General features: G+C 37.7%; 2 protein-coding genes across 3 annotated transcripts; both read left to right on the forward strand.

Moving 5' to 3' along the window:
• Positions 1–23,134: 23,134 nt before the first annotated feature.
• Positions 23,135–103,502, forward strand: LOC131031425 (chromo domain-containing protein LHP1). 2 transcript variants are annotated; one of them, XM_057962540.2, is made up of 6 exons: positions 23,135–23,761; positions 23,876–23,901; positions 23,988–24,074; positions 24,570–25,568; positions 102,778–102,838; positions 103,035–103,502. In XM_057962540.2, exons 1-6 carry the CDS (start codon positions 23,525–23,527, stop codon positions 103,080–103,082), a joined length of 1,458 nt encoding a protein of 485 aa, XP_057818523.1. In that variant the 5' UTR covers positions 23,135–23,524; the 3' UTR covers positions 103,083–103,502. The 2 variants fall into 2 exon arrangements, with proteins under 2 accessions (XP_057818523.1, XP_057818524.1); XM_057962541.2 differs by having other exon boundaries at positions 24,579–25,568.
• LOC131031424 (uncharacterized) lies at positions 69,253–72,588 on the forward strand. Its single transcript, XM_057962539.2, has 5 exons — positions 69,253–70,091; positions 70,204–70,502; positions 70,612–71,009; positions 71,133–71,544; positions 71,655–72,588. The coding sequence occupies exons 1-5, from the start codon at positions 69,355–69,357 to the stop codon at positions 72,251–72,253; spliced, it is 2,445 nt and encodes an 814-aa protein (XP_057818522.2). The 5' UTR covers positions 69,253–69,354; the 3' UTR covers positions 72,254–72,588.
• Positions 103,503–144,179: the final 40,677 nt, after the last annotated feature.

Consider the following 144,179-nt stretch of genomic DNA (forward strand, 5'->3'; position numbering starts at 1 on the left):
GGATGACTCCACATGTGGGAAAGCTATAATTACCCTCTCTTTCATGGTTACCAAGGTTGGAGAATGTGTCATGTAAGTTCGACAATCTGAAACTACTCATTTTCAGACTAGTTGGCAGCATTTTGGCTTGATTTTACTCATTTTGCAATTGAGAATGGATTGAATCCATTGATCCATCAATGGATTGAGTTTCAATAGAGTGTTATAGTACTATTTTTTCCATTTAAAGCTTTGTATATACTATTCATTAGTGTTTTCTTGCATTAGTTTGTAAACAACCAGTTTTGGCTTGCATAAGCATTTTTTTGTAAATATGGTTGCCCCATGAGTTCCACACGTGTTGACATCACAAATTTTTGGGAAATGGAGGGAAACCACCTGAATAGTGTACATATGCAGGGGAAAGTGCTAGAGAAGAGTTTAATCATGGTTGTCACCTTGTTCTAGGCAAGTCCAAGAGAAACTCGACTAGAGGAAATAAGGTGAAAATGTGGTGTAAAGTGTTGGGGTGAGTACCAAACCACTATCAAATATTTTGGGGGGATCCAAGGAGTTGGAGAAGAGTTTCCAATGCAAGGAGAATCCTTGACAAAGTCATTTGATGCCTAAACCCCTACTTGACCATTCACTGCTGGTTAGAGGCCTATAAAACCCTTCAAAACCCTTATTTTGGGGTTAGCACATTGAATGGTGGGTTAAGAAGCCAAAACCACAAAAAAATATTGGAGTTAGATGAACCATTGAAGAAAAACCAAACTCTTTTGGGGGTCTTTTGGACCGTTTTCACTCAATCACTAAAAAACCGGTTTTAGGAGGCCTAATTGGGGCTAATTCCTTGTAGCCCTTTTCTAGGCAAGATTTTGGAATCGATAAGAAACCTAACGATTGCAAACCTCAAATGGCACTTAAATGCATTAAAAACATGAAAGAAGACACCTCCACATCTTTGCATCATCTCACAATGATAGGAGGTCAATTTGACAACTTGAAGACAAGAAGCCATAATTGAGCACATGGGAAGCACTATGAATTGGTAGGGTTCCTAGCCAAAAAACTTAAAGAAAAAATCTTAGAAAGGTCAAGAATGAAGACCTAGAAGAGATTGATAAGGACTTAGAGTTCTAGAGAGAAACTAGGCCTGGTGAGTTGGTGGAATTGAGCAACACCAGCTAGGTGAAGTGTTGAGCAAACTAGGTGAACCCCATCACATATGGTGTCCTAAGGGGTCATGTCGTGTACTAGGATGTTAAAAGGGGTTGTCATATGGTGTTCTCGGGGGTCATATAGTCTCCTAAGGGCTCCTATGGTGTCATTAGGTTTCATATGGGCTCCTAAGGGGCCACGCATGTGTTAGAACAACATATGACCCCTTAGGACACCATATGATCCATTAGGATCCATCATATCATACTAAGGGGTTGTATGGTGTCCTAATGGGTCATGTTGTGTACTAGGATGTTAAAAGGGGTCATATGGTGGCTTGAGGGGTCATATGGTGTTCTAAGGGGTTATATTGTGTCGTTAGGGGTCATGTAGGGTCCTGAGGGGCGATGCATGTGTTAGAACACCATATGACCCCTTAGGACACCATATGATCCATAAGAACATCATATTGTCTTAGGGATCATGTCATGTATTAGGATGTTAAAAGGGCTCGTATGGTGTTCAAAGGGGCCATGTTGTGTACTAGGATGTTAAAAGGGGTCATATGGTGTCATGATGGGTCATATGATGGTCTAAGGGGTCATATGGTGTCATTAGGAGTCATATGGGTTCCTAAGGGGCCACACATATGTTAAAACACCATATGACCCCTTAGGACACCATAAGAGAGATAGTATTAAAAAGGCAAAAAGGGGAAAAAGGGAGAGAAAGAGAGAGTGAGAGAGAGAGTACTACAGATGACCCCTTAGGACACTATATGACCCTTTAGGACATCATAGTGTCCTAAGGGGTCATATGGTGTTCTAAGGGGTCATGTCATGTACTAGGATGTTAAAAGGGGTCATATGGTGTTCTAAGCGGTCATATGGTGTCCTAAGGGGTCATATGGTGTCGTTAGGTGTCATATGGGGTCCTAAGGAGCCACACATGTGTTAGAACACCATATGACCCCTTAGGAAACCATATGATCCATTAAGGTCCATCGTGGTGTCGTAAGGGTTCATATGACACCCTAAAGGTTCGTGTCATGTAGTAGGTTGTTAAAAGGGGTCATATGGTGTCCTGTGGGGTCATATGATGTCCTAAGGGGTCATATGGTGTCCTAAGGGGTTATATGGTGTTGGTAGGGGTCATACGGGGTCCTAAGGGGTGACACGTGTTAGAACACCAGGGGTCATGCCATGCACTATGATGTTAAGAGGGGTCATATGGTGTTCTAAGGGGCCATATAGTGTCCTAAGGGGCCATAAGGTGTTCTAAGGGGTCATATGGTGTTGTTAGGGGTCCTATGGGTTCCTAAGGGGCCACACATGTGTTAGAACACCATATGACCTCTTAGGACACCATATGATCCATTAGGACAATTTTTTTGTGCTAAGGAGTCATATGTGTCCTAAGGGGTCATGTCATGTACTAAGATGTTAAAAGGGGTTGTATGGTGTCCCAAAAGGTCATATGGTGTTGTTAGGGGTCATATTGGGTCCTAAGGGGCCACACATGTGTTATAACACCGCATGACCCCTTAGAACACCATATGACCCATTAGGATCCATCATATTGTCATAAGGGGTCATATGTTGTCCTGAGGGGTCATGTCACGTACTAGGATGTTAAAAGGGGTCATATGGTGTCGTGAGGAGTCATATGGTGTCCTAAGGGGTCATATGCTATTGTTATGGGTCAATGGGGTCCTAAGGGGTGACACATGTGTTAAAACACCATATGACCCATTAGGACATCATATTGTCCTAAGGGGTCATATGGTGTCCTAAGGGGTCATGTCATGTAATAAGATGTTAAAAGGGTTCATATGGTGTCCTAAGGGGTCATGTCATGTACTAGGATGTTAAAATGAGTTATATGGTGTCCTAATGGGTCATATGGTGTCTGAAGGGGTCATATGGTGTCGTTAGGGGTCATATAGGTTCCTAAGGGGCCACACATGTTTTATAAAACCATATGACCCCTTAGGGGGGAGAGAGAGAGAGAGAGAGAGAGAGAGAGAGAGAGAGAGAGAGAGGGAGAGAGAGAGAGAGAGAGAGAGAGAGAGAGAGAGAGAGAGAGAGAGAGAGAGAGAGAGAGAGAGAGAGAGAGAGAGATGTTACTATTTACTAAGTTGCCATTAGTTTTATGTCCAAAGTCATTCTATATACTCTAGTCGGTTACTACTACCGAAATATTCAGTCGGTAAGCATAGAGCAGTCAGTTATAGAAGAAAGTAGTCACATAGCCTAGTATACATTGAGCTATCTACCGAGTATCACTAATGTGTCTACCGAGCAACAAAAATGATATACCGAGTTAACACACACCGAGCGAAACATGTTACCAGATTCATTGAACCTAGACACACATGGGAAACATGTTACAAGATCGAGGAACAAAGAACCGTTATCACATTGGAAATTGCACTTAAAGATTTTGTATGATCTTGAGGTCATCTATCCAATGAAATTTTTTGTATGGTTATTCATTCGATAAATCATGTTTGTAAGATCGAAGCAATGAACCAGATCATCGACATAAAAGATCTATTTATACAGCATGGATTAAGGATAAATATGAGAAACAGAGATGTATGAAGCAAGATATGTGTAATAGATAAGGAAGCACTGAGTATTGTGACTGTCAGAGACACAAAGGTCATCGAGAAGGATTTCAGAGAACAGTCAAGGAATAGAGTAAACAAAAGGGTTTACCGAGTTACTTTATGGATTATTGAGGTATGCTATAAGCAAGGTAATCTCATTTTGAGCACATAGAATCTGCTATAACATTTCAGATGTAAAGTTGCAGATATTTGTAAAGATTTTATTGAAATATTTTGAGTTGTAAGAGAAACCTTTAACAGGATAAAAGACTCTAACAAAGTCTATAAATTGTAAAGCCTTTAACCAGGTGCAACATTTAGAATAAGTGTTGTAAAATCCTTTTGCAAGGTAGATCTAACGATCTTGATACTCCTAATAGGGTAAGCTACCAGAAATAGCTGAACATGTAGCTCTAATCGAGCAACCTTTATTATTGCAGTAGTGAAGTTGTGGGTGCCATCTCCACCACAGTTTTTCTCTCTAACCAAGAGTTTCTGCATAACCAAAATATATGTGTTATGGAGTGAATCATGTATGATTGTTATTTGTTTGTTTTAGCATTATATTATGTTACAACAGTTTTTGGTTTATGCTTAACAATAGAGTTATTGTTGAAGAAAAGTTTTGAAGTACTGATTCACCCCTCCCCTCTCAGTACATTAGCTTTCCATATTGGGCCTAACAATTGGTATTAGAGCTTGAATCTTGGAAAAGGGTTTAACTCCCTAAAGAGAAAGATCTTATCAATGGAAGGCTACAGACAATCTCAGAGAATTGTGAATCTTCAAAATGAATTGGATCATGCTAATCAAGTGATTGCTGACATGCGGAAACAAATGCAAAAATCTCTGAAAGTTAGAAGAAGATTATCTGATGATTTGTAGGACTCTCAAGAGTTAGTGGAACAAATTGAGACATCATCTGAGAACAGTATATCTAAAGAGACTAAAGAAATGATTGAATAACTGAAAGGAAAGAACAAAGCACTGACTGATCAGCTAAAAGCAATGAAAAGAGAACATGAACATGTCAGCACACAGATGACTAAAAATCTTGATGCATTGAGGACAGCCGAGGATAACATAAGAGATATGGAAAGAGAAAAACAACAACTTGAAGCATTAGTGTCTGAAAGGAATGCTGAAATCACTAGGATGACTGGAATTCAAAGTAATCTGTCAGATCAATTGGGTTATGCACATCATGAAGCAAATCTGAAGGATAATGAGAATCAAGCATTGAAACTTGAATTATCAAGATTCACTAATGAACTTAAAACAAAGAAGAAATCCAAAGAAACACTGAAGAAGAGTTATGAAGCATCAAAGATGTTGGATGAGCAACTGAATACAAAAAGACCCAACAAAGTTGCAGGACTCGGTTGCAAAGGAAAAGACTCTACCAAGAAAGGAATCCACACTACCGAGAGAGGAGAATCATCAAAGCAAACTGGAAACAAGAAGAACATCAAAGGAAAGAAGCCTATTTGCAACTACTGTGGAAAACAAGGACATACTGCTAACATGTGTCATATCAGAAAAGGTAAGCAACCGAATGTCACAAGGTCTAATGGTTATTGTTACAATTGCAATAAGTATGGTCACACATCTAATTAATGTAGGACAAAGACTCTTAGCAATTATCAGAAGGCAAAATTCAAAGGATTTTGTAAAAACTGCAATAGATATGGACATAGTACCGAGAAGTATTGGTTTAAGCAAAAGAACTATATGTGGTCTGCACACCGAGCAAATACTAGAGGCTACTGAACTCACACAGATCCCAACCAACAGTATTCTGCAGTACCATAGGATTACAATACAAGGATATGGTGTGAATGATGTGGAAGATATGGACATATAAGTGCCAACTACTTTATAAGGTTTGGAATGAACAACCAAAGATCATGGAGAAATCCTGGTATGACACGTTTTCATTGTCACAAAGTTGGACACTTGGCTAGAGATTGCAGAGATCAACCTAGAGGAGACACTGAGGAAATAAAAGGCAAATTACAGATGATTTGGAAAAAGAAGGAAATTGTGGCAAATGAAGAAAGCACCTTATCTACCCAGTTAGGTGCACCTATTCCAAATTAATCAATAAAGGTATGAAGGGACTGCATTCTCTCAAGGTTAAATCTTAACAGTTCCTATTTTAACATGTACTTAATTCAAAATCTGCATAGCTAAAGATGCATTAGGAAATTTGAAATTATATCAAGTCTTTTGGAAGCTTGTTTAGTCGATAAATACAGGAAGTCTGGCTACTCGGTAAAAGCACAAAAACAAAGGTAAATTGGTTTAGTGGAATCGAGTGCATTTAATGTTTTCTTACCTAACTGCACGGAGCCCGATAAGGTAAAATTGTGTACTTAAAGCTTTTACGCGGTCATTTTACACTTACTAAGTTTTCAGAGAGTAGAGAAAAGCGATTCAAAGGCAATCAAATCTCTTTCGAAGCAAAATTTAAGGTATTTACTTCAATCACAATGCATAGTCAAGCTAGTTTACCTATCATATCAGTTGTGAATATCAGTTTTATATTTGCTAAGTGGAAAGCGTCTGCTGTTTAAAATTCTTCAAACCCTAAGAATCTTTTGTTAGTATCTATCCGAAATCTGCAATGGCACCAAAGATCCAGAAGCCTGTTGTTGTTGAGAACATTGAAAAACCCTCACTGAAATACTCTCTAACTCCCAAAGTAGCATCTAAACCAGATGATAAAACTGCATTTTCACTCATTCTGGATAGGGTTTTACTAGTTGAGGATGTCAGATTCTTCACTAAGTGTCGTGTTGAGGAACTAGGTCATGTTGAGATCAAGGACACATATGATGAATTGTGTACCGATGGGAAATTGGATAGCAAGTATGAACACATTAAAATCAAGGGATTGACTGAAGCCCTAACCTATCCCCGTGTCTTCAAACCCCAATGGGTCGAGTTTGTTCTGAGTAGAGTTCATGATGATTTCATGTGGTTAGAGGAGAAACCATTCAAAATCACCAAGGAAAGCATTCATTTGATCACCGGTTACCCTATTTTTGATCATGCCCGAGCTCAAAAAATGATATCACAAAAGGAATTGATCACTTTAACTGGAGTTGAATCTGATTGCAGAGGTCTAAAACTGAATAATGTCACAGATGCAGAGCTAAAGTTTGCCATTAGAGTCATAGGCTATTGTTTCTTTCAATCGGCAAGGGAAAATAATGTACCATGTGCAACTGTTGATCTAGCCTATAAAATTGTGAAGGGAATGAAGATTGATCTTTGTGAAGTGTTGTTGAAGAATCTGTTTGAAAATCTAAACACCATAAGGAAGCTGAAGAAGAACAACTCAGCTAATACACTGAAGTTTGGATCACTTTTGGTATGCATGTTTTTCTATTTTGAGAAATTCTTTGCATCTGTTGGTAACGTAGTTTGGGAGCTACACCGACCAATCACCCATCAAATCAATGACTTCATCAAAAAGCTAGGTGATAACTTTAATGAACTTATGGATGATTATTTTAGCAAGTTTCAGGAAAGGATGCATAACAGGTATAGGATTCCACCCAAGTTAGTGGATAAATACAAAGATGATATATGCTTTGAAGTAGACACTGACTATTGCTATGTCAATGTCGTGGAACCAAGAACTCAATCTTTGCCACCTATGGGTTATGAGATTGATTTTGACATTACACAAAAACAGATAGATGCTTTTCTTACATTACCTAGGCATGCTAGCGAGCTGAGATACGGTACATATGAAGAAGTTAAAGAGAAAGTTAAGTTGAGTATTGTAGTACCCAAGGCTACAAGGAAAGCAACAAAAATGATCAAGGCATTAACGGAGAAATTTGGAGAAGGTTCTTCCTCCACACTTATCAAGGGCACTCTAGTCATCACTGAGGAGGAATATGAAGCCCAAGAGGCAACTATTACATTAAGCATCGAGTTGCCAAAAGGCAAAATTTTGAAAAGGAAGAAACAGGACTCATCACAGGTATCACCGACTCCTTCAGTAAAGCGCCCAAACACAAGATCATCTACAACGTCACCGAGTAAGAAACCAAAGAATGTTGCCGCACCACAGGTAACAAAAACTTATAAGAAATCTACTTGGAGACTCATTTTGACAAAAAAGTCCAGTGACACCGAATCTGAAGATGCAAACAAATTTCAGATTGTTAAGAGTAAACAGAAAGATGTACATAGCGTTGATAATTTATGTGTAAATCTGAAACAATATGGTGGATTTGGATCATTTAGATATGTTAAGTATGAATCCAGAAATGATGATGAAAAGAGACAAATAGAAGAAGCTGTCATCTACACACTTCTGAAATTCCGATTGGTCCCATTGGAAGTATCTAATTCTCTTCCAAAAGAATCGTATTTGCATATTGATAACACATGGAAGTATGCTATGGACTTAGAGAAATAGATGAGAGAAAGAAGTCTGGTACATCTCTTCTCAGACATGTCGGTAGATGAGATCAATGAACATCTGAAAAACTACCACACAAACTTCCTAGTTAAGCAAAGAGCCTTGAAATTGATGAATGAGCTTTATTTGGATGTAGAGAATGAGACCAAAGAAAAGTGGTAGGAAATCTTTTGAATCAAGAATGTTGGTGAGCAAGTTGAAGTTGAAATAGTTGATGTCACCGAGAAAGGTCCTGATATCACTGAGCAAGACCCTGCTGACACTATACAAATTGATGAGGATATCATGGACACCGAGGCACAAGAACAGGAAATGATAGAAGGGAATGCATATGCCAAACTGGTATCCAGTGAGTCAGTTTTGGAACAAGTTCAGCCCTATCCTCTGGTCACTCAGCCTGTTTCAACCAAGGCCCCTTAGGATAATGAACAAGGAACAGAGGGTCACAAGTCTACAGAAGGAGAAGCTACTTCTCAAGCCATCGGGGAATAGACTTCTCAAGCTCCTTCTAGCACTGAAAATGTTACAACTGAGACTCCGAGCAAGGATTCACCAAAGGCTACATCAGAGGTTCAAGAAATTGACAACAGTGTTGCCTCTACCGAGCAACCTACCGAGGGTCAACAAGCCTCCCAAGCCATTGTATTAGTTCAACCAGTGAAAACTAAAGAAAAGAAAATGAAAAAACATAGTTTCAAATTAGATTTGTCAAAACCAATAGTGTTGCCAAATGTAGACATATCCAAATTAAAAGGGCAAGCACTCATTGAATTCGATGAACTATGCAAAGTCAAAGCAGAATAGGAAAAACAAATGGCTATTCAAAAGAAAAACAGAGTACAACAGAAGGTGAAAGCACTATTAACAGATATGCCACCTGAAGCTACAGTGACAAAAGATGCAGCCATCCATATTCAACTGGATGAACTCCTAACTAAAATAGAGACATCTGGAGTAGATGCATCTGAATATTTGAGCAAATTGAAGGACAAAGAGCTCACTGCTAAAATGATTGAAGAGGTAAAGAAAGCCATTGCTATTGGCAAAGTAAAACTTGTCAAATTTATTGCTGAGTTGTCCCCTCAACTCAAACACATTCTTTATTTATTTCAAAAGCTCTGTACATTCTCTTTATTCATTAAAGATGTCAAAAATAAAACAGAAGTGATTGAGAAAGAAATCACTGATCTCTCCAAAACATTGACCACTGAGCCAAATTCTACTTAGAATTTCTATACCAAGCTACAAAAGCTCATGGCTCAACAATTGGAACTTAGGAATGAAGAGCACCAAATAAGGATGGACATTATGACTCTTCAAACCTTATTCATTCCACACTTGTCCTCTATCCAAGAACAGATCAACAAGGCTACCTCCCTATCCACTCAGCCAGAGGGAAGCACTTTAGATGGACTGATTTCACTACTAGCTGACATTACAACTCAGAATTCACTCATGGATAGTGTCAAGGATGCCCTCTCTACCGCTCTCACCAATGCAAGGACAAAGTATATATCCATTTTTGATCAGTTGCCTCCATTGAATGGTAACTAAGTTTTGATGTTTGTCAAAAAGGGGGAGTATAGTATCAAAGTATCAAAAGGGGGAGTATACCGAGCAGAATAGAGTATCCGAATGCACAGTTGAATTTGATAGGGGAGCAGTGAACCGAGCAGTTAATACAAAATATTGATCACAACGCATGCAAAATCAGAATTATGTACAGTATATTGATAAGGGGAGTATATCTAAATATACTATTCTATTGACAAATGTATATACTGTCTGTTTAGTCAAATTTTGTAAGTATATATATTTTTGAGTTATGACTTTGAAAGAGGTTTTATCAAACATCTCAACTAATGTCAAAAGGGGAGATTGTTATTATTTACTAGGTTGCCATTAGTTTTATGTCCAAAGTCATTCTATATACTCTAGTCGGTTACTACTACCAAAACATTCAGTCGGTAAGCATAGAGCAGTCAGTTATAGAAGAAAGTAGTCACAAAGCCTAGTATACACCGAGTTGTCTACCGACTATCACTAATGTGTCTACCAAGCAGCAAAAATGATATACCGAGTTAACACACACCGAGCGAAACGTGTTACCAGATTCATTGAACCTAGACACACATGGGAAACATGTTACAAGATCGAGGAACAAAGAACTGTTGTCACATTGGAAATTGCACTTAAAGATTTTCTATGATCTTGAGGTCATCTATCCAATGAAATTTTTTGTATGGTTATTCATTTGATAAATCATGTTTGTAAGATCGAAGCAATGAACCAAATCACTGACATAAAAGATCTATTTATACAACGTGGATTAAGGATAAGATATGAGAAACAGAGGTGTATGAAGCAAGGCATGTGTAATAGATAAGGAAGCATTGAGTATTGTGACTGTCAGAGACACAGAGGTCACCGAGAAGGATTTAAGAGAATAGTCAAGGAACAGAGTAAACAAAAGGGTTTACTGAGTTACTTTATGGATTACCAAGGTATGCTATAAGCAAGGTAATCTCATTTCGAGCACATAGAATCTGCTATAACATTTCAGATGTAAAGTTGCAGGTATTTGTAAATATTTTATTGTAATATTTTGAGTTGTAAGAGAAACCTTTAACAGGGTAAAAGACTCTAACAAAGTCTATAAATTGTAAAGCCTTTAACCAGGTGCAACATTTAGAATAAGTGTTGTAAAATCCTTTTGCAAGGTAGATCTAACGATCTTGATACTCCTAACAGGGTAAGCTATCATAAATAGCTGAACATGTAGCTCTAACTGAGCAACCTTTATTATTGCAGTAGTGAAGTTGTGGGTGCCATCCCCACCATAGTTTTTCTCTCTAACCAAGGGTTTTTGCGTAACCAAAATATATGTGTTATGGAGTGAATCGTGTATGATTGTTATTTGTTTGTTTTAGCATTATATTATGTTACAACAGTTTTGGGTTTATGCTTAACAATAGAGTTATTGTTGAAGAAAAGTTTTGGAGTACTGATTCACCCCTCCCCTCTTAGTACATTAGCTTTCCATATTGGGCCTAACGCGCGCGCGAGAGAGAGAGAGAGAGAGAGAGAGAGAGAGAGAGAGAGAGAGAGAGAGAGAGAGAGAGAGAGAGAGAGAGAGAGAGAGAGAGAGAGAGAGAGAGAGAGAGAGAGAGAGATTACTGAAATTTGATTATGTCTAATAAATTATACAATCTAAAGCTTGGGGAGAGAGGAGAGAGTGAGATAGAGAGAGATGAAGAGAGGAGGAGAGAGATAGGAAAATAGATAGGTCTAGAGTTTAGGGGAGGCAAAGACCATGAGATAGAGAGATGATAAGTGAATGATGATATAAGCGCACTGATTACTGAAACTTGATTGTTTGAAAAATTATAAGATCTCTTAAAATCTAGAATCTGCATTATGGCTCCTAGAGATCTAAAACCACTCTCAAACATACTGACAATATATACATAAATACAACTTAAAGTCCATACAAGTCCATATTGCACAATGAATTGCATACAAGTCCATATTACTAATCTAACTTTATGTAAGAAAAACATTTACATGTCTTTCTTACTAAACATAACATGTACGCATTTTGTATTTTGAAAAACACGAACACAATTTTCTTTTTCTTTTTTTAAACATGATCGCGTTTTAAAAAAAACAAAAACCTATACGCGTTTTTAATTTAGATAACCCGTACATGTTTTGCCTTCTACTTAGGCTTGGATAACAAGGTTGAGGCTTGGGAGCCTTTTTTCCCTCCTTTTTACATGTTTTCTTCTTCTAGTCTGGTTTATCAACTTCATCGTCATTAGGTTTACACATTATCAAGTGGGTATTTCTAAAATTACCACCATAATTTCACCCATCTTCCAAGATTTCTAATCATATATTTTTTTAAAATTTGAATAACATTAATATATTAATATTTAATTTCTTTTACCAGTGCCTCCATAGTTCTCAAAGACATGTGTACCATTTTTTTAATAAGTTATAATCTAACTTATCCAAATTTATTAAAAAAAAAAAATTATTGTAGTACACTTGATTCTTTACACTTATAAAAAAATTACATTTTCGATTATTTTGGTGCAAGTTATGCTTCGTGCATGAAGAAGTACCTGATTTTTCAGGATATGCCCATTTCGAAAAAAAAAATACTCAATAGAAAATTATAAAAAAAAAATGCAATTTCTAGTGCTCACTCTTAACTATCTTTCTCCCAATTTTTTTTGTCAAAATACTAAATCTAACTATGACTTTTTTCATGCGCACGCGAGACACTATGTTATGTTTTTTTAGAAAAAATTAGGATCTATTTTTCGTGCCCGAAGGATTTTGCCCCCTTAATCTTATCCAATTTTGTAAAAAAATAGTATTTTGGAAACTATATTCATAGTACTACAATCTTTGTTTTTTGCGTATCTTCATATTTTGAGTGGACGAGTCTCAAATTGCTCCTCCAAGTTCAAGTTTAGCTGATTTCAGAAAAAAAGTGTTCACTTATACCCCCCTTTTTGCACACCGTCTTGGTGCACTTACCCCTACCTTAAATAAATACTATCAATGTTTTATTTATTTTCTAGATGCATTTACACTTTTAACTTATCCCTCCACCTCATTAATCCATGTGCATTATAGGCCTCACCCTCTCTTGATTTTTCTCAACCATTGATCTTGCAATTTAATCTCTACCATTGATTAAATGTGATGTGAGGCATACAAATAAGATCTTCAGCCCACTCGTTTTTGGCCTAACATATTTGAGTACCTAGGCTATATCATCAAGTTATCAAGCATCCATCAAGATCTGGCACTATCATTATCAAGCATTAAAAACCTTCAGATGAAATCAAAGTTTTTCCTACAAAATTTGAGAGAAAATCTACATCAAGCATTCAAGAAAGTCTCAAATAAAGACGAAGTCTCCTAAGGTCTTTGTTAAGGTATTATTGTTTATCGTGTGATTTTATGCATAGATCGTAGATTCCATTTCTGAGTTGTGTGGATTGTGAGTTTGGATCTTGCATTGCATCATTTTCGTTATTTTGATTCATATTTTTACATCATTTGTAGATTATATATTGATGATATGTTATTTTTTAGTAATGGGAAGAATATGATTCATGAATTTAAGTCTCAACTTTTAGCATGACTTGAGATGGACTTAGAGGAAACTAAATTCATCTTGAGAGTGGAGCTTAGAAGCTACAGAGTTACTACAAAGCTTTAGTTGGGCTAGAGTAAGTATGTAAACTTGGTGTTAGAGAGATTGAGCGTGTAATATTGTAGATCGTTGAATGTTTCCATTTTTATGGGGACTAATTTATTAATACAGTAGTGTTTTACTTTTCTAAGTTAGATGGATGATATGAATAAAGTACCTCATTCTAGTACTTTCCAAAGTTTACAATATACTATGGTCTATGCAAGACCATACATTGTCCAAGTAGTGATATTCCTTAGCTAGTTTAAGGCTAATCCAATATGAGTACAATGGGATGTGGTAAAGAGGGTCTTCAAGTATTTGATGGATACTTTAAAATACTCCATTTACTATCATGGCTATCCTACGAGAGATTACCACTCAATGACTACTTATGTATTTATGGATTTAGATTGGGCCAAAGATGTTGAGACTGAGAGATTTGTATGTGTTTATGTTTAGTAGAACTATTAACTGGATGGGTAATTGATAGGTTTTGGTCACTTTGTCCACGATGAAAATAGAATACATGTCACTTACCCATCACTGTAGGGAGCCATCTAGCTCAAGAGACTACATTATAGTTCTTTATGAAAATTAGAGTATGATATATTTGGCAAATAACCCGACCTTTCATGCAACATTGATGTCCAATACCATTTTGTTCACCACATGGTAGAGGATTGGATGTTGATGCTCAAGAAGATTGAAACTTTGATGAATATTACTAATTCTTTGATAAACCTCATTCACATAGATAAATTAGCCCCTCATAGTCATATTTTGGTTTATATGTATTCCTTTTCCTCTTACAATATGCTCAACAAATGAGAGAGTATGAAAATAGTTATCACAATATTTCATTCTTAATTTTGATTTGTTTAATTCTTTGTATGCATTTACTATTTCATCGTGAGTCATTTTTCCTCATTGGGAAGTAGTCATCCTTCTTGAGGTGAAAATATATTTATCTTTAACATATTTTACCTTGGATGAGGAAGTTGGCATCCCTTTGGAGATGGCATCCCTTAGCTATGTGCTGACACCTTATGGAGTTGCAAGGTAATCATGACTAGAGTTACATTGACTAGTATTATGATAGGTGTAGACACTTGACATGGAACATCCTTATGCATTGGAAATGAAGATAAAGTGGGGTGTCCAAGTCTAGGAGATCAAATATGATATTTATTATGTATAACATGTTATAATAGAATATGTTAAATATAGTTGGATGGACCAAGACCAAATAGAGGCTTTAATTTATGTTTTAAATTTGGGTGACATACCTTTCTTGTATTTACAAATGATTTTCTCAACCATTCATTGGTTTGAGTTTCTCTTTCATCTATTTATTGGTGCTTGGAATGGAGTTTTGTATGGTTGACTTGTAGGCACCATCATGCAACTACTAGAATCATCTTATGTTTGTATGTTTGTGATACTCTTATTAAGTCTTATTGTACAAGTGTATTGTAACCATATTAAGAATACTAAAGAATACATTGGGTTACCTTGGAGTGTAGGGTTTTCCTCCTAAAAAGGATTTCCCTGTGTAGACTTGTGTTGTGGTATACATTTGTTTATGTGTAATATGCATTTACCCTTTTTATAATTGTAAATATCTAAAATTTGTACAATAATATCCTCTAATAATAGTTTAGGAAGTGTTTCTACACACCTTTCTTCCTTTGAACGATTATAAAAAAAGAGATTAATTTATTTTTAATCTTGTTATCTTATCACCCTTCAATCATCTATAGACAAAAATTTAATCATACTTCCAATTTTTTGGATTTAAATTACAATGACCATTACAACACTTTTGACTTACATTAAAGATGGTTAGCAAGAAATTTCATAGGCAAGGAAAAGGAAGATCTAACAAAAAATAATGTTGAAAGATTTGTTCTCAAACAATTCATTCATATAAAAAGATGTTTTTACTAAGGTCAATGCTTAGTTATTCAAATATAAGATTTTGCTTGCTTCGATTAAGTAGTTGATGTAAATTGCTTATATTTTTCAAGAAATTCAATTCTTTACTGTGCCCTACTAAAAAACGTCTTTTTAGTTATATTTATTTTGAAACTGGAATATGTCAATATAGAGCGATAACAACTTTAACAGTATAGTTTTCTTCAATAAATGCATCATAATATATATTCATACACAAATATTGATTTGCCTTGAGACAATGTTTCCAATGGATTTGGCCAAAGTTTCATAACATGAAGCAATTTTTAAAGTTGTGAATATATTTTAATGTTTAAATTATTTTATAATATAGTTTAATCTAACAAAAGTATTTAGGATTGGCATTATATTTGCTCCTTATTAAGAAGATTTTAATCTGGTCGTCAAAATTTATTGCTTCTAGACGGATGTACATAATAATTTCAAGCATGTCTTAAAGATGACTTAAGGAGAGTTCGTAAGATTTTTTTTTTCATCTTTTAAGTATTTTATAAACTAATATATTTTAAAAAATCTAAGTAAAATATGTTGAGAGATATCAACTTAAAAAATATATAATATTTATAAATTAGTTTGTAAGATGCAACGCCAATGCATGTAATCTATAAATTAGTTATTCTTAAATAAATAATATAAATTTCATTTAAATTAGTTTTGAGTTCAAAATTTTGAACCATCAACTAAAAAGTACGAGGTGCAAATAAATTCAATGATAGATGATGTTTTTGATTGAATTTGGTTTGTTTATTTTTGTTTAATGATTGTAAGAAACAATACATATTGCATAAAAGAGTGCATTTAATTAAATTTGAATGTTTGATAATCAAAATGAGATGAAGGCAATATCATACTACTTAGAACTATGACAACAACATTTGTAAGATATTTTGAAAAATGAAAATTAAGAATTAATATATCCAATGATATTTCAGAAAGAAAAAAAATCACTTAGTTAATCGTTTATGTAGTAGAAATAACTCTCAAACAACATCTATATTATATTATCAAAATTGAATCGAGTCATAAATATAATGTGTAAATAATTTTCAAAGCTTTGCCAAATGAAATTTGATGAATATTTTATCTTAGTTAACCATTTATGCATTGGTAATAACTCTCCATTTCCACTATCACCAAGAAGACCTCAAACTTTGATTGTCACATTGGACATTGGACTTCGTGACAGATAATGTAGGTATCCCATAGTGTACTATTGCAAGGTGTGTGCCCTTGATATCCTTGTGTTGTGCAGTGCAGTGCACAGGTTTGCACATGACATGGCTTAATCGCCTCATGTGGATTCTATAAGTCTAATGGTTGTATCGAGCATTAACAGGTCGATCTTTAGGTGCAACAACAACCATACTTCTAACAAGTGGTATTAGAGCCTGGCTCATAGGCTCAAACCCCTCGCTTGCACTTGGGGGGGTTGTTGCAAGGTGTGTTCCCTTGGTCTACTTGTATTGTGTAGTGTAGTGCTCGGGTTTGTGGCATGGCTTAACTATCTCCTATGGATTTTATAAGTCTAGTGGTTACATCGAGTATTAATAGGTCGATCTTTTGGTGCAACAACAACCGTACTTCTAACATGTATATGTAACAACTTGAATGATGGCATGACTTGATGCACTACAAATATGATTCTTAAAAGTAGCAAGCAACTGTTCTTCGAGTGAGCCTGTGTGATAACTAATTTGTGATTGTCCCTTAAGTAATCTCATGAAATTCACACTGAGCTAATTAGATAGTTTGTGTTTTTTGATGGTCATTGGTGGCCTAATAGTGACCTTCTAGATACATCCAACAAGGGAAAGATCTCAAAGCTCATGGCATCTAGAGCAATTGACCAATCACAAAAATCTATAATCTCAATTTGTAGATTTCACCTTGGATGCATAGAGGAAGTTAAAGTATAAAGCATAATTATCATATTTTCTTTGACTAATCCTTGGTCCATTTTTGTTAATTCTATTGACCATTTTTTCTCTTAGCCACTAGCAAACACTCAATTCCTTTATACAAATGATGACATTGACTGGAAGATGAAAGTGATACTTTGACAACCAAGTGGACACCCATGTGCATGCATTGTGTGATATCTTTCTCAATCGCATGGAAAATAATTTTAGCTTTTATATCAACATTGGATAAATATTTTAAAAGATAAATATTTTTCATAGTAATTAGGAAATCATATATATTATTTTAGACTTAAAGCCAATATATGTTAATGTGATTTTTCTAGATAAATTTATAGAAATTTTCTTCATATAAAGTAAATGTATATATTGTTAGAGAGGAAATAGAATAGAACAATGTATACTTAGACTTTATATATATCAAAACAAAAAAATGATGCAAGGTTAATGAAGTGTATTTAGACAATATAAATGTTAGAAAGTAATTTAAATAATTTGAAATGGAAGTCATTAAACTTGATTTTGCTCAAATATAAATCATTTTTTAAATTAAGATCCTTTTCATAGATATTGTGAAAGCATACAATGGTATATTAAATGTTATCAATTACTATTGTGACAAATAAAAAACACATTTATTAATGATAAATTATTTCATATTAGTTTTAGTTTCTTTGATATTAGAAAACATGAAGAAAAATGTGTTACATCATTCCTTGAGATTTTTGTATTGTCATTTTTTTTATATACAATACAATGGATGATTTATTATATATAAGATATTTTTAGAAGGTTCTATTAGGTGTAATATGTTATATTAAAAAACTTAAAAATCATGGAAGAAAATTTGGACAAAAATATACTACATCAATTCTCGTCTAAAAATTTCAATATGTTTTCTTCAACTTTTCTCTTGGGAAGTTGTATACCCTTTTTCATTTTTCTATAACGATTGTATGTGAATGTTGACATTATTTTGAGATCTTCTAGAGATTTTATACGAGATACTACCACAAATGTCAATCCCATTCTTTCTCTTGGTCCTATATCAATTGTGGCTTTTGAAAGAGTCGATCCCTAAGATTGTCTCTAACAATTTATCTATATTTCCTAGCTTTTATACTTTGTAGATTCTAATGACTCAAATCTATATTATTATTCACTAAAATTTAATGCTTCAAATTGAGAAATAGAAAAAATGTGATTGTGCCTCTAGAAAACAACATATGTTAACAAAACATGGGCTTGTTGAAGAGGAAGGAGTTCAGATATGAGAAAAAGCCTCAGTAATGCATCCTTGCCCATATCTAGGTTGGTGTAGTCCCCTATTTAGTAAAAAGAGTTCATTAAAATTTCTATTGATTCTTAAGAGGGCACTCGTAGAAGTATAATACCCTTGATATATACAAGTTTTCATTGTCACCGTGGATATCTATGTGGATAAGTTATTTGGATTTTCTTAACAAATTTTTGGAGTGCCTCTACATCTAAACTATGTCTTTTCTTTAATATGAAGTTTGATTCACAAAATTCTCTACTCTATATGGTCCAAGCTTACAATCTTATGCAAAAACAAGTTCTTGCACATGCATACTGTGTAATTCTTTCAATGCTATTAGCATATCCTTTTGTGGAAGAAATATAACTTATCTTAATTCTTCCACTCCATTTGTTCACATATTGGTAATTATTATCAAGTTTTAGATCGAGAAGCTAGCAGTATATATTGAAAACTTCTTTACTCTCTTTACTGATAATGAAACTATACACTACTATTATCTCAAGTGCTGAGATACAACTTTGGATGTAAGGTTTGAAGATGTTGATTGTATATCAATGCCCTCGAGGTTCCGTTATGGATCTATCAATGAAGTGGGTGTAGTAAATTGCCAAAATTTCTATATGAGGAATACTTTCAATATTGAATATATGTATGTATATAGGCTATAAAGCTACCTACCAATATATGGTAGCAACAAGACTAAGTCACCTCTTGATCATTGGATCTAAAGAAAGGAAATTCAGTTTTAAAAAAAAGCTATTGCAATGTCTATGGTAGATAGATTCATGAAGAAGCTAGTGAGACATGGGGACTAGAGTTATTTTCTCTTATGAAGGCAAGTGGAAAACCATTCATAAATGTTTTATATGATCAAGGATCACTCAAGCAACTTGTTTGGAATCACATGGTGCTTATGGATGATGGTGCACATTCAACTTCCTCCCATGCAAACAAAAGAATGTAAACATGTCAATCATTGATGCAAGTATTTTGGGTCAATCAATTGCAAAGTGGGCCTTTGATAAGATTTCTATAGCATTAGCCAAATATGAGTCTATTTGGCTCTTTGTGACATCACATCAAGTATTGTACTCTTGACATTTAGGTCTCCTAAAATAGGGTTTTCTATTTGATCCTTCACACAGTTTTCCTTTGTTCGAGGTAGATGCAAACCTCTATGACCAAATGCTTCAAAGGAATATGCCTTTCTTCAAACCAAATAGTTAGATATATAAGAGATATTAAATGAGGTTTTATATTCAACATTTGATTTTTTTAATGAAATTATGGGCATTTATATGTGTGTAGTTGGGGATTGCTATCAGTAGCTTCCTTACAATATCATATCTAAGGTCCACGTTGATAATAATAATTTGAAAGTGGCATCCTTTCCCAAATAGTCACAAAATGAAATTGGAAAGACATAAGTATTATTATTTGTACCTGGATGACTATTGCATTTATAACTCAAGATGCCAAGTGCTATTGACAATGTTCGTTTAGATGTTTTCACTCTTTAAAATACACACTGAAATCTACAACAATTAAAAAATTGTATATCACAAATTTAGATACAAATCACAGGTTAAATTTTGAGAAGAACTGTAAATAAATGCAACAAAAGTAAAAGTAAAGTTTTTATCTACCTTTACATTCACCCAAAATTTCAAGACACCATACAAATACACAATGTAGCCAAGTATAAATAGAGGATTTCTATTTTGAAAAAAATAAATTGCATTGGATAGGATTTCTACTTTCAAAAAAAAACTTTGTATTTAAAATTTTAAAAATCTAATAATAATAAAGAAAAATAAATAAGTTTTTTCTACTTTGAAAATAAAAAAACTTAAAATTTTGAATTATTATTATTTTTTAAATCTAATAATAATGAAGAAATTTAAATACATTTTATTCTTCCTAAAACGAAAAAATATTCGCATTTAAAACTTATGATTTTTTTTTTACACTATAGGAATCGAGTATATCAACACGTCCTCCAATACCATGTGGTTAGGGGGAAACTAGACCTTGTGACTTTGTGATTCACCATTGGAAGTTCACATCAATCAAGCTAGGCCCCCAACCCAAAACTTATAAATTTAATAATGATAAAAGAAATGCATTTTTTGAAAACAATTTTTTTTGCATTTAAAAATTATATAATCTCATAATAATAAAGGATTTTTTTTTTTTTTTTGGAATTCCATTTTTTCCTTTGAAAACAAAAAATCTTTGCATTTAAAAATTATAAAATCAATGATAATAAAGAAAATTAAATGTTTTTTAAAAGGAACAACTTTGCTAACATCAAATTAAATATCTTTTGTTTTTATTTACAATATTTTTTACATCTGTTTGTGAGTGTAATGCGTTTCTCGCATAATAAGCTTATTTTAAATTATGATAAAATATTTATGTGAATATTTAATTATGATAATATGCTTATGATAATGGTTTCTCTGTATTCAAATTTTAGATCATGTATTGATATAACCATGTGTACATTTTATTTTGATTTTAAAATTAATATATTTTTAGGTTGCTCTTTATGCAATATATCCATTGCCTTGAAATAATTATACAATTATATATTTTTTTAATAAATGATCTTATTTTATAATTAATACTTATTTAATTAAATATTCAATATTTCTACAAATAATCTTCAATATTAATAGATTATAACATCTTTGAATTTGCATTTTACATAGATTCATTAAAATCCTCTTAGATTATAACACCCATTTAAAAAAAAAAACTACTCATAATACTATAAATGTCATCAAATGGTTGATAAACATATATTTATATCTTTAAAATCAAACAAACTTTACACAAAATGATGTTAATTTACTATCTCAATGCATTGGTATGATCAGCTATGCATTTTTAAATTTAATGCTTCAATGCATTGACTATGATTTGCTATGCTTTAATCTGTCTCAAGCCCAAGCTATTTTGAGACCAACACCATATTGCTATGCTAGTGTAAGAACTCTAGATTGTGGCTAAGTTATTTAATAACATGCATGCAATGTGTTAAACATTTATACAGTTATAATTTAATGGCTTTATGTTGCTTTGAAATAATTATACAATTATAATTTTGTTTATAAATGATCTTATTTATAATTAATACTTATTTAATTAAATATTCAATATTTTTAGAAATAATCTTCAATATTAATAGATTATAACATCTTTGAATTTACATTATACATAGATTCATTAAAATCCTCTTATATTATAACACTCATTTAAAAAAAACAAAAAAACTACAAATTACACTATAAATGCCATCAAATGGTTGATAAACATATATTTATATTTTTAAAATCAAACAAACTTTACACAAAATGACTTTACAAAAAAATATAAGTGTAGTGTTTAGTTGTCAAGATTATGAGCATTTGTATATATTGATAATTTGATTGCATCTTTAAGTGTTGTGACTAGTTACTTTCATGTTGACTCTTTGTTTTACTCTATAATGCATGTGCAAGTCAACTGAAGTAAAATTTAGGAAGAAAAACACATATCTTCCCCCCTAGATGGAATAATATCCTCTTTTAGCAGTAGTTTTATTCCATCCGTCAAGGCTTGAATAATTCCCAAAGGACCGGCGTATTCAGGTCCAATGCGTTGTTGTATTCCCGCAGATATTTTTCTTTCGAGCCATACAATAACGCACTTTTACTTTCATTTTGAACTCACTTTTTCTAGGTTATCGTAAATGGAATGATTATTAATGATTATTGTATAAGTGACATTTTTTTGTGTGTAAAAGTTGTAGCCAACTAGAACTTAGCTCCTACCTTCACACATCCCAAAGTCTAGACACAATATGTAGTTTATCCATTTCTTGTCATGGTTTGAATTTGTAGATGTAGTTGTGATCTTGGGTGAGAACTACACTACTAATCTCACCCCTTACTTTCTGAATTCAAATTTAATGTTTGGTTTAAGTTGACTCCCTTCTATTAGTTGTTACTGATTGAATTAAATGCAACAACATTCAATTTGCATATTAAGGTGTTGTATAAAAGAAAAAGTCGTAATTTCATGAAGATCCATCTTGTACTTTGAGAATTGTATAATCATTTAGAAAGCAACATAACAAATCATTGTATCATCACTAACATTAAAATCATATCAATAGACTAAAATAATATTATTACACACAAAAATAAATCTTAAATCTCTTTCAATCATTAAAAAAATACATTAAAAATATTTATTTATCATTACTCATTTATTATATTTACCTTAATCTTAAATGAACTTATATTTCTATTTCTTTTCAAATCTTCATTCATAACTAATATACTTAGTCCTTAATCTTTTCAAAACAAAACCAATTTTTAAAACAATGCTTAGATACAATCCAAACTCATCGAATATAAACTTTACAACGCTTTGTTGAAGTACTAACTTGTGAAAGTTAAAGTTTTCAAATATTGGAATGTTGTACCGGCGACCATCCAACTTATATAAGCCGAACAATTTATGTAGACAACACTAGCGTGCTTTCTTTGATCAAGATTTAGTACATAAAAATACCCACATAAAGCAACGCAACGTCGCACCTCAGAAAATTGCCATGAATGGTGCAATCCACATATTTTAATTCAGACGCCGTTTAATAATGTTTTTGGACATTTATTTATGTCGAAAGTGGGAGTTGAAGGGGCTATTACGTAGCAGCTATTTAAGCTCGTATGTGGTGACAAAACCTTGAAAATGCGCATGTAAAGCTATAGCTCATTCCGCTCTTCGGAGGTGAAAAAGGGCAACTGGATTATAGACAGCAGCCAAAAACACGATTTTGAACTAGAGCATTGGCAGCACTTTTTGCTTTTCTTTTTCTTTGGAGGAGATTTATATACATAGATATAGAGAGAACGAGCAGGCATCGGCATAGCCATAGCACGTCACAATGAAGTCCAGCAGCGGTAAAAAGGCGAGGAAGGGCAGGAAGAAACAGGAAGACAAGGACACACACACGGCCGAGGACATACAAATTGAAAAGCAACAAGAAAATGAAGACGAAAACGAAGAGGAACAGCTAGACCAGGAAAAGGACGACAATGAAGAGGAACAATCTGAAAATGGACAAATGCTTTCTGGAGAGTATTACGAGGTCGAAAGCATCAGAAAAAAACGAATCCGCAAGGTATCATATGCATATTTTTTAGGGGGTGTGCATTTAAAATTTATATTTATGGAGGACAAGGGTTGAAAGCAAGATTTGCTGATCTGGGTTACTCTATTTTTCCGGGTTTTGCAGGGGCAGGTGCAATATTTAGTTAAGTGGTAAGTTCGAATTCTGCTTCTTATGTACTCAGATGATAGCTTTAGTTTTGGGGTTTTCTTCTTGACTTTTTGGAATTTTGTTGCAGGCGAGATTGGCCTGAGAGTCAAAACACATGGGAGCCATATGAAAATGTTAAATCTTGTGGTGAAATATTAAAAGATTTTGAAGAAAGGTTGGTAATTTGTGATTTTTTTTCGTTTATTTGGCTGCTAGATGATGTGCCGATAGGGAAGAGGGGTTTGTGATTGTTTTGTCCCAGTCTAGCTTAGTATGACTTTTCAGGTAATTTTTACATAAATATAATTTAAAATTTAGATTTCAACTAATTATCAATTCAATTTCCCCACAAAGGCACAATTTTCTTGTATTTTGGAAAATGTGCGTAATATTTAGGAAAAATTTATCGTATTTAATGTGTTGTTTTCCTTCGTAATTAGCTTATAATATAAATAATTTAAAAATAAATGAAAAATCTAGGTGCCATACCACACTGTACATTTTGAATGTTTTTGGCAGTTGAGAAATGATTTACATCACGGTATATATATTTTTATTTTTATTTTTTAAGTTGTTTTATGGATAATCATACTGTATGAAAAAAGCTTATATCCCATGAAGTTTTCCCTTTTTTTTTTGGTAACGATTGCTTTGTGCTTACACATTACAGTAATGGCAGCCTGCCAAGACCTGGAAGGAAGCCTAAGCGCAAGTCTGGAGGTCCCATCTCTACTCAGAAAAGAAAGCGTGTTTCTTTGTCGAGTGCTGACGAAGCTGCACAGCCAGAGGCTGAGGCAGAGGTAGAGACAGTCGCAGATGCAGATGCAGAGGCAGAGGCAGAGATTGAGGCTGAGGAGGCTGAGGCTGAGGTAGAGGCAGAGCCTGAGGCAAAGATTGAATCAAAGCCAAGGGCTAAACGGGGTAAATCTACCTCAGGCAACCGAATTGTTACCTCATCAGAAATAATGCCACAGCCGCTTGAACAAGGCATCCTTCAGAAAGAAGATGGAACTCAGATTGCAGAAGACAAAGATGAATTAGAGAAAAGTCAAGTTAAGTTGCCAGAGGATGGTGATGGCAAGAATGAAGAAGAGGAAGAGCAGAATGCAGCTGTGGAGAAGAGTGTAGAGGAAGAAAGCAATTCACAGAATAAAAATCCGAAGGAGGATACAACTATTTTAAAACATGAAGTGAAGGAGGTGATTCATCCTGATGTGACCTCAGGTCCTGAAGAGAAAGACATGCCAGTGGATGACTCTAAGTCAGATCAAAGGGTTACGGTAAATGACTCCGGCAAACAAAGCCAAGTTGCCCAATTTACAGGAGCAAAGAAGAGGAAATCAGGTCATGTAAGGCGTGTAAAGCAAGCACTGGATTTGAATGAGCAGGATACAGAGCAAAGAGAGGAGAAGAGCAATAACCAACAGGCACAAGAAACGTTGTCAGGCACTGTTAATTTGAGGGGCCAAGGAGGGGACATCTCAGGAAATGGTAAAGAATTGAAAGATCAGAAGCCTTTGGTTGTTGGACCTAGTACAGACAAAAATCCATCAAATTCCACTGACAACTATCTTACTCCGGCTATAACTGAAATTCTGAAGGCAATAAGCTACAACACCTCTGCCTCGAACAACAAACAGGAGGTTCATGTTATTTTTAAAGTTCGAAGGTATGATTAAAAACATCCATGTAATTTCTATAATGTGTCGTGTCTCACACTTGGATTTGCTTGTTAAGGGCAGACTTTACATTTAGTAGTGGATTTGTGATTAAAATGTAAAGGATATTCCAATCAACAACACAGTTTGTTAGGTCTCTTTGAAGTTTCCTAGTTCTTATGCCCTGGATGACACTTATGAGGTTCTACTTGTGGTAGACTCCAATTACTTATTCTTTAGTCTACTAAATTCCAAACTTAAACTAGATGATGAGAGATATAACTGCCTGTCTCTTCCTGGATATTCAATTAAAACTTCCCATATATAGTCATGTTCTTTCAGTTTCTTAGAAGCTATGCAAATATTGGTAATTATGGACTGTGTTGATCAATATTTGATCTCTTCTGCCTTTAGCATGTCGAGGATCTCTCCTTATGTCATCAATTTTAAATTTTAGTCTGTAGGCATCTTAACATCTTTTTCAAGGCTATTTGACCCCAATTCACAGGTTTGGTCACCCACAACCATGACCCTTTTTGCACTTCTTGATCAGATGAGCGCCCTCACAAGATTACCCTTTCAGTGTTTCTTGATCTGATCAGTGCCCTCGCAATATGACTCTTTCAGCGCTCCTTGATCTGATGAGCACCCTCACAATATGACTCTTTCAGTGCTCCTTGATCTGATAAGCGTCCTCACAATATGACTCTTCCTAATCTGTACAATATGAAGAGTTATTTTTCTTGCATAGCAGAAAACATATAGAAGTATTTAGTTTTAAGTACAAAAATTCATTGCAGAATTCTTGTCCAGCAAGGTGTTAGAAGGTACTTGGCACCATATCAGGGTCTAATCCTAAAACTTTATAACTGCCTCAAAAACTTCCTATGTAAATGAGAAAATTTAACTCTACCATAGACATGGTAGTTTAGGACACTGGAAAGAGCAAGCATGGTATATCTGGTAGGTACCTCAGATGTTAACTTAGTTCTCTGGATTTGTACTAAGATCTCTTGGAGCAGATGCAAAGACTCATTGAAAAGAATAGAAATATAGCCTAAGATTAGAGAATTTGAGGTGTGAATGCTGAATAGATGAAAACAGTATTATGTACTTGCAGGGCTATTTGTATATTGCATATTGACTATGCATTATTCCAAATATGTGAATCATATCCACTTTTATATTCTGCATTTAATGTCTGACATGTTTCCATTAGTAAAGCTTAGATGGTAACATATCAGCAATTGATAAAAGAGGCAGAAGCTTGCGTGATATTTCCAACTCAAATCATGAGGATTAGCAGCACATTGGCTGTTCTTTCCTTGGATTACCCAAGAGGAAGAGGACTTAGAGCATCATTGGGTAAGTATTGGAGTCTTTGGCTTGTTCTCAATTCTATTCTTAAGTTGTGTGTACGTCTGTTTATGCAACTTAAGTGAGCTTAAGTTAGCTTAAGTTATTTTAAGTTGTGGGCATGTCTTTGGCTTGTTCTCATTTCTATTCTTAAGTTGTGTGCACGTCTTTTTGTTATTTTAAGTTACGAGCATGCCTTTTTAGGCAACTTAAGTGACTCCTAGCCAAAAGATTTAAGTTGTCCCCTTTTTATGTAGTTTAAGTGACTTTTAAAAAGCATGTGACAAAATGCAAAAGGCCCCGGGTTTCAAGGAGTGTATTGGCTTAATGTTTAGGTTTTTAATGTGGAGCCTTGGATTAAGACGTGGTGATTCAAGGGCCGAGATTAATTTATCTCTTTGGGAGTTATTATATAACTGTCTAGCTTGTTTTTAGAGCTCATTATGTTGTGAGTTTTGTGTTTATTGCTGCTGTAACTTGGCTTAAGGTCTGAAAGCCTTGAGTACCCTTGATTTTGGAGAGACATACGGGCTTCCCCTAGTCAGAAGGGTGTGTTTCGGTGGAAGAGCTTTGGTTTGCAAAACCCTAGCACATCCTCTTTTCTGGGCTGCAATCATTTATCAGGTTTGGAGGCCAATTTGGAGGTAAAATTCAGAGTACATGTTCAGATTTGTGTCTACTACAGCAAGAAACCTTCTTATTTCTGGACATTCTTGAGAACAGTGCAAAGAGGATAAGTTATTAGACCTAGCGCTGATTTGTTTGGGAGTTTTGATGCCAAATCCAAGGACAGATAGGGTTTGACACCACCTTTGAGGACTGCTAGTGTTTGAAAATGATTTCTGAGGTATTTGGTATCTAAAATCTGCATACTTTATTCTTCTTTATATCAGAAATATAAGAGAAAAATCATTGTGTTCATTTTCTGTAATCTCCTGTACTTTTTCTAGGGTCAGTATTACTCAGAAATTTATTTCTTTTGGCAGAAAATCAGTCTTGTAGTCCGATTAGAAATCTGGGTTTATTGTAAAAATTCTTATATGTAAATATAGTCTCAGACTTTCCTGTGCCCTAGTTCTGGAAATATTGTATTTTTCTAGTATCCCTATTTGGGAAATTACAGCTTGTTCAAGGAAACAAAGAAATCAATTGCTTGCTTTTTTCTTTACTTATTTAGAGCATGTGCTTGGTTCTTCACTGAATGTTTTTGCCTAAATGCATAATGTCCTATCCTGCAACATTCATCCTTACCTTTTGTTGAACTTTATGCTGTCATCTCTGTGTTGAATTATATGATGATTCTAACTTATGATTAGCATCTAAAGATGGTCCATGCATTAATTATTCTAGTAAGTCACCATTTAAGTTGCTTCTCTATCCCTCATCTCAAGCAATGGTATTCTGAGATTTCATTCTGTGTTGGACATGGAACAATTATAGTTTCTTGTCAATTAAGGCAATAAATAATACTATCAAAACTGATAACGAAGGGACTAATCTTCTTTTTATTTCTTAGGAAAGCAAGAAAACACCACTGTGTGATTTAACAAAATAGATATCCTTACTTTTGCTTACGCCTTTCACATTATTCAGTCAATGATGCTAACAGCACTCACCGGAAGACCTTCCTTGCTTTTGAACTGTGCAAAATAGCACTAAATTTTTCAAATCATCATATTGATCCCAAAGAGCCAAATTCCATACATCTATGTTCAATAATTTTGTGCCTTTCCCCTAATTTGTACTACTAACCATTATCATACCTGATAACTTGAAATTGCCAAGAAAATAGTTTGTAATGTTAGCTTTGTTTTAATGCAAGTTAATTTACTGCCTCAATGCATTGGTATGATCAGCTATGCATTTTTCCATTTACTGCTTCAATGCATTGGCTATGATCTGCTATGCTTTAATCTGTGTCTCAAGCCCAGGCTGTTTTGAGACCAGCACCATATTCCTATGCTAGTGTAAGAACCCTAGACTGTGGTTAAGTGATTTAATAACCTGCCTGCAATCTGTTAAACAATTTCTTCTCTTCCAGTAAAAGTAAAGATAAGGCAGTCAGATAGGATTTCGACAGCAAATTACGATGGTTCAGATCAAACAAATTTGACACTGTTCAGACTTAGATTATATTCAGAAAATCAGGTCTACAGTATTCAATAATATTCCAGGCACTAATTCAGTTCACGGAGTGCCAGGGCTTGTAAACATACAAAGTCTGAAACTTATTGGCAATCTACCACTTACAGCTTTGGCTGTTCTCAGTGAGGTTTTCCAAGCATTTAATGCCCTGTTGATGTGATGTTCTCTATCAACCTAGATCTGAATGTAGGCCCTTCAATAACTCCTGGTTGGCGCTAGTATGATATGATTCATTGCTATACTGATCAAGATATGATAGCACTGGACAATTGTGCTGGATCATAGGAATATGGTTGAGGGAAAAAAAACCTGTATTTGCCCTCGTCACCTTGATTTTGCTGATGGTAGGCCTCAAAAGAACAACTGTGCCTGATGATATGCGAATTTCTAGGCACTCCTGGATGGGTGATGAGTGGCCTACAGCCTGAGGAGGTGTTGTAGGATCCACCAATTAAACTCAGACTCAGACTCTCTGTTGGAGGTCCCTGAACTGCCCTTGAATAATGTTCTGCCCTCCTAGGATTCACTTACTAGCTCCAATTCTATAATTTGCCAGCTCCAAACCTGCACAGGCAAGGATAGAACTTAGGTAACTGGATTGCAGGATTAGACAGCATTGAAGGGGTTAGTTTTTTGTCTAACCTTTTCCATGCTTGGCAGGGTTTTTGTCTTGGATAGTGCTACAATAGCAGACTTTGCCAAGAATTCCATACCTTCCAATGGCCAGCAAAACACAATAAAGACAGATTTCCTAATGTGGCGTGCAAACAGCAAAGTCTAGGCCAATCAGCAAGCTTGGGCGCCTAAACACAAATCTCAAAAATTAGATTTTTTGAGATATTTTATTATTATTTTTGTGCAACTCGGCCTCAAAGAATTGGGGACATGACAGCTAGGACAGCCATGGAAAGATATTTTTATGTTTTATGCTAAGTTGCTGATTCAGGTACGGATGTGGGTATGGGATACGTGTGTGTGTATGGTGGTACAGCTATATATATATTTGTAAGATAAAAAAAATCACGCCTTGTACAATTTTGCGCAACAAATGGTGCCTTCACGTCATCAGAGGTCGTGTACCACCGCTTTTGTCTTTTTGTCCACCTAGATCGCTTTGTCAGCTCCAGATTGGAATCTTACCAACTTTGTTGACTTGTCATCCTCAGGACACTAGCGCAGCACGGAAGTGTCTGCGAATCTGATAGTCCGTAGGTGGTCGTTTGAGCCTTACGTCAGCGCCTTGAAGGAATCGTTACGCCTTTGCATGCGCCCACCGACCTCGGTTTTCCTTCCAGGGCCTATATCTCTCCCGTTTGAAGGCATTTTGGAGGATTCTGGATCATTTCTTGCAGGTTGAAGCTCTTGGCGATCTTCTTGAGCAATATTCATAGGTTTTTCGTATGTATGCCATTGTTGCAAGCTTGGAGAACACACAACATTTTCAAAGCATCTTCTTTGGAACTTCATAGAGGAGTTATCTCCTTTGCTCTCTCTCTCTCTCTCTCTCTCTCTCTCTCTCTTTCATATTGTTTTATACATTCCCCTTGAATCTATATTTCGCTCATCTTTTATTATTTCTTTTCTATCCTTCTTTATCTTCCTTTTCTCGTTGAATTTACTTGGTTGTCCGTGGAGGTGGAAACATCGAAACGGGGATCTGACTGAGGTAAACTCCAAAGCACAACCCCCAACATTTTCCTCCTTTGCATGTGTGCAGGTTTGTGTTCGTGAGGAGCTCACTTAGTTGGAGGCTTCATAGCATCTTTTGCCTTACCCTTCGTCCTTTTATTTTATTTTTGATATCTGCATTCTTCATATCTTTCAATTATTTTACTTTTTGTGCATTTGTACAGACGTTTAACGTCCTTCTGTACGACTCTTTGTTTCTATCCGTAGAGGACGCTAGCACGTCACGTTGTAGTCTCAGATACGCGCCCTCATCTTGTCCACAGAGATTTGTCAGGATTGTTTGGTGGCCTCGTTTGTCTTGTATTAGCCTAGCTTTGTTATTTAGTATCCACTGGCTCACCCTTAGCGCCAGTATAGAAGAGGTATTGTGTCATGTCTCCTTTTCAAAAATAAAACTTACTGTTTACAGTAGGCCAGTTTGTCCAAAATTAGTAAGTCAAGTCTTGCAAACAATTTGGGAAATAATGTACTAAATGGAGAAAAATCAAATCAGGTTTTAATGTCAAATTATTAAATGGCATTTTAAATTAATTGGAGCCAAAAATGGCAAGGGGTTTGGAGAATCTCAAAATTAGTAGTTATTAGTTTTCTTGAGTTCAAATGAAGAAGTTGGATAAAATGGCAATTTCTATTTAAGTGGTATAAGTGGAGACGTATTTTTGGAAAGGCAGTTACAACTTTTGAAATGCAAGATTCCTTCCTTTGGCATGGGGATTTTGGCACCCAAAAGTGCTTTTTGAATATTGTGCCTTTTATAGTGATTTTGATTTGTTTGGGATTCATTGTATCTTATCATTTTTAATAGAGTTTTGTTGTTCTTCTTTAGAGGCTGCGAAACCATTGAAGGAGTGATCTTCCAGGCTGATAAACTAGGGGGATAGAGGCTTGCAGGCAGTGTGTTTACAAGTTTCCGGTGGCAATCACATCCAGGGGTTGCAGTTGTGCTTCAAGAGACTTATGTGTGTTGTTTTGACAGGGGTTGTAAGAAATTCTGTGTTGTAGTTTCTTAATGCATTTTCAGATTTGTATTGTTGATAATAGCAGGGTATATTGCTGTTCTTGTCTGTGTTAGACATTTGTTTCATGCATCTTTCTTTGTGGGAAGTGTGAGGAGTTTGGAGAGTATTTTGGGTTTTGTAGTGGATTTGTGAAGCTTTGAGCTCCGTTTCTAGAGTCTATTTTGCAATGTTTCATGGCAGATTTGTAGATTGTCACAAACATATATTTGCATGTTGTTATAATGCCAAAATTTCTATAGAATCTTCTTCTTATGTTATATGAGGGTTTTAAGTGTTTATAGGTTCATTGGGGCTATTCTCGACATACTCGATTTCATTGCTTGTTTGCAAATTGTAATTGCAGCAAGGGTTATTACATACTGGAGGGTCAATTTGTTCTCTTGGATCCATCATCCTTGAGGTAATAAATTTCTGTCACTACATTTTGGCTAACCTGATGTGAAGCCAGTTTCCTTTTTGCATATATCTAAGAAAAAATTAAAAAAGAGCATAGCTTGCACCTCCATTTTAGCATTTGCATTCGTGTTTCTTTATCTTTCCGTTTAGCAAGCTTTATTAGAAGATCAAACCCTTCGTGTCCCTGTAGTGTGGTCTAAGCGTCGTGAGGCTTGTTTATGAGCTTTATGACCCAGATTGCCACAAGAGCTATAGTTAGGAGGACATCTAGATGGAGTTTCCCTCCAGATCGTCACAATCCTCCTCTACTTGGAGCAATGATCAGAGATTCTCTGCCTGACCCAAACGAGCCTTTCACCTCTCGTCCTCTCCTGATTGCTTTCATGGGAGGCTTGTCAACTGCTAGCTCTCAGATTAACTCCTTTGACGAACTCTTCGCCACCTTCTCCTCCTATCATTGACCATGACTCCACTGTCACTATTGACTTTGATTGGATTCAGTCTATAGAGGAGAACCTGATAGATTTTGAAGGGTTGCTTAATCGGGAGAATGTCCTCCCTCAGGCTTGGAATGCGATTAACACTCTAAGAGACATGCTCATCTCATATACGAAAGGTTTAGAGATGCTGAGGGCATTGTCCATGATTGTTAAAAACCATGTACCCTTGGCAAACACACCCCCTCAGGATAACCAGTTTGACGCCTCTAGTTCTCAAATCGGCATTGACATACCCCTCAGGATAACTAGTTTGATGCCTCTAGTTCTCAAATCGACATTGACATACCGGGGTTGAACATGCATATGGTGGATTCTACTTTTCCTAGCATCAATGCCTCTTCCACTCCCTTGGGTTACATGGGTATGTCTAGTAGCTTGACCTCTGCCTCTGCTGCAACTCATATCTCTACGGTCAGCACTAGTACTACATCTGCCGATGGCATTGATCCTCTTGGAGGTATCTGTGGAGGTGGTGGCACATATGTCACACCTTTGCCTCCTCCGCCCTCTAATCCTGTCTTGAACACCATCTTACAGAACATGGGGCAGTTACAGTTACAGCTTACAAACCTGGCCTCCGCTTCTAGTCAATCATCTATGCTTGCATACTCTAGGAAGAGTCTCCTTGACATCACTATCCTGAACACCATCCTTCCTCGTGCGGTTGAATCATTGAAGTTCGATAGGCTCAATAGTGATGGGGGCCCTAATGTGCACATTGACTCTTTTATGACCATGTGCAGCGATTACCATAACCTGGACTTTGTATTGCTTAAATTGTTCTCGTGGCCCCTTAAGGGAACCACATTAGAGTGGTATAGCTCCTTGCCAAATCATTCCATCCGTACCTTTGATCAGCTTATGTATCTGTTCCTTAAACTATTTTAGGTAACATTGGCAGCAGGGTCACTATCACTGACCTTGTTGACTGTAAGCAAAAGCCCAAAGAAAAAGTCACAGACTTTATCTCGAGATATCAGTCAATCTCTACTAGGATACCCTTTGCCCTACCGGATGGTGATTTGCAGAGGATGTTCATTGACAACTTTCATTCGACATTGAGGGAGAAGTTATCTCTTAATCGTTATCAAAACTTTGCCAATATGTGTTCTACACTCACGGACTACCAACACACCATGATGCAGTTCGAAAATTCTACTTCGAACCCTTGCAGTGGGTCTTTTGCAGGCACGTCCACGAAAGGGTCGAGAAAGAACACAGCTGTAGCTAATGTTGTGGCTGTTCCTCTGGTGGATGCTACACAGGGATCACAACAAAATAGTCTTCACTAAATTGAATGACTCCTATTTAAGCATAATGCAGCGATTGCTAAAAGATAATCTGATTACCCTTCTTGAGGTTAGAGCACTGTTCGATAATAGACCCTATCCACGTTGGTACGATGGGCCAAAATTTTGTCATTACCATCGTGTACCTGGTCATGACACTGAGTGATGTTATCATCTTCGGAATTTTGTCCAAGACCACATCGACAATGGTGCGATTAAAGTTGGTGAGTTGAAGCATAAGTCAAACAAGTCTATTGATAATACCAATAGTGATTTGTCGATCTACACCGATCCGTTTCCCTTGCATTCGGCGAATTTTATTTCTGCATTAGATCCTCAGTTGGATGATGGTCCATTTGTGAACATGGTCACCATCACTCCTATTTGTTCACCTCCTAGCTAGAAGGGGAAGGTGTCTGACACGTCATTATCATTCACCCCTCTGGATGCCCTGTATTGTGGAGAGCCTACTCCTCTATACATCCCTACTAAATTGAGCGATCAAACTGTCACAAGTGTGATGGTTGACCTATCATGCAGAGTCGATGTCATCACAAAGACTCTATTCGTGAACGGTTGGCATAGGCTTGCATATGATGAATGTGGAGCAACCCTGAGGACGCATGACAGTTTCTCTATCCCTCCTTTGGGGAGCATCACCTTGACGATCCTCGTCGGACCCATGGCCGTTTCGTCAACCTTTGTTATCATTCCTGAGTCAGACCTTTGTTGCATTAAGTTGGGCATTCCCTAGTTGATAGCAGTTGACGCAGTCCCTTCAGTTGTGCATAAATGTTTGAAGTTCTACCACAAGGGTTCGGTCTGTGTCATCTAGGACATCGGATATTGACCCCTTGTAGCTCGGGGAGATTTTTTGTTGGATCATTTTTGGCCCTCTCCGGTGGGGCCCATGCTTCCCTGTGGTGATTTGATGTACCACACTTACTATCAATATAAGACGTTGGAGTTGGCCCCTAAGTTGGTGCAGCCTAGTTATTTGTTACTGCTTTTTGCGTCGACTTCTGCTTCATCCATTCCGGTGCTAAAGTAGGTGGTGTCTTCTACTCCATCATTGGGGGCTGAGGTTAAACCCACTCCCTCGAGCAAACCTCGTCTGTCCCAGATTGTGCGGCCTCCAATAGTGTCTTCTGTTCCCACGTTCCCCCTTAATGCAGACAGGGGAAAGGCTCCCGCAACATCCAAGTCTGCGACCCACCCTCCCTTTGAGTTCCCGATCTTGGTTGATATCCCTCGGCCTTCTTGTTATCCTAGGAGGAGGCATTCTCCTCGCTCTCGTTTGTCTCCATGGGCTTCTTCACAGCCCACGTCGGCACCCCTGTTCCCCCAGTCATTCCTCAGGCAAAGCGAGGTAGGGCGCTCGTTGCTGTGGATGTCATACCGATCGCATCCGCTGGGCCTTCTTGTCCCTGACACGGTTTCAGAGGCCTCACCCATGGAGCATGCTACTCTTGAGTCCTCTCAGGCTTCGGTTGGTGGCCCTCATCTCCGTTGTAATCAGGGTGCGCGTGAGCGTAAGCGCTATGGATGGGCCATAGCTCGAGAGCACGATGGTGCTTTGCAATCTACTGGTGTATCTTCAACACCCAGTTCTATTGCATCGGATTCTGTTTCATCGGCTGCTCCTATTTCTGCACCATCTTCGGTTTTACTTCCAGCTGCTTCGGGGCCTATTGATGAACCTCCCTCTAAACAAGTGTAGGTTTTCATTGCTCCTCCTTTGGAGCCACCCTTCATTACCTCCTTGCCGGACGTACCTTCATTGTCTCGGCCCGTTGATATGCTGCATACCTAGGTGGTATCTAGCGCAACTTTGTTTGCTCCCCTTGTTTGGCAACTGTTCGGCATTAGAATTTTCTTGGGGTCCTTCAACTAGCTTCGACTGATAGGAGACTTGTTTCTCCTGTCCAGCCCAAAGGCAAGTTTGAGCAGGGCCTCGTCTCGGAGTTTTGACGATGGAAATCCTCACAGGTATGTTCCTCGTCCCTTTCTCTGCCTGTTTTAGTGTTTGCTGCTTTGCCTGTTTCTGTGAGTGTGGTTGAGAAGGCTTCGCCTTCTCTTGAGTTTGTCACTGCCCCTCTTCCGGAGGTCGACAGTCCTATTCTTGTTTCATCTCCTCCGATTGAGTCACCTGCTTCCTCTATGGAGGCTTGCTTGTTCAGCTCCTTGGCTGAGATTCCAAAATTGTCTATGATCTTTTTCGCGATCGTTGACCATTGCCTCCTCCGAGCTTGTGGATGTAGACGTTGTTGCTGCTTCGTCCCTCACCCTCACTGCTGGTGAGGTTCTCAGTGATGCTCTTGCGGTAGTCCCTCTCCGAGCTCATCCTCCTTCTCTCTATGATCTAGATTGGGCGCACGATGATCTCCTAAGGGATAACCTTTAGGATGTTTATCATTTATCTCCATCTTTTTGCATGTGAGCTTGATTGTGTTCCCCTGTGCTTGCTTTATATGTTTGTTCCCTCTTGAAGGACCCAGGTTATTCTGTAGGTGCTTGGATACGGGAGGCTGACTATCTTTATTTGTTGTGCTCTCTCGGAGGACCTGAGTTACTTCGTGGATGCTCAGATATGGGAGATTTTTTTGTCGTGCACTATTTGTCTCTCTACTTCTTCTATCTGTCGTATCTTGCTTTGCGAGACAATGCAAAGCGGCCAAGTATCTTTGGCCTTCTTCCATGTTGACTTGAATTTTTATTTTATCTTTGTCTTTATGTGCTCTTCTTCCGATCTCAACACTATGACGATATACCCATCTCGCAACTGTATTACATATTTTTCTCATTGCTATGGGTTCTAACACCAAAGTATCGGATCCCCCTCTCCTCTTGCATTCATCATTGATGTTGTGGACATTTATGTGTCACTAGCTAATGGTGGAATTCCATGGAAACATCTTGCTATGTTGACGTGCCACAACTGCTTTCCTCCTTAGAATAACATGCCTTTCATGCATATCGTTCCAAGGGGGGGCCATCATATCTGCATTTTGGCATGATTTGCCTTTGTTATTTAGCCTCTTGCATTTATGTTTCTTGTTGATCGTTTTTTTTTTATGTTTGCCTAGGTGGGGGCCAAACCACTTGATCTTTTTTTTTGCCTAGATGGGGGCCAAACTATTTGATATATTTCTTTTGTTCGCCTTTGTGGGGGCCAATCTACTACTTATCAAATCTATCTTTGATCGCCCAATCGCATGGCTGCCTAACGTATCGCTACCCATGTCAGTAAAATCTCGCCCTATCGTATAGTTATCCATACTGGCATGATCTCGCAAACATCATCGCCCTATCGTATAGCTATCTAGCATAACACACTTTGCTATCCATATAGGCGCATCTCATATCTTATCTCATATCACAGCGGCCGCTTATCTTGTATCTTTTCGTGATAAGGGGTTTTCCTCCAAGTGAGGTTCGTTTCCATTACGCTATCTTATCTATCACCCATCGTAATCTATCCTTTATCTTATCATCTGACATGTTAGTCTTTTGCTAACGTGTCATGCCCCATCCTTGATCATCGTATTTTTTAGCTTATCAATGAATATAACCCAAATGTAACTATTAAATTATTAATTAAAGAATGTTTATTTAATAATATTATTAATTAATTAATATTCATTAATATCTGAAACTATTATTAATTGATTAATGTTTATTTAATATTATTATTAATTAATTAATATTCATTAATATCTGAAACTATTATTAATTGATTAATATTTATTTAATATTATTATTAATTAATTTATATTCATTAATATCTGAAACTATTATTAATTGATTGATATTTATTTAATATTATTATTACTTAATTAATATTCATTTATTTATTATTACCTGGAATTATTATTAATTGATTAATATTTATTAATGATTGATATTATTATCTGGAATTTGTAATGGGCCCCGATCCTCTAAAGGTCCCGACTCTAAAGAAGGATTCATACTAGCGCTGAGTACACTCTATGTTTAAGATGACCATCAATTACAAGAAATCATTTTAGACAATGATCAATATGTTAATATAAACAAATAGGAAATATACCAAAGGGTGCGATTAAGGAATGAAGAGTTATAATCATCCTCGAAGATACATGTCTCCCCATTAGAAAGATGTAGATATAAGATGGAATGAAAAAGGTGAAAATAGGGAGGAAGAAAGATAAGCATTTTCAAAAGGAAAGAGTGGTCAAGTCTGCAGGAATCTATATTATCTGGCAGCCAGCAATCAGATCAGATCAGAATTGTTATTAAGTTACAGGCAGTAACATCATTGTTTGGGTGGTATGCATGGGGATGTGCTTATTATGTATGCTTAATATATGAAGCCTGACATTGTTTTTATGCAGAATTTAATAGTAATATTAATATATGAATATTAATATAAATATTATTAAATATTTATAGGCTGCAATATGTATGACAGTCATATTTAATATAATATATAGTGGCAGACCAGATTTGTCTGCCTTTACAACCTCTAGATAGACTAATAATTAGTGTTTAGGCAATGGTGGTGTTAATAATTTAAAATAGGTAATATCATTTGATTCATTTATTTATGTATATATATATATAGATATAATGTTTGATCAGACAAATAACAATATTAGATTGTAAAATCAGTATAAGAGTGGATTTACTTCAAAATATTCCTACCATTACTACCAGTAACTAAGGAGAGGCGATGGGCTTGTTTCCAAGAGGGGCAGTCTAAATCCAGTCAATAGGTTGTTTCCCAAGAGAGGGTGGGGATCAATCAATCAAATCAATAGAATATGGAAGGACACACATTTGATTATTTTTGTGGAGCCAGTTTCTTATTTTAACTAATCTAAGTCATATTGAAATAAGATTGATTATGATTAAATAGGGGACATTACATAACGTGTTTGCGATGTATTGGTTAGCAATATCTATTTCAAACTTCAGCTTCATCTCGCTGGGGGCAGCCTCGTTTGATCAACGAAATTCTGCCTCCCCGTCATGACTCTTTTCTTTATCTTCCTCTACTTTAGCTTTGCATCTTTCAACAAAGACACGCTCGCTATAGTGGGGGCAAAATGTAATATTAAAAAATCACACCTTGCACAATTCAACGCAACAAATCTCTCCTATTTGAAGGCATTTTGGAGGATTTTGGATCATTTCTTGCAGGTTGAAGCTCGTGGCAATCTTCTTGAGCAATATTTGCAGGTTTTCATAAGTATGCCACTGTTGCAAGCTTGGAGAACACAGAACATTTTCAAAGCATCTTCTTTGGAGCTTCATAGGGGAGTTATCTCGTTTGCTCTCTCTTTCTCATATTGTTTTATACATTCCCCTTGAATCTATATTTTGTTCATCTTTTATTATTTCTTTTCTATCCTTTATCTTCCTTTTCTCATTGAATCCACTGGGTTGCCCGTGGAGGTGGAAACACCGAAATGGGGGTTTGACTGAGGCAGACTCCAAAACACAACCCCCAAGATTTTCCTCCTTTGCATGTGTACAGGTTTGTGTTCGTAAGGAGCTCACATAGCGGGAGGCTTCATAGCTTGGACCTCTTGTGTGTTCATCTTTTGCCTTACCCTCCGTTCTTTTATTTTATTTCTGATATCTGCATTCTTCATATCTTTCAGTTATTTTACATTCTGCGTATCCGTACAAACGTTTAGTGTCCTTCTGTACGGCTCTTTGTTTCTATCCGTACAGGACGCTAGCGCATCACGCTGTAGTCTTAGATACGTGCGCTCGTCCTATCCACAGAGACTTGTCAAGGCTGTCTGGGGGCCCTGTCTGTCTTGTATTAGCCTAGCGTTGTTATTTAGTATCCCCTGGCTCACCCTTAGCGCCAGTATAGAAGACGTATATATATATATATATATATATATATATATATATATATAAAAGAAGAGTGATACTCATATATCCTTAATTGCCAATAAAGTGATGATACTCATATATCCTTAATTGCTAGTAAAGTGATTTTGTTCTACATTCTAACAATACCACTATGGTAGAACAAAGTGACTACGGCTTGTAATTAAATGCTATCTATTATAATATTATCAATGCCTGCAAATTTGGCAAAAGTTAAAAACTAAAACTTGTGCACTTTCAGCAAGATAATGTGCAGTCTTTTGCAATCTCTCCAAAATGTATTGGAATCAATCCTCTAAAGTATACAACATCAAAATATTTGTTACTATGCATTAATAGATTTGAGGAGACTTGAGCACATAACTTATACTGCAAGAAGGTGCAATCTAGTATTTTCCCATTCTATCCAATTCGAAATTTATAAAGCCTTTAGGATATATTAGCATTTCCAAAAATTATTGTAAAAAAAACATTTGAAAGAGGACAAAGATAATATTAGCTCACATTATTCGCACATTGCTTGTATAAAAGAACTCGTCCTACAATTATGGTTTGCTTGGGTACATCTTGGCTTTGCCTAGAGTACCATTCAGATGCTTGGGTATGCTGTGGGTTTGGCTTATTTTGATACTTTCCGCAGTTTGGGTAAATTGAGTTGATAAATAATTATTTACTTAAGTTGTCTAATGTTGAAAATATTAAAAAAGACAACTTAGTGTATCAATTTATTAAAAAGGTTCTACAAGTTAAGGAATGAGTTGGATGCCTAGGCCTTGGGGGTGTTTTTGCACATTAGATTATTGTTTGTTTTTTCAAAAAGGTCTTTGTGGAGGAAAAAGGGATTATTATATTTTATTTTTGATTTTTCTCTCCTGGAAAGTTATAAAAGGAGGTTGAGAGCTCTTTTGAAGGGTTAGTCATGAAATGTTATTTGCTTTTGCTGTTGGAGAGAATGTAATTTCTTACAAATTGATTGAGGTCAAAAATCCTCTTGAGATTACTAGTCTCGGGGATGAAAGCCCTCCTAGCTGGTCTGGGTAATTCCATTTAAGAATCACAGTTAAGCCTCAGGTGAAGTTTATTTGTATGCTGATAAAACTGGAGGCTTTTGATGTGTTTTGAATGAAGTTTTGTGAGTTCCTCTGCAGTGAAGAAGCTGGTGAGTATATTTAGGATTTTTGTTGTTTGAAGATTGCTTTTTCTTTCTGGGTTGTACATGTCCTTTACAGGTCTATTTTACCTTGCATCGTGTGGGTGTAGACTATCCACTCATATGGCCGTCCAAAAGGATGGAAAATGATCATTACTCCCAGCCGCTCCTGTTAGTGACAATTTCCTGCTGGTCTGTTGGAGTTTTGAGGGATTTTGAGGGGCTCTAGGCACTGGTTGTATAACTGAGGTACAATTTGGTGTGTAAGTCTGGTCATGTATTGCCCATCTTTTCTTGGTTCTTTTGTCATGTTTGGAGGTGTTTGGAGCTTATATTATCGCTTTAAGTTGTATGGGAGTTAGTTTGCTTGTTTTGTTGGAATTTTGGATGGCTTCCTACACTGGTCAATGTTTCACAGAGCTGCAAATGGTAGTATCAGATCAGTAAGTTTTGCATTTTCAGTCATTTCAGTTAGCTATCAGAGCTGTAGAGTCAGCCATAATCATCTACAACTTTGGAACTTCATTGGGTATTATTGCTAGTAATGATTTTAAGTGTTTTTCGATGCTCTGTTTCCTTACATATAGTTGCAGCAGTACTGTTCATTTTGAATCAGAATATTTGAAGGTTTTGTTGCAACTATTTTTCATTGATCAATCTTCAATTAGAAGCAAATTGACACATTGCAATACACTGGTTGGTAGTGCTGTCAGTAGGTTTGGTCATTGCTTAAATGTGTTTTGCTATCCCACTGAATAAGTGGAAAGGATTGTAGTTGCTCACTTACTGAACGAGGGGAGAACATTGGATTTGCTCACCCCACCGAAAAAGTGGAAATAATTTAATTACACATTGAATAAGTGGAAGCTTTGTGATTGCACTCTGTTGAATAAACGTGAAGTGCTTGTTTTTATTGCACTGTACATTCCACTGAATAAGCATGAAGTGGTCTTTCCTTTCAGTTGCATTGCACTCCATTGAAGAAGTGGCTGGCTAGCCGCCTAATGCACTTTCAAGTTGTTACATTCTAGCTAGCTGCGTGGTCCTAAGAATCATATGCTCCCACCTTGACCATCTCGAGAATTGGGTGATTAGAAAATATAAATGACATTACATTTTATCTTATTTCTAGTGGAAAAGTTTTCAAAATAATTAGGTGTGATTATTACACCACCTCACACTATTATTGACAAACATTCAAGATGAAGTACTGTAAAGCACAAAGATTTTATTATGTTGATTGAAGTCAAGGAAAAGCATGACATGGACATGCTTTAGACATGACTGCATGGAATAAGGAGTGATTGAAAATAGAATTTTATGATCCATTTGTTGGATTAGGGCATGTGGCTTATACCGAGCATTACAATGCTAAAACACGCGGTCAGAAGTTAGAACTATATATGGGCATGGAATTTAAAACCGCAGACTTTAATTTTTCAAGGTCATGCTTGCTATTTTGGATGTAGTGGTGGGAACAAGAATAGATGATTGTCGTGTACATTCATTGGTAAAATCATCAACAATCTAGTTTATAAATAAGACCTGGGTTCCCTTACAAAAGAAGAATTATTCAAAAATCAAGTTGCTGCATTCATAATATTCAAAAAAGAATACAAACACACTATTTTCCTTTTAACCAGAATGGCTAGAGAACCTAAAGGCATAATGTAATGTCCCCACTTTGAAATATAATTTAATAATAAATAATAATAATAAAATTAAAATTCAAAAGAATAAAAATAAAATATAAAAGAATATAATTAAATATATTAAAGTTTGATTAAAATCAATGAATGGTCAAAAGGCATGAAATGATAAGTTGTGACTCCCCCAAGTATGAGGTAAAAAAGGGAGAAGAGAACTCATTTGAAGGGGGGATGATTGAGGAATCAAAAGTGTATCTAATTTAAATAAGAAGTGCGGATCTGATTGTGAAAGGTTGTGTCACTTTCAAAGTGCAGAAATAATGAACAGTTGCACTCTTTCAAAGGGTGCTAATGGTGAAAGGATGTGTCTCTTTCCAAAGGGCATACATAATGAAGAGGTGTGACCTCTCCCTCACATTGAGATATATAAAGGAAAGGAATCAAAAGCATCCAGGGACATCACCATCGATCAGATCAGATCAAATGTAACGTGTTTACAATTATCCATATAAATTGGTTCCTGATACAATACTCTGAAAAAAAAACAGTGTCAGACAAACGGTTGGTTAAGACTGCCAACTGTTGGAATTGACACAACCTCTTGGGAACAACTAATTACATTGTCAATACTAACAAAACATTATTTATTTATTAGTGGTAGTTTTGCTGTCTACATCAGCGCGCCCCCCCCCCCCCCCCCCCCCCCAAAAAAAAAGGTCGTCTTCTAGACGATGCAAACAAATTGGGGCTTGACAGTACAGAATCATTGAGAACTAGGAGGGTGAGAGGATGTCCCTGGAGTGGTCGAGGATGTTGAGAGTTGCTGCCGTAGATGCTGCACTTGCTTTGTTCGTAGCTGCAGGTCTTGCTCCGTTAGTAGTTGACGCTCCTGTGCTCTTTTCACCATATACACAACAATCATGACATCTTGCTCCTTCTGCTACTGTTGTGCAATAATTTCTGCAAGACGTTCCTCCAACAGCCAACTTGGTGTCCTGGCTAGCCATGATTGCTTTTTGATGCTCCACTTCCTCCTCAAGAGCTGCTCTCAACTTTTGCTCTGTAATGGTAAGTTTCTCCTATAGTGCCAACTACTCCTGTACAGCTGCTACCTCCTCCAGTGTAGCTACCCTTCCTGCCTCAACCTCTCTCACCGAGTGTGTTTCCCTCTGCAATTGATAAAATATCTCCCTGAATGAGCTCTCCATTGCATGTAGGGTGTATAATATGTCGCCCTGACCCTCCTTCGTGTGAGCTCGATGCCAAGTCTCAATCATGTCTGGTGTCTTTGTGGCTGGCCACCCACGGTGTGTGAAGTGTTGTGCAAACTCCTCATAGCCACCCCCCATGAAGGCCACTATCCACTTGCCTCACTAGCTTATGTGACCCCTTGGGTGAGCAAAGTAATCTCATCCAACTCTGCGAGAAATCTCTGTATGCACCCGAGAGCGTCCCGTGGATCAGGTTTTGAAACTCGGATGTGGCTCTCCTCCCTCCTGTTGGATTCCTTGGTCACCATCCCGGTCTCCCCAAGATGTCTACTCTCCTCAATTTCTATAAACACTTTCTCCTTCTCAACTAGTGTTTTATGAGTCTCCTCTTCCTTCCTGTCGTGCTCCAGCGCCTGCTCAGTATGCGGTTCCATCTCTATATGCTAAGCTCTACCCCCTTCCTCCCTCTTGCTGTAACTCATTTGCTAGGCGAGTGTCTTCTACTGTACTTGGTGATGGCGGTGGAGGTGCGCTTGGTGCCACATCAAACTTACCTAACGAATTGTCGAGTGAAGCATTTACCTCGATATCCTTAGTAGGTCCATTCGTGGTGCTCCCAACTGGTATAGTGCTGGCAATTGGTACGGTGCTCTCGACCATTGTGGTATAGGGAGGCTTTGTTTGCCATACGATAATAATAGGGGTGGCCTCCTGTAGTCCCTTTGGTGTTGCAATCCGTAGAACCATACTAGAAGAGAGTAAACGTGTCGTTGGGGACATCTTGGCTGGTGTGAATGTAATGCTACGTTTCAAACCTGGAGATTTGAGAGTGCCTGAGAGTGGCGACAAGCATGGCGAAGTAATTGGCCGATTGTTTGAACAAGTACTAGTAACAGAAAGTGACAACGAGGAAGAAACATCTGAAGAAAGGTTGATGCAAGACTTGGTAAACTTGTGGGAAGTTTCGATTGATCATTACATGCAGAGGTAAGCTGGAGGGAGAACAGTCCCTGAGAGCATGGTACGTGACGAAATCTTAGTAAACTGCTCTTTGATCTTCTTAGGAGAAGTCCAAGGCTATTGGCACAAAATTTGATTGAATTGCAAGACTTGTAGGAGGAAAGGAACAAAGAGCAATGTCGGCAACAAATATTGCAACGATACAAAGAAAGGACCCGTAGGGAGGAAGAAGAGCGAGATACTAGTAGATGCTGTACCCTGACAATTAATGCCCCTTTGACCAAATAAGGACCTGTACCCCCACTTTTTTCCTGCTTTCTAGGATAGTTGTAGAGTCTTTAACTATTAGCCTTTCACTTGGAAGAGGTGTAGTATCTTAGGTGGCTAGGAGGTAATCAAGTCAGTTCTCTCTTTAGGATGAAGTGAGGTCAGATAGTTCTCAAGGCTTAGGAAATGACCGATTCATAATGATCATTCCATTTGATCATCATCTTTTGCTTGCTTAGATGGGGATGAAATGCTGAAATTTGGCTAAGGCAAGTTTGTTTCAAGGGTCAAAATTCTAAGGAAAGAAAAGGTCTAGTGTTCAAATTATCATGATAAGCTTGAAACAAAAGGACTAGGACAGTGAAGTTGCCATTTTGGGAGGACTTCCAATGATAGCCCAAAAGCATGAACTAAGACTTCCAGTGAGGCATCAAAAGCACGAACTAAGCCTTGGGACTTCTGTTGATCCCTCAAATCAGTGAACTAAGCTTTGTGCATCTCCTTGCTTGAAATAAGGTCATGATCTTGCTAAGTACATTGTTGCAAGCTTAATCGGTAGCAAGTCAAGAAGAGGATTTATTACTTCCAATGAAGGTCCAAATCCACGACCTAAGGAAGGGGACTTCCAATAAGGCTTTCAAAGCAGGACCTAAGGAATAGAACTTCCAATCAAGCCTCCACTCAGTGACCTAAGATTTGATCACTTCCAATGAGGCCCTCAAAACGCGAACTAAGCATTTGTTACTTTTCTTCAATCCTCAAATGCTCGACCTAAGGATTTTGATTTCCTATCGCCCCTCAAATGTGCGACCTAAGTCATAAGCACTTTCACCACCCAAGTAGAAGTGCGATCTAACATTCGAGAGCGAATGAAGTAGCAAATTAAGCAATCAATGAAGAAATCACTTCCAATATCCTTGCAAATGAGCGAAAATGTACCTCACATTTCCCTTGCTTGGTGATGATCACGACCATGCTAGAACACTTCCAAGAGGAAACTCTGATCCACAACAAGAGAATGGAATGGCTAGTTAATCAACAACTTATGTCGCTGAAAATGCTCTTTCCTTCCACTTCTATTTCCTTCCACTTCATTTTCCTTCCATTTCCACTTCCTTTGCCACCTTGAAACCAATGCAGAGAATGGAATGGCTAGTTAATCAACAAGTTATGTCGCTGAAAATGCTCCTTCCTTCCACTTCTATTTCCTTCCACTTCATTTTCCTTCCATTTCCACTTCCTTTGCCACCTTGAAACCAATGCAGATCAGGTATGTCTCAGACCTGAAACCTATCAAATCAGGCATATAATGTGAGAAATCAGGCATGAATCAGGCCCGAGACACAAACTGAGACTCAAACTGATGTGAATTAAGCCAAAAAAGGGGGAATCAGACTTAAAATCAGATGTTTCCATGATCGAAAAATTCATTTCCAGATTTAGAGAAGGTAGTGGGAAGCTTGATTAAGTACTTTTTTACAATGTTTTGATTCAAGTTATGTTTGTTTCCAGGTTTGATGCAAGTGGGATGAACATGCAAAGGAATGTGAAGAGAGTGAAGATTTCAAGGTGTGGAAGGAACATCACTCACAAAGATTAAGGCTTATCAGCTCACATACATTATCAAGATTTCACCACATAAGCAAAGACAAGAGCCCAAGGAAGACATTGCAGCACTTCAAGTCTCAAGCGCATACAAGGTAGCTGATGGGATCATCATCACGAACTCCAAGCAATATCAACGAATTTGATCAAGCACTCAAGAAAGGAATTTGTCAAATATCTTGAATTTCCTCTGGAAATCCAAGAATCATTGCCAGTTTAACAAGGGAGTTATCCAAGGTGGAAGCTTCTGGTGAAGGGATTCAAGATCCAAGAGATAGTTTCAGAAGAGTTAGTCAAAGTTAGGAGGATGATGCAAGTTGGGAGTATCTCTCACCATCATCCCCATTCTTCATTGCAAGCGCTTTGAAATGTTAAGTATCAAGAGATATGCCTCATTCATTTACAACTTGTGATGAGTTACAAAGATCAAGCAAGCTAAGGTGGCGCCCAGTCATCTCTTAGTCAATCACAACATTCTAAATAAGGCGTCCAGATTCAATGTACCCGACTTATCCAACGAGGTAGATAAATACCACATGTGGGCACAAAGTTTGATGCACTTACCCCCACCATCTATTGGTCAAATTTTCAAGGAAGGACACGTGTCCCATAAAATGTAATTTGTCTTTGGTCAAGCATTAAATGGTTTGTAATGGGTGTAACAAACCCTAATCAGGGTTTCTATCTTGGCCATTGATTGCGAATCAATCTGAGCCTCTCAATTGTAATGAGAGCACTATATAAGGCTCCATTTCATTTGTAAAGGTTAATAGTTAGTAGCTGATCAATAGATAGCAAATAGAAGTTAGATAGCAAGCAAGTAGTTAGAGTAGAGTAGGAATAGAAGACAGAGATTGTTGCCAAGACTTTGTTGTAAGAAGCATGCAAACTTCATTGAAGATATGGTGAACTCTATATGTTGATTCAACAATTTGCATGGTCTCTACTTTTCGTTTAATTTTCATGTTGTTTAAATGAATGGAAGAACTTTGTGCATGATCAACGATGAAATTCGTACATCCATACTACTAACACCTTGTTGATTGTAAAGTGCCTTGCATAGTCAATTGGATCCATCTTAGCCAAGCTTAACTTCAATTATCACTCCTTCATTGATATGCTTCGCCTTGAAGGTATCTATGCTTGTAGTGGTGATTTGAAAATCAATAGCTATCCTTAGGAGATTGCACTAGCCTTGTGGAGATGTTCGCTACATGTCAAAACAAAGCTTAGTTGAGTTTTATCAAAGATTGTTCATTGCTCTTACATTCTTAGAAATAGAAGAGCTTTCTCAACCCTCATCCTTTTTTTCAATTAAGTGAAATTTGCATGTTGAAACGGCATTTCAAGCATTCAAGATTCAACGTAAATCCACCTTGTGATTCCAGCAATATTACATCAAACAACTGAGTCTATCCAAGAAGCATGTCAAGACTCGACATTTGGAATCTTGGAGTCATCCCATTTGATCACGTAGCTTAGGATTTGGGAGGATTTTGTTCAAGAGAGGATAGAATACTTAGTATTTTATTGTGTTGCATAGTGCGTGAAAACAACATCAACAAGACCGACATACCAGGGACACTCAGATGAGGGGTAGGGATTAGTAAGGAGATCTCTTCGCCTGAGAGAGGAAAGTGAAACATACCCCCTTGCTAACCAACTTTGCACTCTATTCATAAGCTGGAATTTAATCAAACAGTTGGCTCACAACTGACTACTTATTTTCTCTGATTAATATTTCTTTTCCAAAGTATTGGTTTGGTTATTTGATATCAGCAGAGTGGTTTTCAGATTTTGCTCAGCTTAGAAAATACATTCAAAACGATACTTGCAAATAATATGGAACCGACTGAAAGTGTACATTAATGGTTTAATTGAATAACATTTGAAAATGTAAATCGACACCTTTATTTTTTCAACAGGAGTCTGATACAGAAATAGTATTTCGATCTGCACTAGCAATAATCAGAAAATATAACCTGAGTGTACCAGTTAGCTGTCATACACTTGTATCAAACTCAGCGTTTTTCTTGCATTCAACCCGGTTCAACGCTCAGCAGCTGCTACCACCCTGTGCGTAGTGTTGGAACCCTAAATTTTGCAATTTTTAGAATTCCAGATTCCAAGACAAGAAATGAGAAAAATTCTATATATATATATATATTGAATAGGTACAAGTAATATGTTTTATATTTGTTGCACAATATGAAACCATGACATAAACACAATAATGGGCATAAAAAATGGATTGTGAAGCATCAAAGGGGGTATTTACATCATTTAAAGACCATTTATCCATTATATACCCATAAAATAGCCTTAAAATACCTCTAATATGCCTAAACAACTTGTAAAGTGACAATTAATTACATAAACTAAGGCAATTTCGGGATTTGCAATTATTTTTATTTAAAAAGGGGGTGTCTTTTCACCCAAAGGGGTATGAAAACCATTCAACCACATATATATGTGTGATGTAAAATGTAAAGGGGGAGAATAGAGATACAAGAGGTGGAGGCAATTTTGTACTTTTAAACTTTTTATCAAAAATAACCAGTTGCATTTTCTTTCTCATATGTCTTGAGAGTTAACATATTTTCAGAAGGCAGTTGCTTGTGATATTATCTAAAGGAGATAAGGTTATTTGTGTTCTTCTAGTGAAATTTTGTGTTTCATATTGTAGATTTGGATCAAAAAAGATTTACTTGTGAGTTGTAATTGTTCCCTGTATTTCTTCCTTGGATGGTTTCTTAAAGTTAGGGTTAAATTCATTCAAGTGGTTTACAATATAGACATTGAAGTAGAGCTCATAAGAAACAGTAATTGACAGACTCGTCGAGAAGGGGTGGGTTTAAAAACTGTCTCATAAGTTTACACAATAAGTCCTAAAGAAATATAAGACTCTGTAGCCCAAATAAGAGGAAAGGCACTGATCATTTGTAAACAAAACCTTTAATCATCCCAATTACCCTTTACTTTTAAGCAATAGGATTAGTAGAGTAGGTATAGTAGGTAATTTAGCCAAAGTGCAACATATATACTTTTACAAGATACATAGATCAATACACACATCTGAAATCAATCTGTTTAAGAAACTTATGCCATTCTGAGACTAGGAGATATCAGATTAAGCCACTAAATCTGCTATAAAAAGCATTAGCTGAAGGAACAACTAGTGAGTAGGTATACCCGCCTAGGTCCTACAAAGCCTAAAGTGAGAGAGTTAGTAACCAAATAGGTTCACTCTATAAGTTGGCCAAGTCAATTGGAGGGTTTGATCATAGGAGTTGGCATTTCCTTAGAACCTATCCAATCTGTTGATTTGAGACCCAACACGTAGTCCTTTCCACAAACTTCAGACCAATACGGCACCCTATGCAGACCAAAACCCTTGTACGGCACCCCTAATAATCTCCTACAGTCCTGTACGTTGCTGCTGTAGCTTTTATGGACTGTACAGCAGTCTTGTACCCAATCTAAGGCATGTTCGGCACTCCAGCAAGTGTCTCAAACCAGTTCAATTTCATTCCCAAGAGATATGAGGACTGTACGACAGACTTAGCTCCCCCAATTAATGGATTTAAGTGAACGAATGGGCAGTTCAGTTGGTAAATGAATCATAGGTACTGTCCCTATTTACTCCAATCGAACATTTTTTGGATGCTGAGATTACAATTGAAAAAAAACACAGCTGCGAGCACATTACTTTTACCTTTCCTCCAAAGAATCCCTAGGCTGTATATTCCAACAGTGTAGAGATTGCTGGCAATGTGGGTTTCGTCCTTAAATGCCCAAAATCTCCAGAATTAACTTCCAGAAATCACCAATACCAAGATACACAATTTCCAAGATACACAACCAGCATTTAAAGCTCTTATTTATATTTATAACTCCATTTGGGCACAATTACCAATACACCATAAATATGGGATAAAGAATGTCGTAATAAAATATTAATATCCCTTATGTCTCCAAAATGAAAGGGAACTTTTAATTTTTCCCTTTAAACATTAGCCCCAACATTTAATAATCACTAAAATTAAATATTTAAATTTAACTTTAGGAACTTTTAATTTAATTGCCCAATTAATTAATGGCTCATTAAATTGGCAAACCTAATGAAGAATTAAATGCACCAAAATACTGACATTCAAAAATTCTTCAAATATTACCAGTCATTGAGCCATTGCTGACTTATTATAAATAGTGAGTGTCTGGAAACCTTGCCAAAACACCTCCGATTGGCCTGACACTGAAATAGCCTAGGCCAAATCCTTCACTAATCCTTGAATAGTCTTGGTTAGCCCTCGAGACCATGGCAAGATGGGCTAACGATAGATCACCTCAAGTTAGGCTAAAATGGGGACATTACACAAAGTGAGAGGAGACGACGATTACGGGGAATCGTCGAAGGTTCCAAGAGTCCAACGAGAAGTAGGAGTCGAGGTGTTTGCTGAACCTGTAGTTGGGAGAGAGAAAGACCATGTACGACTGAGTTGGAAGAGGTTGCCAAAAACTTGCCACTCCTAGACAATGAAGTAAGCAAAGATCTTGCTGACCGGGCAAGTAACCAAACATTACACTATGCTTCAAGTGAAGACTCGGAGTCGACAAACAGCACTAGCAATGCGTCCGTACGTGATGAAGAGGAAGAAAGGAACCTCTAGACCGAAGTTGCTAAAATTTTTGAAACCAATTTGTATCGTATCGGGAACCTGTCCCTCGTCAAGGAATCGAGAATAGGGGGCCTAAGCCGAAGACTCCGGGGAGGAGAGAGTATAGAAACGAAGAAGGTGACCAAGGTGTAGAAGACACAAAAGGTGGACGTGTAGAGAGATCGTGCGTGGCCGAGAGTGTAAGAGAGGCACAAGAATGTACACGAGAACGAGACGGTCCAATCTAGTTGAATACACACAATACCTTCCGAGTGAAAGCAATGATGAACACCCAGGAGAAGTAAATACTCCCTAAATTCATAGGGGATGGATCGGAGGATCCTATACACCATTGCAAAACTTGCATAAGAATATGGGAGGCAAATGGTTAGGACAACCATGATTATTGGTTGAAAGCATTCACTGCCACCCTACGGGGAATTGCCATCGATTGTTATACAAACTTAGCAATTCAATACAAAGCATCATGGAACGAACTAAAGAAGGCATTTCGGGAAGAGTTTAAACTGTCGAGAGACAATAATGAAATTGTTACAGAGATTTACAACACTAGGCAAGGAAAAAAAGAGAACGTATGAGCAAACAATAGTAGACTTAAAGAATTGTTGAACAAGATGGAGAACCAACCGGTAGATGGGCTAAAGAAATGGTGGTTTGTTGAGGGATTGATTCCCTTGAGGAAAAAAATGAAAGTAGTACCCCTGTCTTTGTACACTAACGCTTACAATCGGGCCATGGACATAGAAAGTGAGAATAAGACTTTGCGGGGAAAGAAGAAGGTCAGTGACAATGATAGTATGGGAGAAAACAGTAATGGAGAATCTAAAACCGTACATGCCCTATGGAGGTATATGTTGCGGATGATGGAGGAGGTAAAGGTAGAAAAAGATAGTGGTAAGGATAATAAAGAATTGTGGCATGCCAATTGCAAAGTAGGTGGTCATACGCAGGGTACTTGCTTGAAGAAGTCATTTTGCGACATCTGTTAGGTACTGGGACATTCCATCAAGGAATGCTCGTACACCTTGAAGACAAGAAGCTCACAAGTGCTCTTTGCCCAAGGGGAACAAACAACCCCTGTAATGGCCCTTTTTGTAGATGCCCTAGTTTTTGCCCTAAAATCACAAATCTAAAACGAAACGAGGGCAAACATAGTTAGGGATATAATCTTCATTCAAGAATAAGATGAGATAAGCCCTTTTTTTCGAAACTTGCAATAAGATTAGACAACAATGTAAATATAACTCATGAGATACATCCAATTCTAGTGTGAGGATATGTATATATTGATCTAAATAATCAATATCAACAATTACAAGGAAACTCAAACATAACGAGGGTTGAGTTGGAAGACATGATGAGGTGCCCCAAGTATCCTCTACCCTAGGCCCAACAACACGACCTTATCCTCTATGTTCTCATGTGGTCCTTAACCGATGGTCTTCAACCATCATCATGAGGTGGTGTACCTAATGAGGGCCTTACACCATTCCCCTCCTTCATATCAACCTCTTGCCTCTTATGATTGATTCACTTCAACATTTGATCCATGTGGAGATAGTAGGGAAGCTACAATAAGGTGCCTTTGACCCTCATCTGGTCATCATCCTAGTTCCTTTATGATTGGCCTTCTTGTATGTGTGAGCCATGGTGGAGAAGAGGTGAGAGATTGTGGAGAGTGCCCCAGAAACCATCTCTTCCTAGATCCAAAGACCGTACCCTTTGTACTCCTTTGGTTTCTATGGGCTCATCTTGACCCACTTTGAGGTGGCGTGTCTAGAAGAGTGGCCATACATCATACCCCTCTCACAATACTCTCTACTTCCCTTCACCATGTTTAGAAATGTTGTAATAAATATTAATTTTTACTAGAATATCAATGAATTAGTGTCAACTGCATCTGCATCAGGTATGTTTTAAAATTATTATATTCCTTAACAGCATTATGTTGTATTATCATTTATTGCAGTGAATGTTATTAATTTGATAGTGTTTTAATGTTCTCAGCTTTGTTTAGTATTGAATTTATATTAATCACCCTTTATGTTTTCTTGTTATAGTAGTACATCCATATTATTTTACATTCTTATGTCTTACACGAGCTTAAAAATAATCGTTAATAAATGTTGTATTAGTTGTATTAATAATGTTAAATTGCATTATTAATATTAATTGTATTAACAATATCAATTGTATTAACCATATTAAATTGTGTTCATAACTTCATATTATTAATTGTATTAGCAATGCTAAACTGTATTAATAATGAAACAGCAGCATGCGTTATTCTAACAAGCTTCATATTCGTAATGTTTTTGCAGCCAAAGTGGGTGCAGATTTCTTTTCTTCGCTGCCATATTTTTTTCTTCTTCTTATCCTTCTATGTTTGCTGGAGGGGTGAGGGGGGGGGTGGTCGATGGTATTTAAAACCTTTGACCTGCCATGCCCCTTCAAAGAGGACATGTCTCCTTGGATCGTGTCTCTCCAATTCACAAGTATTAACTCAAAAACAGTTTGGTGGCTTTTGGTTTATGTAATGCACATAACAAGGATATTAATAATAATAAAAAAATGATAATTTTATTAATTGTAAGTAATACAATATTTAGTTAATTGTAAATTGTGGATAGCTCTATCAATATTAATTGTGGACAACTTTGTAATGAATTATACATATTTATTTAATAATAAATTGTGGATAACTCTTTTAATATAAATTGTGGATAATTCTTTAATATTAATTTGGGAATAATAATAATCTTTTTAATAATAATATTGTACTGAAATGAAAAGTAATCCATAATAATAATCTTTTTAATAATAATATTGTACTGAAATGAAAAGTAATCCATAATAATAATCTTTTTAATAATAATATTGTACTGAAATGAAAAGTAATCCATAAAATGAACAAATACATATATATGAACATAATATAAAGGATATTACAACCCCTCTGGCTGCACCTTCGAGCCACCTGCTAACTCTACTTTGGGATAATAATAATCTTTTTCATAATAATAATAATGTACTGAAATGATTAATCCATAAAATGAACAAATATATATATATATATATATATGTATGTAAGTATGAAATATATATATATATATGTATGTATGTATGTATGTATGTATGTAAGTATGAAATATATAAATGAACATAATATAAAGGACATCATAACCCCTTCGATCGCACCTTCGAAGCCCCCTGCCAACCCTAATGCATCTCCTGGAGGGTATCAAAATAACAGGGGAGGGAATAATAACAACAGTAACAATGACACCCCACGAAGGAGAATACAGTAGTATGCGAAGGGTAGACCCATGATCTAGTGTCGTAATTGTGATGAATGGGGCCACTTTGTGCGGGATAGTCAAAGTGACGAAATTAACAATGCAAGTTTACTATGCGAATGGTGTGGACTCGAAAACCATGAAGACACCGACTACCCGAGAGAGAAAGGGGTGAACATGCTGGCCGTGGAAGAGCCGTATGTGGGAGTACTGGTGATTACCAAACTTCAAACCAAGAAGGCTGTGTACATCGACCTGTTGTGACCATTTCACACATCGCCCCATTAAAATGGGGACCCCCTCTTTTTGCTCGGTTTCTGTTGTCTTCTCTCTGCTTTTTAGGGTTTTGGGTTAGTGAGTCAGTCGTCTGGACTAGGGTTAAGCCTTAGGGCTTCCATTTTGATGTTTTCAAACCAGGATCCAGTCCATTTTTGAGAATTATTGAGCATCCTCGCGTAGGTTGCAATTTTGAAATGAGGTAAATCTGTCAGGGGGTCAAGTAAGTTTGTCTAGGTTCAGTCGGAATTTTGAATGCAAGTCCAAATTCTGCCTAAGTGTTAATGATGGAATTGTGAATTTTTGTCCGAGTGATTTTTGACTAAATTTTGGAAATTTTGATAATTGATCCCAGACCTTGGAAATGACTTATTTTTGCCTTGTGAAGTGACTGAAGTCCTGAAATCTTGATATTTTGACCTATGGAAGCAAAATCGCTCCTGTCCCTCAGCCAGGGACCAGGGCGAAAATCATATTTTTATGCATCTTGGTTATTGATTTATTTCATTTGTCTTGTGCAGGGTCGCCAGGAGATGCAGTTGAATACGAATTGAAAGATTTGGAAGATTTTTGAGACTCAAAATGGCAAATTTTTGAAGTTTGAGGCCAAATCGCTCCTGTCCCTCAGCCAGGGACCACGGCGAAATAACTTACTTAGACCATTTTGACCTCATTTTGATCGAACTAAAGCATCAAGGACGCGATGGAAGATGGAATAAACATGATGGAACGCCAGGGTTTAGTCGTTTGCAATAAAAGGTTGAACATTTGCCCTCAAGGACAAAAATCGCTCCTGTCCCTCACTGAAGGACCGGAGCTTGTTTCTCAAAATTTCACTATCCTTGCAGGACCAAGATGATTTTTGGATTGGAAGAGATAAAGGAGGACATCTTTTGTCCATTGAATATAATTTGAAGAAATTTGCAAACAAGGAAACATGCTATGATGACAAGTTCGCTCCTGTCCCTCTCCAAGGGACCAGAGCAATTTTCTCCTAAGACAAATTTCCCACGAAGTTAAAGCAAATTCCATGTCAAAGATGAGTGAAGGGGAACATAGTGGATCCATTGAAGACAAATTTGAAAGTTGGCAAAGTACGAATGAGCTTACAAATGAAAGTTCGCTCCTGTCCTTCAGTCAAGGACTAGGGCGAAATCAAGGCTATCTAATATTCCCCTCCAAGTTTAAACCACTCCAAGCCAAGGTACAAAGGGGCAATGATGTTTGGAACGCCTCGAAGAGAAAGTAAAGTGTCAAGACCGCAAAAAGTGATGGAAATAGCCAAAGTGCTCCTGTCCCTCTCCTAGGGACCAGAGCGAAATGTCCAAGTGTGTCCAATTTTGACTTGCCACTCCCATTTCAAACGTTCAAGAAGGAATAAAGGGCACTATTTTACACTGTGAAGACAATTGGAAGTCGATATAAACAAGGATGAGCCCAAGGAACAAAGGTTCGCTCCTGTCCTTCAGTCAAGGACCAGGGCGATTTCTACTAAACTAGTCATTTCCTTCAAAACTTACGTCAAGGCGAGGTTACACAAGGTTGAAAATGTCTTTAAGAAGATGATGAACGAGAGGTTAACGACAAAAGGTTGACAAATTTGAGCTAAATGCAAAGTTCGCTCCTGTCCTTCAGTCAAGGACCAGGGCGATAATGGTTCTAAGAGGCATTCATTTACAAAATTGAATCAATCAAGCCCAAGGTTCCTATTTAAAAATGCCAGTTTCAACGTAGAGGAATTGATTTTGAACGTGAAGATCAATCCAAAAAGCTTAAGTCGCTCCCGTCCCTCTCCCAGGGACCAGAGCGATGTGGTTTGTATTCCTTACATTCCTCATGTTTTGGCGCCAATAAATTTTGAAACACATTAAATGCTTAATTTCGATAGAACTTGAAATATTTAACTAAATTAGCATTTAAAAATAGCGCATGAGGTATTTAATGATTAATTTAACCCTTTAAAAAAAAAAAAAATCGAAAATTATTAATTATAAAGGTGTTTAAATATTAATTTAAATAAATAAATTGGAGCGCTTGGGTTTTATTTTCCATATTTTTACAAAGTCGGCCTCCATTTTTATTTAAAATTTATTTATTATTTGCCTATTTTCAAAAGTCGGCCCAGGGGAGATTGAAGAGGTGAGCGCCTATAAAGGAAAGGTATGTTATTGCATTTCAAATCATCATTTAATCATCGTTGTTCACATGCGATTTTGGAGAGGTGAATAAGGAGCGAATTTCATCAAGAATACAAGGTGGGAAATCTTATTAAGGGGAGTGCGAATTTGGTTTGAAGAGGAGCGAATTCTCTATCATCACGTTGAAGACCCCAAGGGTGGTGGAATTGACAAGGAAGGCGCCTTCGCTAGAGGAGGATCACGTTGAATACTACAAACTTTGTTTTTGCCTAGGCGAATTTCATATTTTTGCATATCTTGTTAGAGTTAGCTCTCAAAGCGAGGTATGGCGAAGTTCTCCCTTGTCTAAATTTTGAATTTTGATCGTCATAGCCTCAATCTAAATTTTGAATTTTGAAATTTTGAATTTCCAGTAGCCCAATCGTATTTAGGAAATGATAACTCAAAGACTTATCATGAAGTTTCCTAAATTCAATCTTTAATCTAATCTATGTTTATACATTGCAAAATCTATTTCTTATTATGAAATGTTGTGTAGGTGTTACAATGGCAACCCCGAAGGCGGGAGCATCCACCAGTCGTCCAGCTCTCATGATGGAAGATCAAAAGAACGAAGAATTGGAGACCAAGATCGTGTCTAAGTGGAACAACATTGGAGATACCAACTTGGGAAACTTCAGTACGAAGAAGTTTCGAGAGGTCCCTTACATTGGCAAGCCATCACCTGTCGCCAGGAGGATAATTGAAAGTGGCATCATTAAGGCGGCCGGCTTCCCTCCAGCAGTCCAGTGCCATGAGTTGATGATCCAGTGTGCTCGCCATTATGATCCACAGTCCAGATCGATCGTGTCCAAGGAGGGAAACACTTTTGCTTACCTTTCAAAGGAAGCTATAAGTGAGGCTTTCCATCTTCCAGAGCACAGAGATATGATCTACAAAAGCATAGAAGGAGCCAGGTCCATGTACGAGAATGATCCAGACGCGTGCCTAAGCATCATCAATAAGAACTGGTTACTCAAGAGTCGTCCTCACCTGAGCAAGATTCCGAATACACCACATAGGATTGACTTCCAGGAGGAGTACAAAGATTTGATAACAGTGCTCAACCGAGTCACAGGAGCCCCTCAAGCCTTCTATTTTGAGAAGTGGATGTTCTACTTCATCCAAGTGATAGTTCAAGGAAAAGGAACAATTCATTGGGCTAGAATGATTAGCCATTGCTTGGACGTACAGTTAAGGAGACTGAAGGCTACCAAGTCCTTTCACATGAGTTCATACGTCATATATGCCTTGATCAGGGGCTTTGAATATGCAGGACTACCTCACAGAGGAGTGATTGGAAGAGGACCAATTGCCATGGAATTTGCAACAAGGATGATGCAGACTATTCACCGAGCTATCCAGGTTCTTGAGATCATCCACAACTTAATGATAACGGTAGCCGCCTTCGCTCATACTAAAGATGTTATCATTCCGGTCCTGCAAGTAATTAGACAAACATCAAGGAAGGTCCTAGTGCAAGAAAAGATAATGGATGGAGGACCTCATAGTTTACTTCAGTGGTCAACCTTACTCCAGATGAAGGAAGTTCTCTTCGAGGACATCAGTACTAGATGCAATCATGTTGAGGAAGTTATCCACCCGATCCAGGACAGAGTGTTTGAGGTACTACGTACTATTCTTGGCAGAAGGATCGAAGTTGAGACAGATGTGGATTTACAGGAATTGGAAGAAAGGGTCAAGGTCATCTTTTGCAAAGATGTGAATGTTATCACAGATGAGCAACGGGACCAGATGTTTGCTACCATGCTCCTGATTGAAAAGACCAAAGAACTTGAACCTGAATGGGACGCTGCTCTTCTCAAGGCTTTTGATCAGGTCATCCACTTAGAAGAACGAATGAGGAATCTTCCCGAGATTCCAATTGCTGAGATCGAAGGAATCGTATCCAGATTCATTGCATATGCTAAAAAGGAGCATTGGAAAGGGAATAATATTCTAGAAGAAAGGTTGTTATAGATGACATGGCACCTTAATTGTCATTGGTCTATGTCTCCTAGATTTTTGTGCCAAATTTAATATTTGGCTATGCATTTGATATTGTTCAATAAAAAGGGGACTATTTGTAATAAACCTTAATTAGGGTTTAGGTGTCATAATCTTGGCCATTGATCTTCTTTTGATCTAGACCGTTCATTGTAACTGAGGATGCTATTTATACCCTCACTCCTTTTCATTTTGTCATTATGTATTAGAGAATTAGAAAGAGATTAGAGATTAGAGAGCAAGTTACTTTGTAGCAAGATTGAGCTTTGAAGAAGGAATTTCAAACAATTGTTGTTTATGATGGCTTTGAGATCAATAAAATATTGAAGTTATGGTGTTTTATTGCAATTCTTGTGGCTATTTCCATGGTTGTTCATTTTCTTGAATCATTCTCAATCAAAGTAGTGTTTTAATTTGAAGGACGAAGTGTTGGACTTGATCGTCGGTGAGATTCACTTTCCAAACCACTAGCTTCTTGCTGATTGTAGGAATGCCTTGCGTGGTCAACTGGATAAACTTGAATCACCCAAACCTTCAATCATCATTGAAACTTGGATATGTGCCTTTGTGGTAGTGTCCATGATCCTTGATGAATTGAAAGATCATTTGTTACCTTAGAAGATCACATCAATTTCAGTTGAGTTGTTATTTTATGGCAATATTGAAGTTGGTAGAATCTTGCCAAGTCTCGTCCACATTGAGTCATTCTTAGGGTTAGATTAGACTAGATCTCTTGCAAGCCCTACTCTTTTGATCTTTTTTTTGAGAATCGTTAGTTTAGGAAATTCCATTTCGGAACGTAAGGCCCCTTGATGACACAACAATCACAACGACCACTAGTGCTTATCCACACGTAGAGACCCTACTTAAAAGAACATTGGAGTCACCCTAACTGATCCTTCTTGCGATATCTTCAGCAGTTAGAGACTTTATTCAAGAGAGGATAAGGTACCCTTGGGTATTTTATTCTGTGTATGATTGTGTATAAAATACACGTCAACACGACCCTCGTACGGAAAAGGAGAGACTTCAAGAAGTGAAGGTTGACATAGAGCATGCTCTGGTGGAGGAGAGATGAGCCTCAAATGAAGTTGCTAGCACTCCACTTCGGTCGAAGTCGGAAAAGAACATCATAAGTCAGGTGTTGCAAAGCACAATACTCATACGACTATCAGACCACCTAAAAACCATGCCACAGTTGAAAGTGGCCATCACCAATACAATTGGCAACAACATAGTCAGGTAGGTGCAGTGCAAGCCACGAAAGGAATTGATGGTGAGGTCACATGGCGACTTGGCCATTGATTCCATGTTGCTAACTGTAGGTATCAACAAGAAGCCGACCATCGTTGAGATGGAGATAATGGGAATGAATCTCACAAGCACCATTGTTGACGAAGGCTTGGGTGTAAACGTGTTGCTGAAGGAAACATGGGAGGGATTGGGCAAGCCAACACTCTGGCCACCAACCTTTTATCTGGTAGGGGCCAACCAACACAACATCAAACCACTCGAGACACTAATAACACAAAAGGTCACAATTGGCACGCAACACTTCTTCTTAGACTTCATCGTCATCTTGCTGGAAAAGAAGGCCTATACTGCCCTTCTCAGAAGCGGCTGGCTCATCACCGCTAAAGCGAACCACAACTAGAAGAAAAATACGCTCTCCATCGAGAGTGGTGGGAGGAAATATGTCATCGACCTCCGGAACCAAGCGGTGAGCCTAGAGTTGGCATCAAACTTAGAGTCTTAAGGGAGAGATTTCGGGATGGAGAAAGTGCAATGGAGCCCAACGACGAAGGGGTACTAGAACTCAAAAGCTGCTCGGAGGACGAGACAAGTTCTCTCAACGGGTTGTATCGTTGGCAAATGGAGGATTGAAGTTTTTCATGCCGAGTGGAACATGTTGCAAATCAGAGAGATTGAAGAAGTTGGTATGGAGAATGCCACCTTCCCACGAAATATGAAGAATACAAGGAGGGAGTGTCGAGAGTAGACGATACCCCTGCCCACTGGTTCGAGAGGGATAAAATGATAAAGTATGAGGAACCAAACATAAAGAAGGTCAACTTGTGGGAAGAGGACAGTCGGAAGGTGATACTGGTAGGGGATGATTGGAACCCTGTACTCAAGGCAGCAACATTCAGAATCTTTATGGAGTACAAAGATGTCTTCGTTTGGACGGACAAGGATCTCAAAGGGATGCCTCTGGAGATGTGCGTACATAGGATCCCTCCCGTACCAGGTGCACAACCCATATGGAAGAGACCGTATAGAATGAACAAAAATTAAGTGGCAAAAGTATTAACAGGATACCAACATTATGGTCGGAGGTACATAGATGGCAGTTACAAAGGGGTGGGGTCAACACCCGTACTCAACAAGATATTTGATCTTGAACATATTGAAACGTGCTGCAAGGACAAATGCTATAAGACATCGTCAGGAACTTGTTGGTGGCGGTATGCGTTCAAAGTCAAGGTCTGACCTAATGTTGAACCAAGGGGGACAAAATGGAAGGTTGAAAAGGAAAATGAAGAACCACAAAAAAAGCAAAAAGGTGACATGAAGGATTGGAAATTTGGTTAACAAAATTAAAAGGAAGAATTCTTACCGAGTTGTGAAAAATAGACAATTCAAAGGGAAATAGGCAAAAAAGCAAGAAAGGAGGGAGGTAAGCCCAACTCGTCCAAAAGTGAAAAAATTAAAAGTTATGATTTTTTATAAAGCATTGAAGGTTAAAAAATTGAAAATGAAGAGGGGGAAAGTATTTCTTATGAGAAAATTAATAAATATGGTCAAAGTGCAAAAAGAAATAAAAATGAAAATAAAAAGCATGGAGTTTAAGGAGAAAATCAAACAAAAGGGAAAAACGCGGGTGAAATGGAAAAATGAAAAACACAAGGAATAGATTAATTTTAATAAAATTGATGAAACATTATATAAAAAACCTAACCCTAAAACTAAGAGGTTATTATAAAATAAGTCAACAGGATCAATTCTTCACACAATTAGAATTGCCAGATGAAGGGAAATTGTAATTATATGACAGGGAATCAAATTCGTACGAGACCATAGAGAAGGCAAGGTCGAGTTGTACTAACACACCATACGGGCTGGGAGTAGTGTACGACAAGTTGCAATCGTAAAAGGAAGGGTCGTACGCTTTACACCAAGGAAGGTTGTGATTTGGAGCCATACTCAAGGAAAACATTGTACAAGTGTAGGCAACATGAGAGAAGTCTGTATGTTGTACGAGACAAACAACAGATCAATGAAGGGAAGAGTCCGTACACTGTACGAGAGAGGAAGTGGTGGGTCGTGCAAGAGTTGGCTGTATGGATATGTCAAAGGCCGTACAGACTACACATGAAGGTACCATACCAAGTTGTAGGTGAACCGTATGGACAAGTACAAAAACTGACTGTTGAAGGGAAAAGATTGTACAGAGTTGTAGATAAAGGTGAATTGTATGAACAAGTACGAAAACTGACTGATGTGGGGAAGCTTAGTTCGTTTGTGAGACAGAATAACACACAAATTGGCAAAGTTGAAGAACCGTACGACTATGCACAGAAGATACATATCGTATGGACTCTTCAACCAAGGAGTGACATCGTCGTAAAGATGAAGGGACCGAAAAGAGTTGAGTCTGTACACAAAATAGGGAAGGGTTGATACCAGGTCATAAGCCAACAAAATTGAACCGTACAATAAAGTCAAGGAGACTGCATGAAGGAAGCCACATATACCGTATGGATTGGCATAGAAGGATTATGCAAAATAGGAAAAGTGGTATGCCACATAGGGGAGTAGTTTGTACAAGATGAGAGAGTGGTATGTGGTAGGCCAAAGTCCTAGCATGGTCAAAATTAGTTACGGGAACCCTAACAATTACAATAGTTATTCCAAAGGGGTTAAAGTAAAAAGGACAAAGGCCAAACGTCACAATTAGCCATGGCGATAGTTACAAGTAGTTGTAAGAAGAAGACGTGGCCAAAAATCCAGAAAAATGAGGGAGTGACAGTTGAGAGTCTTGCATTCGAGAGTGTGAGCGGCATTGATTGCTGCACATGGTGGTAGGAGACACCAGATGATCACCTCACGAAGACCTCACCAAGAAAAGTCGAAGTGGACAAGGCAATTCAAATGCCTGTCTTCAACTTGAGGGAATTTGAGCCAATGTTGAGAACCTTGGTCGTAGGATACGACCAACATTCTAGTGGGTGTGTCAAAAAATTCTAGGGAAGCAAAGTCACAGTAACATATGGCCTTGTAGTGTTTGCAAGGGTATTTGACATTCCATTGAGAGGGTACAAGGTGGCCAAACCCTCGGGAATGATGAAGAAAGAAGAAAAACAAAGGTTGCTAGAATTGGTATGTTGGAGTGATTTGATAGAGTAGTGGGAAAGTCGATGGAGCAGTAGCAATAGCAGAGGAGTGAAGAAGAGCTTCATAGCCACCTCAAAACGGAGATGTATTATGGACCTGGTGAAGAGTTATCTTATGGGGGCCAAGAGAGCCTCTGACATCACAGTGTGGATGATACGGTTGATGAATGGGATCATGACTGGCACTACATACAATTAGGCAATTGTGCTCTTAGATTGAATCAATGAATTCCTAACGCTTGAGCACAAGACGTTTTACATGTGCCACTATGCCATCGAGCTCTTATTTGAGGCACTTTGTAGACATGGACGTGTAGATAGATGGGGATGGTTCTAACCTCTTAGTCAAGTGGAAACGAATAAGCCAGCTATGTTTTATTGGATGCATCTTGACACACTTGGTGAGAGAGGTTGAGGCAGGGAGAGTAGGTAAACTGGAGGATGTAGCAGTTGTATGGGAGCAGTTGGCACTACAGGGGAAACTTACCATTACAGAGCATAAGCTAAGAGTGGCTCTTGAGGAGGAAGTAGAGCATCAGAAAGCAATAGTGGCAGGCCAGGACACCAGGTTGGCCGAGTTTGTGGAATGTCTTCTAGGCAGAGAGATTGTTTTGTAATTTACATAGTAAACATAATACAATAAACATAGTAACATATTAGAAAAATACCAATTGACAATATTCAACACCACATATGGCATAAATATATTCCTTTGTTATCAAGTATAATGTGTGTACAATTATCCATATGAACTGGTTCCCTATACAATACTCCAAATAGAAATAGTGCTGGATGGTTGGTTAAGACTGGCAATTGTTGGCAAATGACATGACCTCTCGGGAACAACTAATTACGCTGTCAACACTAACAAAACATTATTTATTTATTAGCAGTAGATTTGTTGTCTACATCAACACCCCTAAAAAGTACTCTTCCAGATGATGAAAACAAAATGGGGCTTGACTCTACAGAATCATTGAGAACTAGGAGGGTGAGAGGATGTCCCTGGAGTGGTTGAGGATGTCGAGAGATGCTACCGCAGGTGCTGCATTTGCTTTGTTCGTAGCCGCAGATCTCGCTCTACCATAAGTTGACGCTCCCTTGTTGTCTTCATCATATACTCAACCTCCACGACATCTCGCTCCTTTCGCTCCAGCTATGTAGTTATTGCTTCAAGACATTCCTCCAACTTGGCCACCCTGGTGTCCTGGCTTGCCACGGTTGCTTTTTGATGCTCCACTTCCTCTCGTTCTTAGCATTTGCTTTGTAATGGTAAGTTTCTCTTGTAGTGCCAACTCGTCTCGTACAACTGTTACCTCTTCTAGTGCAGCTACTCTCCCCACCTTAGGCTTTTTGGTCGAGTGTGTTGCCCTCTGCAACTGATAAAATACCTCCTTGAATGAGCTCTCCATGCCGTGCAGGGTGGATAATATGCTGCCTTGATCCTCCTCTGTGTGAGCTCGATGCCAAGTCTCGGTGCATGAAGTGTTGTGTAAACTCCTCCTCACAGCCATCCCTCTTGAAGGCAACAAGCCTCTCAGCTTCTGGTACAACACCAACATACACCTGTCTTGCTAGCTTTGCGACCGCTCGGGTGATTGAAGTAATGTCATCCAACTCTGCTAGAAATCTTCGTATGGACCTGAGAGCATCCTGTGGGTCAAGTTTCAAAACCTGAATATTGCTCTCCTTCATGCTGGATTCTTCGACACCATCTCATATCATAGGATGGTCTCCCCAAGATGTGTACTCTTCAATTTCTTTGAACACTTTCTCCTTCTCAACTAGTGGTTCATGAATCCCCTCTTCCTTCCTGCCGTGCTCCATCGTCTGCTCGATATGTGGTTCCATCTCTATATGCTCTACTCTTCCTCCCTCATGCTGTAACTCATTTGCTAGGTGAGTGCCTTATATTGTACGTGGTGATGGTGGTGGAGGTGCTCGTGTTGCTACATCAAAATTACCCAACCATTTCTCCAGTGAAGCATCTACCTCGGTATCCTTAGTAGGTGCACCCGTGGTATTTTCTGGTACGATGCTCCCAATCACTGTGGTATGGGGAGGCTTTGTTTGCCATGCGATAGCCATAGGGGTGGCCTCCTGTAGCCCCTTTGGCATTGCAATCCGTAGAATTGTACTAGTTGAGAGTAAATGCGTAGTTAGGGACCGCCTGGTTGGTGAGAAGGTAATGCTACGACCCATTGAGCCTCTTGACACCGTACTAACCCTCGGCTATGCTATGGTAACCCTTGGTTTTACAACTCCTTTGACTGAATCATCCCTCGCGGTTGGGATGTCTTGCAACACACCCTTGGGTTGAACCTCCCCTTTGTCCTCACGAAGTGCCATCCTGAATGTATTATCTGCACTCTCACTTTCGGTGGATGAAACCTCTACCGTGTCTTTCTCCTCACGAGGGCTGCCCTTATCCACAACACCCTCATCTTTGACACTTGGCTCGATGTTCTCCTGCAACTCTTGCCGTCTCTTCTTCTTGGGTTGATATTGCTCATTTTTGATTGTGAGTCTGTGAAGACGCATCCAATAAAACATAGCCGACTTATTTGGTTCCACTTGGCTGAGAGGTTGGAACCTTCCCCATCTATTTGCAAGTGCCTATGTGCAGAGTACCTTCAAGAAGAGCCTGATGGCATGGTGGCACATGTAAAACATCTTGTGCTCAAGAGTTAGGAATTCCTTGATTCGGTCTGAGAGCACAGTCACCCAATTGTACACAATGCCATTCATGATCCCATTCATCAATCGTATCATCCACACTCAGATGTCGGAGGTTCTGCTGGCCCCCATAAGACGACTCTTCACTAGGTCCATAATACATCTCCATTGTGCGGTGGCTATGAAGCTCTTCTTCACTTTGCTATTGCTATTGCTCCATAGGCTTTCCCATTGCTTCTTCGTCAAATCACTCCGGTTTCCACCTTTATTTTTCTTCTTTCTTCATTTTTCCTGAGGGTTTGGCCACCTAGTGCCCTCTCGATGGAATGCCGAATACCCTTGCAAACTCTCCAAGGCCATATTAAACTATGACTCTGCTTCCCTAGAATTCTATGATGAAGCGATTAGAGTGTTGGTCGTATCTTGCGACCAAGGTTCTCAACACTGGATTGAATTCCCGCAAGTTGAAGACAGGCATCTGAATTGGCTTGTCCACTTAGGCTTTTCACAGTGAGGTCTTCATAGAGTGGTCATTTGGAGTCTCCTGCCACCATGTGCGACAATCAATGTTGCTCACTCTTGAATGTGACTCGTGACTGTCACTTCCTCATTTTTTTGGATTTTTGGCCGCGTCTTCTTCTTACTACTACTTGTTGCAATTGTCGCCATGGCTAATTGTGATGTCTGGCCTTTGTCATTTTTGCTTTTATCCCCTTGGGAATAATTGTCGTAATTGCTAGGGTTCCTGTAATTGATTTTGATCGTACTAGGACTTTGGCCTGCCATGTACCACTCTCTTGTCTTGTACAAACTACTCCCCTTTATGGTGTACCAGTCTTCTTGTTCTACGTACTCCTTCCACACCAAGCTGTATGGTATTTGTGGCTCCCTTCGTGCAGTCTTGTTTAGTCTTGTTGGCGTAGAACCTTGTATCAACCCTTCCTTGTTTTGTCTACGGACTCCTTTGTCCGTATGACGATGTCACTCCTTGCTTGAAGAGTCCGTATGACGATGTCACTTGCTTGAAGAGTCCGTACGACGATGTGACTCCTTTCCTGAGGGATAGGTTGGTTTTGTTAGGGAGAGGCAGAGTAATACCTCACAAGATAGGTAAGCCCAACTCCCTCACAAGATAGGTATGCCCAAGATGGGATATGGACGGAGTCCTGAAACCTTGAGGGAGCATACTTGTAGACTGGTTTCCAAGCGCCCTATGACAATTAGTTCCCCATCCTTTGTTAGGGTTGATAATTAGGAAAGAACTCAGGAGTGGGGCTTAAGTATAGTAACTGCCAAATGTATTAGGAATCCTAATTGTTACTTAATTTTAATAATCTGATTTAAGACATAATAATCTTTGTTACCCGGGGATGCGTCTCTAGGCTAAAATCCCCCGTCCTCGTACCGGGGACGTTTCGGGGATTTGGGGATGGCGAGGGGCGTCCCTCCCACCCTGTCCCCAAAATTTGAAAATTTGTGAGAAATGCATTGGAAACTTGGGGTCGACAGTGATTCTCAAAGGGGACGTCCCCCCGACCCCTGGATAATTGGGTATGCTTTTGACGTCCTCTAACCATCCCGGGGTATGGCCAACCGTCCCCCTTTTCCTAGTACATTTAAAAATAAAAAAAGATTCAAACGTTTAAAAGAAAACATTTTTTTATTTCTTTTTGTGGTCCCCACACCTCAACAATAGTATATTTCTGGGATGGTGCATATGCTGTATTTTGATAGTGAACTATTTATGGTTGCCATTTTTGTTCAGTTTGTTTCAGTAAATAAGTTATTACATATTCGAATCTATTGGTTGCCCACATGTGGAAGGCATGCTGCATAATATTTACAGATCAGACATTTAATAAATTTTTGGGAGGTAATTTTGATCAGGTAATTTTGCTATATTGCTTCTTCAGCAATAAATATTGTTGATACAGGAAATGCTTACGGTCAAAGGTGTTGATTCAGATTTGAAGTTGAAGTACTACAACCTATAATCTCTGTGAATACTAATATTCTGTACTCCTTTACAACCCTCACATTTACCTATAATCCTTTTGAATACTAATATTCTGTACTCATTTACAACCCTTACATCCTGAATGTTAAAGTGGAAACTTCATAGCAACCTTGCAAGGCCATGATGTTGGAGATTGATTTTGCTGTAATCTGTGCATTTGCCATGATTTCAACCGTGCATTTGCCATGATTTCGAAATCTTATGTTTATACTTGGTTTTTTTGTATTTTGAAAATGAAACTATATGGCAGCAGTGTAGCCTTTGGGCATTTTGTATGCTAGTTTTTTAATATCACATGCATATTGACAATGAATTCTAATTTCTGAATGATGCATGCATATTGTATTATTAAGTATTGACAATGAATTTTGAACACAAATGTTGTATTTTAAAACTTAAGGTTCTATAATGTTTTCATATGCATGCTATATCCATGTTTTTATATCAACATTTAAATTTTTTCTTATATTTTATATCATAGATGACAAACTCGCCGAATACTCGGCGAGTCACAAAAACTCGCCGAGTTTTTGCCCCTGGCGAGTAGTAACGACTTCTACTCGCCAGGAAACTCGCAGAGTTTTTGGCGAGTTTTTGCCAAAAACTCGGCGAGTTTTTGAAAAAAACTCGCCCGTGTTTTGTATACAGCTGAAAACGGCTTAAAACAAATTTGTTTTTTTGTTTTTCAATTGTGTTTTGGGTTGAGAAGGGGGAAACTCATTTGGAAGGCTTGGAAGGTGATTTGGGGTGGTTATTGAGTGATTCCAAGTGGATTTGAAGGGGATTTGAAGGGGATTTGAAGGGAAAATCAGATTCCAAGTAAGTTTTTTAATTTTTTTTTCTATGCTTTTTTAAAACAATTTGTTTATTTTTTGTTGCATTTAGATTGATTACAAATGATTCCTAGGTAGTCTAAATCATTTCTAAGTTATTTACACAAGATTTAACACAATTCTTGTTGAATTTTCACAATTTTTTTGAAGAATCTAGTTTTCAAAAAAAAATTCAAACCCTACTTTTTTAAAAAAAAAACTTCGAATGATGTCTAAATTTATTTAAACTAATGTAGATAGTTTGCTTAGTGCTAAATTGTTTAACTAAAATGTTAATTTTTTTTTGCACTTTGTATGTGTAGGTTAAGTAAGCATTAATCATGGCAAGGGAGCAATGGCCACTAGATCCATGCCCATCTGGATTTATAGGCACCCGTCCTAGAGGTGCTAGAGATGGGGCATGGAGGTATGCCTATGAGGGACCCGATCCTGGGTCAATTATATGCATACAGTGTGAGAGAATACTTCATGGAGGCATCAACCGCCTCAAATACCACCTTGCAGGAATAGATAGGCATGATGCTAGAGCATGCCCTGGGACCAATGAAGAAATAAAAAGACAAATGAATGCCCTACTTGCAGCTGGGGAAGAGAAGAAACTGCAAAGGGAGAGGGCAAAACTAGCCATGAGATCAGCCATAGCTGAATCTCAAGGTGTTTCTATTGACCTTGAAGAGGAAGAAGAAGCACTTGAGGGCATAGTGGGCTCTCGGCGTGGCCCACGTATCCGCAAACCGACCATCAGCTCACCCATTGCTTCTGCTTCCTCTAGTAGAGTACCTGGCCGGGGCCCTGTTCCACTTCCATCACAACGATCAGGTTCGATAGGTGATTATTTTGTGCCCAGAAACACACCTGGAGGACAACCATCATTAGAGGCTAGTGGATGGAATAAGGAGGTACATGAGAAAACTGACATTGCAGTTGCTGATTTTTGGTACTTCAACAACATTGCATTCAATGTGGCGGAGAATGCTTATTGGTTGAATTTGGTGACTGCTATGACAGTTTCAGGAAAGGGGTACAAGGCCCCTTCTCGCAGGGATTTGAGTGGGAGGTTAGTAAATTACTACATAGTCCACTTGATTTCATTTTTAATTATATTTTAGATTTCTTGTTTATTAAATCAAAATTGTGTACTAATACCTAATTTCACTTTGCATTTACAGGTTGCTCACAAATGCAGTTGCTAGGGCAAGAGAAGTGATGGAGGATCAAAAAATTGATTGGGCAAATTATGGCTGCACCATTCTTTCTGATGGGTGGACAGATGGCAAGAACCGCACCATCATCAATTTTTTGGTCGCTTGCAAGGACAATGTAGTGTTCTTGAAATCTATCGATGCCTCCAACAAGGTGAAAAATGCAGAAACATTGGCTGGAATGTTGGAGCGTGTCATCATGGAGGTGGGGGTAGAGAATGTGGTGCAAATCATCACAGATAATGCAGCAGCATATGTGTCAGCAGGTAGAATCCTTTTGAATTATCACCTTTAGGCATTAGCAATATTCTCATTTGTTGTGGGCTTTGTTTTACTTGGTTGCATATTTCTTAAGAATAAATTCTTCTTTTGCAGGAAGAATCCTCCAAGAGAGGCACCCCACTCTTTTTTGGACACCTTGTGCAGCACATGTCCTTGACCTTCTTTTGGAGGACATAGGAAAACTTGAGTGGGTGACTCTAGTTGTGGAAGATGCAAGGAGGATCACTAAATATATCTACAATCACCCTTGGGTCCTAAATTTGATGAGACAACACACGCAAGGGAAAGATTTGGTGAGAGCTGGTGTCACAAGGTTTGCAACGATTTTCTTGACGTTGCAAAGCATTCTTGCTGCATTGACTTCTTTGAAACAAATGTTTGTGAGTGGAGAATGGCTTAACTCACCTTATTCAAAGAAGCCTGAAGGAGAGGCTGTCGCATGCATAGTCTTCGACAACCAATTTGCACAAAGGGCTGCAGAGATTGTGAAGGTTGTTACTTCAAAACTTTAATTTTTAAATTTTAGTTATTTTTGATTCAAGTCTCTCATTACTAATTTGTAACTTCATTATTTAAATTTTGATCTTTTTGTAATTTGTATTTTTCAATTGTAGGTGTCAGAGCCCTTGGTTCGAGTTCTTCGCTTGGTGGATGGGGATAAAACCCCAATGGGATATCTTTATGAGGCCATGGATAGGGCCAAAGAGTCTATCAAAAATTACTACAAGGGGGATAGGCTCAAATTTGATCCCATTTGGGAAATTGTTGATAGGAGGTGGAACAATCAGCTCCACCAACCCATTCATGCAGCAGGGTACTTCCTCAACCCTCGTTTTAGGTTCGGGGGTTCTTACTCAGATTCGAATGGAGAAGTCATGGAGGGCCTCAGTACATGCATTGAGAGGATGGTACCTGATGTTGAGGAGAGAGACCTCATTGTGAGTGAGCTCCAAAATTATGAGGGAGGAAGGGGTAAGCTATTCTCTTCAGAGCTGGCTAGGAGAGGAAGAACCACTCAAACCCCAGGTATAACATTTGCCATTTGGATTTTGGGATCTAAAGACTAAAATGATTGATAAATTATGTTTTCTCTTTTCTCTTTGCTTTCTAACTTTTCCATTTTATTTATTTTGCAGATGCTTGGTGGCAAAATTGGGGTGGAAACACCCCACATCTCAAAAAATTTGCCCTCAGAGTCTTATGTCAGCCTTGCAGTTCATCCAATTGTGAGCACAATTGGAGCTTGTTTGAAGCAATCCACACGAAGAAGAGGAGCAAGTTAGCGCAGAAACGGCTCAATGACCTTGTCTACGTGCAATATAATCTTCGATTGCGCGTAAAGAAGGTAGAGGAACTAGAAGGTGGTCCAATTGACTTGGATGATATAGATCCTTACAGTGATTGGACATCACAGGAGCAGCCTCCATTGTTTTCCGACACTGACATCACTGATTTGGAGAGGCAGGCTATGGAGGAGGGGGGTGGATTTGGTTTCAGGCTGGATGACATTGAGGAGGATGAGGATGAGGATGAGGATGAGGATTCATTGCCAGTGCCAGAGGCAGGTGGAGACATAGCTTCATCCAGGATGGAGAATGAGTCTCAATCAACCATACCGAGCGAGGAGGCACAGTCACGCCCAGTCCCACAGCAGACTTATACGACTAGACAGTCTAGACCCTCTAGTTCTACCTCTCCCCATGTTTTTGCTAGAGCTGGGAAGAGGAAGTTGTAATTGTAATTTGTGATGATGTATTTACTTTTGGTTTTACAAAAACTATTTAGTAATTTACTATTTTGCTTCAGGCTTCCAGCCATCAGCATTCCTCATGAGGATGCGATTTTGTAGACACTTTGCATTTAAATATATCTAGAATCAGCTTGTTTCTTTTGTGTTATCATTTATTGACTCTTTGGATGCATCTTCTCATTAAAAATTGCAAAAAAAATGCATTTTTTACTAAGTTTAAGCGTGTTTTTAAGTTGCCGAGTTTTTCGCCGAGTTTTTCCGAGTTTTTCCCGAGTTTTCGCCGAGTTTTTTTCCCAGGGGCTTGGCGAGTCGAGCCGAGTCGCGAGTAGTTCAACTATGTTTTATATAGCTGCCCCCTTTGCCATTCCCTTTTCCTCCCCTTGCTGTCCCCAATTTTGGCAAAAAGAATATACAATTGCCGTCTCGGAACCTTGCCCCCTCGTCCCCTGCCGTCCCAGTCCTGAAAACTCGAGGTAACATAGATAATAATGCATAGTGATGTATGTTAATCATTGGGAATTGGCAGCCTCCCAGAAGGTGGCATTACACAGAATTCTTCCGACTTTGGATGTTCTTTGTTTGTATACGTACATTTTTAAAAAATTGTGTCAAGTTTTGAAGTTAAAACCTTGTTTTTGACTATTCAAGTGGTTATATTTTAAGTTTTGCCCTGTTGGTGCATGTCATGTTTTCTTGTTAATTTGTTCCTCATTGTGTTTTTGCCGACCAGTAGATGTGTGCTTCAAGCAAGTTCACTGAGGTCAAGAACAGAGGGTAATGAAAAACAAAGTGAATTTTGAAGCCTGAAATTGCATTGCCAAGTGCTCACTTGATAAGGCACAGTTACATTGACTTGTCATAAGGATTGATTCACATTGTCAGGTGCATACTTATATAAGGAGAAATGTCAAGAGGCAAAATTATATTGTTAGGTGCTCACTTGACAAAGGGGAAATGAGCACTGAAAGTGTGAATCAGAAAAGCACTGTTAGGTGCACACCTGACAAAGATAAAAAAGCACTTATGGTTAATTTCCAAGTCACATAGACGTGCACCTGTATGAGGGAAATATTTCTAAGTCACATAGACGTGCACCTGTATGAGGGAAATATTTCTAAGTCACATAGACGTGCACCTGTATGAGGGAAATAGATTTTCAATATCATATTCACAAATTAAATGTGTACACCTCAATAAGGGCAATTTGATTTCAATTTGGAAATCAGAAAAATGAGTAACACAAGAAGACACGTGTATGCCTCATTAGGTTTTTTATGCACAAGGTATGAGATCAGATGCCTTTTTAAGGGGCACACCTACAAGAGGAGCTTTTACTCATTAAGTCCAAAGGACATGTTTATATACAAAGGTACATAATTCAATATAAGAAATCACATCTTTGAAACTCGGTTATGTTTACCTGTAGAGGTGTGTGCCTAAGTAAAGGGAAATTCCATCTCAAATCAAACATGTATGTCTTAATGCATAGGTGTGTGCCTATGAATGGTGATTATTGAATTCGGCAAAAAGTGCAAAATTGTAATTAATAGCTTGTCTATGGGAAATCCTAGAGTGGAAAGTCAAACTCTAAAATACATGTAGAAGTGTGCACCTAAGTAAAGAGAAAGTGCTTTCATGTGTGAAGTTCACTTGCAGTGCATAGGTGTGTGTTCATTAAAGAATCCTGCTTTCAAATTTCATGACTGTTTTTATGTGTCGAGATGTCCCCTGAATAAATAAAAATGAAGTTTTAAATGCTATATATAGGTATGCCCTTGCGTATAGATCATTGACAGTTTTAAATAGCAGATTGGTAAAGTTTTTTAGCAGAAACCAGTAGATCTGTTCTTTATATCAGCATCAGATTTCCTTGTAGTGGATCAGCAGGGTTTTGACATTCACATTGAGCGTGTTTCGCTTGACATTCAATTGCATACAACATTAGTTAATTGACAGCAGAGTGTGAGGTACAGCAGAATGCAAAACAACTAAATACCATCATAAATGTTCAGCAGAGCAGTGTGTTAGCAAAATGGTCAGCGCTCCCCTTGGGATTCGTGACAAGGGACTAACCGCCTCCCGTGCGATCCATATCTCTATTGTTTGTATCAGGCGTTAATAGATCAGTCTTTTGACGCAATGGCAAACTGGGCCAACAAATGGTATCAGAGCGTTGGGTCACGGGTTCGAATCCCCTTGGGTAACGCTGAGGGGGAGATTGTTGGCAAAATGGTAAGTGCTCCCCTCAGGATTCGTGACAAGGGACTAATTGCCTCCTGTGTGATCCATATCTCTACAGTTTGTATCGGGCATTGATAGATCAGTCTTTTGATGCAACGGCAAACTGGGCCAACACACTGATCTTTTCCAAGAGATGTTCTTCATCCTTTCTTCGGTGATTATAGTGCATCATTATTTATTTTATATTTCATTTCACCTAATTATATATAAATCTCTGTCAAAAAGTACCTAAATTTCAAAGGCTTCTGACTGTAGCAACTTTTTAAAAATTATCAGCTAGTTTTCATTCATTTAGTGCAAATTTTCCATAAAATTCTTCACTGTGTTTTTGATTGAGTGATCAAGTCCAAAGAGTTTTTCACCAGATTGTGTATGATTTCAGTGGATTGTCATTGAGGGTTTTTTTCTTTGACATAAGGGTTTTTGTAAATGTAAAATAGACTGTTATTGTTTCTGTGCAATCAGATTTGCTGTGGCTTCAATATCTGATATGTTAGAGTCAGATCGAAGAAATGAAAATCGATTATGTCTCTTATCGATTTGCCTCTGTAGGTACGAAGGCAAATATATATATATATATATGTCACCGGTGTCTTCTGGTTTTCTTATCCACATCGAACACCCCGTTAAATAGGAAGGATGGCGTATATATATTATTGTCTACATGGAATCGTGCCCCCACAGGGGGTCACGATCCTATGTGGAACCACGTGGTTCCACATAGGTTCGTGACCCTTGTGTGGAGCCACGATCCTCTACACCGGCGTTTCATAACTTTAACCAACCTTAACGTTTGCAAAGTGAATTTGTTAGTTAACACTAACAAAATTCCAATGTTTATTAAATCGTAAATAACAGAATGTGCGCTGATACAAACAGATTTAGTTTACGACTGAGACTATAATTTAACAGTTTTTATTCATAAATTTCAAGGTTTTCAAGATTGAGATAGTATCTAGGGTTTTTGGGACTGATTTTCAAATCTTTATTTTGGTGTCTTTACACCCTATTTGTTTTCCTTGTATGAAAATTGAATTTAACTGTGTCATTTTTTTAGTGAAGTTAATAAGGTGAAACCAGTGGTGTAACAACCAATTTACAAGATGCTTTTATTGAAAGGTATTTGGTTGTTTTTTGAGGGTTTTAACTTCTGCCTTGCATCTTATCATTTTTATCTAGAGTGTTTAGGTCTTGTTTTATGATTATAAAAGGAGATTGTTCGGCAAGTTTGTTGTCACAAGTTTTGTGGAGATAAAGGAAGAAGGATACTAAGTGTTTCAGAATTCTAGTGATTGCAGATTTTTGGTTAAGGTTTGTTTGATCAAGGTTTCCGCGAGACAGGGGTACTTGCCAATTTTTATTAAAAATATAATTTAATAATTTCTAGGCAATATCATGACATATAACTTTGAAAACAAGAATAGTGTTAAAGTTTTTAGATTATTTTCAAATATTTGAATAAACAAAAACAATGCATGTAGAATGAGAAAAGCATGATCAAGGCATGCGAGCCATCTGATGGAAAACCTTGATTAGAGAATCTTATTGTTGGTGTAGTTTGATTGAGGAATCATGATAAGTTCTAAGCAAGAGTTCATAGGATATGACAAAACGTAAAGCTATAGATTTATATACGAATAAAGGAAGCTCAAATTCATCAATTAACTGTAAGGAATAGATCTATTTAATATTACTCCTCAAATCATCGAATGAACAAAGATTGTTAAACTATGTGTTGTGAGGTATTCACACATCGCCCCATTGCAAATGGGGACCCCCACTTTTTTCCTGCTTTCTAGGATAGTATTAGAATCCTTAGCTATTAGCCTTTGCATTAGAAGGGTATAGGTGGTCAAAAGGCTAGGAGTCAGGTGGATAGTCTTGTATGAGTGTGAAGTAAGTTTGCAAAGTCTAGATATCATGAGTTCAATCATGAGTGAAGAAGGATTTATAATTAGAGGGACACTTCAAATGCTTCTCTTGAGGAGCGAGCTTCACTTCATGTGCACCCCTCATGTAGTGAACTTCTTGCACTTCTCCCACAGAGCGAAAACTCATCCTAAAACCTCATGTTGAGCATGTTATCATGTATTGAAGATGAGAGAGTAATTGAAAGAGAGCAAAGGAGAATTTAGTTTCAATTCAAAATCCACTTCATAAGCTCAGCCTCGGGAGTAAATTTCATCTTCAAGAATCAAGGTAGATGAGCGACTTCACATTTCAAGGCATATGAGCGAACTTCACAAATGAAGCCACATGAGCGAACTTCACAAATGAAGCCACATGAGCGAACTTCAAAAATCAATGTACATCAGCAAACTTCATGTTTTGAACTACATAAGCGAACTTCATGTTTTGGCATGCATGAGCAAACTTCATGTTAAGTTTCATGAACTCACCTACATGAGCGAACTTCATAAACTCGCCTACATGAGCGAACTTCAAAAATGAGGACACATGAGCGAACTTCAAAAATGAGGACACATGAGCGAACTTCAAGCTTTGATACACATGAGCGAACTTCAAGGATGAAGGGAGATGAGTGAGCTTCAAGATTTGACAGACATGAGCGAATTTGTCTCATTTACTCACAACAAGATGCAAGGCAGCTGATAAGTCATTTCCTTAAGCTGATTTGATGCCTTAATTTGCTTGAGGGAGAACAATTCAGAATTTAAGATGATGCAAGGCGAGTAAGAAGTTAAAGAATCAAGGGGGATGAGCGAATTTCATGTTCTCAACAAGATGAGCGAACTTCATGAACTCTACTAGATGAACGAACTTCAAGATTCATGATACATGAGTGAACTTCACAACTTGGACTACATGAGCGAACTTCATGTTTTCAACTAGAAGAGAGAACTTCATCCTTAGGGGGAGACGAGCGAATTTCATGATGGAAGAATGAAAGAAATTTGAAAGCATTCAATTTGAAACAAACTTCAAAAATCAATGCACATCAGCGAACTTGAAGAATCAAGGTAGATCAGCGAACTTCATAAATTGATGCATATGAGTGAACTTCAGGAATTGAATGACATGAGTGAACTTTAGGAATTGAATGACATGAGCGAACTTCAAGGATTAGCATATATGAGTGAACTTCATGAGTTGAAGGAGAAGAGCGAATTTGTCTTGTTTACCCACAATAAGGTACAAAACTGCCAATAGATCATTTCCTAGAGCTTATTTGATGCCTTAACATGCCTAAGAGAGAATAATTTGAATGAAAGGCAAGTAGGAGGTTAACTTCATGTTGTGAAGCAAGGTCAAGGCGAACTTCATAAGCAGCACTCTCTGAGCAAAATTCCTATAGGGCCTCTCCTAAAGGTAGTTCGTCATGTTGTCATTAATTGATGACTAAAGCTTTAAAGTTGAGCTCATAGAATGAAAGAAAATGAAGGATAGCAAGTTCAAAGACAAGGGCAACTTCATTAACATCAAAGGTGGAGTAAACTTCAAGCAGTCCTCTTAAGAGCGAAAATTAACTTCAAGTGCTCCTTCATGAAGGCAAATTCCTTTAAATCCTCTTATCAAGCCTGCAAGACACATAAAATCAAGGGATATATCAAGTTAGAAAAACTATCAAGGTTATATATTATGTATTTGATATCATGTTTGTTTTGTTTTGTAGATGAGAGGGGATGGTGATTGCAAAGCAGAAGGAGAAAGATTGTAAAATCTACATCACCATGCAAGGAAGAAAACTTCATTTACAAGAATAGAATGCCCAAGAGGAATCTCAATTCTCACAGCATCATGGAGTTACAGAGAAGAACTCCGAAGGAGAGAAGCAGTGTGACATGTTTTGTTCGTTCTAGGGCACATCAATACTTCAAAACCAAGATCTACACCTTGCACATCTATGATTGAAGGACTCAAGAAGATAGTTTCAGAAGAGTTAATCAAAGCAGGATAATGTTGAGTATCAAGGAATATTCCTTCATGATGATCTATGAAGCCTACAAGTACAAGTTAAAAGGTGGATTCCTAGTCATCATCCCAGTCACCATATCTACCAATTGAAGAAGTCCCACATCAGCATGTCTAGATTCAATGAACTTGACTCGTTCGTGACGACACAAACTTTGAGGCAACTACCCTTATTGTCTATTGGTTATGCCAAAGTGTTGTAATTATTTTATTGGCTAGAATTGAGTTTGTTGTAATAGACCCTAATTAGGGTTTTCATTGTAAAATCTCAGCCATTGATCTCAAATTGATCTGAGCCATTGAATTGTATTGAGAGCACTATAAAAGGCTCAAATCTATCATTTGTAAAGGTTAATAGTGCTAGAATTGTGAATAATAACTAGTGAATAGGAGAAGAATAGAACAAAAAATAGAATAGGAGTTAGAGTAGATTAGGAGAAGGAAGAATTGTTGTTATGACTTGTAAATGAGATACTCTTTTCATTGAAGTTGCGGTGAAATTTGTTATTTCAACAAGCCTCATGGCTCTACTTCTCATGTTTGTTTTCATGTTGATTAGATGGAATGGAAAAAATTGTTGAATGCATTTGTGTGGAATCCGTTTTGTCCATACCACTAGCCTCTTGTTGATTGTAAGTGTGCCTTGCGTAGTCAACTGGAGTGATATGAGCTTAAATTCAAATTGTTATACGTCCATTATTTATGCGTTAACTTGAATGGTGAACAATGTTTGATGATAATGATTTGATCATTTTTTGAAATTCCCTTAGAAGATTGCACTGAGCTTGTGTCAAATTGTTCAGTTTGATGGTGAGACCTCGCTCAGTAGGATTCCACCTAATCATTCATCCATCTTCTTACATTCTAGGCCTTAGAATAGACTCTCCCAACCCTTTCCTTTTGTCCTTTTTTCGACATGAGTTAGTTTAGGACAAAAAGCATCACAAGATTGAAATATCAGATGATCAAGTGTCAGCGATTCAAGCATTCGACAATTCAACGTAAGTCCCCTTGTGATACCAGCAATCACATCAACCAACAGAGCTTATCCACAAGTCAAGACTTGACATACAAAACTTTGGAGTTGTCTCAAGTGATCCTTAAGCCAATCTTCAACATTTGAGAAACTTTGTTCAAGAGAGGATAAGATACTTTTGGGTATTTTATTTTGTGTTCGCATGTGCATTGAAAACACATCAACACTATGTAGAGTAAATTAAACTCGCATAAGCTTTAGAACCTTGCAAACTTCGTCGTGGCAAGATGATCTCTCACATCCATGCTTATCCAACATAGCTAGATACTATGTAAAAATGAGTTTTTCTTTTGTTTTTTTACCTTTTCAGGCCTCTAGGTCGGAGGAGACACACGGAGGATGACAAAAATAGCCGCGAGAGACAAAGAGATGGTAGGAGACATGGACACAAAGTCTCTTGCTGAAATTAGCGTTTTAGGAAGCCGTCAAGGTATTGGAGACATGTCTCAAGGGGTGGGGGGGGGACATGTCTCCCAGTAACACTGGGTTTGATGCAAAATCTTCAGAGAAGGATTTTAGGGTTTTCCAAAGTTGTCAATTTTAGTTAGGTTTTGTTGAAGAAAGGTTTTCAAATTTAAAGTTTTAGAGCCACCTTAGAGGATCCACCATGATTAGAGTAGAGGAAAAGGTTCATTGAATCATCAAAATTGTCTTTAGAGTTGCCTAGTCCAAGCTATTTATAACCAATGCTATTTTAAGCCTTGGCCATTTTCGACAAGAAGCATATTTTGGAAAATCTATTTTTAGCTTGCACTTTTTTTAGCTCTTTAATTTGCTCGATGCATTTTTTTTTGAGTTTGTTTTTGGACTTATTTGTTGAGTAATCTTTTCTTAGTGTGCAAGTTATAGTTAACTTTTTAATCTATTTCATTCATTGTTTTGTAAAACCTTATAATTAAGTGCCATTCACACTTAGATTTTTCTTGGTAATATTGATGCCTAGTTATTGCAAAAATAGCTGTTTGCAAAGTAATTTTAATCTAGAATTCCTTATTCAATCAATAAAATTTAGTAATGCCTATCGTGCTTTCAAATTGCTATTGAGATGTTGTGTATATTATGTGTGCTAAGGTAGATTAAATTGCTCTAGCAAGTTTATTCAAAGTTGGAGATTGTGGCTATGTATTGAAGTTACATTTGATGCTGACGACACAATTGATGATACTTCAGAAAGTGAAAATGAGGAGCAAGATACTATATCCTTAGCACATGGTGCTACAACTTTACTTCTAGGTACTCTAAAATATCAACCATTTAGAGTAAGAGGAGTGGTTAATGGACAACAAGTGACATGTTCGGTGGATAGTGTTGCAACTCACAATTTTTGTGAGCGGTAGCTTGGTAGCAAGAGGATTGCCATTTGAGGATTTTTTAGGGTTTCATATCATGATGGCTGATGGATTCTAGATGAGGTGCAACAAGAGGGTACCAAAGATGAGTATTGAGTTTGATGACTACACAATCACTAGCGATTCTATATGATTGGAATTGCTGATTTTGATATCATCTTAGGAATTGAATGGTTGCATTCTCTTGGATGATACATTTAGGATTTCTAGTGAATGGAGTTGGAGTTCATGGTGAATGGAAAAAAGATAATACTTAAGCTTTTGGTGGATGAAGCACCAATGGCAGCAGCAGCAAGAATGATGACAACGATGAACAATCATGATGTAATTGAGTGTCTACCTTACTAGTTGATTTTCAAAGGAGTGGATATGCTATTAGTGCAAGAAATTTTTCAGGTAAGACATTTCATAATGAGTTTCCTATCTCTTCTACTTCTATATTGGGTAGTTTGGAGCATGTTGGATGGATGAGTTTGTAAAAACTCATGAGTATTTAGCAGATCATTGATCAAATTTCAGTTTACACCATGACATTGGAGTTATGGAATTGTGATGAGACATTGCTGGTAGCAGAGTGGATAAGAGATAATCATCTTTTTTCCAGTAGGAGGCATGATAGTTCCAAAATTTGGGATCCATTAATTAGCAAGATAATGGGAATGCTTCAGGTTGACAAAGTTGTAGGTTTCAGTTATGTTCGTTGCATCAAAGTAGAGCAATAGTGTGATTTAGTGTTTTACATACAGCTCGTTTGGGATATTGGTGGTGCAACAATGAATTGCTTGAGGGCAAGCAATGTTTGGGCCGGAAGGATTGTAATGTTCTTAAATTTTTAATATTGACTTAATTAAATTAATTAAGTTGTCCAAAAATTAAATTTATTTCATAAGAATGACTTTTAATTGATTAATTAAATTAAAAATAAAAGTGGAAATAATAATTATTAAAATAGTCACTTTATTAAATAAATTTCTCTAGACAAGTCAACCTAATGTTCTAGATGTTTCTTGGAGATCTTTATAAGGAAGTTTTGGTGTTGTATTAGATATGCTTTTGGATTTGATATGATGGTTTATGAGAAGCTGAGGACGAAAACCTTTAGTTGATTAGAAGGATTCAACGAAAACTTAACTCTTCTTGGGAGTGGATTTGTGACGGAGTTTCACAGTTGGGCCAAATTTTTGAAATCTTCCTTTGAAGACAAATTTGTAGAAATAAAGGTATTTTCTGAATGAGGTATTTTATATCAAACTTGGGGAAATAAAGGATTATTTTGTGCTGAGCAATAACTTAGCGTAATATTGTGGGTTCGTAAGTATTGGTGTGAGAAATATTAAGGCTGAGGATTAATATTTTGTGTGGGAATCCGATGAGGTTTCATTTTGGTTGCTTTTTCACGATTAGCGATTAATAATGTAGATGTATGAGTTGTAGTGGAATAAATTAGATCATCGTCTATGCTTTGGCGTAATGCTCTTTGTGGGTCCCAATTCTTATTTGGTATTGGCATAAGAAATCAGCGATTCTTTCTAATATTTGGTGATTGAATGTTTGCCATCGAGAATAATAAAGGTTTATGCTGACCGCATTCTAATGTTTATCGAAGGATATAATCTTGGTTGCTGGACAAGTATAATGTTGGTGAGAAATATTACATTGCCAATGTTAAACTGCTCCTTCAGTATTTTATTGGCAATGCATCATGCAAAGCTTGGATTTTTGGGGTTAGCAATGATTATTGAAGAACTGGAATAATATTGTTGTTGCCGCAAAATCTTTGGGGATTGAATTGTTAAGTGGGGCATGGGAGTTGTGCAATGCTAGCTGATGATTCCTTGTCATTACCTGGGTGTTGAATATTGGAACCAAAACCATTGTCACTACTGTCTGTGAAGGTAGTATTATCTTGTTAGCCACCTTGTTATTGATGTCAATAACAAACAAATCTCTTAATTTAAATGCTGAAGTTGTAGAAAAAATGCATATAGTTGTTGATTGATAATGAATGGACTGCAGAAACAACTATTGTTTTTTCACAGTATGTCCTCAGGAGTCTGCTGTTAATATCACGCAAAGTCTGTTCAAGCAGTGTCAGATGTTCTTCTGTCGAACAAATATTGTTTTGAATATGTTCATCTCTGTTAAATGGTTTTTGCTAGAATTTCTTCATCGCAAGGTTGATCAAATTTGAGATTCAGTTTGGTTCGAATTGTCCAGTTTGGTTTATATGGTGCGATAGTTATGTCCGGTTTTGACTTTTGGTTTCAACTAATTCCGTCTTGCCACTAATATCCAATCAAACTCTTTGTGATTTAAAAATTTTATTTTGTATCTTTCCTTATGTTATAAAAGATGTGTTGGTCATTTGTTAAGGAAGTAAGAGTTTCGATTAACAACTACGTTAATAGTTGAAACGGTTTTTCCAGATTTACAACTGTATAGATAGTTGAACCATTGACTTTACTCTTATAAAGAGCATGGTGTTTGAAGATTTTTTTTGAGATAGTACATTGAAATTTTAACCGAAGAATATGGATGCAGTGGTACAGGTTTAAAGTATATTAATGAGTTTGATATTAGAAACAAAAGATAACGCTGATGTTTTCTGGGAGGCAGATAAGTTCATGAAACTGCAGTAAGTATGTGTTCTGTATTGGCGCTATGATTATCCTTTCTAAAAGAAAGGAAAGGGAACATATTATCAGTCCTTTGATAAGTTTGTCTAAGTTTGTGGACAGGGTATCTAAGTTGCAGATTGTGAACAGAATCATCAAGTTGCAGAACATACATTATTTGTGAAAATAATCTTTTCTGAGTTTTAAAATTGCAGATAATTCTTGTGGAAATATTCTCTTCTGAGTTTGTGAACAGTGTTTTAGAATTGCGAACATAACACGTTAAGAAATATTTGTTTGCTGATTGATAATACAGTGAAGTGAAAAACAGGATAAAAATTTGTTTTGTAAAGTGTAAAGATTCAAATCTGAAATCAGTAATAATTTGTCTTGTAATATTCTTAAGGTGGGTGCCTAAGAATATTGAGTGGATGCTCAGACACAAAAGTTCGTGTTTGTGAGAGTTGGTGCTCTTTGAAGGGGTTTGGTGACTCCATAGGGTTGGTGCCCTCGAAATATTGTAAACAAGATTCATGGTGAGGCTAGATTGGGATAGTCGATCCTAGCAACATTTCTCACCGTGGTTTTCCCATTCAGGGTTTCCACATAAAACTATGTGTTTGGTCTCTTGTGTGATTGTTTTGCTTTCATATTTCAATTATACCTTCTATTGGATTTCAGTTTGATAGATAGAAAGCCTTAATTGCATTCAATAAAGTTTAAAGCCACTAATGTTAAAGAGTATTGTTTCTACTACCGACTCACCCCCCCTCTTAGTAGTAGGACTGTGTTCTACACATTTGAGTGCGATTTCTTTTGTAGTGATTCACACTTGTGGCTTTTGTGATTAGAGGAGTGTGGTATTGATGAGATGCTTCTCAATGTGGGTTCCTGTATGGGGCGTTTTACTTCTAAAACTGGCGTAGTGATAGTTTTTGTTGCGTAAAGCCTATCATAGTTTGTGGAAATCAATATCATTGGCTCGACTGTTATCATGAATCTTCTCAAAGGCATATTGTGGGTTTATTCTATTTAGAAAAGGTTCAAAAAAATTTGTATCAAAGAATTGAATATATATTAACGTCTAGCACCTCCAAACACAGACATTAATTTTGTAACGGTTTCATCTTTCACTTGGATGACTGCAAGAAAAGGTGCAAATTGTTTTTTTCCTTGCCAAATCTTCTTGTGTTTTTTGTGTACTTTTGAGTAGAAATAATTATAGAGATAGTGAAGCTTAAATTCAAGGTGAGTTTTCACAGTTTTGTTATTTTAGTTGTATTTTTGAAATTGAAACTCTGAGCTTTGAAACTAAATCTATCTAGTTTACAAGCATCATTGATATTTCTATTTGAAAAAGGTATTGTTATTTTCGTATTGTCTCTACTTGGGGATTTCACACAATGGATAGGGCCTTGCTATGAAGATCATACGATCCCTTATTACAAATAGTGGTAAATGATGTGGTTAATATAAAGGGAAATTCCTTTGAATGCCCCACTACCTTAGCAATATCCGCTTCCTATGAAAAGAGATAGTTCTGTCATTGATTATATTAGTGATAAATCTTACTTGCCTACTTTGCAACAAGAAGACAAGTAGTAGAAGCTTCTTTTCTTTCATGGACATATTGCATGTTCGATGGAATGGATCAACAAATGGAAGGTGTGTTGAAATGCAATGGTTCGCACAACGTTCGACATCTTCAAATAAAAATCAGTGGTATTTGTGTGATCCTCAATGTCTACTAAATGAACTGGATGGCAACCTTGAGATTGTAAATACTTAATAAGAAAGTTGATAAGGTAAGAATAAATTTGCATAATCATACATTGAATATGTAATGTGCTTGCAATACAATATCCACTACAAGCTGATATTCTTCCTACTTTTCTCTAAGTCTTTGAGGTTGAAGAAGGATTGTTGATGGAAGAATAGTTTTATTTTACACAAATATCGATATTTTCTGTGAGGAGGATGAAGTCACACAAACATCTAGGGAGAAAAGTTTCCAACAAAAAGCCAAATAAACTAGTGTAGACAATGAATCAAAGGCTTCTTTTCTTCATTTGAAGAATTGTTCGAAGAGCATACACTAAATGTAATTGATGTAGGTCAAATCATGCAAATTATTCATGCGATATTTGATGAATAAAGAGAAACACATGCTAGAAATTGATGTTTTCTTCAACATTTAAATCCATTGTTAGAAGACCTAGATATCACTTTGTTAGCGGAAGTTGTGGCTTCAAGTTCTGTGAATTCTAAGAGCATTTTTTTAAAAAGAAATTTCATTTCCAATGGGTTGTTATTTTTCATGATGTCAAGGAAAGATCAAAGTTAGCTTGAGAACAATTTTTTGAAGATAGTTTAGCTCTAATGATTGAAAATACATATGGAGGATTTATTATTGGACTTTGATATATTCTTGAAGCATCTTGAGTGCAAATCATCGATAGAAGATGCAATGAACTTAAGTTTTTATTCATCCTCATATTCAAAATCTTTTGTACATGTTAATGTAGAACCAAAGAGTTGAACAAACAATGGTTGATAATGGGTTGATGCCATAATTGGATATGTTGGAAGAAGTGTTGTTGATCAAAGAACAAGAAGTGCTTTCAAAGAATCATGTTCTCACTTTGGCACTTGCAACAAAAGTCAATAGTGGTGAAGTTAGAAACAAAGAATCTACATTTTTACTTCCTCTAATGGATGTCTTCTTTGAGGAGGATTATCATAATGAAGTTGAAGAGATTTGATTTGCCCAAGGCCCATAATCATTGTTTGAGGATAATTTGTAGGGCTTACTTCCTAGGATTGGAATATTTTCCAACTTTTTCATACCGATGATGATCCAGTGGTTGAAGGAGATTCAAAACTTTAGGGTTTATTTGACCATGTTTAAGTCAATGCATTTGTTGAAATTGTAGAAGTGTTGTATGTACAAGGTTTGTCATCAACATACATTGTAGACTTGTAAAGTCGAATACAAGTAATGGAGGTTTCCCTGCAATAACTCAAGCCTTTTTAGGAAATATTGTTTCATCCGAGTTATCTTTGAATATGTTGAAGTGATGTGAAGAAGATGAGGTAAAATTTGAAGTGATCATCTCAAAGATGTCCTGCAACAATAAAAATTTAGATTTAATATTTAGAAAAAAATGGAGTATCTTTAACAAATGTTAATTTTAATGAGATGGAAGGTTATCTTGAATTGGAGAGCATTGATGGAATCCTAGTAGGGTTTTCTTTGTATGATTCTTAAAGCCTTGCCAACTTTTCTTTCCAATAGATCATTCACACAGTTTGCAAGGCTATCTATTGTCATAATTGGAATATCAACTCATAAGTAAATGCTATTACTTTTTGTGGCTTGTAAACAGTCCTGTGTAACATGTCATGTTACCTTTAGTTAATGTTTCTAATATAAGTGTTTTGTTTTATATCATGTTTCTCAATTTGTCACGATTTTGTTACCATGCTTCATCAAGTTATTGGGATAGGGATGGCAAGCAACAAATGGGACACATTTCTGGGAGGGTAGGGAATAGGAGACTATTTTCAAGGGACAACAATTACAAAATAGGGAAAAGTTTTAAAATATAGGAAATTTCAATTATTCATATATGGGCATTCATAATATACATTATCGAACTATATTATGAAACATTAGAACTGAATCAATAATTCATATCAGTGGGACATGCAAATTAACAAACTTTCAATGTCTAATAATTTCAATTTGAGTTTTGAGTTTTCATTGCCTATGTGCAAGTACATGATGCAACAAAATGAAAAGGTTGAAAGGCTATATGTACAAAACGACAAAATGTAGGCAATGTAATATCTTTTGTTGCTATACCTTTGCCTCATCCCCACCTAAATAAAAATCAACTCTAAATCTGATTCATTGTCAAATTAGGGGCTTCATATCTAATGGAACACCCACCGATCCCTTTTCTGGCTTTTCATCAATTTGTGTGGTGTCTTTAAGTTTAACATCCCACTGCGAAGTTGGAGTTTGTTGATCCTAAAATCTCAAGTCAACATATGTGGCCATTGACTATTTTGCTCATCAATATGTAAGCTTTTCTCTTGATAGAGTGGACAAAGTTGTATTTGGAACAAAGGAACTAGTAAAATGCGAAAGAAGGTGAATGGTGGGTACCCTTCTATCTGGTATACCCTTTCCATGCCATGTCCTCCATCCAATAGAGCCAATTTGAGCTAATGCATCTTTATCTATCGTTGCTTTTGGTTTGCTAAATGTGGGAACCTAAATATCAGCAAAGGCAAGTTGACTCCTCACATCTTTTGAAGGGCCTTTATTAAGTCTTCTTCACCTTGAAAAGGAAATTTGCAGCCATACATGATAATTACAACATAACCCAATAGAGAAAATCTTGCAAACTTGATTCAAAATCCATATGCAAAAGGATATATAACATACCATCAAAGATGACACAAGATATACCTTGGAAAACCCTCAAGAGGGAGAAACCTGGCCTCCACAAGAATCCATCACTCATGTATTATTCAACAATAAAAACATTCCAGTACATTTGTGTAGTCTCCATTAATAACTTTGAAATATCAAGCTCTCTACATGCAATCCATGTGAACAAGCATGTAACCACACATCCCATGCTTATGCTTCAAACCTTAAAATGTGCAACCTACAAGGGATGTTTGCACAAGCCAACCCCAAGCTAGTTAACTAGCCAACCTTAGACAACTACATATGTGCTTGCTTTTATAGAGATAAACTTTCATAGAACCTCCAAGTGGTAATATATAAACCATGTGACTAATACCATTAACTTACAAAACCATTTAACCCTTCATTTACTTTTTGGTAATATGTTTTGCCACATTAAATATTTTTCCAATGTGCAATCCCACATTAAATATTTATTCCCATGTTACATACAACACATAAAGTGGCCCTAAGAATGTGTAACCCATGTGATGCACACATCCCTAGATCCTTTAGGTGCACCACAAATAATATTAAATTGTACAAGTTACAACACAACTTTTCTAACAGCCTCTCACTTGTATACATTGCATAAGAGGTAAAAGGCAAGGAAACCTAGGGACGTGTTGACGTTTTTAGGGGCCTCTTCGTTTTCAAGTTTTCCTAGGGATGAGGGGATGTCAAAAGGACGTCTTGAAAATTGCCCAAACAAGTGTAAATGTTCTGAAAATGTGGGGACGTTGAAGGAAGTTTTTAGGGGATGATCAACCATCCTCAGGATGGTCGACCGTCTCGGGGACGACCAATTGTACCTTGCAAGAAGTAACATTTTTGCAATAAAAAACACTTAAAAAAAAAAATAAAAATTAATATTCTTTTTTTGTGGGCCCACACCCCAACTCGCCCTAGATGAGTAAAAAGAGCCTCATTTCATTTTGTTCGCATGTTTTGTGAAAAATGTTGTAGCAATGTTCGAAGAATGGGATTGAAGGTGCAGTTGCAAAACAGGTTGACTCTAGGGCATCATTGGTAGTGAGACTGCAATTTCTTCAAAGAGGTATGTTATTCTCTCCTTTTTTTAAAGCTTAACGCAGGAAATGTTTGATATATATATTTTTTTAAATCATTTTTCAATTTAATGTTTCATTAAATGTCACAAAACCAACATGAGTAGTATTCTGAATGATAGTAGTGACAATGAAGTGGAAGAAACTCAAACAAATGAAAGAGTTTCAATGTCATCAGAGCTTGGAAGTGTTGGGGGTGGAGGTGGACAGCTACGAAATCCATTTAAGTGCCCTTAAAAAGTCTTGAAACCTCATTCAGAGGGCTTTATTAACAAAAAAAATACCTAGTCTCCAATTTGTGACAACCCTAGATGTCAAAGGAAAAAATAAAGGGTGGAGTAGGGTGTGGTTTTGTCACATTTGCAAGACGAAATTGAGAGGGAGCTACACAAGGGTGCGGTCTCTTTTCTTGGGTGTTATAGGCTATGGAGTTAAAGTTTGTCTAGACATAAAAGAGGATGGGAAGGTAGAGGATCATAGATTGTACATGGAGGCAGAAGTGAGGTCTCAAGGTGTGACAATGTCGGTACATTATTTTGCAAGTGGAGAATTATTTATGCTTATGCCATCCATGGTTGGTAGTGGTAGTAGTGAAATTTCCACAAGAGGAAAGAGGAAGATTAGTGGTGGTGAGAGGCCAAGGACAATTGTAGGTATGTTTAACATGCAAGCACAAGATATAATAGAGTCTTCCATTGCCAAATTCTTTTATGTTGATGCCATTTAATTTCATGTGGCTCGTTTCTCTTATTTCAAACAAATGATCAAAGATGTAGCCTTTATTGATCCCTCATTTGACCTCCTAGAGATCATAAGCTACATGCTACCCTCCTAGACGAAGAGTATTCTAAGGTTATATTGCTAATGGAGGATATGAGGCAAACCTGGATTAGGATAGGTTTTTCTACTATGATGTATGGGTGGATTGATACTAGACAGTGAGTACTCATCAATATATTCTCTTAGAGCCATGGATTGTTTATGGAAGCATAAGGATGCAAACTTCCAGTTTAGCATATTGAGAGAGGCCATAGAGGAGGTTGGGGCCTTAAATGTTGTACAAGTGGTTACTGATTTGACATGTGTGTGCAAATTGGTTGGTATGATGGTGGTGGTGCTCACAAGCACTTTTTGGGACCCCATTTGTTCATGCATTGGAAGATAGGGAAAACAGATTAGGTGAAACAAATGGTGACAAAAGCTAGAAACATTCAAATGTTCATTTGCAACCACCACACTTCACTTGCTCTCGTTAGGATCTTTTCAGAGGAGTTCCTCAAAACCGTTGAGACAAGATATGGCAATTACGCCATTTGGTTTGAGAGGATGCTTGAGGTGCATGAACCTCTATGATTAATGATGGTGAATTTTGAGTGGAGTCTTTTGATTTTATTATTAAATTGTTGACTTTCATATTAAATTTCTGATTTTAATATTTTAATTTTATTGTTCAATTATGAAACTTTCAAAGTTTCTAACATGCCAATTTATGCATAAACTAATTATTTTGACATTTTTATTTGCATTTTGCACCTATTGTAGATGTCATTAGATATGTTGATACAAACTTTCCTAGTCTTGGAGATATATATGAGACATTTGACAACATGCTTGGAAAGATAAAACAAACAATTTTGTCTAAGGGTCTTAATTTGGGATTATATTAGCAACATATCAAGCGCATTGTGATGTGGAGGTGGAACATAATGAATACCCTGCTTCATTTGGCAACCTTTTCTCTAAATCCTTAATGGTACGCACCAAAGGTTGGAAGGTTGCTTCCATGTGATGAAGAGGTGAAAGAAGGACTAATGAAGGCCTTTCAAAAGATGTATTCAGATGATGAGTCTTCAATACTTTGCACACAATAGCTTGCCTTATCAAATCTTTGTGGTCCAACATTTAGTAAACCAGAGGTGAAGATAAAGCTACATTAGCTCAAATTAACCCTATTGGATGGTGGACATGGCATAGGATAGGATACACCATAGTTGAAGATGCTTGCCGTTCACCTCCTTTCACGAGTTGTTAGTTTCTTTGTTGCAGAGAGGAATTGTTCCACATATGGCATTATATATTCTATCAAGAGGAATAGACTTATCTCTAGACGAGTGAAGAAGCTATTGGTTGTGCAAAGTGCTCTTCGACTTTAGTATTGTCAAACTCAAGATATTGACAAACACTACCTTTATGGTGGAATGTTGATCCCGAAGATGTCACCCATGTTGATGAAGAGGCAATAGAGGGATTGGTTGGGATTCTATTGGATGAGGCGAACCCTCGCAATGGTAGTGGTGAAAATTGTAGCCTTTGAGCATTTTGTTGTAACTTGTATGCTATTTTTTGATATCACATGCATATTAACAATGTTTTATGAAAGCAATTTGAATTAATTTTTGACATTTGCTTATTTGTTTGACTTTGACTCTCATGTGACCTCTCAACTTAACACAAATGTTATATATTAAGGTTCTATAATGTATATATGAATGCTTGATCAATGTTGTCATATGAATATTTAAAATTTGCTATTTTTTATATAGTTATCCCCATTGTCATTTCGTACTGTCCCCTAAAAGAGCCCAAAAATTGGGAACTCTGAAACACATCCCCTTCTTCCTTGTCATCCTCATCTTGGGAACTTGGGGCGACATAGGTAAAATCTAAACTCAAACATCAAAAGAATAACCTCTATAGTCAACATGTTCCATCAAGGAATTAAAGTACTCCACGTGCTTTATCAAAATACTTGCAACATTATTCAAGTTGACCACCTCAAACATGAATCCTCTCATCTGCCATCATGCCAATGTACAAAAGATTAGATGCCATCGAAAGAGATGTCACAGTGAGCGTCACATAGAAGCATGAGTCTTGTCTCAAGCTAATATCCAAACAAAAAACACTAAATCCATTGGTAAAAAATATGCAGTTGTAGTTGTCGAGAAATAATCACAATATTTGAAATGGCAACCAAACCAAGTTGCTAACACATCCAGCTAACTATACCTCAAAGCCAAGGTATACACATCATAATAGGTAAGCCTTGTGTCATCAACATATTCAACCCATGAAATGCAATCACAAGCACCATGTACAAAACTTGTCCATAAAGAACACACACATCTAGGAACTCTCACTATATAGGTAATGTCAAATCTGAAAATAATCAAGGCATCCAAAGATCCACCAATAGCATCGCATAGAAAGTGTAATCAACATCATGCAATACCAAGGAACTTCCACAAAGATATGCAAAATCTGCAAACAAATCTATTGCAATATAACTTTCACCATTAGTCTCCATAACTCTCCCAAGTTCTCCACACTCAACAAAAGAAAGAGATCAAGAAACCTCCATGTTGTCACCAAAGAACAATGAACAACACATGACTGCAAACATAGTGATCAACGACGATATCCTAAATTCAAAAGGCAACGTCGTTCCATTTCTTGAATACAAACGGCTTTGGTTTCTCAGAGGCGTTGGGATTGGAACTCAAGCCCACCCCAGACGACACTGCCACTTCTACGTCGGGGAAGCCATTCCCTTCCACTCGAGCACTAGCAAGGAGAGCATAAATAACAATGCTACCGGGGTTGACGACATCTAAAAGGCAGCAACTGTATGGTCAGTATTGCTACCGAAGGGTCTCACATTGGAGGAAATTAGGCACGTGCAAAGTGGTTACCCTAACCCTATTTTTTAATATTAAAGAGGGCACAAAAGACAAAGGCAGAATTATTTAATGGATGCTAGCGGTGGAAAGAATTGGCAAAAGCAGTCGCGGCAGTTACCTGCTACAATGCCGTCAACCTCTAGGAACAAGAAAGTTGTTCGGATTCTTCCTTAGGGTATGAAGGTCAGGGGCGGCATGGCTGACAACAACAAAAGTAAAGGGAAAAAGGTGCAACCCAAAATGCAGCAGCAGATGGTAGAAAAGAATGATGTGATGATGGACACCATTACCTTTGAGGGTTTGACTGGAACATATTGTAGGAAATGGTGGAACGAGACCCCGCATGATGACCCTATGAAGACACAACTATGACTTGTACAGGTATAGTGGGCCATCCAGATGCCCATTTTTTGCATTAAGGACTTTGAGGTGGTGCTGCGGGCCATGATTGGTGCCTATGACCCACACAGGCGACAATCCGTATTTGATTACGAGCACCAACAACTTACAATGTTGTTCGCTTCCACAAAATTTACAAGAGTTTTTGTTATTCCGGGGGTGCAAGGAAAGAAACTGGACAAGGGGCAGAAAATATCCCCAAATTTAAAAGATAAACTTCTCAAGTTGATGTGTCGCGACAACCTCACACAAGCCGAACTTGATAGTCTCCAGCATGCAAGCAGAGGAAGAGGTCTGAAGAAGTCGTTCCTGAGAGAAGGGATATGGCAGTGTCTTGTCGATGTATTGAAGAGCCGCCTGATGGGAGCGAGTAGGGCTTCAGATATTGCCATGGCGCAGGTGGTGTTGGTGAATGGCATCCGTAATGGTGTGGTATACGATTGGGCATCAGTACTCCACGATAGGATGGAGGAATTCATGACCCTCCAGCATAGGACCTATATGCCCTACCATGCGATTGGACTCTTCCTCGATGCGGTACGCCTTCAGGGCTCATCGGACGCACAACACTTGGCACCACAAGGCCGTGTACACCCGAGGCAGGCGCCTATATTTTATTGGGTTCACTTGGATATGGTGGCACCGAGTGGAGATACACAGTCAGGCAAGAAACGAAAGCGACGGGTGGTGGTGTCTGAGGCGGAGACAAAGTCGGAGTTCGCGACTAGTGACCGGAGTGAGGAGGCAAAAGACTCCAGTGATACATCACAGGCCATCAGGGGTAGTTTCAGAATGGTGGGTAGAGGCGAACAACAGGTGGAGGAGGAGATGGGGGCAACATCTTCTGCAGTAGCACAGGCAGCCACACCTCCACCTCTCTCAATTGTGCCAGCAACAGCCACACGACAATCGGGTGAGTTACCTGAGCAGACGGTCTCAGCAAGTACCACCCGACCTCTTTTTGGAGCGACAGTATTGGCAATGCCGGTTCCTGGTTTTGGGTAGGGCCGGACACCAGTGATTATGGTTCCCCCATAGGCGATCGCGACATTAGTAGCCTTACCAGAGCCTCACGTGGTTGACGACAGGAGTCCCACGACAATAGTAGAGGCGGGGGGCAGTGGTGGGAAGGTTGGTCGGGAGGCTGCACGAGCAGAGCATCCTGGAGGGAGTGGTACGCCTTCCCAGATGGATATGAGTGCGTGGCTGAGTCGGTACAAAATGACGCCAGTAGCACCAGTTGGAGTAGCGGTCCTCTCCCCACGGCGTGAGCCGAGCCCTCACGAGATTGTGGACCTGGTCGGAGACAGTTCACCAAAGACAACACGGATTGTACAGAGAGACCACTCACCCATTTGTGAGTTGGTGCTGAGTCCCAGACAGGAGGAGGAATTGATTTCGAGCCCCCCGCACGACGAGCCATTGCAGAGTCCTCACGTTGATGCCCAGGAGCACAGTGTCCTAGCATCTTCGAGAGTGGAGGGCGATAGGGAATTGGAGCAGTTCCTTGCGGATATGGCTGTGGAAGCCCAACAGATAGTAGCCTCTGCGAGGTTTCAGGGAGATGCTCGGACAGATGAAGAGTTGTAGCAGCTCCTCGGGTTTATGAGGGGAAGGTGCACAACACACTTTGTGCAGTGTTTTGAGTCTGGTGGATGGCCTGCTACGGAAACCTTACAAATGTTGGAGAATTGGGGCCTTTGCGAGCAGGTTGGCGAGACCAGTAGACAGTCATTGTTGCGGAGGATAGAGCAGGTTTTCCGAGAGATCTACTATGAGTTGCATAGGACACAGTTTATTGCTAAGAGTACCGAGACCCAGCGCCAGGAGACTGTGTTGGCACAAGACGAGTTGGCTGCTTGACTCCATCAGATGGAGGAGTCGCACAGAGAGCAATTGGCTTGGGAGAAGGCCTCATGGGATGCAGAGCGCGCTACCTTGGACTCAGTGTTAGCCGAGGAGAGGTCGGCGAAGGGTGCCTTGGAGGTACAGTTGGCGGAAGCCTGCGAGGATAGGGCTATGTTGGAGAGTTGCCTGGGTAGTGCCTTGGAGATGGTAGAGTAGAAAGATAAAGAGGTCTTGGAGGCGACGCTGATGGTGAAAACAGCAATGGAGTGCCAGATGGTTGCGGAGCGAGACCTCAAGCTGCGGACTGAGCAGGTCTATGAGTTACGGGCTCGCTTGACAGCTGCACCCCACGCGTCGGCACCCTCCTCACCAGGGACGCTTCCTCCACCCCATTCTCAGTCCTGAATTCTCTGTTGTTAATCATCCCATTTTGTTTTCAGTCGTCAGGAGACGACCTTGTTTTTGGGGGGGATGATGTTGGCAGTAATATTGTACGGGAATAAAACAATAGTTAATTAGGTCGTACTTTACTTTGTTAGTAATGTAACCGAGGGATGGTAGTTATGGGTGCGACGGTTGTCCCTCGCATCCCCTTGGTACCTTTATATACCATGGAAGGTAACTTGTAAACACACACGATTATGAATGGAAATAGTATCTCTTATATTTGCTTGATCTTATCATTTGGTATCTATGGCATTATTGTTTCTCGTTAAGCATTCTATCTGTATGTTCTAAAATGTTCACCCAGAGGGTAAACACCAAAGTCCCAAAGGCATCATGAACATCCATGACACCATGATTACCACTAAATGTACCAACATCAAACTCACATTGTGTCATATGTTTGAATCACATATTCAATAGGCATAGATCACACATCATGATTGTACTAGGTAACACCATCTCCCCACCTCATATCGACAATTAAACCAATGAAAACATGTGACTAAACCAAGTCACAAATTAGAATCCACATCAATACTAAATTGTGAATGGGTCAATGCAACTCATATAAGTGATGGTACCTCATAACTGAAAAATATCCAACTTATGAGCTGCCTCCATGGCAAATGATCTATTTATTTGTAGACTCTTGCTATTGAAGTTCTCAAATATGGATTTTTAATTTTTTAATGTTGGTGTGAATGGGTATATTACCTAACCGGTTCCCTCTTAGATTTTTTTCACACCTAGTTAGTTAAGTTTACTTAGGGCATTTACTTCTTGTGCCTCAAGTTTTTTTATTTAGAGATTGACGTAATTTTATGTCATCACATGTCTCAAATTTTCCAATGTATACAAGGGTTCTCTTGTACTCCATGGTCTCTCTTGTATACACATCACATCCTATGTGTAGATTATTGTTATTCTATCTTGTTTGTCTTCTCTTTGTGTGATTATTAGGCATCTTGATTTTGGGATAGCTACTTAGCTAACTCTAACATAGTATTAGAGGAAAGGATTGTCTAGAGTTAGTCCTTTTTTACAAGATCTAGGATTGCAATTGTTTTGTGTTTTCTTGAAACTAAGTATGCTCTTTTCTTGCATTTGAAGATGATATGGAGAATTAGAGAGGTTGAGAGGGAGTAGATTTTGGGGGGTTTCTATTTGCAGTTTTGTTTTGTAGGTTGTTTGTGGTGATTTGTGGAGTAGATTAGAGCTCACCACTAGATCCAAGGAATTTGAGAAATTCAGTTTTGTGATTGTTCATCCAAATTGAACACATGAGGTTAAATATACAAGGGATTAAAGGAAAGGTATTCTATTGGGTAGTTATAGATCACTCATCATTTAGAGCATTTTGGGGCAAAATTAATCTACCATTGCATCCAAAAGGCTCAAGAACTCATTGATCATCATAAAATCTGTTGATTTTGGAGTTGATAGAAAAAACATTTTTTTTTTACTAAGAGAATTACGGTCTTGCACAATACCATGCTATAGGTTTATAAATGAAATTATGTGTATTTGTAAATTTCATTTTATTGATGGAATTTGTTTTTGAAAAAATAATAAGCACTATTTGTATAGTGTTGCCAAGTGCTCTTTTTTTGTTTGTTTAGATGAAAACTAAAACACACTTTGGGTGTTTGTACACCCACACCCTTGCCATGGTAGGGAGATTGAAATACTCTAGTCATGATTGAGGACGTGACCCCCATACACTGCCACATCCTTTGTAAGGGGGGCAACAGGATGCTTGGGCATAGCCCCACCCACATGGGCAGTGGTAGGTGCTTCAAGCCCCACCCTATTCCATATTTTAAAGATCCAAAAGTATTTGGTCAGTCAATCGAATTTCTTTGGCAAGATTAGACTTTTATTCTTCGAGTTGGACTACATAAAGGAATTTTTGGTCACTTTGCTCCTCTTGGCTTTCGTGGGGTCATCTTGCCCTTTGACTGCGACCTAGACACTCATGAACTACTTGTAGTCTCTGCCTTTGCTTGGGCTCTGCCACCCCACCATCTCTTTGCCACCACAGTACAATTCAGCTGGTGGAACCACTAGCAGAACACCACGTGACCCCCACTTGTGCTAGTGGTGTTGCCCATGGGCCACCCATTAGCCATTGGGCCACTACCAAGGGGACAAACCTTTCTCTTTTTCACTTTACCATTTAGAAAGACAACTTCAGAGGTCTCCAATTACTCATATTTAGGTTAGATTTAAATTTTAATATTTTATATCTTTAAGAATTTATCTAGTTTTTATATTTTTCTCCTCCAGCTCTCTATCATCCTCATGCTAGATCATGGAGTGTGATTCGAAACTTTGATGCACAATAAATTTACAGTCAAATCTATAAAAACTATTATGTTAATATACTTGACTGTTAAATTTTAATATTTTAAATTTGTTTAAATTGATATGATTTAGATAAAATAAAAATTGTAGATTTATAAATTGAACAGCAAATGTTTTCAAAAATATTAATGAATTTGTTCCATTTTTTTTCTTGTTAAACTTGAATAGGAACATGAACCTTGTTTAAGTGTCCACTGCATTGATATTATGGATTTTACTTTTTCTGCATGCTCCCATAGTTCACTTGAGTGCAACATAAAATAGAGCTGTTGGGAGGGTCCACAGAAAGGGGTATACAGCTTTTAATATTGAGGTACATACAATCTTATAGAATTTTAATGATTTTTATATGGATGTACCCAAAACACAACCCCAATGTTTTTTGCCGTACTGGCAATACCAGAATCTGAACTGCTAACTTAGTTTTAATACATTGGAAGGAAAAATTCTTTTAGGAATCACTAGATTCAAGTAGGCAGAATTTAACATGAAAGAGCATTTGCAAAAAGGTTAATGCAAAACCACATCTAACATCTCTCTTTAACAGAGTGTCATTATGATTAAATAAGCATTGGTATACCAACTGACAAAATAAGCGATCTGTCATCACTGATCACACAGATTGATAATCGAACTCTTAAACTCTATTTCACAAGCTCACAAAGGTCTAGTTCAACAAGTAGATAGTAGAATGGTTGGGAGATACTACCTGTCCAGAAAATTCCTCCTAGTCATGATCTAACACCAATAGTTTTACTATTAATAACTTAATAAGCAACTCTAGTTCCAAGCTTTCTACAGTACATGTATGTTTTAACTTCTAAACTAAATAAACCATATACATGTTACACTGGAATGTGTTTCCTGCAGCCCCTGTATTTGGGAACGTCCTTCCCAGCAACCAAATGTAAAGGGAATGCCCCAGGGATACCAAGAGACACACCGGGGACATTTCCTGGAACATCCAATGGCAGGGACATCCCAGGAAAAACATGAAATTTCAGTCTGAGACAAATTCAATAGTTACCTATGATAAATGAAACTCTAGGACAGAACACACAAATACAGTTTTTTTAATTGAAATCTCATAGGTCATTCATAGAATCAAAGAATTGGAACTGTCCATAGCCTGTAATAGAAGACAAGTTAATACAATTGCAGAATGAAATATATTTTGGTTAGTCTATGATTGAGTAGTTGAATAGGGATGCTCCCTGCAACATTATGTGGCAACTAGCAGGTTTATTTATCCAAATTCATTGTGCTGTGGGTGGAGGCCTTAAGGTCATATGATATTCTGTATTATCATCTCATTGGAAAAAGCTAGGAACAGTTATTGCCTATTGCCAGCTCTGCAAATGTTCCACGGTTTGAAATGTAACTATTGTAGAGTGAGATTGAGTTGTTCAAGATAAATGATTGAATCCATTCTATCAAATGATGAACTCTAGTACTTGCTTTCTGATTCCTTGTCCAGATAAAGGTAATCCCCAATTAATTTAATCATCTTCTTGAAGCAAATAGGCATGTTGTTTTTGGGCAAACAAATGTTTATCAGTAATAAAGTTGTATATTTGCACATTGTAAATTGTGAATGTGCCATTACGAGCCATTCTGCATGGGAAGGTGTCAAGAGTCATTTAAAATTGTAAGATAGTTTATCATCTTTCAACCTTATGTGTGGATGCGGTTAAGAGGATTTATATATTCCCTTCTTACTAGTGACTGACAGGCATTATTAGTGACATTTTTTGTTCTTTGATCCTTTCCAAACTAGAAGCAGAGACATTTAGGATAGTTGGTAAAATGTCGTATAGTAGTGAGTACCCTGCTTCTGTGATATCTTTGGAAGACTGGAAGGTCTTAGGATATCACTTGTTCATCCTCAGTAGCTAATGAGCTAGCTTTTTCTTTTCTTTTTGTGTCAAATCTTTATAATTGATTTGATGGTGTTTCCTATCATCCTTGCTCTATGAAATTCTTGAACATTGCCTGCTTACTTCGAAAGGATCACTACCTACATCAGCCACCTCTATTGTTTTGGAGAGTATGTTCACCAGAGCTCCCTAGATCTGATTTTTAAATTCAATTCTGAGAATATTTCTTTGGCTTCCTCTCTCATTTCACTTCCTGGATCTAGAGCTTCAAGAGCTTCTATTCTGGCTGCTTGCAGACTAGCCTATCCAGAAGAAGATATTATTTCTCATATACTACCTTTTGCCTTGTGTCTTTACTTGCCTCTCTTGACATTCATCATGTCATGGAGATTCAAAATTCTATTGGATCCATGATTACTGTCATTCTATTGCTTTGTGAAATCATGTTATTATAAAACACTCCATTCTAATCATCTGCTAAAAAATATTCCTCACTTTACTTAATTCAGTTATCACTTCTCACTCCATAATTTCACTATTGCTTTAGTTGCCTAGAGGGATGACATTGGGGATTCTTGGTGTAGGGAAGAGCTTGTAAGTGTAAACAATGACAATGAAATTTTTTATGCAAGCAGTCAGAATGTCATTTGCATTATCTTACAATGATATGGGCTTTCGATGGAAATATAAAGCATTTTCAATCAAACAGGGACTTTGCTAGATGCAAGGGGCAGTTGATGCAGTCTGACAAAAAAAAATTGAAATCAAAATTGATGGGAAGTTATATATGGATGCAAGGAGAAGCAGTTTCCAAGAAGGAATTCACTAGTTCGGTTTCCCTCTAAGAATGACTACCTTAAATAGGAGTATCAATATCGCATGTTGCAAATGGCTATTTTTTGCATACTTGATGTAAAGGTGCAGTTATGTTATCTTTATAGACACAAACTCTATCTAGGTAATGGAGGTGCATAGCAGCACATGTAGAAGAATAGCTATGTAGCCCTCAAATATTGTCTAAACGATGGAAATAAAGGGACGTCATGTAGAAAATGCCCTTGTGTGCAGGCTTGAATTGCAAGTGTACTTACCCATAAAGAGCAATGCTAAGCCCATATAGTTAATAAAGGCGTGGACGTGGTATCTCTGTAGATGACAAGCCCATATAGTTAATAGATGTGTGGATGTGTTATCTCCGTAGATATCAAATGCATTTAGTTAACAGAGGTGCATTGTAGTAACTTGAACAAGAATTTGTAGGTCTTAAAACTGGTCTAGAGGATGGACGTGATTAAAACCATCATGCTGAAAGTTCCTTCATGTTCAAACTTGAATTGCAAGTGTATCATTCGACAAAAGGAATTTGACCAGAGAATGTGCAGCATAATTGCATTTACAAATTTTCATCATCAGTAAAGATTATTTCAGTCTCAAAACTTTTCCTATTAGTGAAAGTTGTATAATGAAAAGAAATATAGAAAACCACAATGTAATCTTTGTTAAAGCTGGAAATTTGTATGAAACATGTGTATATAAGCTTTAAAGAGAGTCAACTATCAGTACACGATCTGTGCATGGTAATGCCTGCTAAGTTTTTCTTTTTCTTCTTCATACTTGTTTTCCTATTTTAATGTGATTACTTTATAAATTCTTGTCATCTTTGTTGTGTCAAGGGTAACTTATGATTTCTACTTTTTATGCACCAACGCTGGTCTCAAGAATGGAAAGTTTCACTCTACAAAATGCATAAAATACAAGGAAAAGTAAAGAAAATGCAAGTAGTCCAAGGGCATTTAAAAAAAACTAGTTATCAATATTTCAATATAATTACATTTCAGAAATGTGTAAATAGCATTTCATGCTCCGCATTATGACTTCTAGCATGTTGTTGTAGTCAGTGCTGGTTCAGTACATTGAGTACAAATTCATGGATGACATTGATTAAAGAAAACATTATCATTCAATATATTTCTTCAGAAGGAAGTTTGTTGTTTGTGATTGTTTATATTCACCAGGAAAATCTTGGTTAGTATGACAATGGAAGAGTATGCAGGAGCATTTTTGTTACTTAAAATGCTTGTTTGGTTTATGGCATGTCCATTGAAGGTTTACAAAATTTATGAAAATTGTGCATGCTTTCCCCAGATCCCCATGAGGTGCACTGCCTCCAAGTCCTCACTAGGGGCACTGCCACTTGACCTCCCGGGGGCACTTGACCGAGGAATATACCAATGCTTAATAATTATCACAAAATATACATATTACATATCCCCTGTTGCAGATCTCTGTATCTTCACAGTTGAAGGCACAGTCAAGGATTATTTTGTTTCTTACATTAGACAACCTGTTCAGCATACAAGGACTGCCATAGACAAAGTTGGCATGCTACAGTCATTATATTACTGAATACGAGTTAGTCATAGTCAGCAAGAAATGTCACTTCATAATGCAAATTGTATCAATCATGCCCTGCATGGACAACTCAAAACAATCCCATTTATTTAGTATCCCAGTTGATGTCAAACTGGCACATGACCAGTTATCCTTTTACTTAAAACTGTTCCTCTTTGTTAATGTGTTTGACAACAGAACATGTAGTCCTTAAGGCTTCAAGAAAACTTCAATAATAAATCTCTCATCAGAATATAGACAGTTGCCGTCAGGCATGTCTTTATTAACTCATGCTCTCATATATATTTATATAAAGAACATCATAGTTCCTGTTCAATTATCCATGCTCACAAAGGTTCTTTAATGTCTATGATGAATGCTGATCAATGTTCTCATATAAATATTTGAAATTTCTTTATATTATAAATTTCCCTATTTTTTTGTAGCTTTCCCCTAATGACGACCTTAAAAAACAAAACTGCTCTGCTAAAATGTCCCCCCTTTCTCTGCTCTCTCTGTTCTGAAAACTTGGGGGAGCATAGTGGGAAACCCTTTAAGAAGAAACATCGGGGAAGAGAAACTTGGCATTTGCCACTATGTAGGTAGGGCTTGGATGTTACTGAAATGTGGAAAAGCTAATTCTCACACCAATGAACACCTAATAGTACTTGGCAAATTAAATATTTCTTCATAATAATGTGATTTTAAACCTTGTTTACAATGCATTTGCTATTATATTAAGTATTTTTTCTTGACAATGTGGTTAAATGTTTAATGGACAGAGCTGATGGTTCTGAGGTAGTCGTAGATAACAAATTCTTGAGGTCCAATTATCCTTCATTGGTAAGTGACCTTTTGTATTGATACTTTAGAAGTTATTTTTTATTGGTGATTTCAATTTTCTTGCAATGGCTTGTGGATTGTTGCATTATCATCTGCTTTTATTTAACAATTTGTCAACCAGTCTGCTTCTTAACATAAAACTTAACTAGATTTGCATTTTCATAGCATCTAATTCATCTTAGTACCATATGTGCAGTTGATTGATTTTTATGAGCAGCATCTTCGATACAACAACACTGTGTAGAGGTGTACCATTCCCATTTGCAGAGTGAGAAAACCATTAGTTTCACCATCAAGTACTATGATACAGATTTCTGTATACTGATCTTGTTAATTGCATCATTCAAACTAAGGTTCTCAGATATTCAGGGATAATTCTCGCCAAAGAGAAGTTTAAAGAGAGTGAATCTTATGTGTAGTATTCTGGAAAAAATTGTGTTCAGATTTTAACCATAGGATGGCACTAAATTATTATTTTCAGTGATCAGCGGGTTTATTCACTTCTCAGTATGTATGCATATGATAAACTTGCCATCAGTAAGGTTTCAATGTATGGTTTAGATATTTTATTTCACTCTAGTCTTACAAAATTAAACTGTAACTAATGTGGATTTTCACTTTTGCATGTATTTTTTATGTCAACATATATTTTCTTGTAAGTCAAGACCATGGCTATAAACATTTATGCTCATTGTGAGAATGGGATGAGGCTTATCCTAAAAAACAAAATAGTGGTGTGCATGGACATTTTAATTTTTGTGAAGGGTGTAAATGTTTGATCAAGAGAGTTGAACAGATTTAGCACGCAGAGTAGCATCAACGTCTTGTTTAATTTTGATGCCAGATCCTAGGTGTTGTGTATCACTCCAAGGCATTGAAAATTGAATTGGCTATTGATTTTTCCCAGTACATGGTCAAATTGTTAGCCATAGGCAAATTTATTATGTTCTGGAAGTTTGAAGCACTGTTTAAGTTTTAAATTTTATATCCATTAAATTGTGTAATTTTCCTTGGTTCTTGTAGCCCTGGCTGCAATTGTTGACCTGTTGCCTGGATGAATTCTTACCAACGATTTGTCCTGAAGGTGGTTGGTGAAAAATTTATTTAACAATTTTAATTTATCTATGAGTTTTGCTGCTGAACAGGAAACTTTACTAGATTTGCATTTTTAAATCATCTACAGTATGCGCAGTTGATTGATTTTTATAAGCAGCATCTTTGATACAACAACACTTTGTAGATGTATGTGATTCCCATTTGTGGAATGAAAAGACCATTAGTTTCACGAGGCTGGTACTGTGTGAGAGATTTCTTTATACTGATTTTGTTAATTGCATTATTAGAAGTAAGCTGCTGAGATGTTGAGGGATAATTCTTGCTGAAGTGAGATGTTCAGGGAAAATTCTTGCTGAAGAGAAACTTTATCGAAGTCAATCTTATGTGTAGTATTCTGGAAAAATGGTGTAGATTTAAATAATAGGATGGCACTATATCAATTTTTTCAACAATAAGTGGATTTATTAAGCATAAAATGAACTTTGCATCAGTTAGGTTTTAAGGGATGGTTTAAAGGATATTTTATTTCACGGTAGACTGATAAATATTAAATTGTAACTAATCTGCTTTCATACATTCATTCATTCCTATAAAACATTTGTGCTTATTGTGAGAATGGGATCAGACCTATCTACAAAACAAAATAGAAAATAGTGTTGGTCATGAAGGTTGAACATGTGTGATGAAGACGATTGAAAACAAATTTACCGTGCAAAGTAAATATTTTAGTTATGCCTCTCTTTGAGACATTGAAAGTCAAATTAAGTTTTTTTTAAAGCACAGATGTGCCTTTTGGAGACTCGTTTATAGCTTAATGTGTCATGGATTGCTTTAACCAATCGATTTGATGTAATAATAGTTAGTCAAAATTAATAAGGTAGATATATTTGTCAAGGTATTTTTCAACTAGGTTTGTTGCTTTTAAAAATCCTATCATGGAAGGGAGATGAAATGGTTAGTTTGTTACTTTTATGCTCGAAACCTGAGCCTCTTCATTTTTTAGGAATAGCCAGTATTTTGCCTAACACTAAATGTTATTAGTATGTTTTTTCTCCTTCACTCCAGAAATTACAAATTGATTTTAAAATTCAAAGAAATAACAAGATAGCCTCATGTAACGAAACAGAACTTCAACATTGTAATATAGCGATAAAGAGCAAGTGCGAGGATTGCGTAATATAGTTCAAGAAATAAAAAAAATACTGTTTATGAACAATTGGAATGTTGAGAGATGCGTTCAAACACTTTTTTGGTAGTGATTAGAGAGGATTATATGCCTTTGTCCATCCAGCAACTTAAAACCCAAATACAACCATAATATCAATGAAACCAAAAGAGCAATTGTACTAATGCAAAGGGTTATATTGGGGTCTTTGTCCATCCAACAACTTAAAAACCAAATACAACCATAATATCAATGAAACAGAAAGAGCAATAGTACTAATGCGCCATTATAGACATTATCTTTCTCAACTCGCCACAACAAATAATTTTGTATAACCTTCATCCAAAAGAGCAGTTGTACTAATGCTCCATTATAGACATTATCTTTCTCAATTCGTCACGACATCAAATTTTGTAGCCTTCTCAACAAAAATGGCTCTCAACGGCTCTCTCGCACCCTCATTTGAATTCTTCCCTCCCCTACTCGTTTGGTCTACCCCCTCCTGCTTCGGTGGCTACGGTGAAAGCTTCCCTCCCGTCGAGGATACCACTTTGGTCGCCTCTCTTGGTGCTATTGTAGCTCTTGTGAACCCCATGGGCTGGATGGCCTTTGCTATGGCTTGTGGTGTGGCGGCCATGTTTGGTAAACAAACTTCGGATGCTGCTTTGCTCCCACTTGTGGGAAATGTAGCTTCACTTGAGTGGCTCGATCTGGGGCTCCCTCCTCCAATGGTGTAGACATCCCCTATGATTGTCTGTGGGTAGGATGTGGTGGATAACATTGGACCTTGGTTGCTTACAACATTGAATTGTTTCCATGTGCTAAAGGATTCTTCATTGCCTCCTTTACTTCCTTGAAGGATAGGGATTTGATTCTGGGTAAGGTGTGGATTTGGGATGCCCACCCTCTCTCTATTAAAGTTTGGACCACTGCTTTCAACCCTCTCACTAAACCATTGAATGTGCATCCAGTATGGGTTCGCCTTTTGAATCTCCCTCTTCACTTTTGGGAATAGTCATGCTACGAGGTTATTGGCAACTCTATTGGTAGCTTCTTGATGGTGGATGAGGACATCTCTATTGGCCCCTCTACATTCGCTCGTATCTTGATTGACATTGATATTGCTTCACAACTCCCTGGTGATGTGGTCCTCATGGTTGGAGATAGGCCATGGACACAGTCGCTCAATTTTGAGGGCCTCCCCTTTCGTTGTCAAAAATGATTTGCCAATGGCCACCTTGCCTCAGATTGCTTGTTTTCTTGTCGATGAGGGGTCCCTACTTGGTGGAAGGATGCTACTTTGGACCATTTAATGATTTACACTTGGGACTCTCTGACGGTTCGAGTGAGGGATCTCTTGGTGCTCAGCGAAGTTTGTGGTATGACCTTGTAGCTCCCTTGTTTCTGAACGCTACTGGTATCTCACATGATGTAGCTCATGTCCAATCTTGTGCAACCTCCTTGCAGCCTATAGAGACTCCTACTGGTTCGCTTTCTGTTGATACCATTCCAGATAATCCACAACTTGTGGACCCTAATGTTTCCATCGCTTGGATGGTGGTTCATCGACGACGGAAGAGGAAATCCTCTCCTTCTCCCCACTCTTTCCCCCAAATTTGGCCCAGATGTCTCTGTCCCCCCTTGATTGGGGCTAGGTTAGTATAGTGTCTGCAAGCCTTCTTCGTCTATTGGATTAGTTTTGAATTTTTGGTTATGTGGATAGTTCTGGACTATGTAAAGGGTCAATGTCCTAGCCAACGGTGCTTTTTAATCAAAAACAAATTCTGTATAACCTTCATTCTCAAAACCATCACTAATGGGAAGTGTTTGAGGAAATGAAAAACTCATTGCACTAATGCTCCACTATAGACATCAAAATTCTTAATTCACTGATTGCAACAACACGTTTCACGTAATCTTAATTCGTAAACCATCACTAATGAGGTGTGTTAAAATGAAAAATCCATTTCCTAACTTTTGGATAGTAATATTATTTGTATGCTTTAGAGTGAAATTGACAAATGCACACATTTCTTAGCCATTTCTCTTATGTGATGATCAAAGGTTCAATGCTTGTGACCTCATGAGTATTAACAAATCTTCTTATCTTTCATTAAATCACATTGAGCTTGTTACGCTTCATCTTCTCCGTGTTACAACTAGTGATAGGTGCTAACAACCCATACATATATTATAAAAATCGCATACGATATGATTGTAAGACTCTCCTAGTAGAATATAGTTCTTAATGTATCACTCGATATATCGTGATCTGTTATAATGCATCTCGATTCTCAATATAGAATTTGGATTATATACATATGTGCATGTAAACTAGTGCTGCCTAAATTGATTGTCATGTTATTATAGTTAGTGTTGTTATTAAGTAAACTTGTTGCAGTTTATGTGTTTATTCACGTCTTGCCCAACAAGCAGTGACATATTCTTGAAACAAGGGGAGCAAATATCCAAATGCTGGTTACTATTCTAGTCTACGTTTGAGAGGGGTAACTCCAATTTTATTTATTTATTTATTTATTTTTTTAATTTTTTACTTTTGTGTATGTTTGAGAGGGGTAACTCCAAATGCTGGTTACTATTCTAGTCTACGTTTGAGAGGGGTAACTCCAAATGCTGGTTACTATACTAGTCTACGTTTGAGAGGGGTAAGTCCTCTAAAATATTCTAATTTTACACTTTGGAGACACTAATAACTTTTCATTCTTTCTATGAACTTCTAATTTTTTTTAATGTTTTCAAATTCTCGTCTTTTAATGACCTAATTCTTAGAATTTCTACAAAAATGAATTGCATTGAATATTTCCCTATGATGATTTATTGTATTTGCCAATATAGAATATATGATTTAACGTTGCTCAACATTTGAACTCAAATTTGTGTTAGAAGAGAGAAAGTTGACTATGTTAAAGGATTAATGATTAAAATTATCACTTTTGAACATGGCTTGCATTCCTATGATACATTCTACAAAATTTCCTTTTCTCTAGGAAATGTTAATTTAAGGTATTCAATATATCTTGGAAACCTCAAAGTTATACTATCCATAACTCTTAAGTATGGAGCTCTAAGAAATAAAATGTCACAATATAGGAAACCAATATGCTATATTTATTATGTGCGGGCAAAGTGGTGTGATGAAACGGAAAATACGAATTCAAGACTAGCCCACACACCAATGGGACTCTTGGTGCAAGTTATGGAGTTATATTGAATAACTCAACTTCCCAAGGGATGTTCCATTGTTCTCTATCTCACAAGATCTGTCAAGCCAATGCCTTTGCTCTCAGATCACTGAGCAAAGTGACTTAGGGATGACAATCATGAGAATGAGGGATAGTTGATCAATCTAACATGAATGCAATCCTAAATGTGCATGATATTAACCAATATGATTTAAACTAGCATGTATATGATGATAAGATGAAAGGATTAGTAAAAGAACTATCCTAACATGATATGCTTAATATGATTATTATGATAATAGAAATACTTCTAAAATGTTTATTAGATTATTTCTATTCAAAGAGAGACTAAATGCTTTATAAAAATGAGTATAGATTAGATGCATGAAACTTGGATATGAAAATGGAGGAATGAGAGCTCTATTTATAGGAAAAACATGACAATGAATGGTCAGGATTGGATGATCTTATCAAGGGCCAGGATTGAAAGTTATCAATCCATGTTTACAATTCTCACCAATGAAATGGTGACAATTGTCAACATAAGACTACTTAAGAGGGGATGTAAGAATCATTAAATTCTTGAGAAGGCCTCATGGTTACCTTGGGAGGTAAGGGTTATCCAATGGATAAAGCTTTTACCCAAAGGATGAACTCTTGTGCAAGGGTTAAAGGAATAACCAAGGGTAAAGCCATGAATGTTTGATAAGACCCTTGGGTTAGATGAGGGTTGAGTTAGAGAGAAAGTCTCCAATCATGCAAAAGGGTTGAGTTAACTATTAATGGTTTGAAAGACTTTCAAGGTTAACTTGTTGAAGACATAAAACCTTTAATGGTTTCCAAAGACTTTGAGGGTTTGAGAAGAGACTTCCCTTTGCTTAGGGATGTGACAATATTTAGGGATGTGTTAGGTTAATTTAGAAGGGATTAGAAGAATCTAGAAGGGGGTTTAGAGAGGCAAGTGGGAGATGTAGGAGAATGCAAGTGGATGGAGGGTAATTTTAATTAAAATAAATTGTTTTATTTCAACAAAATAGATGCAAGTGGGGGATTTAAATAAATTAGATTTTTTTATTTGCCATAAACAATTTAATTAAATGTAGATTTAATTAAAAGGGGAGAAAGGAAAATTAATTAAATAAAGTGATTTATTTAATTTAAAGGATATGAAAGGCTTAGGCGAATTTAATTAAATAAATTGAATAACTTATGATGCTCTGCAAAAAGGATTAGAAAATCTGTTTGATGGCAACACACACAAGAGCACAAGAAACAAACGTTAGTGTTAGCAACAAAAGATTATCCTAAACAGGCATATCAAGAGAGATATTAAGCATGAAATAGAAAGCATATAAACATAAAATGAAATAGCTAATCAAGATGCTCATAGTTGCTCCTCCCTTGTTCCTCTCCTCTCCAAGTCCCAAATGAGTGTAGCTCTCAGCAGCTTTTTGCACTATGGATGCTTATGGAGGATTGAGATTTAATACTAAGCTTCAAATATGAAATGAAAAGCTAAATACTATGCTAGAGTAGATAGTGATGCTATGAAAAAGCTCTATGCTAATGCCAGTATAACAACAATACTCTAAAATGCTTCTCCTTTTGCTTGAGGAGAAGGGTTCTATTTATAGAAGAAATAGGGAAATGAAGGGTTAAGATTGAGCAATCTTAACAAGGGTTAGGATTGAAAGTTGGGGATCCATGTGCACAATTGGCACCAATAAAATGGTGACAAGTTTCAACATAGGATTGGGTTGAGAGAAGAGGTTGGAGGCATTAAAGGCCTGAGAAGACCTCATGGTTATCTAGAAGGTAAGGGTCAAGTCTAAATTAAGATTACCCATTGGATTAAGAGTTAATCCAAGGATAAACCTTTGTGCAAATGATTAAGAGATAATCATGGTCAAAGCATTAAAGTCTTGATGAGACCTTTGGGTTGGGTAGAGGTTGAGTCAAAACAAATGTTTTAACCATGTGGGAGGGTTTGAGGTAACCATTAATGGTTATTGGAGACTTTGGGGATTAAGTGGTTGAAGGTTGAAAGCCTTCAATGGTTATCAAAGACTTTGAGCCATTTAGTGGTTGAAGGTTGGAAGCTTTCAAAGGTTATCCAAGACTTTGAGGGTTAATTTGTTGAACACACAAAGCATTAATTGCTTTTCAAAGACTTTGGAGTCTTTGAGAAGTGACTCCAATTTGCTTAGGAATGTGACAATATTTAGGGGATGGATTAGGCTAATTAGGAAGGGTTTAGAAGAATCTAGAAGGGGTTTAGGCATACAAGTGGATTTTGTAGGAAAATGCAAGTGGGAGAAATTTTGGTATTTTCAATTAAAATAAAATCATTTATTTCAATTAAATGGTGTAATTTGCATTTGGATAAATATTCAAATAAATATTAATTTATTTAAATGAGAAAAATGAAGATAAAGCATTAAAATGCTTGAAGACTTTGAGGGAAACCATTAAAGGCTTGAAGACTTTAAGGAAAACCATTAAAGTCTTAAGAAGACTATAGAAGGAAGCCATCAAGTTTGAAGACTTTAAAGCCATCAAGTTTGACTACTTTAAGGGAAACCATTAAAGGTTTCAAGTGGGTGAGGATAAATAGGATTTTAAATAAATAATTTATTTAAAATAGTTGTGCAACTTGCTTTTGTAGGAAAATACAAGTGGGTGGAGGATAAAGGTGATTTAAATAAATGATTTATTTAAAATAATTGTGCAACTTGTATTTGTAGGAAAATGCAAGTGGGTGGAGGATAAAGGTGATTTAAATAAATGATTTATTTATTTAAATGTGAGAGGTGGGATTTTGGGGGAATTTAAATAAATATTAATTTATTTAAATGTGAGAGAAGATTTAATTAAATAAATATGATTTATTTATTTAATTAATGGTCTGAATTTGGTTAAGTGAATTAAATCAAATAAATTGAATAATTTATTTAATTAATAGGAGAATAGGGTTAAGATGAATTAATTAAATATTAATTTAATTAATTATTAATTGATGGTTAAATAATCAAATAAATACTAAGTATTCATTTAATTAAGTGGACAGATTTATGTGACTACATTTGCCCCTCTTTGAGACGGTGCGGTTTATCGCGTCGTTTCAAAGAAAGAAAAATAGGTGTGAAGAAATGCCCCATAAAATGTAAATTTAATGGGTGGTATGCCCCCTCGAGGGATGGGCCGAATTTTTTTTGAAAAATCGGGCGATCTCTCGAAAAAGAATGAAAAGCGGAGGGGAGGTAGAATAGAAGAAATTAGAACTAATGATGAAAGAATGGGAGAAAATGGAGTGAATATGAAGAAACAACAAGCCAACGAATACCCTGAGGTCATGCAAGAGATACATAGCAGATGTAGTGTGGGGTTTGGATTGATGCTATACAATTGATCAAAATTGTTTGGACAATCTGGTGCAATTGGTTTAATTGCCCCGGTCAAGTCAAAGCGTGACAGTTGATGTCAGTTGGTCACTTGGACATGATAAAGTCTGAGTAAGTGAATCAAAGTGACCTGATGTGACTTACACAATTGATGTAATTGCCCGATGAAGTCAAGGTATATGAAGCAAAATACTCGTTGAGACTTAGACAATTGATGTAATTGTCCGTTGGATTGTGTTTGATTGGTTGATCAATTGATAGTATGTGCGTGTGATGGATGGTTGTGGGGAATCATGGCAACCCCGTTGAGACTAGGTCATTGTGATAAATGCCTGATGTAGTCTAGGATTACCATAATCGATTACCTGTTGAGACCCGAAGATACTTGATCAGAGTATCTGTTGATAGTCTAGGTGTGTGTGAGACGATGTATCTGTGCAGATAGAGTAACTTTCTTGACTTATTGGATGACTTAGGATAGGAAACACAATCCCTCCTAGTTAGAGATGGATGGTGATGAACGTGGCTTGATTAGGCTGATTGGGACACGATGTAGGGTATGTGATGCTGATTATTGAGATGGGGAGGGTGGGGGGGGTGCAATGTTAGATAGAAGAAATGGAGGACCTATTACATTCCTATGGAAGAAGAGGAAAATAGAGTATCCATTGTCATTACTATGTATGAATGATATGCAGCTATTTATGAATGTATGGATGGATGGAATGCAACGGAATGCAATATATACAAATGAGATGGAATGATGATCCATGGTGCATTATTTTTCATCATTGAGCTTTAAAATGTTGTAAGAAAATACAAGCAACTTGACATAAAGATTCAAGATGACCAGAGTCTTTCTTACATGGATTTTGATATAGCAAGTTAATACAAGCAACTTGATATAATGGATCAAGTTGACCTGAGTATTGCTTGCGGAACAGACAAGGATTATCTCCTTTCGTGCATGACTTGGATCGTCCTCCTTGATCTTAGGTTGATCAGATCCTGAGACAAGTGCATACCGTACTAAGAAATAAAACCTTTATCCAATTTGGAGGAAGAGGAACCAAAGAATGAGCATTGTACCTGCAAACAAACAATATATACATAAAGAATAAAGAATAAGGATCCTTGGTAATGGTTCATGCCCATATGGTCGAGGTATACGCTGTAGTCAGCAAGCCGTAATGATCTATGACTGCATTTTGCATAAGATCATGTAGCTTGGTGAACTTCCCACGTAGACACCATTAGTACATGCCCCAGTACTTCATCGGAAATAATGCACAAACGATACAAAACAATGTTGAAAAGATCCCGATACAGATAAACAAATGAATTACTCACAAATCAACCAAGTATTTGACAGCCTAACAGAATTTTCTTGTCAAAGAAAACATCATCTTGTCTTTGTTTTGGTAAGGAAGGATGCATCCTTGTTTTAAAGACAGTTTTGGATTGTTGATGTGGATTGTGTGGTTGTTTGGTAAATGGTCATTGTGTGAGTAGTTTGTCGCAATGTTTGTTTTGGTATCTGCATGGATGAGTATGTACAAGGTGTTGTCATGTTTTTGTGTGATTTTTCAATGGTTTTGTCGATGTTTTTGGATTTTGAATTATTTTGAATGTTTTTGGTATTTTTGCGAGATATTTTTGAATGTTTTTGGATTTTTGATGATTGTTTGAATGAAGAACTTAATGAATCATAAGACAATGTAGAATCCACTTCCATCAATAGGTTAAAGGCATTGCCCCCGGTTTTAGACATGACTATGAAAAAGCGGGATGCAAGATGTATGGAGTACTATCATAATTGCAGAGGAATAACAAGCCATGGTTGATGGATGGATGGATGTATGTATGAAATAGATGTGATCGCCACAAGTCTGAAAGATAATGGAGCCATAGCCTTTACGAGTGGTGCCTGTTTGCCAGGTTTTCACCATCGTTCTTACCCAAGGTGCCACCGGAGTGGTTGTTCACCGTTTGGATGCATGATTTTTCTTTACTTTTTTGAATGTTTTTATATTTTCTTCAAGACATTTTTCTGAATGTTTTTTGGTATTTTCTGATAGGCAGGGGAGCCTGATGCTCTGTACAGCTTATGTGTAAAACCGTTTGAGGTGCATGCTGTTAATTGGATCTGCAAGTGGTTCTCCTTCTGATGTAGCCAACTGATATGCCCCGGACCCAAATACAGCAGTGACAACATATGGGCCCAGCCAGTTTGATTCAAACTTGCCTTGATGTTCTCTGTTTGGTTGGTTACGAGGATTCTCTCGAAGAACAAGATCACCTACCTCAAATGTACGAGGTCTAACTCGGTGATTGTAGCTTCTACTCATGCGCTGCTGATAGGCTTTGAGGTGATTGTATGCAGCTTGTCGCTTCTCATCAAGTAACTCTAAGTCCTGAAGACGGGATACTCTATAGGCTTCATCATCGATGAGATTATGCAAGGAAACTCGTAAGGATGGTATCTCGACCTCAATAGGTAAGATAGCTTCAGCACCATAGACCAATGAATAAGGAGTTGCACCTGTAGGGGTTCGAATGCTAGTTCGATATGCCCATAATGCTGGATTCAATTGAACATGCCAATCACGACCGGCATCATTGACTGTCTTCTTTAGGATTCTCAATATGTTTTTATTGGATGCTTCGGCCTGACCATTGCCTTGTGGGTAATAGGGAGTGGAAAAGCGGTGTTGGATATGAAATTTATCACAAAGCTCACGGACATCCTGATTTTTGAAAGGAAGACCATTATCTGTGACAATGGACATGGGCACACCATACCGGCAGATGATGTAATTGAGGATGAATGAGGCGATCTGCTTGCCAGTGACTTGGGTAAGTGGAACAGCTTCGATCCACTTGGTGAAATATTCGGTGGCGGTAATAATGAATTTATGGCCATTGGATGAAGATGGATGGATTTTACCCACAAGATCAAGACCCCATTGACAAAAAGGCCATGGTGTTGTGATTGGTTGCAGTTCTTGAGCTGGTGCATGTATTAGGTCGCCATGAACTTGACATTTTTTGCACTTCCTGACAAAGTAGTAGGAATCCTTTTCCATAGATGGCCAATAGTATCCAGCTCGCATGATCTTCTTGGCTAGTGATGGACCACTTGAGTGAGTCCCGCAAATTCCTTCATGTACCGCTTCCAAAGCCTTTGTTATCTCACCTTGTTCCAGACATCGAAGGAGAGTACCATCAAGACCGCGTCGGTATAGGGTTTCGGCAATAATGGTATATCGAGCAGTTTGGCGAATGAAGGTTTTACGTTGGTTATTTGATTGATTGGGAGGAAGGGTGTGATCGCGGAGATAGGTGTAGAACTCACCGTACCATGGGGATTCGGAACCGACAAGGCGACATATTATTTCGGATTCAGGGATATCATAAGCGGGGATCCAAAGCTGTTCTACCAAGAACTCGTAGCGTGTTGAATTTTGTGGAAGATCTAGTAGAGATGCGATGGTAGCCATAGCGTCAGCAGCTCGATTCTGATCTCTTGGTATCTGCTCAAAAGTGATAGTAGTAAATGATGTCTTTAGATTGTCCACCATTTTCTTATATGGCATGAGTTTATCATCTTTGGTCTGATACTCATCTGTTGCTTGTCGAATGACTAGTTGGGAATCGCCATATACTTGCAATTCTTTTAATTTCCATTGTACGGCTAACCTGAGTCCTGTGATCAAGGCCTCATACTCTGCTATGTTGTTTGTGCATGGAAATGTGAGCCTGTAAGACTTCGGGATGCTATCACCTTGAGGTGTGATAAACAGAATGCCTGCCCCCGAGCCGTGCCTAGTGTATGAACCATCAAAGTATAATTTCCATGACTGTGCTTCTGTAATCATGAATATCTCTTCATCTGGAAAATTGGAAATGAGAGGATGATCGCCTATGAGAGGTGCATCAGCCAACTGATCTGCAATAACTTGACCTTTGATAGCTTTACGGTCCACATACTCAATGTCAAATTCACTTAGAATCATCACCCATTTGGCCAAGCGACCTGTCAATGCTGCTTTGCTGAGTAAATACTTGAGTGGATCAATCTTTGCAATGAGTTGTACCTTGTGTGTTAACAGATAGTGCCTCAGTTTAGTGGCTGCCAAGATTACTGCTAGGCAAGCTCGCTCAATAGGTGTGTAATTGAGTTCATAGCCCACCAGTGTGCGAGAGATGTAGTATATAGCACACTCTTTGCCTTCTGCATTATGTTGTGCCAATAATACACCTAATGCTGTACTTGTTGCTGAAATATAAAGTAACAATGGTCTACTTGGATCTGGTGGCATCAACAATGGTGGATTCATGAGATAGTCTTTAAGCGCCTGAAACGCTTGCTGGCATCGGGCATCCCACTGAAAGCGGATGTTCTTGTGTAGCAGGTGTGTGAATGGGTGACACTTATCAGCCAATTGTGCAATGAATCTACGGATGGATTGAAGCCGTCCTTGTAGTGTCCTTAGCTGACTGATATTCCTTGGAGGTGGCATGTCCATGATTGCCTTAACCTTTGCTGGATCGACCTCAATACCTTTGCTTGAGACAATGTATCCTAGAAGCTTCCCGGAGGTCACTCCGAAGACACATTTCTTTGGGTGGAGTCGAACATGGTATTGTTCCAGTCTATCAAAGATTTTATCTAAGATGTGAAGATGTCCTTCTCTAGTAAGTGATTTTGCTAGTAAATCATCCACATAATCTTCCATCATAGTATGCATCATGTCATGGAAGATGGTGGTCATTGCTCTTTGATAGGTCGCTCCTGCATTCTTTAGACCAAAAGGCATTACATTCCAGCAGTATGTGCCCCATGGACATGTGAAGGCTGTCTTATGTTGGTCCTCTGGTGCGATCTTTATTTGATTGTATCCTGAAAAGCCATCCATGAGTGAAAGCATGGCATGTCCTGCTGTCAAATCTACTATGATGTCAATATTTGGTAGAGGGAAGTCATCCTTAGGACATGCTTTATTTAGATCTCTAAAGTCTGTACAAATGCGGATGCCCCCTTTCGGTTTGCCAACTGGCACAATATTGGAGATCCATTCTGCATAATCAATTGGTCTAATGAAACCAACATCCAGGAGTTTCTTGAGTTCTGTTTTGACTAGCACGACAATCTGAGGATGCATCTTACGAAGCTTCTGCTTGACAGGTTTGGCTCCTTTTGCTACTGTGAGATGATGCATGACTAAATCAGGATCAAGCCCAGGCATGTCTGCATATGACCATGCAAAGTTGATCTGACGCTTCTGGAAGAACTCTATAAATTTAGGCTGTTCCTCTGGAGTGAGAAGGGATGCCAGATGTATAATATGAGGATTTTCAGGAGTCCCCACATTGTATTCTTTGGTTTCCTCGATAAGAATCGTTGATCGTTCCTGTTGTGTACTAGCAGGGAGGATGTCAAACCCTTCATCCTCAGGCGCCTCAGAGAGGTTTTCACCATTGGATACGCTCTTTCTTTTTACTTTTGTCGGATCAAATAGTGCCACAGTGTGGTTTTCACTGGAAGATCCATGTTTTATTGTTATATTTTTGCAGCTGAAGGGTTTGGCATCCACCCCGAAGTATGCTGCGCTATTAAGTTCAATGGCGAATCCAGCTTTGTGATCCCCGCTTGGTAGATTATCCCTTAATTCCAAAAAGTCAATGATAGCCTCATCGTTCTGGAAGAGGTCAAGACATGGGGGATTTGGTTGGTTCCATTCAATGAGTTCAGGGTGGATAATGGGCATTACTTCATCGATTAAGTTAAGTGCGGGAGATGTATCAGTGAGGGTTAAGACGGTGTGGTGAAGGTTGTTGATGGTACTCTCCCTGTCAGAATCAGGCGTAGGATGAGACGTAGGGTCTGTGGAAGATGTTTCCAGCTCAGGTACCCAAGTGGTCTTTATCTGTGCTTCTCCGTAAACAGGGATGTCTTTGCGGGGTGGAGGTGGTGATGTGTCTTCCTCATCTGAAGTGTTAAGTTGCACTGAATCGAATTCCCACTCATGTGAGTCAGTCTCTGAATCACTCTCCAGCATCCGATTGCTATACCATACTGGGATGTCGTTGGAGTTAAACACGGCAGGTGTGATTGGTTTATGTATCTTTGTAGTGATCGGTGCTGCAGGAACCATGATGGGGTTTAAAGGATTTGTTACTGGAAGTATTGGTAATGGTGACTCAGTGGCTTCTGCTAGAACTACTGGCGCCATAGATGTTGTTGCGGGTTCTGATACAGTTGCTGCTGCTATTGGTGTTATTGACGGGATTACTGGTTCGATTGGTGGTATGTTTGGCACTGGTGATGGTTGCGGTGGGGTTGTGAGCCTCGATGGGGCAATGGCAATATTGCTTGATGGTGCTTTGATTATAAAAGGTGTCCTCTTTGTAGTAGGTGGGCAAAATGGTTTGCTGGGTTTTCCTTTGAATCTGAGTTTAGGAAGGACTTCCTTTTCAAAGCCTAGGCCTGTATTACCTTTGGGCTTGAATTCTGGTAGCAGAGGTTCGTGTCGTCCTTGTTTGTAGTATCCCAAAGAACTCTGACCATCATATCCCATTCTTTGCATAATGAGGAGGCCTTTGCCATATTGTTCCGTAGGAAGTGTAACTTGCGGTTTGTCAGTGGTGATGGGATCTTTATAGATCCAGTCCGCCAGGTCCTCATCTTGTGTCTCTTCCTCTTGACTCTTTCCAAGAATGAAAGGCGTTAAGGCACATGGAGGCGTGATTAGTGGTTGCTGGAGCAACTGTTGTGGTTTACCATGTGTTCTAGGAGAAGTGGGCATTTGTCCCACACAAAAGAGCTGACTCAAGTTGTATTCTCCAGGACCTTCCTCTGCGATTTTCATCTTACGCTTTTCTTGCTTGGGTATAGGGGTGTTTGAACTAGCAAGAGAGGCCGGATTTACATATGATGTGGAGGAAATGGCTTCCCTATTATTAGGAACAGTAATTTCTGGTTGATGGCTGATATTATGGCAAAATGCAAAGGGATTTGCATCGCCCAGGATTGTGATCTCTGCACCATTATGTGGGAACTTGATACATTGATGGTAGGTAGATGGAACAGCTTGCATGGCATGTATCCAAGGTCTCCCTAATAATAGATTATATGGCAGAGGAAGGTCCAGAACCTGACAAATGATATGCTTTACCACAGGGCCCACTCGGATTGGTAGTACCACAGCTCCTTTGGATGAACGCTCTGCATCATCATAGGCTTTGATGGTGATCTTCTTACGAGGATCCACTGATTCTATTGCATATCCCAATGCTGTGACCAACTGTAGTGTACAAATGTTGAGGCCTGCTCCATTATCTATCAAGACTCGCTTGATCCTGTGTTGGTTGACAAAGCCTTCAATGTGGAGTGAGGCGTTATGAGGTTGTTGGAATGAAGAGTTGTCACTTTCGGAAAAAGTGAGACAAGGTGATGACTTTAGATTTCCAACCATGGCTTGAAATTGGTCCGTGTTCAGGTTTGCAGGGACTGACGCCTCTTGGAGTGCGTGATCCAAGATTGTTTTATGAGAGGGTGACAGACGCAAAAGCTCCAAAATGGATATAAGTGCAGGGGTTTTGTCTAATTGTTCCACAAGATTGTATTGCTTCGGGACAGAGGTGGTGCCCTGTGGAGCTGCCTTTATGGTAACTTTGCCGCGACGTGTAACAACATTGCAATTTGAGGTGGGATTTTTGAAGGTTATAGTTGCAATTTGTTCACTGGCATCATATAGGTGATTTACAGTGTAGTTATACGCAGCCTGCGTATAGTCAGTGGTATCGGTGCCTCGCCTGGAAGTGGAAGGACCCCTTTGATCTTGTGATGGAAGTGGATTCTTGAACATCAGGTGATCATTATTTGTCGTTTTTGGATCATGTCCTTCAATCTCAATTTCTCCTCGATCAATAAGATCTTGAATGAGATCTTTCAATCGGTGACAATTACTTGTCTTGTGTCCTCTTCCTTGATGGAACTCACAGTGTTCAGTATCTTTCCACCATGCTGGTTTGACTTGAGGCTCATAGTTTGATAGCTTAGGTAGAGTGACCAAATTTTGAGAGAGGAGTTGTCGCAACACTGTTTCAATGGGTTCCCCTAAGGGAGTGTATGTGCGTTTTTGTTTTTGTGGACGAGGTCTTGGTTCATCATGAGATGTGATGCGACCTTGATTAAGAGGAACATTTGTGTTATTTTGAGGTGGAGGATTTTGTCCTGCAAACCGAACCACAGGTTGTGCATTTTGGACAGTCCGAGCATCCACAACTCCATCGTTGACGATGTTCTTATTCTTGTTCCAGAAGTTCGGTTTATCGCTATTGAAGCGCGGGCGAGGACCATCTTTTGGTTCATTAAAGATTTTGATGAGTCCTTTTTTGATGAGTGCCCTTTCACATTTTATACCCTTGGTGATCATATCGTTAAAAGAGTCTGTGTCTTTGACATCCAGGTGAAATTCCATTTCTTCGTTTAAGTTGGAAATGAAAATTTCCACTAGTTCTCGTTCAGGTAACTGAAGAGAACGTCTGCTAGACATTTGGCGCCATCGTTGCAGGAATACTGAGAATAGTTCACCTGGTTTTTGTTTGGTATTGCATAGATCAGCCATGGTGATGTCACGTTCAATGTTATAAGAGTAATGAGATAGGAACTTCTGGATGAGTTCCTCAAATGTTCTAATGCCTCCTGGAAGTCGGGAAAACCATGATGTGGTTGTTCCTCCCAAGCTTTGGGGAAAAAGGCGCATTAAGTATGTGTCTTCATATGCAACTTCGAGACAAGCGGAATGAAATTCTCGGACATGATCGCGGGGATCTCCCTTTCCTCTATATTTTTCGAATTTTGGTGTTTCGAACCCGCGTGGAAAGGGTGGCATATAAAGATTCCTATCAAACGGATAGGGACAGATGTCGTTAAGTGAGAATTGATTGGTCTTAACACCACTATGAAGTTGTTGGGCGAGATTCGCGACTTGTTGCCGCAACATCTCCAGTTCATTTGGAGGAGGAGGTGGTGGGTTACCTCGAGGGATGTTATATCTGATGGGATCTCTACGTCTTTCCTCCTCATGGCGACTTTGTCTTTCTGATGCTTGTCTTAATTGGGCAAGATCAAAGTCTGAGGGGAGTTTGGCTCCTTCTTGAGCAAGTCTTAAGAAGTGAGCATCCGCATTGCTCCTGAGAATTTCATCAAATAATCTGTTAAAGTGAGGGTTATGCTGAACCCTTTCGATTGTTGAAGGAGTGGGACTACTTGGGTTTTCATCATTTACATTTCCTCCAAGTGCTTCTTGAAATTCATTGAGGTTGTCCTCTTCTTCCTCAATTTCTATTTCTCGTTGCCTTGATCGCGATCGGGTTTGAGCCATTTTGTTTGCAAGTTTGTGTTGAAGTTGATTGAAGATGATGATGAGTTGTTCGATGAAAGATGGATGATTAGTGGATTGTAGATCTCTATCACTCTAAAGGTAAATGTAACCAGAATTCTTTCTTTGAATTGCTTGTTTGTTTTGATGAGTTTGGATGTGATAAGGTGTAGAGAAATCTGAGATGTGTTACAGATTTTGACTACCTAGCAATGAGAGGATTCACTCATGAACTAGTTTTAACCTGCGTAGATGTGTCTCTTAGGATGAGCTTATCCTAGATGTAGAAACAATCTAAAAGTGATGTGATGTGTTTGATTTCAAGCAATATCTAAAAAAGGAATCTTGGGACAAGAACCTCTTAATGTTTTGAGAGTTTTGGGATGAATTGATGATGGAAAAATGATGTATGAATGAGATGATGGATGTTTTGTTTTCAACTTTAATAAAAACTTTGTGTTACAAATGGAACAAACTCTACTTCTTCCCTTTCAGGCGTTGGTGGCATTTCTCGAGCTGTGTTGTAGGTGATACAGATGTTTGGGAAGAAGTTGGGATTAATCTTTCCTCCTTGATTTTTGTGATAACTCAGAGCTCTATATTGCATAAAAGCTCTGCGGTTCAATGATTCGGAATCAAACTCGTTTGTTTTACCTTGAAGATAGAGACGCATGCGATGTAGAAAGACTCTATGTGAGACAAAGATTTGTCTATTGAGATAGAAGAATTTCCTCCTTTTGATCAAAGCCTTTGAGCTTAATGGTCTTCTTTTCAAGGTAATATTCTGATGACACTTCTTCTTTCGCAAGATGTGAAGAATGGTCATAAATTTTTGACTCTTTGTTTGTTTGCACTTTGTTTTTGGTATTTTTGGTTGTGTTGACAGATGTTGGATGAATACTTTGTTTTTGGGATTGATTTTTTGATTTTTCTTTGACAAGAAAACAAAGCAAGCACACAAACACAAGATTGTAGCCTCAAAGGCACAAATGAGTATGGGTCTAGATCAACCCAATCCTTGGACTTGTTTTTGACCCTTCCTTTAGATTTATTTTAAGGTGTATTTCCAAAGCCTGAAGTCGGCTCAATTCGCACTAGGTCTGTAAAACGAACACACTTCAAACACTTTTTATCCCTAAGGTCAAATGGCCAGTTGTGATAAATTTAGCCCACATCTTGATATTTCTTCGACTTTGGTACTACATACCTTATGAATCCCGCCATGGCAGGTAAGGATGTGATATACTAAGTCTTGCACGAGCATAACAAATAGATGATCCCTATGATGGGGGAGTCACCACTTTTATCAAGCCACAAGTGACTTTTCAAAAAGCTATGTTTCTACTCAAGGAAATATGTATGGTGAGTATCTTGGGAGCAAAACCATCTATGCTCTTGCACTAAATTATACCTCAAATATCCTCAATCAATAGAACAGGTGGGCTACTACTTAAAGGTGTTTAGTCATGTTCGATGGCTTTGGACATAAGTTCATTCTGCAGTGACTCACTTAAGAGCCTTGTAACTGGTGGTGGGGCCCATTTGTCCTTTCGGCCAGTTACACTGTAGGAACAGCTATACCCAAGGCTACAGCTTTCGCTCTCACCTGATTTCTATAGCGGCTCGAAGGATTTACCGCTCGAGGTCGTTCCCAAGAGTATCGATCCCTTGGCAGGCCTCTCTTAAAAAGATAAAATGTGAGTGTTACTAACACTTTTCTCTTGCACCTAGGACCACGAAAGCCAAGGGAGAGGATAGTGTGTGTTAGAAGTAGGACCACTCGACCAACTCTTTGCACAAGTGTGCCAAGCACGAAAAACACCTGTTCTTTTTAATCTATCATTGCAATGTGATCTAACTATTTGGAGATGTTGCTCCAACAATCATGGTGTTCTTTTTAATTTTCAAAGGCAATTGTTTGAGTAAACTAGAATTTGAAAATCCTGGTCAACTTAATGAAAAACACGTTTGCATGAAGTAAGATTGCTTTAAAAATGAGACAAGTTGATTGTGAATTTTATTTGCACCAAAAATGGAAGTGTGGATTGTGAGTTTTATCTTGATGCAAGAAATAAAATTTGCCTTGTTGATTTTAAGCACCAAAACGAAGTTTGTTTCCTAACTTGCAAAAAAAAAAAAAAAAAAAAGTTGTTTTTGTATAAGTTTGTGGTTCTTTTTACCTTTGAACAATGAAATTCTTTTTAAGAGCCCCAAACAAATGTGTGATTCTTTTTCAAAAGCCCAAATTTGAAATGTGAAGTTAATTTTAAACCAAAATAAAAAGTGAATTCATTTTTAAAACCAACTTCAAAAACAAGTTAGTAAAAAATATAAATCTACTCTTTAATCTAATTTAAATCTGCACAAAAGAGAAAAATAGTTAGTAAAATCTGCCTATTTGGTGGGCTTCTACAAGCCTAAATTTTTTTATTTTTTTTTTGGTTACAAGGTGATTTGTACAACGTTTTGTTACAATAGCGCTAGTCTGCGTTTGAACAGAGGCACTATTTAACACAAACGTATTAAAAGAAAGAGAAAGACAGAGAAGGGAAAAGCACTGAAACAGGGGGAATAGCGCCAAAATAATGCCAAACGCACCAAAACAGTGTCAAAATCACAACCTGTGTGACATTTTCAACATTCAAACATGTTATTGGTGAAAAAAAAAAAAATTGATCTTTTTGGTGTTTGGATTCACGTCGGGTTCACCAAATGATGCTCTGCAAAAAGGATTAGAAAATCTGTTTGATGGCAACACACACAAGAGCACAAGAAACAAACGTTAGTGTTAGCAACAAAAGATTATCCTAAACAGGCATATCAAGAGAGATATTAAGCATGAAATAGAAAGCATATAAACATAAAATGAAATAGCTAATCAAGATGCTCATAGTTGCTCCTCCCTTGTTCCTCTCCTCTCCAAGTCCCAAATGAGTGTAGCTCTCAGCAGCTTTTTGCACTATGGATGCTTATGGGGGATTGAGATTTAATACTAAGCTTCAAATATGAAATGAAAAGCTAAATACTATGCTAGAGTAGATAGTGATGCTATGAAAAAGCTCTATGCTAATGCCAGTATAACAACAATACTCTAAAATGCTTCTCCTTTTGCTTGAGGAGAAGGGTTCTATTTATAGAAGAAATAGGGAAATGAAGGGTTAAGATTGAGCAATCTTAACAAGGGTTAGGATTGAAAGTTGGGGATCCATGTGCACAATTGGCACCAATAAAATGGTGACAAGTTTCAACATAGGATTGGGTTGAGAGAAGAGGTTGGAGGCATTAAAGGCCTGAGAAGACCTCATGGTTATCTAGAAGGTAAGGGTCAAGTCTAAATTAAGATTACCCATTGGATTAAGAGTTAATCCAAGGATAAACCTTTGTGCAAATGATTAAGAGATAATCATGGTCAAAGCATTAAAGTCTTGATGAGACCTTTGGGTTGGGTAGAGGTTGAGTCAAAACAAATGTTTTAACCATGTGGGAGGGTTTGAGGTAACCATTAATGGTTATTGGAGACTTTGGGGATTAAGTGGTTGAAGGTTGAAAGCCTTCAATGGTTATCAAAGACTTTGAGCCATTTAGTGGTTGAAGGTTGGAAGCTTTCAAAGGTTATCCAAGACTTTGAGGGTTAATTTGTTGAACACACAAAGCATTAATTGCTTTTCAAAGACTTTGGAGTCTTTGAGAAGTGACTCCAATTTGCTTAGGAATGTGACAATATTTAGGGGATGGATTAGGCTAATTAGGAAGGGTTTAGAAGAATCTAGAAGGGGTTTAGGCATACAAGTGGATTTTGTAGGAAAATGCAAGTGGGAGAAATTTTGGTATTTTCAATTAAAATAAAATCATTTATTTCAATTAAATGGTGTAATTTGCATTTGGATAAATATTCAAATAAATATTAATTTATTTAAATGAGAAAAATGAAGATAAAGCATTAAAATGCTTGAAGACTTTGAGGGAAACCATTAAAGGCTTGAAGACTTTAAGGAAAACCATTAAAGTCTTAAGAAGACTATAGAAGGAAGCCATCAAGTTTGAAGGCTTTAAAGCCATCAAGTTTGACTACTTTAAGGGAAACCATTAAAGGTTTCAAGTGGGTGAGGATAAATAGGATTTTAAATAAATAATTTATTTAAAATAGTTGTGCAACTTGCTTTTGTAGGAAAATACAAGTGGGTGGAGGATAAAGGTGATTTAAATAAATGATTTATTTAAAATAATTGTGCAACTTGTATTTGTAGGAAAATGCAAGTGGGTGGAGGATAAAGGTGATTTAAATAAATGATTTATTTATTTAAATGTGAGAGGTGGGATTTTGGGGGAATTTAAATAAATATTAATTTATTTAAATGTGAGAGAAGATTTAATTAAATAAATATGATTTATTTATTTAATTAATGGTCTGAATTTGGTTAAGTGAATTAAATCAAATAAATTGAATAATTTATTTAATTAATAGGAGAATAGGGTTAAGATGAATTAATTAAATATTAATTTAATTAATTATTAATTGATGGTTAAATAATCAAATAAATACTAAGTATTCATTTAATTAAGTGGACAGATTTATGTGACTACAACTTATTTAATCAAATAGATGAATGTGAATAATTTAATCAAACAAAATTTAATTAAATAGAGGAATGAGGTTAAAATGAATATTAAATATTCACTTAGGAAAGTGGTCATTTTTATACGTCTACATTTTGCCCCTCTTTGAAGTGATGTGTGTGCACATGTTAATTCAAAGAAAAATTTAATGTGTCGTCAAAATTTGATCGATGTGATGTCATGTGTCGAGATGTCGATGTCGTGCCCTAGATTTGATAAATGATATTGATGATGCCCCCTCGGGAGATGAATCAAAAAAATTGAAAATTTTGTTGAGTTGATAATCGTTTTGGATTTGATCGCATTTTTAAATTTTGTCTGTGTTTAATGCGTGCTAATTGATTCATCTCCCGAAAAGGATGTTTGCTAGGGTTAAAAGTGAGAGAACGAGCAAAATACATGCCCCACTTACTAACCCTAATTTACTTTTACCCTATAAAAAGGTAAAAAGTGATTGTATTTGTATCATTTGCACCTTTTGACTTTTTGTGAGAGTGACATTTGGAGAGTGACAAGATGTTGGTTCCCTATGCTTCGCACCAATTTGAGCGTGTTTGTCAATACCGAAGGCCCGCTACGTATGGTCCACCTGTAAGTTATCCAAATTTTGTCCTTTTTGCTTTTTGTTTTGTTGAGTTTGGTCACGTTTTTAATTTTTTGCTTGTGAATTTCACGTTTTAGCATGCCAGGTCTATCGCCTAGCGCATATGATACAACAGTTAGCGCATAGGGTTTGTCAACTAGGGTAGCGTCTAGGAGTCATTTGGCAGTGCGTCGTAGGTTTAGGGTAGCGCATAGGACAGAATAGCGCATAGGTTGCACAGTTTGGCACATGTAGGGAACATGGTAGCGCGTAGGGTTAACCTAGCGCGTAGGGTAAAGGTCTTAGCGCGATGGAGGATTTGGGTAGCGCATAGGGTTAAACTAGCGCATAGGGCAAAATTTTTAGCCCATAGGTGAGTTTAGCTAGCGCATGGGTGGCAGCCTAGCGCATGGGAGGGTTATCTTAGCACGTGAGCAGGAAAATAGCTAGAAAGGAGTGGGAAGATGACATTGCGGGGGAAAAATAGATGAGGAAGATGATTTTAGGGGTAAATAGGTGTCCGCCAAGTGCTTTGGGATGGATTTTTAGTCAATTTTGTGCCTGCTGTGATGATGTCCGAGTCTTGATAGATTGTGAAATTGCTTTTGCTGTTGAAGTACCAAGATGATTGATTGAATGATGATCCTGATTTGTTATTTGATATGGATCTTTGATTTTTGTCGTGCGATTGAATTTGATGTTCGATATGAGTTTCCATTCATGATTTTCGATATGGTTCCTGTTATGATTTTTGCGATATGGATCTATGAGTTGCTTGCGTTATGGGTCTTTGATGTGATTTCTCGATATGGGTGTTTGATTTTTGATATGGATCTTTTGATATGATTTCTCGATATGATGCTTGCATTATGGGTCTCGATGTTCGATATGGAACTTGATTTAATGCTTCGTTGTTTCAAGTTGATTTTGATGTTGATATGGAATTTTGGAATTCTGATATGTAACTTGATTTGATACTTGCGTTGTTTCAAGTTGATTTTGTTCTGATTGGATATATCAGATAGATGTGGGAACTGATGCTGGACATTTTTTTGCTGTTACAGGAACGACTTCACATACTTCAGTCGCGAGAACGATTTCCTAGACCATGGTCTCTAATTCCTTGGTTGACACAGGCAGATAGAGATATTATTGAGAGGTGTGGGTTATCCTCTTTGTTGGATGTGCCTCGGTATATTATTAACCAAGGTTTACTGACAGCTTTGGCAAAGAGGTGACACAGTGACACAAACACATTTCATTTGGCTACATGTGAGATGACAATTACTCCAGGGGGCTGTTATCGGATTTTACGGATTCCAGTGATTGGAGCACTATTGCCACATGAGCAGATAGAGGAGGATGGGACAAAGGCTCTTCGTCGGATATTCCACGATGATCAGATTTGCGGATATGAGATCCCTTGGCAGGAGTTTATAGATTTTGATTATGCTCCAATATCGTCTGTACTGGCAAGCTTCGTAGGTGGCTTCTTGTGTCCCAACCGTAGGTCGAAGGGACCGACGTTGGGTTGGGGATTGGTGCTAGAGGATATGGCGACACAGAGTCGCAAGTTTGCATGGGGGTCCTGTATGTTGACCCATCTTTACAGAGAGTTGCACCAGGTGGTGTATATGGGATACTCGAGTTTATTAGATGGGGTCACATTATTATAGGTGTGGGCTTGGGAGCACATTCCCGCAGCAAGGCCACTTGTAGAAAGGGATAGGCTAGTTGGTCGGGCTTATGCATATGGGTACACAAGTATAGTTGTCCAGCGTAAGATGGACAAACTAGAGCATTGGAGGAGGGTGCTGGATGACATTGATACGGTCATCTGGAGACCGTATATGGACTGTGAGGTGTGGGCGGAGGATGGGCTAGAGATGCCCTATATATATATGTCGAGATACTTGATAGGGCGGACACCTTTTATCATTGAGAGGTTCTTGCATAGCCGAGTTCAACGATAGTATGGTCGACAACATGGTATACCACAAAGACCATGCCTATATGCTCGTCGGAGATAGGATGTGCCAGAGTGGGGTCCGATTGTTGATAATGTAGTGACTGTGGAGGAGTACATGCATTTGGCTAAACATATATGGGATTACGGGTTCAGAGTGGTGGATGCTGTGATGACGGAGGAGTTTTGAGCGCTCTTTGTGGCCCATGCCGTGGCACGGATATCATATCCGATAGAGATGATTCTTGCCTTTGATGATGATGAGGATGAGTTGCTAGAGAGGCTAGGGGAGGTGAAGCAGAGAGAGGAGGGAGAGGAGATGTAGGAGGGTTATGGGGATGATGGAGGAGATGATGGGGGAGATGGGAGGGGAGGTGGTAGAGGGAGACAAGGAGATAGAGGAGGTGATGGGGGGAGGAGAGGAGAGGGTTGGAGGAGAGGAGATAGAGGGGGAGATGGGGGGAGGATTGGATTATTTAGATGACCGGGTGGTGATGGAGGTAGGGGAGGTTTGGTTCTCGGAGCTGGCGGGGTTGGCAGAGAAGGCGAGGTGTTAGCAGCTGTGGGTGGGACGAAGGAGTTCAGGTGACCGACCCAGAGGAGGAGATCATATGTATTACCTCCACCGGGGCCTATGACAAGGAAAGGGATGGGTGGGACCACGAAACAGGTACCCATTCAGGTCCTAGTACCCACCCACTAATAAGATGCATAGATTAGGTCCCTACAAATCACCATGCAATAGCTTCGGGCACAGGTATTGGCTCAACAACACCAGATTATGCAGATTACTGTAGAGCAGGATACAAAGAGAGCACCGAGGTCGAGCAGAGGAGCTTGTAGAGAGACTATAGAGAGCGACAACTAGTGCCTCGATGCGGGACACTTTGAGAGAGATACAATACACTACCATGGCGGTTGAGTACTATAGGCGGCTGTATGAGGATTTAGTCCCTAGAGAGCAGAGGGCTCCTAGTTTTACTACTAGTGAATCAGCTCAGAGTTAGTCGGGGACAAAGAGAAGAGGTGTTACAGGGCCTTCTCGACGTGATCCACCTGGAGATCCAGGAGTTGAGACATCTGCTACGAGACCATCAGCCTCAGGAGATAGTCATACCTGAGAGACTTGTCTCTATTATATTTTGATCGTTGTATTGTATGTTGTGTTGTATTTTGACAGACATGACATCCTTTGTATATTTTGACCATTTTTGATATATATATATATATATATGACATCGATTTTCTGATCCACGTGTGATATGTTTATGGATGATGATTTATGCATTGATATGACGTTTCTATGATGATGATGTGATGCTTAGATAAATACTTTTGATTTGATATTGATTGATGATGGTTGATGATGAAGATGCAGTGATATAATGATATGTTTGTTGTGATGACTGATTTGTGAGATGTCTCTTGAAAATGAGATGTATGATAATGATATGATGTGAGACATATCTTGAAAATGAGATGTATGATAATGATATGATGTGAGATGTGTCTTGAAAATGAGATGTATGATAATGATATGAAGTGAGATGTATCTTGAAAATGAGATGTATGAAAATGATATGCAACTAAATGCAAATTTACATGATATGAAACTATTTGTAAAATGATATGCAACTAATTGATCATCCTCATTCTGTCGTTTGTCATTCCTTTGTAGTCAAATGTTTTTGCTCCATTTTTGTTTATCATCATTGAGAATTTGATATGCTGGAATTTTATACAAGCATAATGGTATAATTGAACCATAATGACCTGAGAAAAACTTACATGGATTTTGATATTGCAAGATGACACAAGCGTCGAGGTATAATTGAACCAAGATGACTCGAGTGTTGCTTGCGTATAAACATACAAGATTGGACCATTTGTATGTGCAAAGTGGAACAATGTCTTCAGTGATATGTTCATAATCACGTCTGAAGACAAAATTTGCAGAGTACAAGTGATCGCCTCACAGATAGAAAACCAAAAACTATCAGACCCTCCGGCCACTTTCTCTAGCTCGATACATCGTTGAGAAAATTTAGGAGATCCAATAATTCAAAAAGTTTAAGTGCAAAAATAGTCAAAACTTCATGCGAGATGTAAAAAAATTATAATTCAGAAAATCATCCATCATGTGTGTGTTGAAATTGTTAATAGGATCAGTGTTTTGTTTTCTTGGCATGCTGTGATTCTTGTTTTCTTTTTGTTGGAATGCTTGAAGTCAGAGGAATGTTGCCCCTAGGTATAGATACCGATCAATGTGGATATTTATAGTGATTACCAAGCCATGGTGGGATATGATGAACTGATCTTTAGATAAGCAAGGACAATGACTACGCTAAGTATGTTCGGGATAATGCTGTGTATAAAGTGTTGGGCGATGGCCATTAGCTTTGACTTAGGATGTAAAAGATATGAGTAATGATAGATAAATGAGCTATTCCCTCACAAATAGCGCCTGTTGCTAGGTTTTCACCACTTGTTTTTATTGCACTTTTTTTTGCATTTTTCTGGTTTTTTAAATTTTTTGTGTTTTTCACTTTTTCTGTGCATTAGACCACTCAAGTATAGAATTTCTTCAGATGGATGTTGTTGGTTGGTTCATTGAGCACATCGCCTTCGAAATTTGTAAGTTGATATGCGCCTGAGATATAGGCTGATATGATGACATAGGGACCCAACCAGTTAGGTTCAAACTTCCCTTTCTTTTCTCGATCCTGTTGATTTTTGGGATTTTATTTGAGTACAAGATCACCGACTTTGAAAATCCTAGGGATGATTTTGTGGTTGTAGCTTCTGCACATGCGTTGTTGGTATGCTTTGAGGTGATCATAGGCATGTTGCCATTTTTCATCCAGAAGCTCTAGTTCTTGCAATTTGTTGACCCGGTACTTCTCATCTGGAATGAGGCCTTTTAAAGATACTTTGAGTGATGGGATTTCTAACTCAAGAGGTAAAATTGCTTCTGATCCATACACCAATGAATATGGTGTAGCTCCTGTAGGTGTCTGGATGCTAGTGCTATAGGCCCAGAGTGCCAGATTGAGGTGCACATGCCAATCCTTTCCTGCATCATTTACTGTCTTCTTTAGGATTTTCAATATTGTTTTATTTGATGCCTCTTCTTGACCATTCCCCTGTGGGTAGTAAGGTGTAGAGAAATGATGTTGGATTTTGAATTGTTCAAATAGTTCTCGCACTTCCTGATTTTTGAAGGGACGCCCGTTGTCTGTGATGATGGAACTGGGAATGCCATATCTGCAGATTGGATAATTAAAAATAAATGAGGCAATTTGTTTTCTAGTTACCATGGTTAGTGGGACTACTTCAATCCATTTTGTGAAATACTCTGTCACAGTGATTATGAACTTGTGTCCATTTGAAGAGGAAGGATGTATTTTTCCTACTAGATCAAGTCCCCACTGACAAAAAGGCCAAGATGTTGTAAATGACTGCAATTCTTGTGCTGGTGCATTGATAAGATTGCCATGGATTTGGCACTCAGGACTTTTTTTTGCAAAATGATAAGAGTCCTTTTCCATTGTCAACTAGTAATAACCCATTATCAGAAGTTTTTTAGCGAGAGTAGGACCACTTGATTGTGTGCCAAAAATACCCTCGTGAAGCTTGTGTAAAGTAGAGTTAGATTCATTATGATCAAGGCAATGAAGAAGAGTACCATCTAGACCTCGACGGTAAAGGGTATCAATAGTTAAGGTATAATGGGTGGCTTGCCGGAAAAAGTTGCGTTTTTGGTTACGTGATAGGTCAATGGGTAGGATATTGGTTTTAAGATATTCATATATTGTTCTGTATAATAGAGAGTCTGAACCGGTTAAGGCATAGCTAACATGGGATGCAAAATTGTCATAGGCTGGGGAAAACAATTGCTCTACTAGAAACTCATAACGAATATGTTTCTCTAAAATTTGTAGTAGTGAAGCGATAGTAGCCATTGTATCGACTTCTCTGTTGTCCAACCTTGGTATTTTATCGAAGGTGATGTGTACAAAATACTATTTAAAGTCATCTACCATTCTTTTGTATGGCAACAACTTGTCATCCTTTGTCTGATATTCATTGTTGATATGATTTATAACCAGTTGGGAATCTCCATAGACTTCCAGTTTCGTGATTCTCCATTCCATGACCATTTTGATTCCTGTGACTAGTGCTTCATGCTCAACAATGTTATTTGTTCATGGAAACATGAGTCTATATGATCTTGGTATGGTGTGCCCTTCAGGAGTGACGAACAATATGCCAACACCTGAGCCATGTTGAGTGTAGGAACCATCAAAATACAAGGTCCATTGTTTGGGTGTAACAATAAGAACATCCCTGTCTGGAAATTCCACTTTCATTGGTTGTTTATTGGGTAGGGATGCTTTAGCTAATTGATCTGCAATTACTTGTCCCTTGATAGCTCGACGCTCTGTGTAGTGGATATCAAACTCACTGAGAATTATGACCCATTTAGTTAATCTGTCTGTAAGAGCTACTTTGCTGAGTAAATACTTGAGAGGATCGATTTTTTCTACTAGCTTGATTGTGTGAGCTAGCATGTAATGTCAGAACTTTTGAGAGGCGAAGACTACAACTAAGAAGGCCTTCTCAATGAATGTGTAATTGAGTTCATAGCCATTTAATGTCCCGCTGATGTAATATATAGCTCATTCCTTGCCTTCTTGATCTTCTTGTGCTAACAATGTCCCCAATGATATGTCAGTTGTTGATATATAGAGGATGAGCGGTTTTCCTGTTATTGGTGGTACCCAAATTGGTGGATTCATTAGATATTGCTTGATTTGATAGAATGATTTTGCACACTTGGCCTCCCATATGAATGGTATGTTCTTATGTAGCAGATGATTGAATGGTAGACTTTTATCTACTAGTTGGGTTATGAATCACCTGATTGACTCGAGTCATCCTTGTAGAGATCTGAGTTGGGTAATGTTCTTGGGAGGTGGCATCTCCATGATGGTCTGTACCTTCACTGGATCTACTTCAATGCCTTTTGATGACATAATGTAGCCTAATAATTTTCCCGATGTCACCCTGAAGACACAGTTCTTAGGGTTTAGCCCGACTTAAAATTTCTCCAATGTTTGAAAGATTTTATCTAATATGCCCAGGTGTTCTTCTCGGGTAAATGACTTAGCTAGTAAACCATCCACATAGTCCTCAATGAAGGTATGCATCATATCATGAAAGATTATTGTCATTGCTCTTTGATAAGTTGCCCCAACATTCTTCAAGCCAAAAGGCATGGCATTCAAACAATACGTTCCCAAGGACAAGTGAAAGCTATTTTGTCTTGATCCTTTGGAGCAATTTTGATTTGATTATAGCAAGAGAAACTATCCATTAATGAGCATTGCATGGCTTGCTATGAGGTCTACAATTATGTCGATGCTGGGCAAAGGAAAGTCATCCTTTGGACATGCTTTGTTAACATCTCTAAAATTTATGCATATCCTGATGCTTCCATCTGGTTTTGAAACTGGCACAATATTTGAAATCCATTCAGCATAGTGTATAGGTCGAATGAATCCGACGTGTAATAGTTTCTTTAGTTCAATTTTGACCACTAATGCTACATGCTGATTCATCTTTCTTAGTTTTTGCTTGACTGGCTTAGCTTCTGGAGCAATAGATAAATGATGCATGATTAAGTGTGGATTTATTTGGGGCATATCTGCATAGGACCAAGCAAAATTGATTTGATTTTCTTTGAAGAATCTGATAAATTCTGGTTTTTCTTCTTCTGTCAGAGACTCTGCTAGGTGTATGTTTTTAGTAGCTTCTTCTGTACCAATGTTGATTGATTGAGTGGGCTCAACAATATGCGTGATCGCTCCTGATAGTGTTTAGGAAGAGTGTCAAGTCTCCCATCCTTAGGTACCTTAAAAAGGTTTTGACCCTTAGATGTGTCCTTTATTTTGACTTTTTTGTGATCTAGTGCTGCCATTGACTGGTTTTCAGTAGGAGATCCTTTATTTCTTTCATTTTTGCAACTGAGAGACTTAGCACCCTCCTGATTGCAGATATCGTTACTTTGTTTCCTGGTAGAGTCTGTTTCCGGATTGACTGTACATAGGTAATGGATAATGGATTCATCATACAGAAATATGGGTAAGTCATGGTGTTCAGGTTTATCCCAGTCTATGAGATTAGAAAATACGAGTGGTAAAGAGTCATTGGGTGGGTCAAGGTCGGCTGTGGTAAGTGTCATGATAGAGGTATCGTTAAAATTATTTGGGATATTGTTTAAGTTAATGATATTGTCGAGGTCTTCGATGGTATCATCTTCCGTGTAGACTTTCTCGTAGTGCCGTTGCTCGTTTTCCTTAGTTTCGTAGATATGTTGTGGACCAAATTCAAGTAGTCTAGACTCTGTGCCTTATCCTTCTTGAGAAAGGGGTGTATGAATAGCATATTCAAGTATATCTTCAGTAACATTTGAACAAGTGCCCCATTCATAGTCATTAGAATCAGTTTCAGAAGTATTGTCCCAGAGTCTTTCAGTGCTCCTGACAGGTATGTTGTGAGGTGAAAAGAGATCCCTAATAATTGATACCAGTCTTGTAGTTTTCTCTGATTCCGTATCAGAACCTGCTTGTACTCTTTGCATCTGTTCATATACTGTTTCTCTTTGAAGAGGAGTAATTTCTTCAGGAGGTGATTCTGCCTTGTTTTGAATGGGTTCTTGGACATGGTGTACTTCCTCATAAGATGCTTCTTCTCTTTGAATGGCCAACTCCTCTTGTTGTTTCTCTTTTTCTTGGCATTCTCGCTCTTTCCTTATTTTTTCTGCTACTTGGTGTAGTGCCTCTTGTCACGAGTCCTCAGATGATCTCTTCTTTGCTTTCCATTGAGGTTTTTGATATTTATTCTTCTTTTGCCTTGGGGGTAGATTGTGTCCATATACCAATCCTGTTTTGTCTCTAGAAAACTGTGAAGGAGGGTCCAATGGTTCTGTAATGCCTTCTTGACGCTTGCCTATAGGTCCTTTGCCATTGTATCCCATCCGTTGCATGATCAAGAATCCTTTTCCATACTGTTGTGTTGGTATGGCTACCTTCATAGTATCAACTCAGACTTATTCCTCATCCTTGTACAACTAACTAAGGATGTCTTTCTCTTCTGATTCATGTGCTAGTGTGCCCGATTGGATAAATTTTCCATTAAACTTGGTGATAGGTTGTGTTGCTTGATGTGTCACTGTAGAAGGCTACCCGTGAGTTTTTGGCGATATTGGTAGTTTGGTTAGACATATGGTTTCGAAAGAGTATTCTCCCATGCATTGCTCTTTGATTTTCATCTTTTGTTTGAAATCCATGGATAGAGATGTGAGATTTTCTTGGTGATGATCTAACACTGAGGAAGTTTGAGCTTCCTTGTTGTGTGGAACTAAGCTATCTTGGGCTGCCCCCATAGCATTGCAATGTTGAAAGGGGTTATTATCTGTTGATATAGAAATATCCTATCCATTATATAGGAATTTGACATACTTATGGTAGGTTGACTATACTACTTGCATTTCATGTATCCAAGGACGACCCAATAAAATATTGTATGTCAAGTCTATGTCTAAGACTTGGCACATAGTGTCCCTTTGTATCGGTCCTACTCAAATAGGCAATATCACTGTACCCTTGGATGATCTCTCTTCATCATCATATGCCTTGATGGTGATCTTTTTGTTAGGATCAATTGAGTGCTCATAGAATCCTAATGAACGAATAAGTTTTAAGGTACAAATATTGAGACCAGCTCCTCCATCTATTAATACTCTTTTAACTCGATGTTTGTAGACTAAGACTTCAATATGAAGGGGAGTATTATGTGGATGGCTCAAGGAGATATTATCATGTTCGGAAAAGGTGAGATTATGAGGCCCTATCATGTGAGCCACCATGGCTTGAAATTTATCAATATCCAGATCTTGAGGCACATTTGTTTCAACTAGTGCTTGTTCGAAGATGTCCTTATGTTTCAGTGAAAGTTTTAGTAGCTCGAGTATGGATATCTGAGCAGGAGTTTTCCGTAGTTGATCAACTAAGTTATACTAAGTCTTGGGGAGAATGGTTGTTGTTGATGTATGTCCTCTCAAGACATATTTTTGAGCTGTGGTGGTTACATTGATTGACTCATGTTTGTGTTTGTCTTTGAATTTAATGACATTTGCTTGGTTGTCATCTGTCGATATATGATTGATGGTGTTATTGTATACGTGATTTATGAGAGCTCCTTTGGTATCATTTGATGATGAAGCTCCTTCCTTGTTGTAATTTGGAAGAGGATTTTTAAATGTGTCACAATCACCGTTTGTTTTGAGACCATCAACTGTTAAATCACCTCTATCAATCATGTATTGAGCAATTTTTTTAAAGCCTCATGAAATCATTTGTTTGATGTCCTTTGTTTCGATGAAAATCACAGAAGTGTGAGTCATTCCACCAAGGTGGTTTGACCTGGAGTTCAAAGTTGTTTATGACCGGTAATGTGATAATCTTGTTCACCAAGAGTTCTCAGAATGCTGATTCTAAGGATTGTCCCAATGGTGTGTAAATGCGTCTATTTGGAAAATTGTTAGTGTTACCCCTTTGATTTGGATTAGTTCCTCAATTTGTGTTGCTGTTCTGGGCATTGTTGTTGGTATTTGGATTTCAAGGTCCTTGATTGGTATTTGGGGGATAAGTGTTAGTGCCTTGGTTAACACCCTTTTGATTCTTGGTAGCCTGGGGATTACCTGATAAAGCCAAAACTGGTTGTTTGGACTTCATATCATTAGCGTCAACTCCTCCTTCATGAACAACGTTTTTGTTTCTAGTCCAGAATCTGGATTTGTCGAAGGTGTTGTTGTTGTTCTGGTTGTTAAAATGAGAGTTGGATGAATTAGTTCCTTCTTTGAAGAACTTCATTGTTCCTTTCTTGATACATGCTTCCTCTACTTGGATTCCATTTTCAATTAACTTGGCAAAAGATGGTATGCATTGGAGCTTGAGTAGATAACTCATCTCACTATTCAGATTGTCGATAAATATTTCCATCTTTTCTTTCTTAGGCACATCTCGAGGATATCTTGAAACCATACGTCTCCATCATTGAAGAAACACCATGAATGTTTCATTGTTTTTTTGTTTGGTATTACATACATCCAGCATGGTGATTGCATGTTGAATATTGTAGGAGTATTGCATGATAAATTTATTGACCAACTCATCAAAGGATCTGACGGGAGGTGTAAGTTTAGACAATCACTCCATTTTTTTCCCTCCCAAACTTCTTGGGAACAACCTCATCAAATAAGTGTCATCATGAGAAAATTCAAGGCTCATGGTACAAAACTCCTGAACATGATCTTGGGGATCACTCTTACCATCATACTTATCATATTTGGGTATATCTGAATTCGGGGGAAAAGGTATCATGTTTAATCTCCTGTCAAAGGGGTAAGGAAAAATTTCATTTAAGGAATATCGTATTGTGGTCCCCTATTGCATGTCCTACATTTGTCTCTACAACATTTGCATTTTTTGTGTAAGAGAAACCATGGGCGCATTTGTTTGATGAGGAAAAGGTTCTTCTCTTTCGTTATTCCTAGTTCAGGTATGGGTGTGTTCTGGTATGTTATGTTCTTTAGGTATGTTTTGTTCAGGGTCACATTTTTCCTCTTCTCTTTGTTGTTCTTGATAAGCGTCATTTTGAGACCTTGTCCTGAAGATTTCAGCGTCGAAGTCTTCAAGAATCCTAACTCCTTTGCTTGTTAGCATGAACATACATTTTTCTTTGTCAGCTTCTATGAGTCTTTCCATAAGTTTTTGGAATGAGGGGTTTTCTTGATATTCTTGAAGAAGCTCCTTAGTGATCTCCGTTTCCTCTAGATTTGGATACTCGAGAGGGTTTGATAATCTTTGACCCATATTGGACTCTAGTTGTGGTTCGCTTTGCTTGTTTCATTGAGAGCGAGTGACAATGGGCATCTCTTAGAAATTTTCTGTGACAAAGGGGACAAACTCCTCTTCTTCTTGTTGTTCGGGGGTTGGTGGTTCAAATCGAGCTATGTTATAAGTGATGCAGACTTTTGGGAAGAAAGCGGGGTTGATCTTTCCTCCACGATTCAAGCGCTAATTGAATGCTGATTTTTGGCAAAAGGCTCTACTTCTCAATGGTTCTTCGTCAAATTCATTTGACTTATCTTGAAGATATAACCGCATATGACGGAGAAACGTGCGATGTCATTTGAAAACTTGATGATTTATGTAGAAATTTTTTTTCTTCGTTTGACAAGTTTCTGAGAATTGAGTTGTCGTTTCTTCAACTTAGTTTTGTGATGAAGACTTTTTCTTCTCATAATATGAGGAGTGGTCATACATGAGTGATCAATGGTTTTCTTTGATGTTTGGATTGAGATATTTTTCTTGAAAAATTAAGCCTACTTTTATCGAGTAGAGGTTTAGATTTGCCTCCATGACAAAGTGTGTCAAATGATATGGAATAAGAGTTTTCGATATGGAGACTCGATTTGACGACTTAAGCTTAAAGTAGGTATGTTTGGTTGATGAAATCCTTTAGATGGCAAACCTTTTGATCAATGTTATGATACTACCTGATTCTGATAGAATAAAGTTTTATCTCTAGCTAGTTTTGGTTTTGACAAATGCTGTTCTAAGATTGACTCGCTTGATTGTTTGGAATATTTCGCTGATGTTTTGGTTCAAGTGTTGGTTGGCAAGGTCAACTGAGGATCCAAAAGGGTATCTGAGACTGATGATAAAATTTTTCAAAAATTCTCAATTTTGCTCTTTGTTTTTCTAAGTTTTACCTATGCGCTAAGACAAAGACTGGATGCGCTAAAGTGTGATCTAGGTGGGCTATCAAAAGCCACCAATGTGCTAAGCTGCTTGTGCTACACGCTAAACTAGAGTTTTGAATTTTGACTGATCTGGATAGGTTATGCGCTAATATGTCCTTAGTACATGCTAATTTTTAAACTCAAAGCACTATAGTTTGCTCCCAATGCGCTAATATGGTGTCCCAGAGCGCTAATATGGTGTCCCAGAGCGCTAGTGAAAAGTTTGTCAAATTTTCAGACTGTTATGCCCTAGTTTTAAGAATGAGTGCGCTAAGTTTCAGCTTGTATGCGCTAAAGTGTGATCTAGATGCGCTAGGAGATTGCTCCTACACGCTAATCTGCACTATTTGTTTTGTTTTTGGTTTTCTTGGAAATTTTCAACACTTGTTTTAATTTTGATGGATGATTTTATGAATTATAAACTGAAGACACAACACGAAAGAGACAACCATTTTTGCCTATTCTAAACAAAGAGTGTATGTTCTGCGAGGATATGTTCAAATCCCCAATGTTTTCACTGGTTTGGATACAAATAAGACAATTCAGACAAACTCTTTATTCAAAGGTCATCAATAATACCATAGCCCACTAGTCTTGATACTCCACCAACTCAAATAATCGTGTCACCCCCTAGGGGCGCTCAATTTTTTGCCTTTTGCCAGAAATTAACCCAAAGTGAATTGCTTCACAATTGAGTAGTTATCTTGGGAGATATATGGTGAGTAATCTTGGGGGAGTATTCTTCCCCACCCTTGCACTATGATATTGAGGATGTTTGGATACTGAGTCGGCTCAAGGTTTCTATTGCTAAAGTTTGTAATCAAGCTTCTGTTCGGTCTTTAGTGATAAAATCCTTTGGGAGACTTCCCAACCTTTAGAACAAAGGCTTTACATACCTTAAAGATACTGGGGGAAGGCTAATCACTGAGCAAAACCGTTGAAGGGACTTTCGTCATCCTCCACTTTTGATTATAGTGGGTTGGAACACTTGGCGATAAAGCCGTTTCCCACTTAGGTCGTTCCTCTCTCACCGACCATTTAAATAGTGCTCTGTCGCCCCCATATTTGGCATACCTAAAATTTTAATTTCAAATTGATCTCAATGTTGAATGAAGATCCAATAGGTGTTTTTGCGTAAACAGTGAACACACAATCCAAGGTCCTTACCAGTCAGAATATGAAAAATGAAAGAATTTTGAGAATTACTACCAATTGAGGGAAATTAGTTGACAGTTAGGATCTAAGCATCATTTTGTATCACGTGGCCAACTTTCACTTGAACCCAGTTCATACTTTGTCATATTTTAAACTTTCAATTTTTGTTGTCTGTTGCCCCAAAATGGTTAAAATCTCTCATCCTAGGATTCTTCATGAGGTGTAAATAATTGTGTAGATCCACTTCCCTACCATTGATGCATTTTTTAAATTTCAGGACCTAACTCCCTACCGTTTGTAAGATGTCATTTTTCTCCAGCCAAAGCAATAAATTTAAAATATTTAAATTATTTCTCAAATAATAATTTAATATTTTAAATTATTTTAATATGTCTGGTCATTTGCAATAAAAAGTTGTCGAAAAACATCAGTTACATTCCTCCTTAGTTCCCCTCCCCGCTCAATGGTTTCCAAAGTCAAAATCACAGTCTTTGAAGTAGAAGGTTAGAAATGCTCACTTTTTGAGCATTCTTAACCTCATTTCTTAACCTTTTGCCAAGAAGGTTAAAAATGTTCACTTTTTGAGCATTTCTAACCTCTCATAAACAAAAAAAAAAGGTTAAGAATGCTAAAAAAGTGAGCATTCCTAACCTCATTTCTTAACCTCGTGGGCCCCACTTTGTCAAGAAGGTTAGAAATGCTCACTTTTTGAGCATTCTTAACCTCTTATAATTGTGGAATGGAAGCACATATATGCCACAAATTTTGGAGATCAATGCAAAAGTGTGAGAGGTGTAGTCAGGGCACATGAATTGTTTGCACACAATGAAGATTTGTAGAGATTTGTTTGATGAATTCAACCTCACACCCTCACACAACACCTTTTCCTTGTTGGATAAAGATAGATGAATTACATCGAATATCACATCTGAGGTTGCAATTAATAAAGTTGAAATGCATATGATTGCAGAATATGGTAAATGTAAACAAGCCATACATCGCAGAGCAAATGGAGGAGTGACAAGTGAAATGATCGCAACATATGCACCACATTGTCTCAGACACTTATCAAATTGTAAAGGTTAGAGTGGTTTTACTAGCCGATAGTTGTAATTACTTTGGTAGCCTTGCATGCAGAATATGAGGCATAGGCATCTTGTGAATTGTCTGACAAAATGCCTCAAGGAGATGTTACCTCATCACAAAATGCAAACCTGCAAAATTAATGTCCAGTTAACTGCGTTGCAATCTCTATTCTCATCACCGGATGGAGTCATTTAATGCCATGTATGATGCAAATAATGCATGTGAAGTTTTTGACAGGGTACCATGTGAAATGCCATAAGTGGAGGATTCAAAACAACAAATGAATTGTTTGATAAGATGCCTCGAAGAAATGTTAAATAGTTTAGAGCAAAAACCGCAAAGAAAGGGAGCATCATGTTGGTATGCGAACTATTCTACATAGCGATATGGGCACCACGGGATAAAAACTCATAAAGCATAGACATTGAGCAAACTGTTCAACATAATGCTTTAAAGCGATGTATTGGCAAGTGCAAACCACAAATTGCACAATTAATAAATGAAGATTTGTTTAAAAATGGTTAGAATCGCAACCTCTGGTACTCATGGAAGCAGCTCACATTATTTGTTTGACAGAATGGAAGGCAAGATGTGAAGTGTTTGACAGTCCACCACGTCACATCCAATGATTGAAAGGCTGAGTCGTGGCATATGAATTGTTTGGCTAAATGCATCAAGGAGGATGGTCACATTTCATGCAATGATGATCTCAAGATATACATAAGAGCAAACCGCAAAGAAAGAGGATTTTTGTCAGACGTTGTAGTTGCAACTGCTACGACAAATATGCTTGCAAAATGTGGAGAAAATAAATATCATTTGGCAAGTCGGTTCTCCAACTATGAAGTGACATACTTGGTATTGCAGAAACAACTCATGATAATGTGTTTTACCGAATGCCTTATGGAGAAGTCACCTCATGTATACCATGCTTGTAGGCATTCATGCAAAATTATTTTGGTAAAAAAAATCTTTCAAAACTCTCTCACAAAGCAAATGGATTTGGATATAGATCTCATCTATAGATGCACAAGGTCAATGCAAAGTTGGAGAAATTGACCTAGTGGATTGGTGCGCCAAGAAGACCAAGAAAATCAAGATAAGTGTTTGGTATAATATCTCAAATAGTTGAATAGCTGCTGATGCACAAAATTAATATGTTGATAGGTTTTAGAAATTCTTGAGAAACCTCAATTCAAATACTAGACACTTCGGTATTGTATCATAGAGGGGATTATCAGAGGAATGATAGGAAGAACTACAAGGAAAATGACCTTTGTTCAAGGCATAACTTCTAAAGATAGATAAGATTCATGATATCCTAAACACAATTCAACTTGATTTTTGACCTTCCACTTGATAAGAGTGGGGTTTTTATGATGAGCGATATAACATCTATTTTGGAAGATGAAATACCCGATAGTGGTCTTCTTTATGTCATTTGAAGGAAAAGAGCAATCTGAAGATGGTGATACTGGGATAGAGCTAGTGTAGTATGGGATAAATGTTGGGATAGCTTATGGAATTATCAACAAGTTTTCTTGAATATTGATGGTTTATTCTATATGCCTCTGGAGCTTTCAAAAAGATCTAAGGTATTCAATACTACTATGTGGGTTGCCATCATAGATGGATCATATCTTGATGGAATAAAACCTAATGGTTTGTGGTGCTCGTGATTTTAAGGAGGAGATGAAAATGAAAGCCCAAAGTGACATGGGTTAAAATGTGTGAAATGATTCCAATCAACACATTTTTTTTTTTAATTGCACAAACACGAGCAGCTTTCCAAGCTGGAATGAGAGTATATTTTCTTTGAGACTAGGTTCTTCATGATTGCAAGGAAACATGTCGCCACTTTGACAAAGCCAACATTTGTATTTTCTCTTTGATGTTATAGGCTTGTTTTTGTAAACGTGACATATTTCACTCATGTAACTACAAGTTAGAATTAGAATTTTATTTTTTTATAAAATTTAGGCAAATCTTAACTTGTCTTTAAAAAGGTAGTTACATGAAGTAATAATTTAGGTAGTTATTTTAAGTTTGTGTCTTAGGTAGTTATGCTAAGAGGTTATTCTAAGTGATTACGAATTAGTTGTCAAGGTGAGCCTATAAATACAAGGTTTTTGTAATGTAAAAGAGAGACTTTTTACAGAGCGGAAAACTCTGCTGGAATTCTAGGAGAGACTTGTAATGACATTTTGATTTGCACTATGTATAGAAAGGATTTTGGACTTGTATATTTTCAAAAGGATAATGAAGAATATATCTTAGTTCATTTGTTCTAAATGTATTCATGTGTTATTATTTCTGATTTCTTGTATGTCAAATTGGTAGTCTTTTTATGGATATATGATTTGTACAATTAATGTGATGATGCACAAGCAACTTTTGGTATCTCAATTTGAATGTTTTGAAGTATCTTATCTCTTTGTATGTTGAGATTTGTCATTCTTTTTTATCATCATCTCATGGCTAAGCATATTACCTTATAAACTCCCCTTATCATACAAGGGAGCTGCTCCTCTCAAACGCAGAGGAAGATCGTGTTTCACAGAACGATCTCTCCAACTATTGGAACATTTGTCACTTCTCATCGAACAAATAGGGTCAGTTTCAGGTAAATGACCGTAGTGACAAATCTGTTTACCACCATATTTTTGGTGACTCAACTAGGGAGCGAACTACAATGTGCTTTGTTCCTCAAAAATTTCAAGGTACCTTCTTCAGAATGAAGGTTGGCGACTCTGTCTGAAAGATTGAATTTAGAAGAATGGTTTGGTACAAAGGAAAAATCGAAAGTGACAGTGAAAGTGATGATGAAGATTATATATATCCAAAGAGGCC

Source organism: Cryptomeria japonica, chromosome 6 (genome assembly GCF_030272615.1).
Source record: "Cryptomeria japonica chromosome 6, Sugi_1.0, whole genome shotgun sequence".
Lineage (NCBI taxonomy): Eukaryota > Viridiplantae > Streptophyta > Pinopsida > Cupressales > Cupressaceae > Cryptomeria > Cryptomeria japonica.

Bases quoted from the DNA above. Each gene is read 5' to 3' on its own strand.
- LOC131031425 (XM_057962540.2), top strand. From the start codon at position 23,525: ATGAAGTCCAGCAGCGGTAAAAAGGCGAGGAAGGGCAGGAAGAAACAG. The intron at 23,902-23,987 runs GTAAGTTCGAAT...ATTTTGTTGCAG, and splicing joins GTGCAATATTTAGTTAAGTG to GCGAGATTGGCCTGAGAGTC. The intron at 102,839-103,034 runs GTAAGTGACCTT...CCATATGTGCAG, and splicing joins GGTCCAATTATCCTTCATTG to TTGATTGATTTTTATGAGCA.
- LOC131031424 (XM_057962539.2), top strand. From the start codon at position 69,355: ATGGCAAGGGAGCAATGGCCACTAGATCCATGCCCATCTGGATTTATA. The intron at 70,092-70,203 runs GTTAGTAAATTA...TTGCATTTACAG, and splicing joins CGCAGGGATTTGAGTGGGAG to GTTGCTCACAAATGCAGTTG. The intron at 70,503-70,611 runs GTAGAATCCTTT...CTTCTTTTGCAG, and splicing joins AGCAGCATATGTGTCAGCAG to GAAGAATCCTCCAAGAGAGG.